The 137,892-nt window shown below is 47.7% G+C and overlaps 39 protein-coding genes across 39 annotated transcripts; 17 read left to right on the top strand and 22 right to left on the bottom strand.

Moving 5' to 3' along the window:
* Positions 1-13,471: 13,471 nt before the first annotated feature.
* Positions 13,472-14,898, bottom strand: PG994_013598 (uncharacterized protein; the record flags this gene model as incomplete). Its single annotated transcript, XM_066865007.1, is given in 5 exon segments — positions 13,472-13,992; positions 14,007-14,094; positions 14,156-14,332; positions 14,395-14,525; positions 14,610-14,898. 5 exon segments carry the CDS (start codon positions 14,896-14,898, stop codon positions 13,472-13,474), a joined length of 1,206 nt encoding a protein of 401 aa, XP_066709968.1.
* A 504-nt stretch (positions 14,899-15,402) lies between these two features.
* Positions 15,403-16,016, bottom strand: PG994_013597 (uncharacterized protein; the record flags this gene model as incomplete). Its single annotated transcript, XM_066865006.1, has 2 exons — positions 15,403-15,727; positions 15,805-16,016. The coding sequence occupies 2 exons, from the start codon at positions 16,014-16,016 to the stop codon at positions 15,403-15,405; spliced, it is 537 nt and encodes a 178-aa protein (XP_066709967.1).
* A 99-nt stretch (positions 16,017-16,115) lies between these two features.
* On the bottom strand, positions 16,116-17,339 carry PG994_013596 (uncharacterized protein; the record flags this gene model as incomplete). The annotated part of the gene is made up of 1 exon (XM_066865005.1): positions 16,116-17,339. The coding sequence occupies one exon, from the start codon at positions 17,337-17,339 to the stop codon at positions 16,116-16,118; it is 1,224 nt and encodes a 407-aa protein (XP_066709966.1).
* A 72-nt stretch (positions 17,340-17,411) lies between these two features.
* On the bottom strand, positions 17,412-18,858 carry PG994_013595 (uncharacterized protein; the record flags this gene model as incomplete). Its single annotated transcript, XM_066865004.1, has 3 exons — positions 17,412-17,988; positions 18,155-18,346; positions 18,467-18,858. The coding sequence occupies 3 exons, from the start codon at positions 18,856-18,858 to the stop codon at positions 17,412-17,414; spliced, it is 1,161 nt and encodes a 386-aa protein (XP_066709965.1).
* Positions 18,859-19,392: 534 nt separating this feature from the next.
* Positions 19,393-20,138, top strand: PG994_013594 (uncharacterized protein; the record flags this gene model as incomplete). The annotated part of the gene is made up of 2 exons (XM_066865003.1): positions 19,393-19,736; positions 19,898-20,138. 2 exons carry the CDS (start codon positions 19,393-19,395, stop codon positions 20,136-20,138), a joined length of 585 nt encoding a protein of 194 aa, XP_066709964.1.
* A 4,206-nt stretch (positions 20,139-24,344) lies between these two features.
* PG994_013593 (uncharacterized protein) lies at positions 24,345-25,989 on the top strand (the record flags this gene model as incomplete). The annotated part of the gene is made up of 2 exons (XM_066865002.1): positions 24,345-24,797; positions 25,018-25,989. 2 exons carry the CDS (start codon positions 24,345-24,347, stop codon positions 25,987-25,989), a joined length of 1,425 nt encoding a protein of 474 aa, XP_066709963.1.
* Positions 25,990-26,343: 354 nt separating this feature from the next.
* Positions 26,344-27,990, bottom strand: PG994_013592 (NMD3 family-domain-containing protein; the record flags this gene model as incomplete). Its single annotated transcript, XM_066865001.1, has 3 exons — positions 26,344-27,696; positions 27,741-27,828; positions 27,914-27,990. The coding sequence occupies 3 exons, from the start codon at positions 27,988-27,990 to the stop codon at positions 26,344-26,346; spliced, it is 1,518 nt and encodes a 505-aa protein (XP_066709962.1).
* A 1,792-nt stretch (positions 27,991-29,782) lies between these two features.
* Positions 29,783-31,959, top strand: PG994_013591 (carboxylesterase; the record flags this gene model as incomplete). Its single annotated transcript, XM_066865000.1, has 6 exons — positions 29,783-29,922; positions 29,998-30,138; positions 30,197-30,282; positions 30,359-30,622; positions 30,693-30,789; positions 30,858-31,959. The coding sequence occupies 6 exons, from the start codon at positions 29,783-29,785 to the stop codon at positions 31,957-31,959; spliced, it is 1,830 nt and encodes a 609-aa protein (XP_066709961.1).
* Positions 31,960-32,709: 750 nt separating this feature from the next.
* PG994_013590 (uncharacterized protein) lies at positions 32,710-33,435 on the top strand (the record flags this gene model as incomplete). The annotated part of the gene is made up of 1 exon (XM_066864999.1): positions 32,710-33,435. One exon carries the CDS (start codon positions 32,710-32,712, stop codon positions 33,433-33,435), a length of 726 nt encoding a protein of 241 aa, XP_066709960.1.
* Positions 33,436-35,720: 2,285 nt separating this feature from the next.
* Positions 35,721-36,655, top strand: PG994_013589 (sterigmatocystin biosynthesis peroxidase stcC; the record flags this gene model as incomplete). Its single annotated transcript, XM_066864998.1, has 3 exons — positions 35,721-35,889; positions 35,968-36,480; positions 36,543-36,655. 3 exons carry the CDS (start codon positions 35,721-35,723, stop codon positions 36,653-36,655), a joined length of 795 nt encoding a protein of 264 aa, XP_066709959.1.
* Positions 36,656-36,757: 102 nt separating this feature from the next.
* Positions 36,758-37,765, bottom strand: PG994_013588 (Pre-rRNA-processing protein ESF2; the record flags this gene model as incomplete). Its single annotated transcript, XM_066864997.1, has 1 exon — positions 36,758-37,765. The coding sequence occupies one exon, from the start codon at positions 37,763-37,765 to the stop codon at positions 36,758-36,760; it is 1,008 nt and encodes a 335-aa protein (XP_066709958.1).
* A 589-nt stretch (positions 37,766-38,354) lies between these two features.
* PG994_013587 (aldehyde dehydrogenase) lies at positions 38,355-39,887 on the top strand (the record flags this gene model as incomplete). Its single annotated transcript, XM_066864996.1, has 3 exons — positions 38,355-38,759; positions 38,816-39,700; positions 39,774-39,887. 3 exons carry the CDS (start codon positions 38,355-38,357, stop codon positions 39,885-39,887), a joined length of 1,404 nt encoding a protein of 467 aa, XP_066709957.1.
* Positions 39,888-42,636: 2,749 nt separating this feature from the next.
* PG994_013586 (uncharacterized protein) lies at positions 42,637-43,809 on the top strand (the record flags this gene model as incomplete). Its single annotated transcript, XM_066864995.1, is given in 4 exon segments — positions 42,637-42,708; positions 42,758-43,321; positions 43,336-43,544; positions 43,596-43,809. The coding sequence occupies 4 exon segments, from the start codon at positions 42,637-42,639 to the stop codon at positions 43,807-43,809; spliced, it is 1,059 nt and encodes a 352-aa protein (XP_066709956.1).
* A 949-nt stretch (positions 43,810-44,758) lies between these two features.
* PG994_013585 (uncharacterized protein) lies at positions 44,759-46,407 on the bottom strand (the record flags this gene model as incomplete). The annotated part of the gene is made up of 2 exons (XM_066864994.1): positions 44,759-45,842; positions 46,145-46,407. 2 exons carry the CDS (start codon positions 46,405-46,407, stop codon positions 44,759-44,761), a joined length of 1,347 nt encoding a protein of 448 aa, XP_066709955.1.
* A 1,432-nt stretch (positions 46,408-47,839) lies between these two features.
* PG994_013584 (uncharacterized protein) lies at positions 47,840-49,703 on the bottom strand (the record flags this gene model as incomplete). Its single annotated transcript, XM_066864993.1, has 4 exons — positions 47,840-48,142; positions 48,169-49,080; positions 49,164-49,287; positions 49,336-49,703. The coding sequence occupies 4 exons, from the start codon at positions 49,701-49,703 to the stop codon at positions 47,840-47,842; spliced, it is 1,707 nt and encodes a 568-aa protein (XP_066709954.1).
* Positions 49,704-50,710: 1,007 nt separating this feature from the next.
* On the bottom strand, positions 50,711-53,511 carry PG994_013583 (uncharacterized protein; the record flags this gene model as incomplete). Its single annotated transcript, XM_066864992.1, has 5 exons — positions 50,711-51,869; positions 51,917-52,279; positions 52,558-52,710; positions 53,114-53,378; positions 53,463-53,511. 5 exons carry the CDS (start codon positions 53,509-53,511, stop codon positions 50,711-50,713), a joined length of 1,989 nt encoding a protein of 662 aa, XP_066709953.1.
* An 8,050-nt stretch (positions 53,512-61,561) lies between these two features.
* Positions 61,562-64,183, top strand: PG994_013582 (uncharacterized protein; the record flags this gene model as incomplete). The annotated part of the gene is made up of 3 exons (XM_066864991.1): positions 61,562-61,675; positions 61,734-63,185; positions 63,347-64,183. 3 exons carry the CDS (start codon positions 61,562-61,564, stop codon positions 64,181-64,183), a joined length of 2,403 nt encoding a protein of 800 aa, XP_066709952.1.
* A 655-nt stretch (positions 64,184-64,838) lies between these two features.
* PG994_013581 (uncharacterized protein) lies at positions 64,839-65,423 on the bottom strand (the record flags this gene model as incomplete). The annotated part of the gene is made up of 3 exons (XM_066864990.1): positions 64,839-64,855; positions 64,900-65,154; positions 65,363-65,423. 3 exons carry the CDS (start codon positions 65,421-65,423, stop codon positions 64,839-64,841), a joined length of 333 nt encoding a protein of 110 aa, XP_066709951.1.
* A 5,932-nt stretch (positions 65,424-71,355) lies between these two features.
* On the top strand, positions 71,356-72,547 carry PG994_013580 (uncharacterized protein; the record flags this gene model as incomplete). The annotated part of the gene is made up of 2 exons (XM_066864989.1): positions 71,356-71,475; positions 71,540-72,547. 2 exons carry the CDS (start codon positions 71,356-71,358, stop codon positions 72,545-72,547), a joined length of 1,128 nt encoding a protein of 375 aa, XP_066709950.1.
* A 2,385-nt stretch (positions 72,548-74,932) lies between these two features.
* On the top strand, positions 74,933-75,556 carry PG994_013579 (uncharacterized protein; the record flags this gene model as incomplete). The annotated part of the gene is made up of 2 exons (XM_066864988.1): positions 74,933-75,028; positions 75,188-75,556. 2 exons carry the CDS (start codon positions 74,933-74,935, stop codon positions 75,554-75,556), a joined length of 465 nt encoding a protein of 154 aa, XP_066709949.1.
* Positions 75,557-78,153: 2,597 nt separating this feature from the next.
* PG994_013578 (uncharacterized protein) lies at positions 78,154-78,999 on the bottom strand (the record flags this gene model as incomplete). The annotated part of the gene is made up of 2 exons (XM_066864987.1): positions 78,154-78,448; positions 78,674-78,999. The coding sequence occupies 2 exons, from the start codon at positions 78,997-78,999 to the stop codon at positions 78,154-78,156; spliced, it is 621 nt and encodes a 206-aa protein (XP_066709948.1).
* Positions 79,000-79,978: 979 nt separating this feature from the next.
* On the bottom strand, positions 79,979-81,680 carry PG994_013577 (cyclopropane-fatty-acyl-phospholipid synthase; the record flags this gene model as incomplete). The annotated part of the gene is made up of 4 exons (XM_066864986.1): positions 79,979-80,089; positions 80,192-80,447; positions 80,504-81,171; positions 81,279-81,680. 4 exons carry the CDS (start codon positions 81,678-81,680, stop codon positions 79,979-79,981), a joined length of 1,437 nt encoding a protein of 478 aa, XP_066709947.1.
* Positions 81,681-83,832: 2,152 nt separating this feature from the next.
* On the top strand, positions 83,833-84,484 carry PG994_013576 (ribonuclease H2 subunit C; the record flags this gene model as incomplete). The annotated part of the gene is made up of 3 exons (XM_066864985.1): positions 83,833-83,971; positions 84,060-84,373; positions 84,446-84,484. The coding sequence occupies 3 exons, from the start codon at positions 83,833-83,835 to the stop codon at positions 84,482-84,484; spliced, it is 492 nt and encodes a 163-aa protein (XP_066709946.1).
* Positions 84,485-84,949: 465 nt separating this feature from the next.
* On the top strand, positions 84,950-86,465 carry PG994_013575 (histone acetyltransferase E; the record flags this gene model as incomplete). Its single annotated transcript, XM_066864984.1, has 3 exons — positions 84,950-85,297; positions 85,321-85,657; positions 85,681-86,465. The coding sequence occupies 3 exons, from the start codon at positions 84,950-84,952 to the stop codon at positions 86,463-86,465; spliced, it is 1,470 nt and encodes a 489-aa protein (XP_066709945.1).
* Positions 86,466-86,819: 354 nt separating this feature from the next.
* On the bottom strand, positions 86,820-88,406 carry PG994_013574 (aminotransferase; the record flags this gene model as incomplete). The annotated part of the gene is made up of 1 exon (XM_066864983.1): positions 86,820-88,406. The coding sequence occupies one exon, from the start codon at positions 88,404-88,406 to the stop codon at positions 86,820-86,822; it is 1,587 nt and encodes a 528-aa protein (XP_066709944.1).
* A 708-nt stretch (positions 88,407-89,114) lies between these two features.
* PG994_013573 (uncharacterized protein) lies at positions 89,115-91,078 on the bottom strand (the record flags this gene model as incomplete). Its single annotated transcript, XM_066864982.1, has 5 exons — positions 89,115-89,389; positions 89,487-90,413; positions 90,480-90,609; positions 90,693-90,849; positions 90,936-91,078. 5 exons carry the CDS (start codon positions 91,076-91,078, stop codon positions 89,115-89,117), a joined length of 1,632 nt encoding a protein of 543 aa, XP_066709943.1.
* Positions 91,079-95,884: 4,806 nt separating this feature from the next.
* PG994_013572 (uncharacterized protein) lies at positions 95,885-97,791 on the top strand (the record flags this gene model as incomplete). The annotated part of the gene is made up of 3 exons (XM_066864981.1): positions 95,885-96,004; positions 96,125-96,161; positions 96,224-97,791. 3 exons carry the CDS (start codon positions 95,885-95,887, stop codon positions 97,789-97,791), a joined length of 1,725 nt encoding a protein of 574 aa, XP_066709942.1.
* A 747-nt stretch (positions 97,792-98,538) lies between these two features.
* On the bottom strand, positions 98,539-99,654 carry PG994_013571 (pantothenate synthetase; the record flags this gene model as incomplete). The annotated part of the gene is made up of 1 exon (XM_066864980.1): positions 98,539-99,654. The coding sequence occupies one exon, from the start codon at positions 99,652-99,654 to the stop codon at positions 98,539-98,541; it is 1,116 nt and encodes a 371-aa protein (XP_066709941.1).
* A 539-nt stretch (positions 99,655-100,193) lies between these two features.
* PG994_013570 (uncharacterized protein) lies at positions 100,194-101,786 on the bottom strand (the record flags this gene model as incomplete). Its single annotated transcript, XM_066864979.1, has 1 exon — positions 100,194-101,786. One exon carries the CDS (start codon positions 101,784-101,786, stop codon positions 100,194-100,196), a length of 1,593 nt encoding a protein of 530 aa, XP_066709940.1.
* Positions 101,787-103,652: 1,866 nt separating this feature from the next.
* Positions 103,653-105,624, top strand: PG994_013569 (uncharacterized protein; the record flags this gene model as incomplete). The annotated part of the gene is made up of 4 exons (XM_066864978.1): positions 103,653-103,743; positions 103,930-104,053; positions 104,125-104,274; positions 104,376-105,624. 4 exons carry the CDS (start codon positions 103,653-103,655, stop codon positions 105,622-105,624), a joined length of 1,614 nt encoding a protein of 537 aa, XP_066709939.1.
* A 349-nt stretch (positions 105,625-105,973) lies between these two features.
* PG994_013568 (uncharacterized protein) lies at positions 105,974-107,940 on the bottom strand (the record flags this gene model as incomplete). The annotated part of the gene is made up of 3 exons (XM_066864977.1): positions 105,974-106,809; positions 106,891-107,218; positions 107,308-107,940. 3 exons carry the CDS (start codon positions 107,938-107,940, stop codon positions 105,974-105,976), a joined length of 1,797 nt encoding a protein of 598 aa, XP_066709938.1.
* Positions 107,941-110,713: 2,773 nt separating this feature from the next.
* PG994_013567 (uncharacterized protein) lies at positions 110,714-112,003 on the top strand (the record flags this gene model as incomplete). The annotated part of the gene is made up of 2 exons (XM_066864976.1): positions 110,714-111,324; positions 111,454-112,003. The coding sequence occupies 2 exons, from the start codon at positions 110,714-110,716 to the stop codon at positions 112,001-112,003; spliced, it is 1,161 nt and encodes a 386-aa protein (XP_066709937.1).
* Positions 112,004-112,501: 498 nt separating this feature from the next.
* On the bottom strand, positions 112,502-113,110 carry PG994_013566 (uncharacterized protein; the record flags this gene model as incomplete). Its single annotated transcript, XM_066864975.1, has 1 exon — positions 112,502-113,110. The coding sequence occupies one exon, from the start codon at positions 113,108-113,110 to the stop codon at positions 112,502-112,504; it is 609 nt and encodes a 202-aa protein (XP_066709936.1).
* Positions 113,111-115,170: 2,060 nt separating this feature from the next.
* On the top strand, positions 115,171-116,279 carry PG994_013565 (uncharacterized protein; the record flags this gene model as incomplete). The annotated part of the gene is made up of 2 exons (XM_066864974.1): positions 115,171-115,564; positions 115,618-116,279. 2 exons carry the CDS (start codon positions 115,171-115,173, stop codon positions 116,277-116,279), a joined length of 1,056 nt encoding a protein of 351 aa, XP_066709935.1.
* A 707-nt stretch (positions 116,280-116,986) lies between these two features.
* Positions 116,987-118,121, top strand: PG994_013564 (uncharacterized protein; the record flags this gene model as incomplete). The annotated part of the gene is made up of 2 exons (XM_066864973.1): positions 116,987-117,489; positions 117,653-118,121. The coding sequence occupies 2 exons, from the start codon at positions 116,987-116,989 to the stop codon at positions 118,119-118,121; spliced, it is 972 nt and encodes a 323-aa protein (XP_066709934.1).
* Positions 118,122-118,553: 432 nt separating this feature from the next.
* Positions 118,554-121,200, bottom strand: PG994_013563 (uncharacterized protein; the record flags this gene model as incomplete). The annotated part of the gene is made up of 6 exons (XM_066864972.1): positions 118,554-118,651; positions 118,848-119,117; positions 119,229-119,390; positions 119,686-119,918; positions 120,060-120,166; positions 120,439-121,200. The coding sequence occupies 6 exons, from the start codon at positions 121,198-121,200 to the stop codon at positions 118,554-118,556; spliced, it is 1,632 nt and encodes a 543-aa protein (XP_066709933.1).
* A 50-nt stretch (positions 121,201-121,250) lies between these two features.
* On the bottom strand, positions 121,251-121,658 carry PG994_013562 (uncharacterized protein; the record flags this gene model as incomplete). The annotated part of the gene is made up of 1 exon (XM_066864971.1): positions 121,251-121,658. One exon carries the CDS (start codon positions 121,656-121,658, stop codon positions 121,251-121,253), a length of 408 nt encoding a protein of 135 aa, XP_066709932.1.
* An 820-nt stretch (positions 121,659-122,478) lies between these two features.
* PG994_013561 (uncharacterized protein) lies at positions 122,479-123,014 on the bottom strand (the record flags this gene model as incomplete). Its single annotated transcript, XM_066864970.1, has 2 exons — positions 122,479-122,849; positions 122,876-123,014. The coding sequence occupies 2 exons, from the start codon at positions 123,012-123,014 to the stop codon at positions 122,479-122,481; spliced, it is 510 nt and encodes a 169-aa protein (XP_066709931.1).
* Positions 123,015-123,803: 789 nt separating this feature from the next.
* PG994_013560 (uncharacterized protein) lies at positions 123,804-124,703 on the bottom strand (the record flags this gene model as incomplete). Its single annotated transcript, XM_066864969.1, has 1 exon — positions 123,804-124,703. One exon carries the CDS (start codon positions 124,701-124,703, stop codon positions 123,804-123,806), a length of 900 nt encoding a protein of 299 aa, XP_066709930.1.
* Between the last annotated feature and the right edge of the window lie 13,189 nt (positions 124,704-137,892).

The following is a 137,892-nucleotide window of genomic DNA, read 5'->3' as shown; positions in this document are numbered from 1 at the left end:
GCTTTACTTATAAATAACGTATATTTTACTCTTTTCTAAATATTAAATATATATAATACTTATACTAAACAGTTTATAAAGAAATTTAAAAACGAATAGTTATTTTAACGAATTAATAAGCGACTTATTTTATATTTATATACTAAGTTTATTAGTAAATAAATTCGAGTATTTATAAATAAACGACGAGCGTATTTATTAATAAAAAAAGACTTATAGTAACTACGTTAGTATTAATTAAAAAAACGAGATTAAAGTAATATTTTAAGAATTAATACTTTAAACACGCTTAAAAAATCACGAGCTAATAAATGTTTAAAAGAAAGCGCTTAATACTTTTAAGAACTGTAAGTACATATTTAACGAAAAAAAAATTTATTATAACTAAAAACACGTAAAATACTTATAAGTTTTAATAAAGTTATTAAACCTTTAAACTATTTAACGAACTTAAATTTTAAATACTAAGGCTAGTATTTTATACGAGAAAGGGTATAAAAACACCTTATTAACGTATTAAATAGTACCTTATTAAATAAGAAAAGAATAGCAATAATATAACGTTCGATTATAAAAGTTTATTCCTTATTTAAAAAAAATATCGATCGAAAAACGAACGCCGCCGAATATAAAATAATAATATTAAGCGAACTTAAAAATATCTTTATATTAATTTAAAACCGTTAATAAAAGATTTATAACTTATAAAAATAAAGAAATATAAAAATAATTCGCGAATATTTTAATTTATATTAAAAAAGGTTATAAACGAATTATATATAATATTAGAAATATAATAAAGTACGATATAATTTTAAAAATATTTCCTTTATAAATAAATAGTTTTAATATTAATTTAAAAATAAGTTAACTTTTATAAAATATAATAAAAAAGGTTTAAATAATAAGTAACGGTTTAAACGAAAAGCTCTTTAATAAATATAGAATATTTAAAATATTTATTATTATTAAAAAACTTAAGTTAAATATTATAACGACTATATTAAAAAAGTATCGGTAATTCGAAGCTTTTTTAAATAAGAAATTAAAAATAAACTTATTATTTTATATATATTAAAATCACGAAATAACTTTAAAAAAAGAAACGAACCTCTTTTTATATTAATATATAAACTTAATTAAAAGTAAAAATAATCTTTAAAGGAATATATTACGAAAAGCTTTTAAAAAAAGGGTTTATGTACCTTTATATCGTTAATAAGCTTCTTAAAGATATCTTCTTTATTTTAAAAATAAGTAGAAATAAAAAACTTAAATAATATATATATATATATTAATTATTAAAAACTTAACGAAATTATTATTATAAATTAATACCTTTTATTTTTAATTAATAAGTAATAAAATAAATTATTATACGTTAAAATCTTTTAATATTTAATTTTTTTAACTTATATAACTTAATTTATATTAAAAAAAGGAATAAAAGCCCGAATTTTATATTTATTAAGTATATTTTATATAAATACTTTAATGAATTTATTATAATATACTTTAATAATATTTTAATTTATTTCGAATATAAAAAATAATATAAAAAGTATATAAAACTAATACTTTAGAAATTATAAAATATTAATTAATTAATTAATTTTAAAAAAGCGGGTTTTATAAATAGTTAATTATATTTATAAACTATATAATATTCTTTAAAATAATTTAAATAAAACCTTTGAAAATTCTAATAATTAAAGAGTAGCTTACGCTTATAAGCGCTATAAACGTTAAATCTTTTTTAAAATTAATTAATTATTATCGAAGTGTTAAAACTAGATTTAATAAGATAATAACACTTTAATTAATTAAAAAAGTCGAATTATTTTAATAAATAAAAAAAGAAATAAAAGACTCTTATAATATAAAAGAGCGAATCGTTAATAAATCAATACTTTATATAATAATCTTTATAAGATTATTTAAAGTTAAAATTAACGCGTTAAACTATATAAATAAAGGGTAGCTAAGTTAATAAAATAACGACGAGAAGTCGTAACCGGTTTAAATTTTTTAAAAAGTAAAATAAATTAAAGCTTAATTATTAGATTTATAATAAAGAATTAATAGCTATTATTAAAGCTTATAAAAAATAAAGACACTATATTAATAAGATAATAAAACTAATAAAAGTTTATATTATTTATAAGAACTTTATACTACTTATTATTATTAAAAAGTAAAATAAATAATAAGTATAATAGTTTAAATTCTTTTTAAAATTTAGACTTATTATTATTTATTAAAGTAGTAATAAAAATAATCGCGCCGACGTATTAAGCTAATAACTTAATTAATAGAAAAAGTTTTATTTAAAACTAAAAATATTTTAATAAAATATTAATACGAAAACTTAATATTATTATAATATATCCGAGCTAGGTATTAAATATAATTTTATAAAGAATAGACTAAAAAGTTTTAAAGAATAAATAACGGCTTTAACTTTATTAATTAAATACGAAACTACTTTTATATAATAAACGGCCTCGTTTATTATTATAATAAAATTTATATCTTTAAACGATATTAAAACGAATTTTTTAAAGACTATTATAAACACCTCGGTTATAAGTATTAAAGTATATTTAAAACTTAAAAATAAATTATTAAATAGTTCGATTATAAAAACTTTAAATTAATTATAATTAAAATAATTAACGAATATAACTTTTATAATAAAGTTAAAGCCGTTAAATACTAGTTATATAATAAATTATAATAAATTTCATTATTAAATAAAGTGTAAAAAGTAATCTTGTTTTTTTTATTTAAAAAAACCTTTAATTAAAGTTAATTATAATAATAACGTCTTTATAATTAATAATAAATTTATAAAATATACTTACTTTTAATTATATAAAACGTTTAATAATATAAATAAGTTAATTTAAATATTCCTTTCTATTATTATATTAATTAAAAATAAAATAATTAAGTTTTATTATTATTTATAGCGTAGTTTACCTTTAATAATATAAATAACGAAACTATATATATTTTATTATTTTAAATAAATTATATATATAAATTAGTAATTATTAACGCCTCTTTAAAAGGATTATTAATATTAATCGCGTGTATATAAACTAAAAAATTAAAGGTGTATTAAATTATTTTATAATAAAAACTCGTTTTTTTAAAATAAAATAAAAATACAGCGATTAAATAAAGTTAAAGGAAATAACTTTTAAAGAGGGAAAAAAGTTTACTTCTTATAATAAAATATTAAAATTAAATAAGAAACTAGATTTTAAAAAGATTAAATTATTTAAAGTTATAAAAGTTATTTTAAGATTTTATTATCGATTATTTTTATATAAAATAATATAAATACACTTTATAATATATTATTTAAACTAGTGGTTAAAAATACCTTAATTAATTTATAATTAATTATAAAAATATTATTAATAAACGAAAAATAAGGCGAGGCTTTTAATACCTCGTTTAATAGAAAAGGTATTTATTAAAAACTAATATATAAAAATTTAAAAAAGATTAAAAAACGTGGGCGAAGCCCTTCGAGCGTCTAAAGCGTAATAATTAGTAGGTTAAAAAGGACCGAGAAAAAGAAAAAGTTTATAACATTTTAATTTATTACGTTAAAATCCTTATTAATTTAAACGACTATAGCGGCCTTAAACTCGTAACGTTCTTTTTTAGTCGTTTAAAAAACGAAAACTATGCTATACTAGCTTTATGCCTTAAGAACGAGCCATCTCTTTTTATTTTTATAAACGAATTAAATAAGTAATAGCCTCGCTTCTCTCTTTTTAATAACGTTTTTATAACTTAAAGAACCGCTCCTCGGCTAAAGCCTCATCACGCTTTAAGCGATAATACTGCTTTTAAATTCGCTATAAAAAATAAAGAGGAACTTTTAACTTATTATAAAATTAATTAATACGAGTATATTTTTAATACTTTATAACGCTTTTTATTATTATATTATTTCACCCTTTAAAAATGTATCGAAAACACGGTATAATTTCGAAACTAAACTCGTTAAAGAAAAATTTAACGGGCCGTAAATCTTTTAATTTTAAGACGGGATTTTTAATACCATTAGCTTTTATAATAAACGTATATTTTAAAAAAGTATAAAAGAGAAAAGAACTTATAAAAACTCGATATATTAATATATATTAAACATTTATAATAATGAATTATTTTAAAAATAAAATAAAATAAAATAAAATAAAAAAGAGATAATATTATAACTTAGCTTAATTATATAATTTAACTTATTTTTAATACGGCTTTATAATAATTTAAAGCGTGTATTAAACTTAATATAAGGGATTACTTTATAAAAAAAGAGTTTTTAAACTCGCTTATAACGATAAGCTCTATTATATTATATTGTTCTTAATATTATAAAAATAAATTACGCTTAAAAGCGATTTAACGTAAAATAAATAATATAAAATAAATAATATTAAATAAATAATATTAAATAAATAAATAAAGCGAGATAATTAACGAAGGAATTAAAAAATAGTAAAATAATACTAAATAGCTTAATATTATTTAATTAAATAATATTAATTATAATTAATTAAAACTAAAGATATAATAATAAACGTGCTATTATATATTTTATATAAATACTCTTTATTTTAATAATTAATTTAAGTATAAATTTAACTTATTAATAAAATAAATAACCTTAATAACTTTATTATATAAATACTTTTATTTAATTACTTTTATTATTATATTATAAATTAAAAATATTATTATTTCTTATATTAATAAAGCGTTTTTTATTATATATTTAAATACTCTCTTATATTATTAATATAAACTTAAATACGTTATACTCGGTTTATTTTTAAACTTAAATAACGTTTATTATCTTAACTTTATAATAAACTATATTATTTAAATATATAATATTTAATTACGTTATTATATATTAAAATATTTATAAATCATTTTTATATATTTCTTTTTTTATACTTTTTTATTTTTCGATATATATTTTTATTTTTAATATATTATTATTAATTTAAACTATTAAATAAAAGTAATAATTAAATTTAATTAATAATAAATTTAAAATTAAGAGAATCTAGTAAATAATTAAAACGAAAACTAAAAGGGTATATTTTAATTAATTATATAAATATTTTTTAGTAAATTAATAAATAAATAAAATAAAGTATTAAATTTAAGTAAATGATTAAAATTAAAACTAAAGGGGTGTGTTTTTTAAATTAAGTATTTAATTATCTTTTTATTATTAAAAACTTAATTTCTTTTTTTAAATTTAATATTAAAAGTTAAAAGAAAACTTTAACTTTATATATTTAAAGAGAAATAACTCTACTAGTATTATAATATAATAAACTTTTTAATATTAAACTATATTATTTATTAATATATTTTTAAAATAAAATATAAAATAAATTTTCTTTTAAATTTTTATTTTAAAAAACCTTTTATATTTAAAATATAAAAATCTTTTTAATAAATTTATATATAATTAAAATAAAAAGCTTTATATAAATTAAAGTTAATATTAATATAATAAAGGTTTTCTTTTTTATTTATAAAATTTTCTTTTTTAAACTTTAAATTTTTTAATAATTCATTAAATAAAGTAAAATCTTTCTTTTTAAACTAATAAAGTAAAGTTCTTTTCGTTTAAAATTTAATAAGAAATTTAATTTAATATAATAATAAATTATATTTATTATATTCTCGTTGAATTACTAGTTTATTTAAAATATATAATAGTTTATAGTTATATTCTAATAATAAATTATAGTTTTAATAAAATAATAGTAAAATATAGAATTATTAAAATTAAAAGTTTAAAAGATATTAAGAGAAAGTTAAAATAAAGAATTTAATATAAAAACACTATTAAGTAAATATTTAACTTACGAAATAATTAATTTTATATAAAAAACGTTTAATATCTTAATAAAGTAAGATAAAGCGAATACTTATAATTATATTTTAATTAAATATAAACTTCTTTAAATTTATAAAAGAAATAGATTATTAATTTTAATTCGTTAAATTTATTACGTTATTATAAATAACAGTACTTAATTATTATATATAGTTTAAAATTAAATAATACGAAAAATATATTAAATTTTTAAATTTATTATACTAACTTCTTTTAAAATAAAATATTAATATATTATTTAATATAAGTAATTAATTAAATACTCTTTTTAAATTAATATAAAAAGCTATAAAATAATATAATAAAGAGATATTAAAACGATATTATTAATAATAACGTACTTTATAAGCGAGCTATATATATAAACAAGCTGCGCACTTTTTTTTTATTAAGCTTTATAATTTATAAATTAATTTAATTATAACGCTTATAATTAATTAAATATATTAATAATTATTATTTTTAAAGGTTTTTATATTATTTTAATAAGTACGCGTATTATACACGCGCTCTTCGTAGATTCTATAACGCTATAAACGTATCCTTAACATTTTTATATAACTACTCCTTTAACGCGATTCATTTTATAACTATCTATTAACGTCCCTTTAAAACTATAAGTCTTCTTTAACTTATATACGAAATAATCCTCCATTTTATAGCCGTTTCTTTTTCGTACGGCGGCGCCGGCTATATATCTCATTTACTTTTTAAAAAGGTAGCTCGGTATATAATTTACGTTATAACCTTTACGATCTAATTAAAATTAATTAAAATAAACGTTAGAAAGCTATTTTAATATTATATAATATAGTTTCGAATATATTCGGTTTAAAACTAAGCTATAATTAAGTTATTTAAAGTTTTTAATTCTTAAAGAATAAATAAGCTAGAAAACGTCCTTAAAAGTATTAAAATACGTAGCTTTATATCTAATTATAAAATAATATATTCCGGATTGTACGGAACGAATCCTATCCTTCGAAAGCCTTTTTATATATTCGAAACCGTAAAAATCGTTTAGAACACTTTTAAAAACGCTAGTAAAAAGTCCTCCTTTAAAATATAAACAATATATACCCGTATAAAACCTTTAATTTCTTTCTTATACGCCCTTTTTAATATATAAAAATAACCGATATTAAAAGGTTAAAGCTTATATAATAAATAAGAAAATATATAAAATATAATAATCGAGTTCTCTTCGTAATAAAGCTCGAAAACTATTAAGTAATAATTTTCGTAGCCGTCTAGAACTAAGAGTTAATAATAACTTTTTATATAAGACCTAATATATTAATTAAAGTATTAAATCTAGTCCTCGTCTTTTTTATTTATAATCTAGCTACTTTTTATAACTATAATCACTTAATCTTTTAGTAATAAGCTATTCTTATATTAAAAAGAGGTATATTTTCTCGGTAAAAATATTATACGAAGGGATAGCGTAACCGTTTAATCCGACGCGTTAAATAATTATAACCTATTCTTAATTCCTCTGCTATATTACCCTAAGCTTTCCGCGTCGATCGGAGGTAGTTACGACTATTTTAAACGAGATTTAATTTATAAAAAACCCGGTTTTATTAAAATTATATATATCCTCCTTTTATATCTTATATTTATTAATTATATTTCGTATAGGAGTAAACTATATGTAATACGCGTTAAAATCTTTTTAAAAGAATCTTTAATAATTAATTCTTTAATTAAAACGCGTCTAGAGGTTTAATTATCGTCGTATAAAGTTAAAGGCTTAATTAACGCCGACGCGTCCCGCGTCGCGTAAACTAAATAATCGATTCGTTATATCTTTATATTATTAACCCGAGAGAAAAATAATAGCGTATTTAGATTAATAATATATCGAATAATTAACTCTTCTTTAAAATTAAAAAGCTTCGAGAATTTATAAAGATTTCAGATCGTAATCTAATTCCGCGTCGTCGGCTACGTAACGTTGACTTTAAAACATGATATATCTCTATAACTTTTTATATACTTAATTTCGGGTTATTTTAAAGCGCTTAAAGCGTTAAATTAAACTATTTTTATTTATTTTTTAACACTATAATTATTAAAAGAGAAAAATTAATATAAAATTAATTATAAAAAAGTTAATTAAAAGTACGCAGCTCGCTTATATACGAAGCTTACTAATAAGGTAAGTTATTATTTTAATTCTTATAACTAAAAATAGTTTATTATTTAATATTATATTTTAAATCGTAACTTCTTAACTTTTTATTTATAAAAGTTATATTAATTAGTATAAAATTAGAATAATTTATAAATATAATTATTTTAAATATTCTAAGATATTTAATAAATAATTAAAAAAAAATTAAAAATAACGGATTTTTAAACTTTACTTTTAATATATAAAACTAAGTATTATATATAAGAGTTAATATTTTATTTATTAATAATACTCTTTAATAAGTTATTTTTATAAATTAATTAAGAAACCTTTTAAAATCTATATTAATTATATTATATATTTCTTTAACGTAATAATATAATAGGTAATAAATTTATATAATATTAATAAAAAGCGTTTAACTTTATTTTATTATATTAATAAAGATATTATTAATATTAAAATATTTTTTAAATAAAAGTATTATAAAACATATAAAGCTTAGTTAATTATTAATAAAATAAATTAAAGAAAGTTAAGTGATTTTATTTTCTTTAATATTAGTTTATAAGATTTTTTATAAAATTAAATTATAATTAATTACTTAATAAATGTTATTACGCGGTAAGATTTTATATAAAAATTATTATAATATATAATAAACGAGAAATTTAAATTAAAAAAGTATAATTATAATTCGTAAAAATCGAGAAAGTATTAATTATTTTATTAACCTATTAATTAAATTATAAAAGTAAAGAATATATTATTTTATTTAATTATTAATTATTAATTAAATTATAAAGTAAAGAATATATTATCTTATTAATAAGCGTTTTATTTATATATAAAATATATATTAATATTAAAAACTTTTATTATAAAGTTTAATAAGAGAAAAATAGAAATTTTAATTATAATATTTATATTCTATTTCTATAATAATGTTTTAAATGAATTTATTTAATAAGTTACGATATAAACGTTTTAAATTTTAATTTTAAACGTAAAACTTTTAAAATAAAATAAGTATTTCTTATATTAATTTATAAACGTAATTATATAAAAATATAAACCTTATATATTTAATTTAATTTTAAATTCTTTATTAAAAGTCTTTAATTTCTATATAATAATATTAAATTAAATATAATCAACTTATTATACTAAGATTAAAATTATTTAAATAATAAAAATAAAATTAATAATAATAAATTAAATAATAATTATAGTTTTAGTAATATTTTTTTTAAAAAAATATATAGTTAAGAAATATTTAATTTATTTAAACGAAGATATTATAATTTAATAAATAAAATTAACGTATTATTTACTACTTATTTATTTTATTATATAATTTATTAATTAGTCTTTTAAAATATTAATTATTTAATAAAGTTAACTTCGTTATTTTAATTAAAATAGCTTTTCTTATTTTAAAAATATTATAATTTAATTTATAATAAATCATTTAAAATAAATTTTTAATATTTATATAAAATCACGTAATAAAATATCTTAACCTTTTATAATTTAAATATATAAATTATTCTTAAAATTTAAAACTAATTCTTTATATTATAAATTTTTTTAGTATTCTATTTCATATAAATTATTTTTAATAATAATAACATTATAAATAGAAATTAAGTTTTTAAATTTTTAAATAAACTATTATTTAATCTTTAATTATATATATATAATTTAAATTCATTTCATTTTTATTTTAAATAAAAGAAATAAGTTTCTAATTAATTAAATTAAATTATAAAATCTTAATTTAAAATAAATCTTAATAAATAATATATATAATTTATATATTAAATTAATTAAGGCTTAAATAATAGATTTATTTTAAGAGGAAATTACGATTAAAGCTTAAAATTTTTAAAATAGTTTATTAAATTAATATAAGATGAGTTTAATTAATTAAAATAAATCTTAAGAAATAAAACGTAAAAAAATATTATTTAAGTATTAAATATAATATATAAATATTTCTATTATTAATGATCTAAATCTTATACTTATTTTAATTAATTAAGAATAAAACTTTAAATACTACACTTTATATATAAAATAGATAATTTAAGCATAACATAAAATAATTAAAAATATTAATTAATAAGGAATTTTAAAATTTTTAAATAATTAAACAACCTTATTAAATAAATTTAGAGTAATTAAATTTAACTAAGTAATAAAAAATTAAAATAATTAAAAAACTAAAAACTATAATTAGTTTTTAACTTTATAAATTATTAATAAACTACGGTTTATTTAAATTTCTATATAACTTAGTTAAAAAAAGTTTTATATTATATAAAAGTGATAATTAAAAGTTTAAAAGTAATAAAGTTTTAAATAATATTAAAAGGGTATTCTTAAATTATAATATTTAATAAAATTCGGTAATATAATAATATATAACGCTTTTTAACTTTAAAGCTTATTATTTCGAATAAAACCTTAATTTAATTCTATATATATTAATTAAACTTACTTATTAAAATTATTATAATATTAATTAAGGTATTTTATAAAATAATTAACGTACTTAAAATAATAACTTTAAAAATAAAAAATTACGTATTTAATAAATAAAGAGGTATTTTATTAATTTAATAAAATTAAACCAGTAATAATAATAATTAAATATAAGATAATTATTAAAATAAATAATTAAAATATTTAAATTAATAAATTTATATTTAAGAGATTAAATTAAATTTATTCGATAATGTTTATATACATTATAATAATAAATAAAAAGTAAAGTTTATTAATAATATTTATTTAATATATATAACTTTTCTACTTTAAATAATAAAATGAAAATATACTTTTTTAAACTAATATAATATTATAAAACTAATAAAATAATTATAGTATAAGCGAAATATAAAAATATATATTTAATAATATATATATATATTTATAAATATTAAAATAAAAGCTTTATAAAAAAGTTATAAACTAATAAGCTTACGAGCTTTATAATATATAAAATTATATTAATTTAATTTAAATTAATTAAGTTTAATATATTTAATTATAATAAAATATTTAATTATAATAAAATATTTAATTAAGATTTTAGTTATATTTTAATTTAAAGGATATAAAATGAAATAAAATTATAAATTTAACATTATATTATTAAAAAAATTAATACGTTTTAAACTTTATAATATATATAATAAAATAACGTAGTTTATTAATATTAAGCGGTTTATATTATTAACCTAGTTATTTTTTTAGTTTTTTCTCTTTTTTAACTTTAATACGTAATGTTTCTATAACTATAATACCGATTTTATTTAAAAAAGATAAAATCGTTTTAATAGTTTAAGTAATATTAAATTTTATAAATCGTTTAAGCGAATAAGCTATTATAAAAGTATATAATGTTCTTTAATTTAATTTAAATTATTAAATTAATAGCCGAACTTTATAACTCGAAATCTAATATTTATAATATAAATTAAACTTAGTTTAAAAATAACACTTCGTAATTATATAATCAATTTAAATATCTATAGATTATTTTTTAATATTAATATTATAAGAGATATTTTTTTTATAATATCGCGCGGCGGCGACCACGTTAATAAGTATTAAGGTAAGCACTTTATTAATTATAATTTAAATAAACTATTAATACGAGTATTAAAGGGCTTTTTATAAATATTCAAGTGTTATTTCTAGTTAGTTTATATTAATTATAAATATAAAAATATATAGAATTTTAACGAGACTATTTTTATAATAAATATAATTTAGTTAATATTTATTATAATACGCGCTAATTAATATAAAAAAGTAAAATCGATTTAATTTAATAATTAAAAATAATTATTAATTATAAAATATATTAATTTATAAAGCTGATATATTCCACCGGTTTTAATTATTTAAAGTTAATATTAATTTAAAACTAATTTTACGAATATAATTTATTAAGCGATTAAGTAATTAAATTAATAACGAAACGAGTTTAAGCTAAATTCGGTATTTTAATAAATATATTAAAGCGTGGACGAAAGTTTTTTATTATTTGATAATTTTAAACGGTTATAACAGCTATATCTCGGCCGAATTTAAAAGAATAGTATAAAAATAACGGTATTATTACGTTTAACTTACCTGTTTACTTTTTTATTTTTAACCTTTAAATAAAATATTTTATTCGTTATTAAAACGTATATATTCGAAAAGAATTAAGCTATTTATTAAAGCGTTAATAAATTATATTACGAAATTAAAACTCTCTATCGCTTTTAAAATCACGTATTCTATTATTAATATAAAACATAATATTAAATTTATATTTATTATATTTAGTTTAATATTCTATTATTTAAACGAGGTAATTAATAAGTTAAGTATACGTTTTAAATACGTTTTAAACGCTTATACTTAACTTATTATATTTAAAAATAATTAATATTTATAACTTTTAAACGTAGTTTAACCTTTAATAAATAATTAAGTATTTTATTTTTATTTAAAATAGGGTTTTTATTTATAAAAAACCCTTTTTAATATTAATTTTAAATATTATAAATTAAATAATAAAGGTATAAACGTAATAACGTATTTAATAACTTTTATATATATAAAGATTTATATTTTATAAGCGGTTAATTTAACTCTTTTTACATGCTTAAAAAGTTAAAAATCGCGAATTTAATTTATAAAAGCCTTTATTACTTAAAAGTCTCAAGAGTTATAAAACGAGAAGGTAAAAAAGAAGCGTTTAATAATTAATAAAAGCGAAATTAAAGGTTCGTTAAAGCGGAGGGCGACCAGTAAAGAGCGCTGCGATATTTAAGGTGAGATAATTATAATACGTGAATATATAAAAAGAATATAAAATTAAGTATTAAATTAAATAATAAGTAATTTTAATTAATTTAAAACGTTATAATTAAATTAATTTATATAAAAGTAGTGAGATATAAATAAAGTGGCCCGCTTAATAATATAGCCTACTTAATAATAAACTATATTATATGAATTTTAAAAACTATAATATAAAAAGGTAAAAAAGAAGCGTTTAGCGACTAATAAAAGCGAAATAAAGAGTTTATTAAAATAAAGAGCGACTAGTAAAACACGTTATAATATTTATGGCGAAATAAGTTATAATACTTAAATATATATAAAAGATATAAAATTAAATAATAAATTTAATAAAGAATAATTTTAATTAATTTAAAGCGTTAGAGTTAAATTGATTTATATTAATACTTTAAATTAAACTTTTATTTATCTTTAATAATATTATTATTTAAATAAATTTTTAATAACGCTTTAAAACAATACTTTATATATATATATATTAATTATTTAAAAAAAAACCTAAAAAAAGTCTTAGAAATATTTAACTAAAGTATTAACCCGGCCTTTCGAAACATGTCGAAAGCTTCGAGCCACCCAGTAACCGGATCTCTCCTCTCCGCGAACCCGGCTTCGCCCATTTTAGCAAGCGAAAGCTGTCTATCAAAGGTCAGCCATGAGCCAACACTATCCAATTGCTTCCTGCCCGCACCCACGCCCCCTTTAATGGCCTTGTCTAGGCCGTGCTCTCCGAAAGCACTTTGGTGTCGCTCGACATACTCGCTCGGTAGCAAGTCGGCCTCTGACCTGGCCTCGGGCCCTGTGCCCACAAGCCCGAACCACGCTGCTAGATGCGGCCACAAGTCTCGCATTTTGGAGGGCGTATCCGAGTCCGCAATGTTGAACAGCCTTCCGTCGCCGCAGCGCTCTGGGTTCTGGCCGGCATAGATCGCGAAGCGGGCAATGTTGCTAGCGGAGACGGGGGAACAGAGTGATTCGTAGCCGGCACGAACACCAGGGAATGGCACCTCCACAGCTGCCGCCTCCCCTTGTCGGTGCTGTGTCTGCCCTGTGCACGGGGACCTATTCCGTGGTCGTAGGCGAACAGTGAGAGATACTGCGCCCAGTGAAGGGCAAGACTGAACTGGGAGCCGTTCGGGGTGAATCCGATCTTTGTTACAATTAGCCAGTATCCTGGAAACTTTCTTTTACAATATGCAGGGCCGGCTTACGATAGCATCGGGGCAAATCTCACACCACGTCCAGCTTTTGCCTTTGCAGGCGTCCGCCAACACTCTCCTGAACTGGGGATATGCCACCGTTTTCGCGTATTCTCCAGGCAAATTGTTCACCATATCTTCCGTGAGCGGCGCGGAGAATGTCCCACCGGGAATATATATGCCGTATCCCTGTTCACAATGTATATCAGCATGATACCTATATAGTGCAGGGTTATGGCAGGGGGGCTTACACGAGTGCCACCTGGGAACATGACAAATTTGAGATTCTGGCTGAGATGGGAGATTGCGTCGATCACATTCTCGAGCATCTTCTTGTTGACGGCGACTTCCTCCTCGAGATCGTGATCCACCGAGGTAAAGACTGAACAACATTGATGCCGTGGTTAGAACGTCATTCTCCGTCACACCACCAATCAATCCTCGTCCAAGCGGGGTCTCATCTCACCGAAATAGTAGACGTGCGTGATCTTATCCGCATTTGGGACCTGCTGCTTGAGCGTATCTGCAAGCGCGCCCGTCTCGCCCCGGAGATCGACCCCCGAGACGAGACGGAGATCCGGCCGGCCACCTTCGGGCTCCGACCAATGGGCCTCGGCGAGATCGATGGGGCGGTTCGTGACTGCGGTGACGCTCGCAAATGTGCCAGGAGTTGGGTAGGGGGCCAGCAGCTGGTCGACCACGGCCCAGCCAATGAGGCCGGATGCGCCAAAGACTAATGCGTGATCTTCCGACATTGTGTGTTGGCGGGATTTCAAGATGAGTGTATCGGTAAATTGAGTTGTTGTTTTTATCTCTAGCATCCTTTCACGGCCACCGTCACTCTTTTGTATTGCCGGGGCACTTGTACTAGTGGCGTCGTGCCAATGAGCCACGGTGAACCATTATGATTCATCCCGTAGCGGAGCAAGCGGTGAAAAAGCGGCCCCTAAACTAAACACAGCATAGGGCGTTATTCCCGTCAGAAAGATCACCAGAAAAACGCCAATGCTCTATTTCGTAGGCTTGAGGGAGCGCAGGTGGTGCTTAACTGCGTTCATAGAACTCTACGCCACACGTTGCGTTAAAGGGGAAGCTGAGAAGACTCCTAGGCAATTGGCGAAGCGAGCGGCAATAAATAAAAATCCTAGCTATGAATAAACTAGCAACTCTGGCAGCTCAAATTTGGGTCAGATACACCTGTAGATGCGGCGATAGCCGCCTAATCTGAGAGACGTTTCCTGGATATCCCCGACCAGGCCTCATAGGTTCACTATTGACCTAATGTAATCGCAGGACGCCTCGGTGAACTCAGCTCGCATTCGTTTCTCAGTCTCGTATTGGTCAGCTCGATCCTGCCACTCCTGACAAGCGAGCGCGAGACTGGTCTCCTCAGGAGCCACGAGGTCGATCCAGCCACTTGCGTCATTGGTGGACGCCGCGAGCTCCTGGTTTCCGAACCAAGCATAGGACTTGGCCAGGCCCTTCGGCTGCGATCGGATGCCCCGCTTGACCTGCTCGCTGCGCGCCAGCACGTGGCTCTTGATGGTACCCGCGATGCTCGGGGCACAGGCCCGCTGGAGAGCGCTGAAGATGAGGTCGTTGATCTGCGGCCGCAGCCGGCCCCGGGGTTGCCCAGGAACGCGAACGTGGCTTTGACGGACTGCCAAGGCGACAGCGGGTTGGCGGCCGCATGGACGGTACCCAGCGTCAGGACCAGGAGCTGCGCTTTCTCGACGTCCTGGATATGCCCCACGTGGTGCGAAGAGTTGAAAAAGTGGCTCGTGAGCGGCATCTGTGATAGCTCTTCTGCCGCCGGGAGTTTGGCGTCCGTCATCCAGTAGATCTCGCTGCAAAGGTCAAATTGAAGGGACATGGTGATTTCTTGGAGGACCTGTGATCAAATGCCGACGGTCAATAAAGTCGCCGAATCAGAATATACGCAGCTTCGCGGAAAGAGTACGTACCTTTCTGTTCAAGATAGGGAGTTGGTCAGCTCCAGCTTTCTCCGGGGGCGAAGTGAATTTCTCGAGTCCCTTCTCAGTCCCTTCTCGAGTCCCTCCTCGAGTCCCTCCTCGAGTCCTTTCTCGAGCCCTTCGAACAATGTATCCCACCCAATGCCATGGGCGTCCTCGTGGCATACCATATTCCAAAACATGCGAACCCTTCTGTTAAATGGGAGACAAGAGACCAGTAGGAATGCGTCGTGATCAGACACGCTCTCCGTCTGCCGGTAGCTACTGGGTGGCAAATCTTGAAATGGTACAGTCGTGGCTGTCATTTTGGCGGTCCTTGGAACGCCCTCCATGACCAGAAGTCGCCCTTTCTTTGGTGTCTCACCGCCGGATGTGGTGGGAACTGGCGCCACAATGAATCTTCTGAGCGGCAGGTTCTGTGCCAGCATCTTGACAGTCGTCCTGGTCCGGCGGTTCAGGGTAGACTCGAGACTTTCGAACGCGCTCAGGGGGGTTTGTGCAACTGGAAACTCACGCAGCACCTCCAGCGACACACGTGAACGTCGAAGATCAGTAGCGAGGGTGTTGGAATCCTGGATACTGACAGTGTGCTGGTCCGCCCTCAACCCGCGCGCAGGGAAGACAACTGTGTTGGTCCAGGATTGAAGGTCATTCAAAGCAGCTTCCGCCACGTTGGAAAAGTGCAGGGACGTTCCGCATTCTAGCAGCTTCGTCGCGGCTCGTGGATCAATGAAATCCCACGGCCTACTCAAGCCTAACCAGGGGTGGCGGTAATCATTGCAAAATATGATGATACTTTTGCCCGAGTACTGGCTCAAGACCGACTCCCCCGAGCCCCTGATGTTGTACGAGCCGTAGACGCTCAGGTTGAAGACATCTACCTCCATGCGCAGGCGATGCCTCACGAATCCCAGAGTCTGGCGAATGGCATAGTTGGGCGTGTCGCTGTTGACAACAAGAAGGTATCCCGGATTCTCCGTCCGTTGGTAGGGGCAGGAGATCTGAACCTCCATACGATGCTCCTGTACCGTTTGAATTAACCTCGTCTGCGGACCACTTAGATGAAGCTCAAGTCTCAGATCCCCGTCGACGAAGTCTTCAACGTTGTCGTTGATGGTGAACTCCTGGTCGATGGTTAAAGTCGACCCCGGCTGTATTTCGTCGATCCGATTAAAACCCTGGGAATCGTCTGTCAAAAGGAAACAAGCCTCTTCATTGGCCATTGTTTCGCTAAACACCGTTGCACAGGGCCTGTCAGTGTTGTATCCGTATGCTTTCCGGGAATTGTTGTGGAGCTAGTCCTCGTCAGCCGTCTGCTCCATGGTCACAGCGAGCGTCACGCAACTTACCAGCCATCTGAACCTGGCTCGATCTCCTTTCGCTACGCTTTGAAGGTAGATAGGTGCATCAAGCACCAGAGGGTAGCCTATACGGATTGGAGTCTGGCCACAGAAACCCGGGATCGGTCTGTTGAGACGCTCGTGGAACACTCCGACCAGCTGCACGCAGTCATTGACGTCCACCATCGAGCCCACTGGTTCACCATGGGCCTGATCCCTGATGAAAGCTCGCAGCAACCCCGATACCTCGACCTCTTGGCCCGGACGGATACCGAAGGGCAACTGTAGGGGCTCCGAAGACACCGGCTCGAGATATTGGGTGCCCTGGATCAAGACGTGGATGGATCGGGTGGCAGGGGAGGGCATGAGACCCGCATTCCGAACAACCAGGTTATGCACTAGTAGGTGCTCGCCCGGCTCATTGATGCCGTCTTGATTCTCATCGGTGATGTCGAATCGGACGACTTCAAGTTTGTAGACGCCCGGATACGTGCTCACGGTATCGTCTCCACGATTGACGTTGATACAAACCCTCCCATCAGGACCATTTCTGCCTGCGCTTAGGTACGTGGATGGTTGGTTTCCCCGGCGGCCACGCCTTCCAGGACGTCCTTCCGTCTTCGAATAAATGGGATAGGGACTGTTTGATTTGTCAGCAACAGGATGATCAAAGCCCTATCTGGAATGGGTTAACGGACTCGCAATGGGACTTGCCTCCCCGGCCACGTTGGCCACCTTCCCCAGGCGCTCCATGGGCACCGCTCTCCCCTCCGCTACCCCCCTTAACACTGAAATACAGCGGTGAGAGCAGATCGGTGTCGTCCTCGGCCACCGTAACATAGACATTGCCTGCTGAACCTCCATCTGCACCGTTTGAGCCAAAGCCAGCACTATGGAAGTTTCGTCAGTATACACTGTAGTAAGACATAATAAACAGGGAGGAATAGCCACTAGAACGGAGAGAAATAAACGGAATTAACGAAATAAGACTCGAAGTGTTGCATACGTACTCTCCTCCATTGCCACCATTCCCGCCGCGTCCAGCAAGACGATATCTGGTGGCATCACACCCACACCTGCCGGGACCACCATCTTGGCCATGCTCGCCACGGCCACCAGTACCGCCGTTGCCGCCATTGGCCCTGAGCAACAGTGTCTCGCCGCTGGCTATCGTCCAGAACTCCGTCTCACTTCCCCCAATGACGTGGACTACGGAGGGTTCGGCGTATGCCAACCGCACGGCTATTTCAGACCCAGGCGCGCCATCTGTCGGATCGCCAGCAGACCGTCCGCCCTTCCCATGCCGCTCGCGAGGGGCCTCGGGCTGTGTATTGATAAACTCGAGGGCGGATTGGCCGTCTCGTCCGCTGGCGTCGATGAGCTTCATTCCGGATGCAGCCATGGTTCCTTCACCCACAGTATCCATGTTCAATACTCGGAAGATGGAATCTGTCCTGTCGTTATTCTCAAGTACGAAGAAGGGTGTGGGGTGTATGCATTTTTATCCGAGGAACGCGGGCCGGTTGCAGTGGTGAAGAGACGGATTATGAGAAGCTTTTACTTTGTGTAGGTTAGGTATTAATACTTAAACTTCGGTCAACCATTATTTAGTTTTGGTTATACCTGGTTAAAACTGAGCAATCTTGCTCCGATAGGAGAAGCATGTAAGACAACCGACCTGCCTGAACACCATACCATGCATGGACTGACTGAAGCTTAACGCTTCCATCTACTAAAACGTCAAGAGCTACTTGTCTCACGTTGCTGCCCCTGAAGCCCAAAGTCTGGAGCAACTTAATCAACTGTCCATAAGCCTTCCTCACAGTTTCCAACCTTCCAGCAGGCAGCATTCTAGAATATTTCTCCGATCCTTGGTTCTGGCTAAGACGAGAAAATGCCCTACCGAGCAGCAGGAAACCCCTAGGCGGACCACACCATGCTACCTACCCGAACATACGAGGCGCCCACTGCTAGACCGGAAGATAATAACTCACTCAATAGTCAGCAACCCATACAAACACCCTCACATCCTCCTAGTGGACCGGTCGAGTCTATTACCCATGACCTTCTCTACTTCTTCACAGCCGCCGGGTTGCTCTATGGTCATGTGCCGCGTCGGCAACAAGGACAAGAAACGGATTCGGGTATGATTGATGCGCCGTCTTCCTATGACTACACTGCGCCAAACACCCGCCCGACACCGTCTAATTCAGGTCCAGCGGGCCTTGAAGCGACGCAGGAGCTTCCGCCCTACAGCGAACCACTAGCAGAGCTCCCGCCGTCCGCTTATACGCGCCAAGGGAACGGGGAAAGTGCACTCCCACCTTACAGAGAGTTTGCAACTGACAGCGCCTCATCTATCACACCGACCGGCTCCTGGCCTGCCGTTCCTCGAGCGGTTTTTGCCAATGAGACCCCGACCACTAGAGACAGCCCCATAGCTACTTCGACAACACCTCCACCACCACCACCACCTTCGAGTCTGGTTCTCCCCCTGTTCCGGTTCACGCAAAAACACATCAAGCCCGTCGCCGAGCGCTTTCATTTCGGACATTCCCTGCGCCAGCCGCTGTACTCCCTCGCCGCGCTGCCCTCGGTCCGCTGCCCCGCCGAGCCCAACGAGCTGCAGATCAGGCGCTGGCACCCGCTCACGAAGGTCTGGCACGCCGTCTGCGTGTCTGATATCGAGCCGGGCTTAAACATGGCCAGGCCAGGCAGCCGGAAGGTCTCGAGCTTATACTTGGAGACGGCTCCCGTGCGCAAGGTGCTTCGGGGCGAGCGAGAGCAAGGCTGTTAATGTACCAACCACACCAACCGACTGGCATCGGTTAATTGGTTAGTCATGACTAGCTGATTAGCTGATGTTTTCGGTTATTTAGGAGCCTATGGTTTAGTTGGTTAATAATTAGTTAATTAATATATATTATTTAATAATACTCTTTTAATATTAAGTTATTTATTTTACCTTTTAACATTATTATTATAATTATATAACGGTATATATTATTTTATTATACACTACTTTTATTATAATTAATAAAAATATTAAGTTAATTTTATAAATAATACCGGCTTTATATTAAAATTAAAGCATTAATGAGATTTTAATAATTATAATATTAAAAAAATAACGAGATATAATTAATAAATAATTAATTATAAAAAATAACCTTTTATATTTAATTAAATTAATTTATATAATAAAAAATCTAATATTATAAAAGAAAGCCGAGGGTATTTTAAACGTTATTAATATTAATATTTTATTAAATTTAATATATTTAAATCGAAAGGTTTAATCGGTTTATTATATTATTATATATATTTATTATAAGGGGCTCTATTATTATTAATCGATTCGCGGTTATTTATTATTAAAAATAATTAACGTTATTTATCGAGGTAAGTTTAAAAGCTATTAATAATTTATACGCGTTATTTATTTAAAACTAATTATAATATAAAGTTTACTATATTTAAGCTTTTATATTAATTAATTAATTTATTTCGTATTATTTCTCTCGTATTATAAATTTACTACTAACTCTCGCGTTAAATTCTTTCGATTAATATTTATTATTAAATTAAATAAAAAATATAAGCGACGTAATATATAAGCGTATTAATTAAATTTTAATAATACGCATTAAATTTTACTTATATAATACTAATATAAATTTAATATTTTATTAAATTAAAGTAATTAATAACTTCGATATTAGAAGAATTTAATTTTAATAAAATAAATTCGAATTTATTAAAGTAATAACTAATAATTTTTAAAAGTTTAAAAATAATTTACCGAGATTAATTAATTAACGCGTTATAAGAAAGTATATAAAATAATGTATACTTATTTTATTTTTAATAAATAATATATTATTAATAAAATAAATATATATAATTTTAAATAATAATTTTATAACGTATTAATTAATTAACCTCGGAGAATTATCTTTAAACTTATAAAAATTACCGGTTATTATTTTAATAAAAATATTAACGAAATTATAATTAAAGTTATTAATATAGTTATTACTTTAATTATATTTAAAACTTAATGATTAAAGCGTTATTAAATCTTTTATTAAATAATAATAATAGTATAGTTATATATTTAAAAAAGTGGTGAAAAATAATTAATAATTATTATAAATAATAATAATAAAACCGCATAATATGTTTAAAATTTTTATTATTATTATTAATTAAAGTAAGTAGTTTAATGAGTTACTTTTTATATATTAAAAAATAAATATATTAATTTTAATAACTTAATAAATTAAAGTAAAAAAGCTTTTTAATTTATTAAAAATAATTAAATATATTAATTAAAAACTTATTATATAATTAAACGTATTATTAAATTACGTTTTTATTTTAAATATATCTACGTTATATATTAATAAACTTAGGAACGAAAAAGTATATTAATTAAAAGTATTAAAATTAAGCTTATAATTTAACGATTTAGTTTTTTAATAAAAAATTATAAATTAACCGATATTAATTAATAAGCTTTAAATAAAATTACCGTAATTTTAAAAGTCTTTAAAAACTACTTTATTTAATTTAAAAATAATAATTAAACCCAGTAGTAATTATACGGCTTTAAAGAATCTTATAGTAATATTTACGATTATTTTAATAAATTTAAATATATTTCATCGAAATTAGAGTCTTTTAATACCGATGATATTAATTACTTTAATTTAATAAAATATTAAATCGATATTAATATTATATAAATAAAGTTTAACGCGTATTATTTAAATTTAATTAATACGTTTATATATTACGTCGCTTATATTTTTTATTTAACTTAATAATAAGTATTAATTAAAATAATATAGCGTAAAATTAATAATAAATTCGTAATATAAATTAATTAATATAAAGGCTTAAATACAATAAACTTTATATTATAATTAGTTTTAAATAATTAATACGTATAAATTATTAATAGCTTTTAAATTTACTTTAATAAATAACTTAAATTATTATTAAAAATAAATAATCACTAGTTAATTAATAATAATAAAGCGCTTTATAATAAATATATATAATAATATAATAAATTAATTAAATCGTTTAATTTAAATATATGAAATTTAATAAAATATTAATATTAATAACGTTTAAAATACCCTCGGTTTTTTTATAATATTAAATTTTCTTACTATATAAACTATATTAATTAAATATAAGAAATTATTTCTTATAATTATAAAAATCTTATTAACGCTTTAATTTTAATATAAGGCCGATATTATTTATAAAATTAATTTAATATTTTTATTAATTATAATAAAGAAAGTAAATAAAATAAATAACTTAATATTAAAAGAGTATTATTAAATAATATATATTAATTAACTAATTAATTAACTATTAAGTGACTAAACCGCACGCTTTTAAATAACTAAAAATATTAACCAACCAGCTAGTCACAACTAACTAATCAACCAATGCCAGTCGGTTAGTGTGGTTGGTACATTAACAGCCTTGTGCCAGCCAATCGTGACCAATGGAGAGACCCACGAGATCCTACTCTTCGAAGCATTCGAAAGAGTTCATGAGTTATTTCAACCTTTCAAACATCAAAATAACAATGCTACCATCCAACAATGGCTCGATGATGACTTCGGAATCTCCTTGGCATCACGTTTGCGCAACGATAGCAGTGACAACTGTTTTATGGTGGGGAGAACCGACCTGGAACTCCGTATACCCAGCGATATCATTTTTCCCAATGAGATACAGCGAAATTTCAACATCACACAAGCTTCTATTACAACCATTATAAATGGGATATTCAGTGGTGGATCCCCCAAAATATTTGACGCCCTTAACGATTCGACAAGCATTGCCATGTCGTTTGAGAACGCAGCACAGCTGATGTCTTACCAGCTACGTGAGCTCGACGGATACAATTCCTCTGGGTGGCTTTGAAATGGACTATATATACTTGGATACGCTGGCAGTTCATGATCTTCCCGATCGTGATATCCGTACTGAGCTCTGTATTCTCAGTAAATATCATCCTGGACTCCCGCGGCCACAATGTACAGACCATGAAAGCCAAGATGCTCGAGTCGATGCTTCATGGTCTTGATGAAGGAACCGGCGAGAAGCTGAGAAATAGCAAGGTGAAGGACAAAATGGAGAAACATGTCCTTGTAAGATTGACAGGTGGAAATGATGGGTTGCGACTTCGACAGTCTGGGGCGGATCATCATTATGACACCGAGTCTTCCTGAGTACTGTAGATAGTCTCGAGAAGTACTTTCTTCCAACCAGGGATGGTAACTTGCCTGGTCAGCCACAACCTAAACAAAGAGCCTGAGTTTCCGTCAAAAAACCTGTCAGGGTCCATGAAAATCTGTTCCAGGCTACGCTCAGTCCTTTATCCCACCCAAGGGGTGCTGCTGCTGCTGATTTCATGATGCCTGTCTTTCCCTTTATTCCAAGAAGCCTATTAAATAGTTTCTTATAGCTGCCTGGTCCACACACGTGGATCATCTGTCTCAAAAAAGCCACACTCCTTTCCAATTACCTTTAGTACTCCAGACAGATCTCGGCGTTTCCTTCAGGCCAGTGGAAATCAGAGAAACAGCTGTTTCTGCCACGGGTACAACAGAAGCTCCCGCCAGATTGGCCTGAGTTGCCCTGTCCCAAAAAATGCATAGCAAAGGCGAGGAGAATGCAGCGAGGTAACGAACTAGGCATCAGTAGGTGGGAAATGTCTAGTATATTATTAACTTCCTCCCCTGCCATCTCAACTCCTGTTTTCTTTTCCACATATACACCAACTTCAGCATACTTGACACAACAAACACAATACATACAAGAGACGGGTTTAACGCAATAGAAACAGCTTAAGTCGTCATGGCGGAGAACCACGCTGTGCGATGGGCGTTCTCTGCCGATCTACCCTCTTCTCCTCCCTCCGGAAACCACCCTGAAGCCTCTGATCCCCACAACCAGCCAACTACCTTCCGGGCTCCATCAACTGCTCCCTCGGAATCGGACGAGACACTTGCCGCAGTGGAAGATGATGTAGTACGTGAGCATGCCCTGCAGGACGTGGAGATGACCGCCGAGGAGGAGGCCCGCCAACTGGCTGACTGGCACGCCGATGGGTATAGATCAAATGCCCCACCGTCATCCCCGTTCACTTTGCAGGCCCTTGAAGAGATGGCTCAGGAGTTTGAAGACTATCGGACCGGGCGCAACAATTGCAGGCCGCAGTGGTTGGACGATCCGCACGACGGCGTACATGCCGAGGGGGACGATGCAGATGAGGACTTGGAGATGTTTAATATTGGTGTCGATGAAGAGGTAAGTAGGCTGCTAACTCAAGAGACAGCGAGTGTGTGCAGGAGGGACAAAGGGAGTCGCTGACCTAGGATACAGGTTTGGACATGCAAGCTTTGCGATTTTCCCTACCCGACTTTGTGGGATCTTTATGAGGTGCGTATCAACAGGTATAACGGATTCCACCAAATGTGGGTGGTATACTAACAAACAATAGCATGACATGGAATCTCATCCCCGCAAGGGCGAGGACCGGATGGAACCCCGAAGCATCGGCCTCGTTTTGATTTGGAATATGCGATACATCGATAGCGAACATAAAAGTTGCCAACAGACCATTGCTAAGATGCAACAAGCCAGTCGACGGGAACAGCTGGAGACATACGTAGACGTGGCTCGGCCCTGCATGCGCAGCATGTCCAAGTCCTTGATCGAATTACAATCCGACGACATTCAAAACATCACCAACACCCTATTCCAGTCCCAAGAGGCGGAGGCCCTCGTCACCTATTTCTCTGCTCAGAGCTACTACAGAGCCCACAAGTATGAGCTACACCTGCTGCGCGGCGATCTCGAGTATGCCGAGACCGAGACCGACGCCGATTTAAACACCGAGACCGACGCCGTTTCCGAGCCAGGCGGAGGCGAACCGTCCCAAGTAGCGCTCAGAGATGATATCGCAGAAGAGATCCGAGTCCCCATGCGCCCCTGGGACGACGCCACCGCCGACCCCGACGTGCAGGCGGCCCTGCACCACCTCCGGGCTGCGCACCAGGAGTGCCTAGACGAGATCGCCCGAAGCAACCAGGTGACGGACGAGGCGCAGGAGCTGCTGGAGAAGCTGAAGAAGTTCCGGGAGCGCCAAATGGCCCACGACGCGGACGGGGTCCGGGTACACATACACCACCACCACCAGATGAAAAGAAAAGAGGCATTCCGACAGGCGCCGTGGAGAAGAAGAGGAGGGTACGGGGACCCGTATCACCTGAAGCGAAGTCCTCTTCATCGCCGCCGCCACCGTCTTTGGCGGACTTGTACCCCCAGAGCGGTGTGGATGCACCGTGTCGGGACAATGCGGGTGGCCGATGCTGTCCAAGAGGCACCACCCACCCGTATTAGCAAATCGCTTCCGGTCGACTCGACTACGCCCCGTCTAGATGGCCAGGGGCAGGCTAATCGGGGTTTCTCGGGTCGTGGGTGGGGCGATGATTATTGATGTGGATTGATCGGGCGGAAGATACTTGATATGCGTTGTTTCATGGTCTGTCTCCACTCTCTGATAAGGGTACTAGAAGAGAAACTATCATCGGACTGGAAACGTATCCAGCAGTTATTTTTCATCGGGGTATGATACTAAGCGATGACCCTAGCTAGACTAAACTCGAGGGTATGTTTATACGTCATGGAGCAATGGACTTCTTAGTCAAGTGTATGTAGATTAGCAGACGACATTTGGCAATAGCAAGTGGTATGACATGATCATCATTGGCTCACACGAGAATTACTGGAGCTGGTCTTCATGAAAAGTTTATTTGATTCTGCAGTGATAGGGTCTCTCAGCTTGGAGCCACTATTGCTGGTCTTCTAGGACAAGTTCATCAAAGTCATCAAGGAGTTCGTTCATGTCCACGCCAGGCACATCTTCATCGCCCTCTTCTGTCTCCGCTATGCTCATCTCGTCTGCTGCCTGCTGCTTCTTCTTCTCCTTGTAAAGTTGCACACCATGACGGAACTCTTCATCCTCCTCGATATCACGCAAGAATTGCTCGAAATCGCGGTCCATACGTTCCTGATCGGCCTTCTTGGGCAACAGCTCGCCCTCGTCCTTCGCCATACGCTTGACCTTCCACTGTCGCTTGCGGTTGCGGCGGCGGTTGGGGTAGTGCTTCTTGACAATCATGACATCGGGGATCCTCGACGAGTACGTGTTGGACTGCTCGATAGCATCAAACTCGGGGTTGTTGAAGTTCGTGCCCGTGAGCATGTAGCCCAAACACGAGTCACCGGCATGGAGCATGTTGCCCATGTGTGTCCTGGCGAAGTAGACCTTATCATTGACGCCCAGATCCGAGGCTTTCGCCACCTGGACATCGGCCAAGATCCATTTGCCGTTGGTGGGGCCAGAGGGCTCGATGTCCATGACGATGAACTCGACCATGTCAGGGGCTTCGGCCAGCGTGCCGAATGGGGCTCTCCAGTAGGTGGGGGCACTGATGTCGGCCGTTTGCAGGGTGTTGGGGTCCATGACGTTGATGGAGGTACCGACACGATAACACAGGGCCAGGGGTGAGATGTTACCGATCTGCTTGGCCAGCTTGATGGGCAGGGCCACCAAGTCATCTTTGCAGATGGGGATCAATTCCACGGAAAAGGTGAATTTGTAGGACTTCGCGCCCGTGTGGGAATCTTGGGAGATGAGTTCCTGCGACTTCTTGGATCGTACGGGAACGACCGAGTTGAGGAAGTCGACAAACTTCTCGGCGCCATTTCGGGCTGAGAAGAAGAAGTCGATACCGTCCTTGGCTTCTTTGATGTTGATGGTGTCTCGGTGAGCGCCGTGCTTGAGAATCAGCTGCTCCAAGTACAGGAATGTCCGCTTGTGGAGAACCTTCTGCCGCACCTGGACGCAGGCTCGCCAGACGTTGGCTGTGTATGACTTTGCGCATTCGGGGCACTGCTGCCAGGCGACCACATAAACAACCTCGAAGGACTGTTGCAGTATGACGCCATCCGACACGGAATCTTGGATGGTCAACTTGATCTTGATACGGCGGGAATGCGGTTCTGTCCAGATGAAACTAGCGTCTATTATTCGGACTTTGTGCAGACCTCTGAGCTTCTTGAGACACAGCGACAGGAGTTCGCGGGACTCTGGCTGGGCGGATATCCAGGAAGAAGGGGGAGCAACCAGCGGTCGCAGTCTCTGCAGAAATGGACGGTGGCTTCACGCTGGACGCCGGCGGAAACGTCGATATTGGTTTTGATGCAGTCGTAGCAAAGGGCATTTGTGCTGTTCTGGCCGTCGATGGGGGCAGCGCATTCGCAACAGAAGATCCTGCATCCGAGAAAAGAGAGGCATGTCAGTTGGGGACCCTCACGGATTTGGGCGATTGGAGAAGTGATGGATTGGATTAACCTACGTCGCACTACCGGTCGCGGGCCCCTCGTTGGAGGGCGCGATGGAGATGGGCGTATCAATGTCCATGGAAGACGACATTTTGAGGAATACGTCTTCGTAATGAACGGGTTACTAGGTACTGCAGGAGGCAGGAATGGGTTGAATTGAAGATGAGTTGGGATTATCGTCGCCCACTCCTCGAAATGCTTTGCACCGGATTATGCAGCGGCGCCTGATTCTGGATTTATGGCGGGGAAACGTCACTTTCGCATTTCGAAAATTATTTGCCCCTCGATTCGATAAGGCGGATAAGTGAGAAGGACTTGACGAGTTGTGGGGTCGGTGGGGGGAGTCATCGCGCTCTGCCACGCCCTGCCACATCTTATCGCCGTTGGTGTGGCTTGAACGCCAGCAGGCCACAGGCGGGCTTCGGGGTGCTGAGCTGCTGGTCAAAGTACCTGGACTGAGCAGGAAAAAAACAGAGTACTTCTCAATTGCGCACTAAACACATGACCCGCTTTAAATCCCCATGCGACCCCTGCCCGAATCCACATCCCCTAAGCGCCCGCGCCAAAAGATACCTGGGTACCTAACCCAGCCATCTCTGAAAACGTGCAGTCGCATTCAAGTCCAGTTTTCCTGGCTCTCTCTGGGATGTAGCAAGCAATCTCAGGGCGTTGGGCGTGTCAGGATCCCAGCCTCCAGCATTATTGGACTGGTTGGGTTCCTACTCGCTGCAGGATGGGGGACCTGAGGGAGAGCTCGAGTCCAGACGTGAAGAGATCTTGCGCGACTCGATGCGGAGACTGCCAGTACACGCAGTCCGAAGATGCCGGCAAAATACCCACATCTTGTCTTGCATCTCGCCTCGCAGATCGATCTTCAGTTTTGCTAGGCTTCGAAACCCAGATCTCTATCATCTTGCAGGCCGTCCCGAGCAGCACCACAATCTTATGGCAGTTGATGGGTTCCAGCGCTGGTTGGTTGTTTCCTCGGTAAGTTGGATTGCACGCCCCCGTCCCGTCTCCTCGACGCCACGCTCGTATACCGTGTTTGGCCCGTATCTTCCGTATACGCAGTATCTCGCCAGCCTTGATTCCAAATCTGCCAGCCTGCCTCGGACCTGCAGCCCTGGCGATTCAGAAGTCCTATCTCAATCTGGTGCCCAGTCACCCGACTACCCCGCAGCGGGCATCGTGGTCGTGGTTGCATCGAGTCAGAACCGGCAATTCTCTCAAGTGGAGATTGTCTAAATCGACCACACCGCATGCCGCACATCGCCTTGCTTCTGGACTTCCCGCCTCAAAACTTCTGAGCGCTGGACAGCCCCGGTCAAGCAATCGCTTGCTCGTGAGATGTGTTACGAGTTCCCGCTGCTAAGCCTCTGCTGACCCATCTCGTCCAATGTCAACTACGCCCATCTGCGACACGATCATGGTGGGGTTCATGCCGCAAACACGGCTCGGAAGAAGGGTGCCTTGCTCTGTAAAAGCCGCACCCGCTCTTACATGGAGCCCTCTCACATACATCGGCGGGCTCTCGGTAAGTTCACAGCACTAGATGCGGAGGTGGTAAGATCCGGCTGGAAGATGATGTAGTATTGGCTGCCACCTGTATGAGCTTAGCTGCATGCTGTGTTTGCTAAACATGCCGCCCATTTGTGCGCTTGCAGGTGAATCGCTATCCTTCTTTAACGCCGGCAACTCGGATGAGGGGGGGATGTTTCTCCTTCCTTTCCTGGACACCTTCCCTTCCTGGAGCCACTATATATGTAATGCCTCCCCGTCCCATAAAGACCCTGTCGTGATGTCTTTGTTTCGATGTTGTGTTGCTATCTTCAAGGCACAAGTCAGTCCTGGGTATCTTGCCAGCCGTAGCCACAGTAATCGCCATGATACCACAGCTCGCAACCCTTGCAGGGCTCCTTTGGCTCTCTCTAGCTCAGAGTACCCCGGCGCCGGTGGTAGACCTCGAATACTCGCAGTACCAAGGTTACTATGATCCTGGCTTCGACCTGAACATCTATAAGGGGTAATAACTGTTTTCATCTGAATAAATCCGAGATGGGAAACGAAACGATTCAAGCAGAGGCTGATCCAGTGGTAGCATTCGTTATGCTGCGCCTCCCATTGGAAAGCTGAGATGGCAACGCCCCCAGGCACCAGTTGCGAATCGATCCGAGGTGATTCAGGCTACAGAGAACCCTCCCCAGTGCCCTCAAACACGTTCTCGAGCCAGCGGACCAGGGTGAGTAAATATGCACAGCCCTGTTGTATTGTATTTCTGTGCTCACCATCCATCAAAGGCCGCCACTCAGCACCGAGGATTGTCTCTTTCTGAGCCTGTACGCCCCAGCGCATGCAACAAACCTACCCGTGCTCGTATGGATACGTGAGTTCGAGCCCGTTCCTTTACAACAGTATTTATCCTCGTGTGCCCAGCTAACGGACCCTATTCGGGGGCGAAGACGGCGGTGGCTACGGGCTGGGCAGTGTCGGGGAATTCGACTTTAGACAGCAGCTTCCGGTAAACAGCAACGCGTACATCACGATCGGTATCCAGTACCGCCTGGGCGCATTCGGGTTCCTGTCCTCGGGTGAGGTGGCTCATCAAGGCGTGCCTAACGCCGCCATTCACGACATGCGATTTGCTCTGCAATGGGTCCAGAAGTACGTCCACCTATTCGGAGGTGACCCATCTCGGGTCACCATTGCTGGAGAGTCAGCCGGTGGTAGGTTTTTGTTCTGGATACTCTGCATTTTTGGAGGGTTTAATCGGTCAATTAACATCCTGGTGTCTAGGTGGAGCTGTGATGCTTCTTGCAATGGCAGAGAGCGGCAGCGACAAGCCACTGTTCAACCGTGTGATTGCGTCGAGCCCTTACTTACCCACACAATGGTCAGTAATTATCGGGTATAGACTGTGGGCTGTTTCTTGGCTCGCTCAATTACTTACAGTTTTACCAGGGAATACTCGGATACGCGACCATCTGAGTCTTACTATCGGTTTGCCCAGGAGGTGGGATGTCTCACCGACGAGATTGCCGCGAACGGGTCCGTCTTTGACTGTCTCGTATCCCAAGACTCCGCAACGCTCCAAACAGCCAGCGACGCCGTGAGCGCCTCCGGGCGCTACGGCCAATGGGCCTTCACCCCCGTCACCGACAACACGCTAGTCAAGGAGCGCCCCTCCGTGCAGCTGCTCTCCGGCGACGTCGGCGGCACGCAGGTGCTGACCTCGAACAACCTGAACGAGGGCGCCGTCTTCACGCCCCAGAGCATAAAGGCAGAGCAGGCCTTCCGGGGCTTCCTGCTGGAGAACTACCCGCTCCTGACCGCCGAGAACGTGACCGCCATCCTCGAGCTGTACGGCCTGCCCGCGGGCGCGACGGGCGTCCTCGCCGACTCGAATGGCCGGACGCCGCCCTTCTCCACGACCAACTCCGAGTGGGGCGCGGGTTGGCAGCAGGTCGCCAACAACTTCTACGCCGAGGCCACGTTCGTGTGCCCCTCGTACTGGCTCGCCGACGCGTACACGAAGAAGACAAAGGCAGGCAGTAAGGCCAAGAGCGCGGCGTGGCGCTACCAGTACTCGGTGAACCCGGCCTCGCACGGCAACGACGTCCAGCCCGTCTTCAACGTCCCGTCGCCGGCGGTGGAGGACATGCCGCGCGCGTTCCTCGACGGGCTGCAGCACGCGTGGGGCAACTTCATCGTGCATGGGGTGCCTGGCCTGGGTCCCGTTGTTCCCTCCGGGTCCGAGGAGACCACCGCCGCTGATGGCGCTGCCGCTGCCACTATCCCGAATGGGGGCGCGTGGCCACAGTGGGTCGGTAAGGAGGGCCAGGATAATTACATGTTGAACTTCAACCTGACCGGTGGCGTCCCGGTGCCTATGCAGAACCAACTAGACGGTGCCAATATCACGACGTACTCCTATGTGGATGGGAATGGAACGGGTCCGCCGTTGGAGGCACTCTTCGAAGTTGTGGAGGGATCGACTTGGGAGGGTGGCCGGGGGAGGAGATGCCAGTTGCTGGCTGATTTGGGGCCATACATGATGGCATAGTAATTGTAATGAGAAGGGCAGTTCTAGCAAGAAACATGTCAAACAGGGGAAGCAAGCCACTCATCCAATTATGCTGTGGTTTTTGATGTTTGCTCTCCTTGCAAAAAATTTACTAAATACTAAATGTCCGGATTCGCTGTAAGGGCTATGTAGTGTTATTGCCGAGTCCGTACACAGTACTCGACTATAATCGCTGTCGTACCCATGAGCTTATGCATGATTGCCTCGCCTGTTTAGTCCATAACAAGGATGACTTGTGGCGTTGCTGGGGGGACTTCCTTTCACTCCAAATACTGTATTCCCCCCTCGTACCCTGAAGTATGAAAGATACGACTTGCAGTGAGGATTATATGATCTGGTAGAAAATTTACGTTTACGAAACAAGCAAAACCTCGTGGCTCGTTCAATCTTGTGGGCGCAAACGCTGGCTAGGGGCGAGATCGAAATCACTGTGTAAGTGAACTGGACTGAGCCAAAAATTCAAGAACTCTACACAGAAAGAGTATATACCCAGATAGGCTCGAGGTTTTTAATATTGGGTTGTTTAGTCCAGATGGAGTTACCCAAAACCAAGCCAAACCATAATGCAGCATTGCCATCTCCGAAAGAACCATGGAAGGTATATAACAATGCCCATTGACACAATTATGTTTTCATCTGACTACTCACACAGACCATCCCAAGTAACAAACACCCTACCACGTCAAACACATCTTGTTCAAGGAAAATATGACCAAACCTACCTACAAAATGGACTCCATCCGAGAACTCATGCAACCCACTAGGACTTCGAGTCCAGACTCGGTCTACGCGGAAGACAAACCGCAATGGACACACGAAGAATATGTACCCATCAAAAAGAATGAAGAAAGAATACCTTCTTCTCATGGGTCGCAGAAAGACAAGCAACACTCCCTCCTCACCACGGCCCTAAACAAGGCCAACGCGGATCCCAGTCCGCAAGAGTGGCTTACCCTGGCCTCGGAGAACGCCCGTATCCTGTCGCCGCAGACGCGACAGCTCATCGAGAGCTTCGCCTCGCTCCAGACGGCCCTGAGCGCCGTCTCGTCCCTATCGAGCCGTCGCCACAGCCGCTCCTCGTCATCATCCTCTGCATCCTCCGCATGCTCCTCCGCATCCACATCGTCATCAGCCGGATTCCTTGGTCTCCATGACGTGGTGGAGGAGCAAGAGCGCGGGCTGCAGCGCCTCTGCGACTCGCTCATCCGCGAGACCGACGAGGAAGTGGAAGAGGCGATTCTGGAACGGTCACGGCGGGACCTGGCGAAGAAGAAGCTGAAGGAGGACGAGGCGAAGGGGATCCAGATCATGCGTCAGTCGCTCGGTCTACCACCAGTCAACTGTACAACCAGCGGCGGCAGACCGATGGAACTGGGGAGGAGCCAAAGTACCATCGCGGTGCAGACGGAACGGGCAAAGACGCTAAACCAGGAGAATTGGCGAAAGACCTGGTGATGGACAAACTACACGAGCACAATCGTGCTGTGAAGTTGGCGAGGCACGCAGCTGTGCCTGGAAGTCAAAATCCCTGTATGCTATTGGCCAAGGTTAGAGGATCGGGAAAGCATAATGTGTGGTCGGCGGAGGGGGAGGGGAGACCAAATTATGTAATGCCAAGTCGTCCCCCTTTGACGACTGGTTCACAACCAGCCATAACCACAGCCATTTGCACATTGCCGAAGCAAACTGTGCCGCAAGAATGTAACCTAAGTTAAACTTTTAAATAAAACCCCGCATGCGAATACCCAATTCCTTTCCTGTCTTTCCTTCAACTTTTTAGAATCCGGAGAAGCACCTTCTTCGCCTGAAGGCAGCCGCATGGCAATGGAGACTACTCTATATGACTGGTTATTATTGTGACAATTCCCTACACCACCTGCAACACCAAGGCCAAGCAAGTATTGCGATGCTTGACTACCCCAGCCGGGATGATCATCGAACTTTCAGGCCTGTTTTGGCTGATCACAATTCGATACTGATAATCGTTCACTACTCTAATTCTATCTGACCGGAATCCTATACCAACTCCCTTCAAGCAAACCTCAAAACCGATTCAAGTCACTGACCATGATGGCCTCTCTCTCAGATACTACTGCTACTTGGGCAAGGGCGACATAAGCAAGAGTGATCAACTGCACGACCGAAATCATTGGCTTTCTAAAGAGCTCAGTATTTCACCGATAATAGGCAAGACCTCGATGGTACTGGTTCATGGCTTAGTGAGGCCTGATGGATGAAAACCGATATAGAGTGAAATGTTCCTTCAATGTAGCATCTACAGAATCCGTGATGACAGCCACCAAAATATAAATATACACCCCATAAGTACTATTGCATAAGCTGCCCGCGTGCCATTTGGGGAACGAGTTTAGTGATATCGGGGTGTCGCGATGCGGTTGACATAAGGATATCGCTCAAGAAAACGAATATGGTGGTTGCAATATGGGGTGTGTGCGATGCGCTAGCGACAATGGTTGGTAGTCTTTGTTCCGCTCAAATACAGTCCTATATATGGCCTTGCAAAGGAAACTACTGTCACATACGACCATATCCTGCTGAATACTAGGGATCCCGTCCGCTCTCCCATATATAAGCAGCAGAGAGCCGAATTAGTACTAGGGTCGGTGACGACCTGGGAATCCTCGGTGTTGTATGTTTTTGCTTTTTTGCCCGCCACAAACACTGTTCAAACCATCGTCAGAAGCTGCTGAAAACACGTACATACAGTATGAATCTAACTAAGTAGGTTCGTACCAGCCCATTTGCTCAGGTTAGTTTTTGCAGTGTGCGTTGAATTAGGATTGGTCCCACGGGGTTGAGTTGTGCTGTCGCATTTAAGGGTGGGCGTGTTCTTCTAGCGGATTGCCAAGCGGCCAACTGAATATCCCGTAGCGAGTTACATACTCCGTATTTGTCATTCTATGCCACCATCATGCAAGGTCGAGATGGCTTCTTTCTCCACGAGATCTAACTCAAATGCAAATGTGACAAATGGTCCCATTGGCTCAGATGCACACTGGGAGCGCATGCGGAGCGGATGAGTCCGCACTCTGCTCAATCTTGTTTCCTACTGGTTCCGCAAACTTGGTTGCTGATCTCAATTCAACTTGGCGCCCCCACCAACTGTCACATTTTCGATCCAGCTGCTTGGGTACAGCAGACACAGTGACATCCCCGTGAGATCCTCCGGTCGGAAGTCTCTCAATTTAGCAGAACTAGCTTCCATCCCCATGCTTATGATCGTGTTAAAGACATCAATTTCTGGTTCAAGCACCTTGCGGGAGAATATGAATCGTTGGTGACTGACTTGCTAATCGCCGAAATGCTCAGCGGAATGCAAGCTGCCCCGCCCACTAAACCGCGGCTTGTGCCTCTCCCGGCGCACCGGGTCTAGCGTGGTGATTCCGGGGGCGCCTACTATCTATCCGGGCCAGGTTACTGACGATCTTTTATCCTTTTTACTCATGAAAAAGTCGAGTTTGCGGAATGCCGGCCAAGGCCACGACAGTTTATCTAGATAGTGCGAACGTATGGGAACGGGGGGGAAATGAGCCAATGGACAGAGGAATCATTACCAATCTTCGGGCCGTAGAGTTCTATGTACATAGCTACTGACTTCATATAATGAAAGTGTTCCCGCCTCTAGTAATATTCCCGTAGGCCCGACGTGTTGCTACCTGTTTTTGTCATATTCCTGTTTACAGCCTGACCCAACAGTTCGTGCCCCAATCATCATCGCCATGCAACTTCATAGTCTTTGCGGTCTGGTGGGCTTGGGCGCCCTGCTCCCATGGTGTGGGAGCAGTACGAAACCAATGGACCATCAACGGCAAGCAGCCCCGGCCGGAGATAGTGAGAGCAGCAAGGAGCCATTGGGCCACGAATGGCAAACAGCCCAGGCCGGAGATAGTAAGTTTTGCCTCAAAACACATCTTTCATACTGTCCTCAACGAGCTAATACTGACGTTATCTTTCTTCACTACCTAGGCCGGAGCCCGTGTCCCATGCTCAACTCGCTGGCAAACCACGGCTTCCTCCCTCGCGACGGTCACGACATCACCTACCAGAACGCCACGTCCGCCCTGCAGGACGCCCTGAACTTCGACCCCGCGCCCTTCGTCGGCCAGATCCACGGCGTCATGAAGGTGTCCTCGACCGGCAGCAACGGCACTTTCAACCTCGTCGACCTGAACCAGAAGCCGTTCGAGCACGACGCTTCGCTGTCGCGCGCCGAGGCCTCCTCTGGCGACGCGCTGCACTTCGACCCGAAAGTGTGGGCCCAGACGGCCGGCCACTTTGGCGACACGGGCGTCGTCAGCATCGAGGCGGCCGCCGAAGCCCGCGCCGATCGCATCGCGACCGCGAGGAGGACCGACCCCGACTTCAACCTCACCGAGTCCCAGACGACGACGACTTATGCGGAGAGCGGCCTGTACTTGATTGTCTTTGGAGACAAGACCAATGGGAACGCGAGGACGGACTGGGTTAAGAGCATGTTTGGTAGGTGGATATGGTAATGCCCCGACTTGATGCCGTATGATAGATGACTGACTTGATTGCAGAACAAGAGAGATTGCCGTATAACCAGGGATGGAGTAGGCCCCAGGAACTCATCTCGGCAGCGGATGTGGGGGCCATGACCCAGAAGATCGAGGCCGTTCCTGTCGAAGGGTAGTGGATCGGATAACAAGGATATCTGTTGAAGCGGTTTCGCATGTATTCAAGATGTAGCGTCAAGGCAGTTGTAAATTAGGGGGGTATCAATCGTTCTATGCTATTAAAGCAACATGCTCATCACTCTTTGCGTCTTCTCGGGTAGTTTGTCCTCCCTCTTCTTGGCCATGGCTGACTGCTCAAACGTGCGCCTGACCTTGGTCTCGGCCGGAGGGCCAGGTGCTGGGTCTTTCTTGTCGGCCGTTTCCTTCTTCGCCTTGGCGGCCGCCTTGGTCTGCTTGGTGTCCTGAATCTTGGCCTTCTCGACATTGCGGACGAACTCCTTGTTCTCCTTGTTGGTGCGGCTGATCTCGGCCCGCATCCTGCTCGCGCGCTCGGCGGCCTCGGCCGAGATCTGCTCCGTCAGGTTGTGCCACTTGAAGCCCTTGAGGTAGAGCAGGTTCCAGATGTCGTCGCGGTAGTAGGTGCCCTTCTTGCCGCCGATGGTCCGGGCGTTGAGCAGGTCCACGGCCGCCTTGGCGTCCTTCTTGTTGAGGAACTCGACCCAGCCGTCGGTGAAGGACCGCTTCTTGTTGCCGCCGTTGCGCACTCGGCGCGAATGCGCCAGGGGGTCTTCGGGGGACAAGAAGATGCGGTTGATCTTGCCGTACGGCTCCAGCAGCGAGCGCAGCTTCTGCGGCTTCATGAATGGCGGGATGCGTGAGAGGTAGACCACGCCGGACTTTTTGATGGCCTTTTCCGTGGCTACCAGGTTCTTCTTGGTCAAAGGTTTCGAGAGACCCGGAAGTTCGCCTGACAGACTGTCATCATCCATCTCATCGTCACTGCCTACTTCCTTCGGCTCATCGTCGTCTGAACCAGATGGCGCGTTTTTGCGTTGCCGTGTCTTGGCCGCCTTGGACTTGCCCTTGCCCTTCACGACATCTTGCACATCCTCATCCTGGCTGCCAATGTCGTCTCCATCGTCGTCAGACAGTTGAGAATCATCCACCTTCCTCCGCTTTGCGCTGCGGCTTTCTCCCTTCTGAAGTTCCTCTTCGGATTCGTATCCACCAATGTCTTCCTCGCTTTCATCCGCGTCAAGGAACGCGTTCCTCTTTTGAGGGGCCATTCTAGTTGTATCTTTTGACCGATTGTTCCAGAACTGATGAATGAATATCAGAACCAAAATTGAACAGAGACTCCCTCAGCTAGGCAAGGGCTGAACTTTTGATACCGACTGAAGTGATAATGGAGTCGAATTGAATTGAGAAAAAAAGGTTGTAGTGGAGACAGCTGGTAGAAATTTAGTGGATCGGACATCCCTTGAAGTGTCGAAGCTTATCGGGGCGAGTTATCGATATCAATATCGGGACCGTGCAGCGACCAGCAGCGATAGCGTTGTCCTTATCGTTATCGGCCGTTAGCGGGCTATGTCATTGCCCCTCCAGCCTCCAATGACCGCGGGGTTTATGTCACTTGAATCATGAACTGCCACTGATAGATAACATCCAGTGCTAGGCTGGCCGATATCACTCCGATAACTTGCTTTATCCTCTGATCATCCACAACAATCGTCTCGCTCATCTCTTCGATTTCAACTTGTTTGAGACCCAAAACCGATTGTAATTCATGCCATATCGCGAAGTGAACCCAATCCATTCCCATTGCCTTTCATCTTCCACCTTTTGAGACAGCTCCTCCATCACAGACGCGCCACCATGTCGGTCGAGGTCATCACCACCATCTCGCCTACCACCAATGAGCCCATCATCACTCGCAATGGTCTCAGCGATTCCGAGATCCAGGAGTTGCCCCAAGTTTCTGCCAAGGCATTTGCGTCATGGCGGAAGACCTCGCTCGCAGAACGTCAAGCCATCGTCAAGAAAGCCTTGAAGCTGCTCAGCGACAAGAAGGATGAGTTGGCCCAGGAAATCACCGTACAGATGGGAAGGCCCATCAAGTACACCGGCGTCGAGGTCACTACTGCCATCAAGCGTGGTGACTACCTAGTCAAAGTCAGCGAGGATGTCCTGAAGGATACCAAAGGTGAGGCTGAGAAGGGCTTCAAGCGTTTCATCCGCAAGACACCCGTGGGGCCCGTTCTCATCCTCTTCCCATGGAATGTAAGTCACCTCGCTGGCCTCATCAGACTTTGCTGTCATTCTAACCGTACCATCAGTACCCATATCTCACCCTGGTGAATTCGCTGATCCCGGCCCTGTTGTCTGGCAACACTGTCATTCTGAAGCCCTCCCCGCAAACCCCAACTATTGCTGAGCAGGTCGCCAAGGCCTTTACTGAAGCCGGCCTCCCTTCTGGTGTCTTGCAGTACTTCCACTGTGGCTCGCCGACGATGATCGAGTCAATCGTCAGAAACCCCAGCATCGCTCATATCTGCTTCACCGGCTCCGTTCCCGGCGGTCTAGCAGTGCAGAAGGCTGCCTCGGATCGTCTCGTCAATGTCGGCTTGGAACTCGGTGGTAAGGACCCTGCCTATGTTCGGGGGGATGTCGATCTAGCCTGGGCTGCTGATGAGATTGTCGATGGCTCTATCTTCAACTCCGGCCAGAGCTGCTGCGCTATCGAGCGAGTTTATGTCGATGAGAAGATCTATGATGACTTCATCAAGGCTGCGCAGAAAGTTCTCGAGGGGTACAAGGTCGGAGATCCCTTGGATTCTGAAACACAGATCGGCCCGGTCGTCTCGAAACAGTCGAAGGAAACCATCGCTGCCCACATCAAGGACGCTCTCGAGAAAGGCGCCAAAGACGAGACTCCGGATAACGCCACCTTCAAGGAGTTGCCGCCCAAGGGCAACTTCGTCAAGCCCACATTGCTTGTTGGCGTTGACCACAGCATGCGAGTCATGACTGAAGAGACATTCGGTCCCGTTATCGCGGTCATGAAGGTAAAGTCGGACGAGGAGGCCATCAAGCTCATGAACGATAGCGAGTTCGGATTGACTGCCAGCATATGGACAAAGGATACCGAGAAGGGCTACGAGCTTGCCGAACAAGTTGAAGCCGGAACCGTGTTTGTCAACCGCGCTGACTTCCCGAGCCCAGTAAGTCAACCAGACAAACTCCTGACGCCCTGATGGATTATTACAAGTGATTAGCCGCTGACAACTTCAATAGGATTTGGCCTGGACAGGATTGAAGAACTCGGGCAAAGGAGTTACCTTGAGCAGGTTTGGGTTTGACCAATTCGTGCAGCTGAAGAGCTTCCACCTGAAGGATTACCCCAAATGACTAGACCCGAAGCCCCAGTCGGTTGTCTCTCGCCTTTAGAGACGCCAGCAGCTCTCGCAAGGCCTCTGCCAACGGATCCAGGGGGGTAATTACGATACCAGCCATTGGATGCAACGACTTTGGCAGCATATGTGTTCGAGCGTGGTTAAGCTGGAAGTCATTTGGGCCTAGCTTGTTCTCTCCCTCTGTGGGAGGGATCGGTGGGTACTGCAATACCGCCTGGGAGCTCCAGCACTGGGGCATATCAGGCTCTGTAAATAACTGTCGATTGATCAATTACAATCGTTGCAATTCATATTAGGCGCCCAACAGAACAGTGTGCTCTGCGCAACTTCAGTTACAACCACAGTCTCTCTCTCTCACTCTCTCACTCCCATACCCACACCCACACACACACACACACACACAAGATGGCATTCCCCATCACAATTCATCTCCAAGGGGCCATTGACGCCATCATCGCTTGCTTCGGCAAGAAAAGGAGAAGAAGGAGGAGGAGGAGGGCCCTGCCCAACTGGGCATCCCTCTCCAGGTTTTCGGGGTTGCAGATGGCACCACCACCATCGTAAGCAAATCTCCTACTTTTCTCCTGCAATTCTTGGGCGGCTTGATTGGAATTCGAACCACGATCAATGTCGAATGCAGTTCAGTCTAACATATTCTTACGCAGTCCGCAACCGCCTCAGCCGCCGCCAACGGTCGAAAGACCAACCTGCCGCCCCTGGAGGGCATGGACGCCGAGGAGTAAGTCTGCTGGAAGATGACCAAGCCATGTAAATATTACTAACGTCGTATTTTCAGAACCACCACCATCACGAACGCGGTCGTGGTTTACCGGACCCTTCCTGCCTCGGGCTCGTAAGTTTTACGCATTTATTTCTACCCCCGCCCCCCCCGATATTTCCAATCCCATGGGAATACAACATAAAAGGTTCTTTTTACTAACTATGGTATTTTTTCACTAGGTCACCCGAGGCGGAGGTCATCACCCACGTGCGGGTGACCCTCCCGATCGGCCGACACTAGTCGCCGTCCCGGTACGATCCCGGTCCCCTTCCCTTCCCCTCCTCTGACCCGCATTCGGGGAAGCCAAGTCTTTCGGCGTTGTTTTTGTTTGTTTTTGCTCTCGTTGTTGCGGTTGGCCCGGCGTTTCTGGCCGTTAGGTTTTTCAAGATGGAACAAGACCTTTGGCCACGAGGCCATAAAGGCAGGAATTGATTTTCGGGGGCGTGTTTGATGAAATTGTTTTTTGTGTTTCTGAATTTCATTTGTGCTTGACTGAAGTTAATTCTTGATCATATTCACCCAGTGGTTATTTGAAACCTTACTCCAAGGTAAGATGGATGAGAGCGTGACGGTATGCTAACTAGAACAACAAAGCAGTGGTACCGAGCCGTTCGTGACGACAAGCACCATGGTGAACAACCAGACACTGGGCCGCTGCTCTGCCTGGAAATGGTCTCAAGCCTACAATTCCCGAAGGGGATCGGTTAATAGGCGTTGTCACAACACAAGTTCCTCCCCGAACCCCATGACAGTTACATGATTCCACACCTTGACCATTGCCCTGACATGCTCCATAGAGCACTCAAGTTCGTTCGCTTGATTTCTTCATCCGAGATATAAGTATTCTGCTGCTCGTTTCCGTTGCTCGATTGACCTTCGGATTCCGATTGGGAATTCTCGTTTGGGCTTTTGCGCGTTCGTTGGCTCCGTCTCGATCGAAGAGATAATTGTTTGTTGATTGGATAATTGATCAGGTGAGGAGTCCTTCCCGAAAAGGGGGGAGGTGTAGGGAACCATACCACGCTCGTCACAACGAGCCACTAGATAAACGGACAGTTCTCCACCGCTCGTTAGAGCTGATAGACCATGCTTCTCTCGTATCACAATTCTCACCTATTGGTGCTCGATACCTGGTAGCATCTCCAAACAGCCTTCTCAGTGTTGGATTTCGATATTCGGCATTAAATACGTCTAAGCAGAATTTTGATGGGTGTCAGAACCTTCTAGGGCAATTCGGCAAAAGAAACCAGGGTCAAGGATATGCATAACCCTCTTGTGAAAGGTGAGTATTTCATCATTCAACCTGCACGTTATCTATCCATTGTCACCATCCAGTACATCAACTCATGCTTCATCCTCGAAACCACCAAACTTTTGTTGCCTTGCACTTCTGCTGCGAGTTGGTCACCATTACGCTATACCTGTCCATACTGTCTCCAGTTGCCTGGTTGTATATGGATACGATAAGGTGAGGTTTCCCTGCTAGGTTGTTGCTGCTTGGGATGAGACAAGGGAGCGCTTGTGACAGAACTGATTGACAAGTATGGTATATAGACCAGTTTTCTGATATAATGGAAACCGATGTATCTAAAAAATGAGACGATTACAGTATGACTGCTCTTGGCCGTCTTCTAGTTTGCTGTGTACTACACAAATAAATACTATCCCGGTCAACCCTAGACGCCCCCATGTCAATGCAACTCTAACCCCAGGCTTTAACATGCATGGATCTAACATACCCTGCTGTGGCGTCCACGTGACCGTCTCAAGATCCCAAGAGCGGGGGATGGTTCGACACAGACGTTGTTCGTTCTACTTCACCTCCTTCCAAGAAGACGTATAGATGATGTAACGCTCTTCCTCCTTTCTCAACCGGGCTGCGATATATCACACGATTAGTGTTCATCTAGCATCTTCATTCAGGCGCACACACGTACCCAAGTGCTTACTTAACTCAGTAATTATGGAGGGTGCACTGCAATGCACCATCTGCGGCAGCGCGTCCGCCAAGTACTGCAGCGACTGCCGCTCCGCGGTGTACTGCTCGCCGGAATGCCAGCAAACCGACTGGGCGGACACACAAGTACCTCTGCAGCGGCTTCCGCGAATGCTATGCCGCCCGTCCGTCACCGTCGCACTACCTGGTCCTCTACTTCCCCATGGCCAAGAACCCCGGCTGCAAGCCCGAGCTCCGCTGGCTCTACACCAAGGAGATCCAACGAGGCTACTTCGAGCCCCAGCTGGCCCCGCTCCTCGAGGTCCCGGGCGGGAACCAATGGCTCGGCCGCGGCATCCAGATCGTCCGGGGCAACGTCCTGCGGGGCCGGCCCAAGTTCCCGGACTCGCTCAATATCCGGTACGTGACCGAGTACGACGGCGACGACAACGTGAAAGTCAATGAGACGCTGCACCGGGGGGGGGAGGGGGGGCGGTGCCTCTGCTTGGACGGTCTAGGCGAGACCCTCTGGAAGGGCCCCGTCGTGGCCTACATGAAGGCCGGCGACGACTTCGACGCCGCCAAGATGGCCGACATGACCCTCACGGCGTACCGCGACGCCATCGACTACCTGGCCTACTTCCGCGAGACCGTCGGCAGCATGATCGACCCGATTGGTGGTGGCGCCGGCAACGACCATTACGGAAAGCTCGTCATGGCCGGCAGGTCCGGGAAGGTCAAGGCGTGCGGATCAACTGCCTCGGCGACCAACAACAACAGGCGGCCCGGCAGGAATTCGTCCAGGTCGACGTCCCCAAGGCGTACCCCCTCTTCACCCTCGAGGGCGACGATCCGCTCGAGATCTCCGAGTGCCTCGGCGAGTCCTGGGCCGCTGGCGCGACGGAGACGCCGACGGGAGCGCGCGGAACCCGAACGTCAGCATGCTGATGCTTCAGATCTCCGCGCGCTACATAAACGACGACCAGTGGGCGTTCCCTGCCGGCGCATCGCCAGAAGTGGTGCAAGGGCAGCGTCCTCCTCGTGGACCGCGCGAAGCGGGACCTGGATGTGCGCAAGGTACGGGCGGCGTGTCGGCTGCTCGAGGAGCGCGTCATGCCCTTGCTTGCGAGCAGGGTGGAGGTCGACCACCAGAAGGTTCTGGATGCTTTGACGGAGGAGGTGTTGGAGGAATACATGTAGGAGGAGTGTTATGATGACGAGCAGAGCGTGCATATTGTCGAAATCCTGCTTGGTTAAGCATGAATCGGATTACTTATACTGTTGGTATAACAAACTCCGTATTTACCTAGGGACCATTAACGCCAAGTCGGGCACGAAGAGAAACTTCCTCAACGATGGCTTGGAGAAACAGAAAAGGAAAGAAAGGAATAACTACGGACTTGTCCTCCGGCATATTATTACTGTACTCACTTCGGTATTCCAGAATTGGGTTACACAGCCACCATGTAATTTCTCGCGGGCACTTGCCGTGTGTGTGTATATATCACTGTATCCCCTTGAGCGCGAAATACCGACAAAGAACAGTAGAGACAGCCCCAGGTTTAATCAAATTTCCAGATATTTCCAGACAGGGAGAGTTCACGTCGTCGCTCACATACAACTCAGTCAAGTCATAGTACATACGCAAGTATCGAAAGAGCTCCCACTCTTATTGCAGTATTCGCGCTCGAGGAGATGGGGGGGGGGAGGGGGGCTGGGGGAACAGTCAGCCCATCTCCTCCGTATCCTTCATGGCATACGACAGTAGTTGAGCGGCCATCAATTCTTTCTAAGAGGACAACAAAGGCTTGTGCATTCGTCTCTCACTATCAGAGTCTGCCCCAGTAGTGACTGCTTGCTGCTCGTCAGGCTCACCAGCAGGGATAGCGGCTCCTCGAGACAGCAACTACCTACTTGATGAAAACATTGAATCAACCGGATGATCTAACAGCCATTTGATTGCAAAAATAAGTCGGTCTATATTCGTTTGTGGTGTATCTCATAAATTTTACTTCGTAACCGATCCATCCACCCAACACAAATTAGCCCCCATTCTCTGCGCTCCTCTCTCTTTTTTCCTTCCTATTTCTTAATTACCCTTTTTGACCGCCTTGCCTTGCTCTCTTTGTCTTATGTAGCTCAGCTCAGCTCAGCTCAACCAGCCGCCATACTGCCCGAGCCCTTCTTTCCGGACCCCCTCCATCTCGCCCTTGACGTCGAGCAGGCGCACCAGGCCGCCGTGCTCCTTGCCCCAGCCCTTGACGAACTCCTTGATCCGGCCCTCGGTCTCGGCGTCGTCCCGCACCAGCAGCGCGAGCGCGTCGAAGCCGCCGGCGCCCGGCACCACTCCGTTGTAGACACCGTCGACCTCGGCCACCAGCGCGTCGAGCAACGCCGTCTGCATCTCGGGCTCAATGGGGACGCCGCTCTCCGTGCCCATGGCGCGGATCAGCTCGCGGATGCCGTCGACGGCGGCCTTGATCTCGTCCTTGCGGTCCTCGGCCAGGATCTTGCCGAGCGCCTCGTTCTTGGCCTGCAGCATGTCCCAGAGCTGCTTGGACTCCTCGGGCTTCGCGGCCTTCCACGCCAGCACCTGCTTCACCATGCCGACGGTCTGGGAGCCGCAGTCGACGTCGCACATGCGGATGGCCAGGCCCCGGGGCACGCTGACGCCGTCCTTGGCGACCTCGGTGTCCCAGGCCGTCTGGCTGGTGACGAGGTCGACGACGGCGGGCGCAAAGCCAGCCGCGCCGGGCTCCGGCATGTTCTTCAGGATGGAGGGGCTGAAGCGCCGGTAGCGGCAGCTGCCGTAGACGGCGGCGGCGACGTCGAAGCCGGAGCCGACCTTTCCCTGGGCGGCGCAGTGGGCGGCCTGGGCGAGGTTGTGCAGGATGCGCTTGCCCTCCTGGCTGTCGATGTCGAACAGCTCGGCGGGCAGGTAATGGGTCAGCAGCGAGGCGGTCAGGGAGGTGACGAGGGCGGCGGAGGAGCCCAGGCCGGTCTTGTTGGCGTCCTTGAGGGGCGTGGGGAACTTGGAGAAGCGGGTGGGGTTCTTCTCGGTGTTGGGGATGGTGTGCGGTTGCGAGTAGTAGTCGTTGTCCGCCAGGACGGTGAGGTGGACGGGTTCCAGGCTGAAGGCGGAGCGGTGCCGCGACGGCGACACCGAGGCAATGTAGGTGAGAGCATAGGTGAGGGTGGTCTCGACAAATGGGTTGGGGTTTATGGAAGAGCCGCTGAAGACGGAGGATGAGCATGCGACGAGGCATCAGTTGGGGCAAGGTGTGTAACCACGATGAAGGCGTGTAACCACGATGCATGGCATGTTGCGACACAGAACAAGTGATTGAGGCCCAAGGCCCAATTGGGGATTAGGCAGTGAGGGGACAATGACGGGACGTTGGTGCGAAGGTAAACAACAGGAGGCGGGGTAGCAGTCAAGGTAGAGATCAGATATGGAGAAGACATGGTAGGAAGGGGTATCGGAAGAGAAGTCGTGATCAAACGAGAGCAGCTACAAAGAACAGAAACAACTTACACGTAGAGCTGGGTGACCTTGATGCCGCCGCCGTCCTGGGTCAGGTGGTAGCCGTAGCGCCATTGGCTGTCCTGGAACTGCGGGCTAGTGACGACGATCTCCTGGAGCTGGACGCCGGCGCTGGTGCTGATCTCGCGGGCGACGACGCTGATGCGGGCGCTCAGGCCGAAGACCAGGGAGCTGTAGTCCCGGTCGAGCACCAGGTAGCCGCCGGCCAGGAGGACCTTGCCGGGGGCGGAGACGGCGGTGTGTGTGGGCGCCATGTCTTTTTGTTTTGGATTGGAGGGGGATTGGTTTTTTCTGATGAGGTGATCGATCAATGGTGACAGGCCTCCGAATAAAGGGCTTGGGTCGGCGGATGTCGATCAGGGGACGGAGAGGGAGCGAGAAGAGGAAATGACCGAAGACCGAGACAAGAAGGAGGCGGTGGTGCAATTTGACTGGCGATGACTGGCGAACCTGCTGTCTTTCTCTCCTGACGCCTGCAGGGGAAATGCGGGGAAAACTCGGTGCCTCCCGAGTCCGACTCACCTAAAAGTCGCCCTCTAATTATTTGTGGACCGTTTGTCTCCCCCAGGCTTTCCCACTCGGGGTTTTTCGTCCATAGTAAGCAGTGTAAGCAGTGTAAGCAACACCGCTAATACCGCTAACCACTAACCTACTGCAACGTCTCCTCGGGGTCATCGCTAATAAAGCCGCTGCAAATGACACCATGAAGATATCACCGCTCCTATACAGCAAAGAAAGATGGGATGGTTTGGATTCGGACACCGAAACAAGTCATGTAATGCAAACAATCGCCATTCGTCATTCGTCCACGCCCAGAAACCTTGTTGGTTGTGTGCAGTGCATACATGACCCATCATTGGTCGGTTACGAATATAGATAGTCCCGAGCTCGGTGGTGACATGTCATTAGTGCATCAGGGATACACGGCCTTAAGTTTTACCTCTTGACCACGGACCACTCGGGGGCGGGAAATTCCGTTGCGGTTTTAATAGGGGCTGGCTATCATCTAGAAGCTGTGATACTGTAGGAGCCATGTGAAGAATTCAGGATTTCGTTATACCGAAATATCTTACTTGAATTGAATTGCTAGAAAGCAAGCTGATATTCGAGCAGGCCATAGATAAAACCAGATGCAGATCCTAAAAGTTCATGTCTGTATCAGCACTGCTTGGCTTCATCAGGAAGCAGCCAAGAAGGAGGTAACGATGATGGAGAAGTGTAGGAGCAAAGTACCACGGGAGCCGATGATGGCAACCAAAGATAGACAGACTACTTGAAGTTGAGAAGTTTGATTGTGTCTCTAATTAATAGCCCTTATAAACAGGTATACCGATGTCATGATAGCAGACTGTTGGCTGCTAATATAAGCCCTGGACAACTAAATTACTATGTTACGGTTTATCTCGTCTTTAAAGAAACATCAAATCATAGGGCCAGAGGACAGTAGCGGTATGTCAGGAAGGTCGGAAGTTAATATTTCCCCTGAATTATCTGCATTCCTCGCCAAGCAGATATTATTCTGCAAGTGCAGAAATCGAACCCCCTTGCATGAGAAGAACGATATATTGATCATTATTGGCTAAGAGAAACCCATACCAGACCCTTTACTCTGCTGTCCGGGTACTACTCCCATCCCCCTTCCGCTTTGTTTATTAGTGGTGTCCCTCAAGCGAAGGACCCGCCCTCTCACGAAGACCCAGCAGCAACAGCCACAAACCCATTCCGAAGCATGCCGCAAAAGCTCTCGAACAAGCCAAAGTCGCGCCCCTGCAGCCACCGAACCACGGCCGCCACCTCCTGCACCGGCGCCCCCTCCGTGCTCTGCTTGCCCCTCGTCTGTATCGAGACGGAGAACCCGAACGAACACTCCGCCGATTCCTTCTTGGTCCTAATTCTATCAACAACAATGGGCCCGTCCTCCTTATTCATATTCTTCTCCCCCTCTCCGTCTTTGCCTTTTCCAGGCACGGTTGTGGTCGCCCTCCTCTTCTGCCGCCGGTACGCCCGCCCCACACGTTCCCATCCGTAAACCCGACGCCCCGGAGCCGTTCCTCATCCAGACTCCACGCGACCAAGTCCAGCCCATCCGTGACGTCCTCGAGCTGCGTCCAGAACGTGTTCTCGAGCTGGCTCGCCGCGGCGGCCGTCCGGACCGTCCTCGACGCGACCGTCATCTCCGTCACCGGGGGAAGCAGGCTCTTGCCACCACTACCATCGGTAAGCAGGGAAGAAACACCACCCCCGCGGCACGCCCTGCCCGCCGGCCGCCGCGCCCCGAAGCTCCAACCGACGGCCCAGCGCCGCGTCTTGTGCCCCTGCACGAACTGCGCAACAGCATAATTGTCGATCCCCTTGGCGCGGAGCCGGTCCACGACCGCGCCCAGGCTCGACTGCTTGCCCAGCATGGCCGTGTACCACTGCACGCGCTCGCGCAGGACCAGGGACTCGTCCAGCAGCCGCTGGAGGAAGCCCAGTTCACCGCCCTCACACACCATCTCGTGCGGCGCGCCCGTGCAGGCGCTGGCCGGCGGCAGCGCCTTCTGGGCCGCGAGCTGCTGCAGCTCCGCCTCGGACTCGTAGAAGGGTGGGTTCGTCATGACGAAGTCGATCTGTTGCGTATCCGATTCATCCAGCGGGATGAGCGCTGCGCTGCTGTCATCGCGCTCGACGACGCGGATCCGGGCCTCGAGGCCGTTGAGCGCCACGTTCCGCCGCGCGCAAGCCAGCGACTTGGCGTCGATGTCGGTCGCGACGAACGACCACGCCGGCCGCTGCGCGCAGCCGAGCAGCGGGTAGATGGCGCTGGCGCCGGTCCCGACGTCCACGCCCGTGACCTGTCGCTCCGGCTCGTACGCTTCCACATAGGTAGGAGACGAGGTGTCGAGGAGGCTCTTGAGCCACAGGATGTAGTTGTGCCTATTGGGGACCTGCGGAACAATCAGTCAATTAGTAACGCAGCGCATAATGATGATGACTGGAGATTCGCGTCCGCAATCTCGGGAAAACCCACCGGAGGACACAATCGATCGTCGGTCAGCTCGATCTGCAAGCTAAAATCACGTTTCAGCAGCGTCTTGGTGAGCTGCATTATCGCCGCCGGGTCTGTGAAGTCAAGATGCTTCCCCGCCGTTAAGCTGTTCACAAGAAGGTATTGTTAGTTGGGATGTCCATGGAGAAAACACCGTTCTGGCAAAATGACAACCGAAAACCGCTTACAGAGCACCGAAATCCCCATCCTCTTTCCCCAAACCTCGAAGTCCAATTCCGATGCGTACAGCCTCTCATAGTACCCATCGTCCCGCGGAGCCTTCTTCGTCGACGGTGTCGCACTCCCCTTGTCACCGTCCACATCGCGAGCCGCCATGGGTGGTCCTGCAGCTGTTGCCATGCTGTGGTCATCATCGCCAAGTTGCGCGGGATTAACCCTCGTCTCGATCCCCGCCCAGCGCGCAGCGGCAAGACGTTGCGACGGCGTCAACCGTGGCGCATTGCCGTCATGCTTCCGTTTGAGTCCCCGAGCAGCAGAGGGATCATTGCCCGATGATGCCATTGCTTTCCCAGTCCTGCAGAGGTCACCACGTTGACTGTTTAACCCGCGATGTGATGTGATGTGCTGTATGTCTTGTTGATGATTCCCTTTGCCGTTGGTTGCATGCCAGAGTTGGTAGAGCCTGGCCTTAGTCTTCTTCAATCATGCTGTCGCGACCCACAAACCATGCGACTTTATTGCCTGAACCCAAGAGAGAGTAAAACCGAGCGACGAGATTTCATGCTGAAAGCAGATTGGATGAATTTGGAAGGTTACCTAGGTAGGTTGCAGCGATTCTTAGTGCTTGCTGCTGCCGAACAAGTTACACAGAAGCATGGGTGGATTGGTATCACGTGACAATCAATTATTGGTGACAGCCATCATCGATCTAGATTCCACGGGACAGGGGCTGTTATACCACAAGTACAATCTTCCGTACTACTAGAATAAGCGAAACATGGCTGTTTTACCTGATCTCATTCCGGTGTCCGGGTAGCCAGTCTGGCTAGTGATGGGATAATTGACATGAAATGGGATACCTGGTAATATGAGAGCTGGCTAGTAATATTAAATCACGTAATCTCGTTTAGACATAATAGTTGTGTTTTCGTTCTTCTATTAAATAGAATGACATGTAGGAAACATGGTCTCAATCCTGCTCCGACTGCCATTGCTGAAGAGAAGCAACGGGGGTATCATGTTAGAAACCCCTCGAATAATCAAAGCAATGCAAACAACACACTTTAAATACCGTAGTAGTACAAATGCCGGATAAACGCCTCTCCCTATGGGACCATGCAAGTCGGGACTGTTACTGCTAGTCCGCCTGGAATTCAAATCTCCTAGGGCCAACCTGGGGGCTCCTTTCAAAACGCCATCGACTCCGTGACCGTATATGTACAGTCAAGCATTTGTGCCATCTATGTCGTTGGGATCTGTGCAATCTACGTCGGTATCAGTACGAGAGATTCGGCTTGTGGGTTGCATCTTGAAAAGAAACGACACACAAAAGGCATCGACGGGGGAGATCATACACCACCGCCCATAAAGGCTGCCAGGTCATCCAACTCCAGTAGCTGCCGCTCAAACGCTCCGCAGAGCTCGGCTGCTGTCATGTCGTTGCCCGGTTCCGGCGCTTCGGCGTTCTGGCCGCCCTCCGCCGACGACGGCGCCTTAGGCGACTCGACCTTGGGCTGGGGTGGCGCAACGGGTTGCGGGCTGCCGCCGTTCGCCGACGCAGCAGCGTTCTCGGCTGATCCGCCGTTGATCGTAGTGAAGCCGGAGCGTCGAGGCTCGCTGGTCGAGTCCATCGGCTCGGGTTGGTCCCGCGGCGCAGAGCCCGGTCGCTCGTAGTCCATGGCCTCCGGTTTATCGTCAGGTTGGCTGGTGACGTCGTCCTTGACCGAACCGGGGGCTGCCGGAACTCCGGTCGGCTGAGCAGCAGGGACGCCGCCGTTTCGAAGGACCTTAGCCATAACGGAGAGGTGTCGGAACCACGGGATGGCAAGTGTCCATGACTCAGCACCGTCCATCAGGAAGTGCATCGAATCCCGAACCAGCTGCTCTGCCGTCTCGTTGACATCAAGCGGCGTCAGGCCCTTCAAACTGAACCAGGCAACTGTAGAAGCCGACGTGAAACAAGCAAACAGCATGACCAGAGGGAAGCAGGTCAACGTGTTCTTCTCGCCGTTCAACTCCAGGGCATTAAGCAGCGAGATGATACTATGGCAAGCTGCGAAAACCCGATCAACAGTCTGAGCATGAGCGTGGGGGAGCATGCCTTGGCGCCAAGTCTCTTGGTTGAAACCCTCCATGGTCACAACCTGGAGAAGACGACGCCGGTTCACCATGATGGTGGCGCAGTGCAGAAGCGAGTGCAGCAATGCGAAAGTGAAGCCACTGCCCATGGTGATATGCAAGCTGATGTGGTTGGGCTTGTCCATGAAGTGCATGGGAAGTGCTTGGCGCACAGCTTCGATTTCGTTCTCCAGGGTCTGGCACTGCTGTTCCGAGAAGGTCTCGACGGTGACCGTCGTGAGCATTTCGATGACGTTGCGCCATGCCTGGGTGGCGAGGACAATGTGTCCAAACTCGCCAACATCACCCAAGGGCATCGGGGTATCGGGCATGCCGCGGGGGGCCGTACCGCCGAGGGTACGGACGTAGACGGGAGTGCCGAAGTTGAAGCTCATATCCGGACAGGGAGTGCGACATCTTTGATGTCGTGCGCGGACAGCGCCGGGTGCCGGCCGGGGCTGCTAGTAAGGAAGCAGTCCAGAATGTAGATCAGCCACATGGTTCGACGGAAGGATTCCTCCCGGATGAACTGGTCAGCTTCCGGGCGGCTGCGGTGGGAGTCGATGATGCGATACATCTGGGCCATGCGAGCAGCCTGGCCTAGGTAGTAGATGTAGGCGCGAACGGCATTCCGGCTGCCCCACTCATGGATGATCAGAAGACACAAGGCTTGGATGTCGGCCAGGCCGGGGTTGTCAAGATTCTGCATGATAAGACTGATGGTTTTGACGGCGAAGTGCTCGGCAGCAGCCATCGGGCCGCCATTGCCGCCATATCGTCGTGCGAGCACCGGCGAGCTCCTGTGGGTAGGGGTAATGTCAGCATCGAATCACGCTGATGAGATGCTTGCCGTGTCGTAAGACCGACAAGTGCCGATGGCTTATTGCGGAAGGGGGTAAAAAAAGGGACGGGATTAGATTGTGGCAGGTGGCTTGGCGAAAAGGCGAATGACCAGGGTTGGCTGGCATCGCCGGAATAGGGTCGATTGACCAGGCAGAATGAATGGAGACAGCAGGTCCGGATTGTAGGGGGGAGGAGGGAGCGCGAGATGGAGGAGATTGGGAGTCAGTCAACTTACCGAGCTGCCGTGGTCAGGAGACCGTTGAGGATACTGGCATCCAGGGTGCCGCTCTTCAACTTCTGGAGGAAGGAGGGTTTGTGGAATGCTACACAAGCCGGTAGCATCTTGTTGATGACTCGCTCACACTCGAGGAGAAGGTCTGGCGTCAGCCTGTAAGGAGTTCAGAGCGTCAGTGCATCGTGATTGGCTTATGGTGGGACAAGGAGGTAAAAACGGCTTGGCGCGAGTCACAGGCCTGGGCCTGGTGGGGGGGCACAAGGACAACCCGAGGCGAGGCAGCCCGGCATTGCAGCCACGCCAAACTTGGGGGCGCGCCGCTTTTGGGGCCTTGAAACCCCCGAAGACGTGACGTGACGTAGAAAATCAAAGTCAAAGCCCGGCGACTTGCGAAAGCCAACGAAACAGGGGGAAAAAAGGACAGAGAAGCAACGAGAACAAACACAATTAAAAATGGATTCAAATCAATGAAATGATAGAATCCGGTACAAGATGCGCGAAACGACACGAAAATTAAAACAGATAGCGAGCATGCATGTAGAAAAAAGTGACTTACTTCTCGCCCGTAGGCCGGGTGGGTTGCGTGGTCAGAGGCGCGGCAGGCGTAGGCTGGCCCTCATTTGCGGAGGCAGAGACGCTGCGCTCGCCGCCAGGCAGACTCTCTCGGGGTCGACTGACGGTGACGCGAGCTGGCGACTGTCCATGGTGATGGGCCATGCTCTCCGAGGGGAGATAGCATTCGTGCATGCCCTTGGCGCAGTTCTTGCAAGGAGCGCGACCATTCTCATACACGCACTTGGTCTTGCCCTTTCGGCACCGTACTTTTCGGTTGGACGCGACAGATTAGTGACCGGTCGCCGGTAGTTGGATAAAAAGTGTAGGAAAAAGAAGATCAATATACATACCACAGGCGCCGCCAGCCCGAAGACTGGTACCACGAGCCACGCTCGACATGGTGATGTGAGAGGTCTGGCGGATGCGATTCCTAGTAGGAGTGGTAGGCAAGGCGCGCGACACGCCAGCGATCTCCAAGCCAACTAGGGTCACGGCAGGAATGGGAATGAGGAAAACAAATCAAAGATTGAGATGGAGGAGCTCAATCCGTAACAGAATTCACGAGACCGGAGTCGAACCGGAATGTCAGTTGAGAAGTTGTTGATGATGGAAAAGCCGAGACGGTGCTGGTTCGGTGCGCCGGAAGAGAAGCAGGGAAATTTTGTGTGCGAGTCGGTCGGGAGTGGAGGTTTTTTTTTGCCTTTGGAGGAATGGACTTGGGAGAGGGGGTGGATGAAAGGTAAAATTGAGAAGGAAAGATCGGTCGGGGGACAGGCAGGGAGATGTGGAACGCTTGGACACCCTAAACTTCAAGTGAACACTTGACGAAGGAGACCGACCGGCACTCGACAGACGCTGAATGCTGCCTGTATTTCCAGGCGGACACACACACACGGGGCCTTAGGTTAGAAAGCGAGGACAAAGAAAATAAACCAACAACCAGGCCAGGCCGAACCAAACAGCTGGAGAAGGAAGGGGCCTAGGAGGCCTAGGAGGTCTCAGGAGATCAGCCCCGGCTCTACGCCTTCCTGCAAATGCCTGGGACTCCAACGGCGGCGTCTCGGGTCTTGCGGCGGGCTCCACGGCTTTCCCAGCTTTTTAGGGGGGATGGTATTAACGGGGGGTCAGAGCTGGGTTGGCTGGGCTGGGCTATGTGGGCTTGGGCTTTTTCTTCTTCTCTATGTAATACCTCCTAAGCCTGGGCCAACTGCAGCGCAGCAGCAGTGTCGTAGCAGCAGCAGCAGCAGCAGTACTCCGTCCCTCCGTGATGTGATACTACACCACGGGCGGGCTACGTCTATCAATTCTCCTTGTTCTCTTGCACACCGTCCATGCACCCGCACCTCCCAATCTAACTATCCATGGATCGGAAGAGATATGTAACCAGTCCTGTTGGACAATTGTCCGTCTCCGACTGCGATTTCAGTGTCTATCGCCAATACTCCAGGCAATGAAAAGACGACCATCCGGGACCGAAACAAAATGGGGAGTCGAGGAATTGATTGAAATGAGAAATAAAATGGGGCGTTGCGGTATCGACTGAGCCAAGACTCCAGGCGCGCCAGAAAGGGAGGGAGGGCGAAACTCTGCTGAGAAGTGGAAGTGGACGTGGAAGTGAAAGGCGGGCACGGGCGGATCGGGGGTTGAAAGCCTGCCGGGGGTGTTTCGCCCAAGAGAACAATACTCATCAGTCAGACAGTCTATTTCTAGAAACAGCTGGACCGACCACCATCAATCAGCTGGCTTCCTCCATTCGCTCTTCTTTTCCTTCAGCAACGGCCGCTCTCGTATTCTTCTGCTCCATGAACTTCAATCTCCAAGCGACCATCTACTTGTGGCCGTCTATGAGCGAATATCTGTGTGTAAGCCGGGAGAAGGATTGAGGTTGCATTCGGTACGGAGAGAGCGAGGGGCGCACTTTCCGGCTGGCATAAAGTATAAATACTTCGTAGCTTCCACCGTGAATTCCCACCCACTATGGGCCGATGCGACGAAACAAAACGCAGTTGACAGCAATCAATCGTGATGACTACATGTGATAGCATATAAACTGTAGTGATTGCTTGGTGTTCATGATTGCCATTATATATCTGGATGGCAATATTGCTACGGCATGCCATCAAACAAGGGCGGAAGAGACCATTTGTCTCTCTTAAAGCTGCGGCGTCTCCTGTCTGACTCTTCCCGATCGATTTAGGCTTTGGAGGTAAGGCTGGATAACAAAGGGAGCACCCACAGTGTGAGATTATATACTCTGGTAGGTTAGTCAGTCGGTCGCAAACCTTCGGCAAGCGCTGCTCACAGTCTAAATCCTCCCGGGTCTATCCAAACGCTGTATTGTACTGTAGTACTACATGTAGTCAAGCCCAGGTTCGTTCCGAATAAGTCGGATCAGCAACTGCTTCCTGCCCGGTCGCCCGGCTGCAGAGTGAGCCACGAGCGATCCTGGCGGGTGTGCTACGTACCTACCGATCGAGTTGCTGGAAGCGCAGCGAGCAGGCAAGCAAGCGACTTAACCGCTTGAATGGATAGAATAGTTGGGGGTTGGAGGAGGTCATGGACCGGCGTCACTCACTTGTCAGGGAGTCTGTTCGGAGGGCCTAGACCTCACATCAAGGTACCGGACCAATCAGCCATGCCCGATTTGGCCCAGCTGAGGTCCGGACGAAGCATAGGTGGCAACAATGATTGGCGAGAGGCGAAAGTACCGATTTCCGGCTTCACACGCCCAGCACGCGATGCGACGGCCGCCTCAATCGCGTGGAACTGTCGCATCACAGACAGTCACTCGAGGCTGTACGTACGCGCATCTATGTATCTCGCGTGCTGCTTTCTACTTTCTGTGCGCCAATATGGCCACCCGGATGAGTTAGGACTTAATTTGACGCGCAAACGACCTCGTCTTTGGGGTGTGTGATGGCTGACGCTGGGCGGTCCCCGGGGCGTGCCTTGCATCAATGTCCGTCTACCTAGGTCATAAGATCCACCCTATTGCTGTTCTGTCCGCCAAGAATGGTCGGTCGGACCGGGTCTGGCATCTGAGAATCGCGAGAAGAAAAAGAAACTAACTATTATGCGGCGATAGGCTGCTGGATACGACTATCTGGTAGAGGCAAGTTACTCCCTTTAAATTGCCGCTTGCTACCGCACTTTATCATTATTCCTCTCGATTGATCAAAGGGGCGGGAGCTCGCCGCTTTTTGTTTGGGGGTGAGTGCAGTGGTAGTCGCAGAGGCTTTCGCAAGCCCCAAGCTCCAGGAATGGAGACACCGGAAGCCCTTGTACTCCAGCACCCGGAAACACTGGCAAGGGAAAAGAAAGCTGCCGCCCGTCTCAGCTTGGCATAGGCTGCGCGGGCAACGCACTACACGTAGGCGCCTCAGCCCCCGCGACCGAACACACCACTGTTAGTTGTTGCTTTGCTGGTCTCTGTCTGTATCATGCGTCCCAAGCCCGGCCGACCGAGTAAATGGACTCGCGACCGGATCCCTTTTCTCGCTCTCCCAAGATACATGGTGATGGTGAAGAGTTCTGATGATTGCAATGAGACTGCCCCTGCCGATGATCCGGCAACTATTGTCGGTGTTATTTAAATAAAACTGGGACGGCTTTGCAGTGTTCCGGAAACGGCCCAGGGCAAAGTAAAAACCCCCAAAATTGCCCTCAGCAACTCTCCAGCTCGGACAGAAAAGGTTCGGGATTGCATTCTCAAGTCTGCAAAGTGTCGCAGAAGAACAGGTGGATCGCATCGGAACCTGGTGGAGCCGCCATGCGATATTTTTTCTATTTATCTCTTCTAATTCTTCTAAATTCTTTTTAATGTTCTCGTTATCTCCCTGGACGGCCGGGGAGACACGCACCAGCACCAGCGAGTAACCCCCCAGAGGTACTACCCAATTTAGAGCAAGGCTTCATGCATCCATCGGCTCCATGCCACCCACCCCTATCCAGCCAATGGTCCAGCCGTTCGGTTGATCATTTCATTCGGATCTCATTTATACGAATCTCATCCCCCATTCTCGTTTTCACCCCAAGCCGGCCAGCCGGCGCTCACACAACATCGGTGATTTGTTGATGAATGATGGCATAGCATTATCCCCAATTTCCAGCTTCGCGAGGGAGGCCCTTCCGGTTTCTCCTCGAGTATCATGGAGTATCATGGCGCGGGCATCGCGTGTTGGTCTCCCCACAAGCCACCAGTCAGATGGGCGCATCTGGTTTAAATTAAATGGGGATGGGTCGGGCAAGCTCCGTGTCAAATACGTCCGTGATCATCCGTAAAACAAGCACCCAGCGACCCCATGTCGTTTGCCGGTTTCCGCCACCCGTTGTAGGTAGAGTAGTAGGAGAAAGTGACGGCACTTTTTCGTGATCAATGCCCTGGGGATCGGCATATGAGGGAGGAGTGTTCGCGCATCTCTTCCCGAATCCATTCTCGACATCAATTCCGCCCCGTTTCCCGCGACGAATCGCTGGTCAGACAGACACGTGCGCCATTCCCACTCGGCAGCCTGATAATTGGGTCTCCGGCACCTTTTGCCCTAAAGCTGCCAGCCATGACAAGCCGAGAATCCGTGGGGGAGTCGGCCGTCTTACGGTTTTACTTATTATGTCATGCTGCTCAGGAAAAAGTAAGTACTTGTCGTCGTAGCCCAGCCACGCGCTAGCTTGACACCATTCCCGGTTTCCTGCCAATTGTCGGCCGGTCGAGTTTCGGCGTGCACTGGCGCCGATGGTGTCATCTATCCGCATGTTTTCACTGCAAACTACTTGCTACAAGTATCCATCCATTTATTCGCACGCCGCGGGTTCGAGATAGACTGAAGAAGCAGAGAGAAGGGTGAAAAAAGAAAAGAAAAGGAGAGGACGAAGCAATGCTTCGGATCGGCAGCCGACACTAAGCCGCAGACAAAGTTAGGACAGAAACAAGGGGGTGGGTGGTGGTGCTGACTTCAGATTGAGTGAAAACGAACGGTGTCTGTTGTCCGCTGCACCCGCCCGAACTTCGAAGTAGTAGAACGCAGCAGCCCTGTCCTTTTCGAGTTTGGCTCCGGAGAGCACGCGCACAAAGGACGATACCCCATTCCAGATTCAGCCATCAAACACCATCCATTCACTACCTGCCTGCCGCTTCTCCCTCTCTCCTTCTTGTACAGGCGGCGTCATTCAATGTAACCCCCCTTTTTCGTTGTCTTCTCAGGATTGCCGGTGTACACCAAATTCCAATAGACTGGTCCGGGGGGCATAGACGCGACTCACCCACACCGGAACGGCTTTGACAGTGCCGGTAATCACACGAAAATGGCCGAGTGATGGGGACCTACTGAGCAGGCCTGACGGGGTCTGACCTTTTCCTCTCCACAAGCCAACGGGATATCTATTGTCGCCGGATGAAGTTCGTAACCGGCCGTGAAGTAAATTGACCAGCGGGTTCATCAAAAGACACAGGTGTGGAAGTAGCCGTGCCCCGACTGGCGAAGTAAGCGCTGCGACAAACCACGGACACCCGGAAAAAAAGAGGCTTAGGGCGAAAATAGCAACACACACTGCCCGCCTGCCACGAGGAGGTCATACACAACTGCGCATGCGGTGCGATGCCTCCTTGCCCTTTTCCAATCGGCGGCAAAGGGAATCCTACCTTGCCTAAAAATATACGACTTCTGTATGGCTCAATCAGCTGACACGCGACGACGGCAGGACGACGACGACGACAACGACGCACTTTGTTGATTCCCATCCTCCGTAAGTCCCGGCTTCTTGGGTGCCTCCACTCGAGGGAATTACGGACTCGACCCCTCCTCGGAGTCGTTGGCTGGCGAAATGAGCTCCGGTTTTTTCCTTCGTGTGTCATCTCATCTCATCTCGGATACCAGGACCAGTACAGATTAGCTATGTAGATTACTTCATACCAATCGGTATGTCCGTAATGGACGTCATACTCGATCAAAAGAAAAGAGCATGCACATTCAGCACCTGACACGATGGGTTGAATACATAACCACCTACAAGTACAGATAGTTTAGCTGTATCCCAGCCTTTTGCGATCGACGGTTTTGTTCCAAGAACACACGGGGAGGGACGGGGGGGAGGGGGGGGAGGGGAGGAGGGTGGTTACGCGAACAACCATCTCGCAGACATACGTATCCCCCCATCCATCCATCCCCGTCTCATTCGCTAGTCAATCCGACATGGGGTGAGGACGGCGAGGAAAGGGAGCAAACGGACGGGACCCTCGGACTGGGAGTGTGAGAATGTGCCCGTGCTTTTTGGGGGTTAGTTGTCTTCTTGTTGGACGACAAACATGACCGACCGACCAGTGGCAGCGACCCCACACTTTTTCTCTCGCGCTGCTACCCTGTAGTTGGATGACTTGGGTCTAATTGAAAGCCCGTCGCAACTCATCAAACGAGAGCCGAAACCAACCCTTCAAGCTCCCGTAGCCAGTCGCAAGCTGGTCCGGGGAAAGACGACTGTGCTGACCGTGCCATGTGTACAGTACAGTAAGTACATAGACCCGAAGGATCGACGCGCTCCAAATATGTTTGGAGGATGACCGTGTGCGCATTGCGAGAACTGTTTGATCCGTATCTATCTGAAACATGTCTGTCTGTCCTGTCCGGCCTTCTTGGATGCTGCCAGCAACATCCACGAATTGGATTGACGACAATCCCATTGCCGTCGTCCACCCCCCGTCCCGACACCCGCGTAGATGATCAGCCCATTTAGTTCGTGCTGGTGGCTGTTTAGGGCAAATGAGTGGGCTGATGGTCTGTCTCTCCCTCCCTTTCCGTTGAAGCAGAGATTTTCCTCTCTCGCGAGTCTGTCCGGTCGCGAAAGCCCCGGTGCCGGGAATTTGGCCCGGCAATACTGCCAACGATACTCCACTTCACTCAAGCACTCTTTCCAATCTTCTGTCGAGTTTTCCCCCTCACGGCCAGTCCGCATCACCTCACTGCTACACACAGCATTTTTCTTCACCGCTTCCAGATAACGGTCTTTGATCCCCGATGGACCGCCATCATTGCGATCGGAACTTGCCATCCACCCACCCCCCTGGCAAACGGACGAGGAGGGAAGAAGAAGCAAAGAAAACACGCAGCCAGCGCAACCCCGGCAAATGGACATGAAGAGGTGTGTGCATGTACTTGGCTTCCGCAAATTGCGGTAAGTCAGAGTTGAAATGATCCCGATTGGGCCGATGATTGCACACGGGCTTCGACCATCCCCTGGGCAGCCAAGCAGCGTAGCGTAGCAACTGAGCGACAACCCTTAAGCTGATACATACATCCTACTACTACGCATGGGGAAAATCCCGACGTGATATGAAGGAACCCACGATGATTGCATGGGCACCATTATCATGTTTATGCTTATCGGAGGGCAATCCCTTTACTCGTTCAGTTCTAGTTCACCATTATTGAGGCAGGTTTCCAAGGTAGCCAAGCCCGAGACAGATCTGATCCCGAAGCGGTGAAATCCCGAAGTTCCTTCCCTTAGCCGTACTCACGCACTCGGCTCCGTTCATTGCGCTCTGGCTTCCCCGACGTACTTATTCGAGCAAAGAGCTTGCCAAAATTAGACATGTCACGGCATGGCTTGTGGTGTTCTTCATAGATCCCAACTACATGTACTTTGCGTACGTGTCTCAAGGTAGTCAGTCACTTGTTGGTTCTCTCGCGAACCCATCGCGGATGGCTTTGGTGAGCAGCCAAGTGGAAGTACGCCAAATTGGTGCATATCCAATTGACGCGACGACGAACCAAGGATGTTTTACCTTGCTGCAATTGACCCCCTATGTCGGCGCAAACAAAGACACTGCTTGCAAGACCAGAACACGAACGTGACTTCTCACCTATATTGGCACAGAGTATGTATAGATAGATAGCGGTGCAATCCCATTGGAGTTGAATGAAATCAAATGCAGTTGCTAAGGTTACAATAGTTGCAGAAGAGAGGCGCAGTGTGTAACCGACGAGTGACTCAACGCCGCTAGCTGTCCTACCGCCCAAAACCCAGCCAGTACCACCTCCTTCGCCACAGCGCCTAGCTGACACAACACCTAACTCAGGCAAGATCAGGACGTCCTGTCCCCTTTTCAGTAGTAAGCCTATAACTAACTATCCTGTCTCTTCATCTCCACGAGTGAGATGCTCGAATAAGGGGCCTCCGTTCGCGAGACTTTCCCCCTCAATGGCTGCTTGCATCTTGGCGTTACTAGCCTCATTGAATGTGAAAGGTATGACCTGAGTCGGCAACGGGTGGTTGCCTGGAATGACGACTGCAGCCCAGGCACCAGGTTTAAGATCCTACATCTCTAGATGCCATCAAATATATATCTCCTAGAACGATTTCCTTCCGTCTCTCTCTTTCATACCATGTAATACTAGATACACACGCTTCGGTCCTAAGCAAACACCCCAACCCAACAAGCAACTCGTCCAGCTTTACAATGGATGTGACACACAAGCAGGAGTATCGCATTCGCGAGCTCGAGACCCGGTCTGTGACCTTGTTTCCTGGTCGCGCTCAAGTACACCGTCAGATCAAGGATGTTCCCCTCAAGGTATGTTCAAGCATCATTCCCCACGAGTCTACGCAAGCCCAGCTAACACACCCGGAAGACCGGAGAAAACCAAATCACCATCGTCGGCTTGACGCCGACGGTAGACCAGGACTCCATCAAGGTGGAAGGAACGGGCTCGGCCATCATCACCGACATGGCCGTAGAGCTGCTGCCCAACCGGGAAATCTTCGAGGACGTCTATCCCGAATATGACGACGACGCTGATGACAACTCTGATGATGATCCGGACGGCGCCTCCGAGCCCGAGGGCGAGGACGAGGAAGAGCGCGCCCACGCGGCGCTGGGCGACATCCGCGAAAAGATCCGCCTCGCCGAGGACGACGAGAAGCGCGCCAGCGAGCTCGTCGACAGCGCGAAGCGGCGCCTCGCCCTCCTGGACGGCCACGGGCAGCTCATGACGAGCAGCCGGGCCAACGCGCCGAAGATCGACACGGGCCTCGCCACATACCGGGCCGAGCGCGAGAAGATCTTCGCCGACCACTGCGACGGCCGCGCCCGGCACCGCCAGGCCCAGGAGGAGCTCCAGCGGCTGCGGAAGGAGCGAGACCGCCGGGCGCGGCAGTACCGGCGCGAGACGGCCAGGGCCGACAAGCTGAAGCGGCGGGAGGCCAGGTCGAGGCAGAAGGAGCAGCAAAAGGCGGTGCGGAAGCAGCAGGAGGTTCGCAGGGAACAGGCGCGCGTCCGGAGGGAGCGCGAGGCCTTCTGGCCTAAGAAGGTCTACAGCATCCGCATCACGCTGGACGCCAACGCCTTCACGCCCGGCTCGTCGCGCCGCAACTCCATCACGAGCGATATCGAGGCCGCCTCCTCTTCCCCGAAGGCCCCGGAGAAGAGCGGCAGCGGCAGCGACGTTTTCCCCGGCAGCACGTGCGACCTGTCCATCAGCTACGTCACGACCGACGCGCACTGGGCGCCGGCCTACGACCTGGCGCTCTCGACGACCGCCAACACGGGCCACGTCTGCTTCGACGCCCAGCTGACCAACCGGACGTCCGAGACCTGGGCCAACTGCCGTATCACCCTGTCGACGCCGCAGGCCGACTTCTCGGGGCTCCACGACACGCTCCCGACCCTGGTGCCCTGGCGCGTGCGGCTGACCGGCCGGGCCCATGGCGGCGGCGGCGGCTACTACTCGAGCAACGACATCATGCTCTCCCGCGACGAGCAGTGGCACCGGACCGCCTGGGCCGACAAGCAGACGGGGCGCGGCGGCGCACAGCAGCCGCGCTCCGAGCTGTTCGGGATGGTGAAGGCGAAACCACCGAGGATGGGGATGGCACGATTCCGCATGGCCGCCGCCGACGCCGCAGTGGAAGAGGAGTGTGAGGAGAGCGACAAGGATATGGGGTTCGGTCATTTTGATAACGACCCCATGCAAAGTCATGCTGTGCAACATTCCCTGCCAGCAGCCGCGGGCCCTGGACGCATTCCAGGCGCCGGTACCCCACAGGCGCCACCGCCGCCGCCAGCCGCCCTCACCAACGCCAACGTGGAGCTTAGTCGGAGCATTCAGCACGCCCGCGCAGCCAGGAGGAGCTTCTTCCCCCGCGCCGCCAGCATGATCATGCCGAACATGATGAGCAGCAGCAGCAGCAGCCCCGCCGGCGGGGCCCCCAACAACATGCTGCCGCAGCCGTTCACTTCCTCTAGGTCCTACCTGGTGGAGGCGGAGGAGGGGAGCAGCAGACCCTCACCGACGAGCCGCCGCCGCCGGCCGCCGAGCTGGCCTTCCAGGAGTCGACGTTCGAGGAGACGGGCTTCACGACGACGTACGACCTGCCCGGCCTCAAGACGCTGGCGCCGGGGTCGACGGCGTCCAAGCAGCGCGTGGCCCGCCTGTCGTTTGCCGACGTCGCCTTCAGCCACACCGTCGTCGCCAAGTACAAGCCCGTCGCCTACCTGCAGGCCAAGGTGCGCAACGGCAACAAGCTGACGCTCCTGCCCGGCGCCGCGGGCCTCACCCTCGACGGCAGCTTCCTCGGCCGCACCGACATGCCGCGCTGCAGCCCGGGCGATTCGTTCACGCTCAGCCTCGGCGTCGACCCGGCCATTAAAGTCGCGTACCCCAAGCCCGACGTGCGGCGCTCGCAGTCGGGCGTCTTCAACAAGGAGGACAGTGCCGTGTACAGCCGGACTATCTCCCTGTCCAACACGCGCTCTGGCACTTCGCAGCAGCAACAGCAGCAGAAGCAACCGCTCCCCGCCCGCATCACCGTCCTGGACCAAGTCCCCGTCAGCGAGGACGAGCGGCTGCGCGTCGAGGTCCTGCAGCCGCGCGGCCTGGCCCTGGCGGGTGCCGCCGGCGTGCCCGCGGGCGCGCCCGGGCGCGAGGGCAAGGAAGAAAAGGACTGGGGCAAGGCCGTCGCGTCGCTCAAGAAGGGCGGCGAGGTCTCGTGGGACATCACGCTCCACGCGGGCCGCATGGTCAAGCTGGAGCTCGAGTACCAGTGCGCCTTCCCGACGGGCGACCATGCGGTCAACGTTTAGGGTAGGGGTTCCGCCCTCCCCTCTTCAGGCGTGGGCGCGGAATCTGACGGGTTCTTGTTGTTGAGGAGGAGCTAGTTGGGTATGATGATGTCTGTCTGATATGATGTCATGTAGGAACGTTCGGTATGGGAAAAGGGGTTATGGAATGAATGAGGACACCTTTTTTGAGGCCGGCCTTGGCGTAAGAGCTTGTCCGTAGGCATGAGCCCAGCTATCAGCTGGTAGATAGCTCCTAATGAATATGAATGAAGCATGCCAAAGTAATGAGAAATACTCGGACCTGACTCCAGCCCTGCCTATGTGCAGCACTCTCTCTCTGTGTTTCTTCTCATCTTGACCATCCTACATCCGTCCCTGCATGCAAAGAGGTCAGATCAATCACCATCAGGGGCAAGTAGGCATGTAAGTCAATATTAAGTATGTTAGCCAGATAGGTAAAAATACACGCCTCCCCTCGTCTAATGCATGAACAAGCCCCATCATCTAGGTGTGTAAATGGCGCTCGCCTAGGTGCAAAACTCGACGATATCAAAAGCGGCCGCGACCGCCTCATCCACCGAAGCCGAAGCCGCCACTACCGCCTCATCGGACCTGAACACCATCAAAGTCAGCATCGTGCGCATGTATGGTTTTTTGCGTATCCCCTTTTCCTCAATCAACAGACAGACACCCCTGTCAAAGAACAAAAGAAAAAAAGAAAAGAAAGAAGAACTCACTGATCACCCCTTGCAAAGCCGCCTGGGTAATCTCGAGCCCCGCCTCGGTGATGTCGCGCGCGTCGGCGGGGGTCGTCTCGCCGCTGAAGACGGCGACGGCGATGGAGTTGATGGCGTTGGCGGCCTGGTTGATCCCCGCGTTGGCCGTTTGCTTGGTCTCGGCGTCGGCGATGTTGTTGGTGTTGGTCCGGGTCTCCTGCAGGCCGGTCACGATGCGGACGCGCGCCGTGTTGCACTCGAAGCTGTCGCCGTTGACTTGGCGGGGGGGCGGCAGACGACAATAAGGAGGGGCCTGTGGGTTTAGGGATAGAGGTGGTGTGTTAGTAAGTAGCTGGTGTTCACTTTGGAAATGCTGTATTGGGCGAGGCATATATCAATGTACATGTATGTATAGACTCATGTGTTGGGGGTACACATTCAGGCCATGTCGGTGATGGGTGGTAGGTATTGGGGTTTTACTCACGGGCTTCGGTCAAGGTGGTGATGGCGGCGGCCAAGAGGAAGAGGATCTGCTGGACGTGCATCCTGATAATAATTGGAGTTTTCCTTTTCTATACGAGAGATATTGGGGATTATATTCTAGGATACCGGATCACGAACGAGATTGATTGATAAGATGTGATGAAAGCTGGGGTAGGCAGTGCGCAGTGCTGTTGCTGGAAGGTGGTCGAGGACCCGACCAGGACAGCGACCAGGCTCATCTTATGTACGTATGTCTTCCCCTGGATCCAAGAAGCTGCTCTTGCGATAGAATACCGCATGGCTGTGTAGCAGCATATGAAGTTGACCCAAGATCTGAGGTCGATCTGGATCGACAACTGGGGACGGGATAGCCTGGGGTACATAGTCTAGGTTAGAAGCGGTAGAAGGCTCGCGACGCAAGGGATGCAGGGGAACACAGGTGGAGGGAGCTATTCGAACATTACATAGCAGCGGTATGATCTACGTCTCCAATTGCCATATCCAACATGATGGTGGGATAGGCAGACATGCAATGGTCGCGTCCAGACTATCGGAACAGGTATTAAGCTTAATATAGCTCTGACAGTTGGTATTCCAGTAAGTTGGCTATACTTGCCTCTGGAACATCGAAAAGCGCAGCCACTGGAAGAAAGCCCCAAATGAGAAAAGTGGGTAGGCGTTTCTGGCCAACTTGTTCAAGAGTCGACTCCGTATGACAGTATCAATAAATCCTTGAGATCATACCTTTGATTTCTGATCTATTCAAACTTCACAGCCAGCCTGAAGTAGATCATGTTGTAAATTTGAAGCTTGGCTTCGTTCTTCACAGGCTACCTGCAGGGCTGAGGTCCTGCAGCTAGGTTAACCCCCCAAGCCCCCATTGTCCAACCAAGCCAATGTGATCCTGACGCACAGCATCTTTTTTTATCCAGAGACTGTGGCAGTAGTATAATCTGACGGCACTAAGTCCAATTGGCCGTGGCTCATCATCTTCGAATGACGGTGTCTCGGTGCTGAGCGCACTTGGCGAGACGTGCGACAAGACAGTCTGGGCTCCTCGGGCTCAAAATCGTTGTTTCCTGTTTGGGAACGACTGCAAGATCCGATTCGCTCAGGGTCCTCCGACGGTTCTTGCGCCAAACCTGGCCCGGCTGCACCTCCGTGATTGATTTATGACAATTCTAGGTCCGCCTGGCAACGTCTCGAATGAAGAGGGTAGTTACCGTGATACCGATACTCAATTGGCGCCACAGCCAAGCGTCACCGAGCAGCAAATTTTCTATTTAGGCCTGGGAATTTCCGAAGAAAACTCATCCCAACAGACCTAGAAAGTAACCTAGGGCAAAAAGATATCTCAGCATGAAATCAACAATATCTTTCAACTTTGTGGACATCCAGACTGCTGGCCGCTCACTAGAGGTGGAGTAACGATTCGGGTGCCGGGACCGAGGACAGTTTGTCTGGGATGCCACGCTTGTATAGAAAGAAGGCCAGTCAGTAAGTAGATCTAGGAACCTAGAGGGAAATATTAGAAAGAAGCCAATTGAATATTCTTCTTTCATAGAAGGAGAGCAAAAAGAGGAGCGAGCGTGGATCGAACACGCGACCTTAGGATAACTGACTAAAGAGCAACTGCAATCCCACGCTATACCACTTAGCTACCGCTCCATTCTTGACCTTCTTGCGTTCGGAGATATTAAAATTTTCATGATGGCTTACTATACCAACTCAAAGCGTTTCAGCTCAACGACTTACCCACACTAAGCTTTTTTTTAAACAATTATCTAGCACATCTGTTTACATCTGCAGCCTGGGTTTCTGTGAATATCATCTCGGTTTGACAAGATGCGCAAGCAACACGTGACCCAGAAACGCCTACTGTGGAAATACAGCCGCATAGCCAAGGAGAAATCAGTCGGCGGTTAGTAGCCCCTTTATTGGTTGTACTGTGCCCCTGATTCAGACACGGAGGGGATAGAATGCTATGATGTGCCTAACATCACCAAGCTCGAGATGGCTTTCTATTGACCCATGTGAAGACGTGATACGTCAACTTCGCCGCCAAGCGGGCGTGCCACATGTACGCAGGAATGTGGACGGAGCATAGCATAATTGACGATTATGGGGGTTCTAGGGACTGTGAGAGCTCGCACACTGCTGTGTTATATAATCCTCAGGCGCCCGGTGTTATCCTGGCTACCCTTGCTGAGCTACAGTGCTGGTTTTTCTCATGAGATAACACTCTGGGCGGTTGGTGCAACGTACAAAGGTCCGGTATCATCCCTAGCGTGGTTGTTGGTGCCACATTTGATGACCAGGAAGCATTCCGAGATCTCGCGTCCATACCTGCGGATGGGTGCGGCGACTGTTGTAGATCTTCTGGCGCACATCGGACATGGATGGGGCTTCGGCATCGATGGCGGACCAACATGCCTCTTTGGGTGCCGTGCAAATGTGTATCAACACCTGCCCGGCGAACCAATGACGGGTGGTCATGTTCTCCACGTGTATGACCGTTGTCCTGTTGGATGGCCGATTTGGATCCGTTGGTAAGTACGGCCAAGATTCCTGCCTCTTGCTGTTTGGGCTTGTCTACTGACCAAGCAGCCCACTTTGATTCATGACTCCTCCCAGAACCAAATTTGTGGCTTTACTGATGGAAAACATCCAAGCTTGAGCTTTACCACCAACTCATCAGAAGGAAGTCATCGCTAACATTGCTACAGAGCAAACATAACTTAGGTTTGACGTTGTAGGAAGCACAAGATGCCCCACTGAGCATGTCGTCACCACTGTTAACAAAGAAAACCTGAGAGAGTGAGGACTGATGCGGCCACGATGGTTACCCTACGTTCCTTTACAGCTAACGCACAATATCTAAAGTGACCTGTGAGCCAGGTAAGCAAGCAAGTGGTCATGAAATGAGTTTACAACAAGATTCCTAAGATTTGACCTCGCAAACAAACCTCAATACGCTCCTGCATCCTCAAGCATGCCGTTCCAATTTCTATAAATGGGGGACGCGACCGTCGATTATGTCTGCATCTCGCTTTAGTCGCAGATGAGCACACCAAGCACCTCGTTCTTTATCTTTTCATCTGGCCATATCACCTACTAGTTGCATCTCACGATCTACCCAACCGGGCAAGATGGATCCTGGCAGCCATGGAAACAATGGCGGAACTTCTCTTCCACAGCCGGGCCCGTCCGCGGGAACGGCTGACCTTAGCACACTAAAGGCCCTATTCCACTCCTTCGCTATTCCCAAAATCCCGTCAAAGGGCTGTGATGCATGCAAACGCAGAGGCCCGAAGTGTACCTATGCGGGGAACACGCGAGCGACTTTTGCGATCTCTGCCTCGAGTCTGACCCCCCAACATTGTGCTTTAGTACTCCGCTCACAAGAGTATTTGTCAACAATTGCATACACTTCGAATAGGTCATAGAGCCCGTGGAGCTGGAGGAGCCGGGGCTGTCGACGCGACCTAAAAGAAGGGGTCCGCCCGCAGAGAAGTCGGCGGCCTTGTCCAAGGAGACTGGCCGATTTGCTGAGCCATATAAGGCGGCTGCTAGGCAAAGGTGGCAAGATGCGAAGAATCCCCAGCCATCTATATTAGCGGAAGCGCTGGGACAGCAAGCCACGGGCTCCCTTCATGAGACAGGAACCACGGTGGAAGAAGCAATGTTTGGCCTAGGGCATCCGGTATGCGACATTTGCATATTGGAGAAACCATGTGGCGAATGGGAGCAGTGTAAGCCAGGTGACCCAGATAACCGCGTGGACTGTGAGTCTTGCATCACGGCGGATAAACCTTGCACAATCCTCGTCTATTATATTGGTCCCTTGAAAGAATGGCAAGACACCCAAGACAGATTCCAATGAGCCACGGAAGAACCGAAGGGGGAAAAAAGACCCCTTCCCCCCAAGGGGTGCAATTAAGAATTGGCCGGATTCTATGTCGACTTTCTAGATCCTTATGTTTAAAAAACTGCGATAAAATTAAGACCAGCTTTTTAAATATAAAAGAAATATAAAGAAAATAATTTAATAATTAAATAATTTAAAACTATTTTTCGAAATTTTGAAACTGATTACTTTATTTTATATAAATTTTTCAAGTGTGCGACTATTGAGGCGGTCGAGGAAACCGGCCAATTCTTGTTCGCACCCTTGCCCCCTTCCCAAGAGCCTGCATCAAATGTTTCGAGTTAAATGCCTAGGAACTGGCTTAGGCATCTGATAAGCAGCCGCCACTAAACCAGGACCCTTTAAGAGCATATACATACGATGCTTTAGTCAGTAGCAATGCATCGGCTTTTCCTTTATCGTTATTCCGTATTTGAGTTCGATCCTCCTTTTCATCACATCGTTACTTCTTGGTATCGAAAACTCCGAGCTTATTTGCTCAACGCCATTCATTATCATGTCCTCTAGGAACACATTCTTTGATATCACTGGTACAGTTACTGTTGTGGCGGGGCAAAGGGAGATGTAGTAGTATCGTACACTATTATGAACTTCCAGTACGTCCCGGTGGTAACACGATCCTGTCGAATAGGTAGTTTATCTACATGGCTCGGCATGTCCTGACGCCCCCTGGTAACAGACTAGATTGTTAATTGGAAGCTTGATTTTACGCTTGGGGATTCCAACCGAATTTCCATCCTTGGTGCAGTCCAATATTCGCCTATACATATTCAAATGAGCCTCATAGATTAAACACGTGAAAATCCCTAATAACAACAAATCCCTCACCCCTGAGCTTCAGAAGAGAAACACAGTAGGTAGATCCATGCGTCTTGTGATGCCTATTCCATATGTGCCGTTATTATTATACATCCATAGGCCCAGTGAATGGGCTTCCTACTAATTATTAGTAGTGTCTTTATAGAGTAGTCGCCATACAGGATACCCCCTCCAGCCAGGCCATCTGCTTGACCGCAGTCTTTCGAGGAAGGAAGCTCTACCAGAGTTGATTGTAAAGGTTTGAAAACGTTTTGTGGATTTTGGCCTCCGCGAACGGTAGTTCTAGAACGGCGTTGGCACACAAGGATATAGGCTGCATCGTGTGTTTGCTAACCCTTTGAAGAGCTTTGCTTACCGGACAAAGCAAACGGCTGGACCTCCAGGAGTCGCCGGCTACCGATTTCAGCATGATGTGCCTCTCACATTGTCAAGCAGCACATCGATTCTTTTAGGTAAACTAAACAAGATGTAATCACGGAAACGGAACTTCAATATGTTTGCAGCCAATAACGAAATCTCTCATGCGTATACAATGCGTCTCTCAAGACATACTGGAAAGGGATGAAATCGTTTCTTTCCGGGCTTGCCCTTGCTCCTATGGCCGCAAGTCCTCCAGTCCACGGCTGGTTCGAGCCCTATAAAGCCCAAGCCCTCTCCCCATACTCCCATGGCGACTGACATAGCTGATCGTACAGCATCGCTTCACAGAATGAGTTCTCACAGCCCCAACAAAAAGGAGAAAGGATCTCACCACCGAGGTGGGGGGCACAAGCACCACCACCCTCACCATGGAAATGACAAGGGCGGAAGTAGCAGCGAAGGAACACATCATCAACACCATGGCCATGAGCACAGCCAAGCTGGACCACAGGGCCGAGGCGGTCACGGGAACAGAGGCCCCGAGCATTCCCGGAAGCCGATCGATGAGAGAATGTTGGCCATGGGCCTAGATCGAATGAGCTTTTTGGAGAACAAGGGCCCGTTCTCACAACTCCTGAGAAGAGCCGAGGCGGATCACCAAGTACTCGAAGCATACCAAAACCGCCCGCCAAATACGCCATATGCTCCAACCGGCGAGGCTGCTTATAGTAGTACCTATAGTAGTGTTGACACAACAGCCCCTACTTACACGACAGCCCCTACTTATACTACCCAGGCTCATGGCGGCGCATCGACATTTGGAAGCGGGAATGATTTGTATCCTGGGCAGCCAGAAGCCAATTCAGGTAGTCACCCTCCACACAACGATGATCCCGGCACAAGTTTCCACGGTCGTGCTGGGTCTTGGCAAGCGCCTCCGGCGCCCACAGCCCCCATGGGCGACGCCGATCTCTCGCTCTGGGGCGATGACCAAGACGCGATCGCCGGTCCTTCGGGTGCACAAGCAGAGCAGCAGGAGCCAGACGAAGCCCCCGTGACCCCCCAAAACAGGGGGGCGGGCCAGACGAGAGCCCGGAGGTCCAGAGCTACCTGCAGAACTACTTCTACGACAAGGGGCGCGGGTGGCGGCTGCACCGACTCTGCGACTCTTGCTCCGCGACGGGTGCTTCGGCGGACACATGCGTCGTAGCATACAGCAAGAAGTGCGACCAGTGCCGAGACAAGAGATGGGGCCAGAAGTGCGAGTGGAGCACGTACAAGGCCGCCAAGGCGGCGCTCAAGAAGAGGGAGGAGGCGCTGACCGAGGAGGAGAGGCTGGCGGAGAGGCGGAAGCGGCTGGCGATGCTGAGCGAAGCGCATGTGAAGTGGGCGAAAGAGAAGCGTCACCGGGATGCGGACACGGAGAAGGAGGGGCAGCGCGAGCGGTGGAGAGAAGAGCAGCGCCGTCGACCAATCGTGCAGTCCTCCGTCTACCAACCGGGCGCCCCGTTCGCTCACACCGACGAGACTCTCGGGACAGGAGCGGGTGTTTTCTCCTCGTATGACTCCCAGCCGGCTGCTTCTGACCTAGGCTATCAGCTGCCAGTCAACACGGGCAGCGTAGCAGATGCTTCGTACTGGCCAACGGCACCTGCCGAGGACGTGGAAACTTTGGACCACGATGGAACAAGCTATACGCGGTCTTCCTACAGCACTGCCAGCTCTCTACCAGATGAGGTATACCGCAGCCGGCCACTCACCAAGTTCGAGCAGCGCGCACGCAGCAACGCATCAGGAGGTCGCCTACGCTCTGCCACCAACTCGAGCGGGACATCACCGCGAGTCGATCCCCCAATCTTCATGTGGACGGAGAATGGACCTATGACGAGTCGTCCGGGGGCTACTTGCAGACCAGGGCTGCCCCTACCTTCATGGAAGGGGGCGGCGGATCTGCTGTTGGACCCCCCGGGTCCAAGCCAAGCCATTTCCACGGCCACCATCACCCCCAGGGAGCCACGACCCGGCCCGACCGCGGAACAGGTGCAGCAATACATCGACCAGCACCTGCAGCCGCACTAAGGCCGCCGGTTGACTAGAGTGTGCGACCCTTGCCACTTCGATGGTCTGGCAGGGTGCAGGTTCGCGCGCAAAGGGTATCCGTATGACTGGTGCACAGCCTGTCAGCGTACCCCGGGCAGCTCGTGCACGGTCAACACGTACACTGATGCTCTAGAGCAGCTCAACAGAGAGGAGGAGAAAGAGAAGAAGAAGAAGAAGAAGGGGAAGAAGAAGAAGGAGAATCAGAGAAGAAGATGGGGATGATGATTGTGGTAGCGTTGGGTAAGTAACGAAGGGCTTTAAGCCAGACCACTGACCAAGTAGAATCGGCGGATAAACTTGTCCTTCTCACTGGGTGAGAGTGTTTGAAAGGAAAGAATGTCGCAATCGCGCCCTAATGCGGGGTGTTTACATGCTGTAGCACCTACCCGCCGAACAGAGTCAGCAATCGACTCAACTACATTCTTTAAGTACTTCTTAGTAACAGAATCATTCCCGCATGCGTAGAACCAATCGATGGCTCTCAATAATAAATCTGGAAAGGATCATGTCCTAAATTATCCCATGTCGTTGAAGTTAAGTCCTTACCTTTCTGGAGCTGACGGGTATTGGCTACAGCAGGGGGGCGTTAGTGGTGTTTCCGTCTGTCGGCACTAGCCCCAGCGCTAGATTTAGTGGCCGCAAGTTTGACAAACATCTCTCGATTCCTCCTATGAACGTCGAGTGCGAAGCCACGTACATCCCTTCGTAGACATCACATAAGTGTATGCGCATGTATGTAAACCTTCATTCGATAAGACTAGAGCTGTATGAAATGGAAATCTCGTCCTGTAGCTCTCTTTCTGGACGCACAATGTAGCAATATTAGGCAGGCATTAGTTGAAAAAGGAGGCGGCGAACGACGAGAGTCCACGGAGCAGCTCCGAGATATGGCTATAGGCCTACGACGTAAGGGACACGGGTACCCATGATCGATGTAAGGGATGTATTATAGTACACTAGATGCCGGTTTCTATAAACGACCTGGCTGCTCAAGACATTTTACTAGATTTCAACATACATCCTGCATATGTTTCGTACCTTTCACGAGATACAGCCGGGTACGCAAAGTTCCCCGGTACAGTCCATGGAAACAAACCAGCCGCTTTACTTCGTTATTCCTAAGCGATTACTCCTGGAAGGATGTTTGCTTAGCTATCCTTGCCGAAGAATCGCTGTCGCTGCTTTCGAATTGCCTCTCTCTCTGAGGCATTCTCGGTGTATGTTGGTGTTCGATTGCCCGTTGTCGGCCGAAGTAGATGCGCTTCTGCTAAAGTTGAGTTGGTTCCTCAACGAACTGAATGTTTGGTACCTTCCAAAACATCTTTTCAATAGTTGATTCCGCATTCAAAGACCTGAAACGTCGCGACGGCCATGGGATCCGGTAGTTGGAGCAACACATCATGGCTTTTGCCCTCAAAGAGGTTGGTCATCTTGAAAGAGTCCCAGTAGAGTTGGTTCTATTGGTCCGAACTTCTCACATGCCTGGGAATGCTGTTGCCCATATGGTCCTAGGGCCATCGATGATTTTGCCCACGAACAAAGAAACCGGCTGGATATCCGAGAGTGAAAACCAACCAGCCCACATGAGATATGTCATTCCACCATGGACTCATCAGCCGGATTAATCCCAAATGGCGCACAGGTTGAAATGAGCCATCTTATGACGTTAGCTTGTTGGATCGCATGCGAGACTAGCAATCAATCGAGCATACTGGCAATCATGTCTGCGAGCAGCTCTGGCTTCTGGCCGATTTGGCACCCATGAAAACTGTGAAGGCAGTAGAGGCAAATACTCGATGGCATTCTCGAAACGGCGACAGAGCATCGGCCAGATTGAACGTTCGATTATGCCATACTCCCTGGTTGACCAGAATCATGCCTTAAGTTGGCCGCCACATAAGGCACTCTCTGCCTCACATTGGCGATAATGCTGTATGTCACATATAAAACAACAACATCGCATGCGGAATGCCATGAAGAAAAGACGCCATTTCGATGCGGTCTATAATAAGGGGTCAAAACGGCTGCTCTGAGCTAGCACACAGGCCCAACGAGCAAGCAGCCCTCTCTCCGCATTGCCCGTCCCTGTACCTCGTGTTTCTGAAGTGAAAACACTGATCATGGGATGCCGTTCAAAATACCCAACGTGGCCCAGGGAAGATTGCTTGCTGGGCTGAGCTGGACTGACCATTGCTAACAGGTGGTATTGGGCTCGAGCCGAATGGGCATATAAGTCGTGCTTTGCTTCCTGTAAACCTCAGACTTCACTAATTGGAACAGACAAGACAAGAGTCAAGAGTAATACAATTACAGAGAAAACATCCAAGTTGTAACCATCGTGGTCGAATTCCCAAACTCTACGATATGGACCCTTCAGCGGAGCCTAAGAAAGATTGTGCCCAGTGTATGCTGCTGAGATACAAGTGCACTTGGGAAAAGAAATTGCCTGACGGCACTCCGGTGAGCGCTTGGGGGATATGCGATATGTGTTGGACTAAGCATCGACCATGTTGGAAGAGCGTCTGCGATAAGGACTACCTCACTCAAGTCGACCTTTGCGATGTGTTTACTCAGTTACCCACCCCGGAAAGGAGCGTTGGGACACCACAGGCCATATAGTTTAAGCTGAATGCCCCTAGTCGCTGGAGTGACAAAGCTAAGGAGTTGTTGGAGGCAGCAGTGACATATGACTGCATGCTAGAAGCGTTGAACCAAGGCGCCGGCTCTCAGTTGGAGCTGCCTGCCAACCCAGATGCCCCAGCACCAACGCATGACCTTCCGCAGCGTTACGGGCAGCAGCAGCAATACCAAGTTCCTGACGATGTACAGGCTGGTCCCAGTGAATTTGGCTATGCAGGAGCGCCGCAAGAGTCAGGTGGATACAATTACGAAGATGAGATACGCTCACCACGTGGAGATAAAGAGGCAGAATATTTGGAGGATGAAGAGGGGGAGTCCTCGGATGACGGCGAGTCTGGTCACGAATGACGGCGAGTCTGGTCACGAATGACGGCAAGTCTGGTCACGAAGAAAATCCGGACGACGGACAAGGCCCGGCAGCTGCTGAGGGAGGCGATGAGGAAGGAGCCCTGGCAGCTGCCGAGGAACGTGATATGAAAGAAGACCCAGACGCTGCGAAATACTTGATACACTATCCACGCGAGATGGGGAAGCATAGGCTCAGGCCTGTGCGTGAACTATACGACAATTGCGCATACCACAACAAAACCGAATGCAAGTCCTTACACACTTCTAGCAAGTGCATTAGATGCAAGGATCATAAATACCCTGAATGCAATTTCAAAGTGTATGACAGAGCCCACGCGATGAACTTGAGACGAAGACATCTAGAACGGAATGTCCGACGGAAGGCCCAACGGAAAGCCCGAAGACGGACGGATGAGAAGGAAAGTCAGAGTGATAAGGCGCATCGAAAAAAGGAAAGACGGCTCCGAAGATATCTAAAATTGAAGGAGACCCTAGCGGAGGGACCGGGCCCTAAAGGGGGACCCGGAGACTATACAGGCCAGGACAGCAAGAAAGTCAACTGAGAATCGACGAAAAAAAGAGAGGATATGACTCCTGAAGAACGTGAGGCATATCTGGAGAAAAGAAGGGCGCAAGCTCGATCGTATTATTGGAAAGCAAAGGGAAAAGGAAGGGAAGACCAAACGGGGAGTGGCCAAGAGGATGGTTAGCAGAAATGTGCTTGGAACATGTGCAAGAAACCCAGGGTTCGCATGGAGCAGCGCTGGCAGACAGAGAGAAACATGAGTTACTGAGAGAGCTTGTTTCTCTGATTCCTTGGAAACGATGCCATCATCTTCATCGCAAGTCAATTCGGCAGCTATCAGGTCTCTTCCCAACCTGACCTTCTACAACTATCCCCCCTTCTTTCATTTCATTTCATTCTCTTCCTATCAGCGATCTTTTAAACCCGGGATCTACTACTCTTTTCTGGAGCTTCATCTCCTTTTCCATTGATATTCTGGCCACTTTCGCCATGAGCGGTTCATACATTCATTTTCAGTCGTCATTTCTTAGGACTAGTTTTGGCTAAGGTTGGCATCTCGCGCGATACGGATCGCAGTCCTGCGGTCATGCGTTTCGGGTAGTTAGAAGAGGGTATAGCAGGACAGTCACTACCTACACCATAGCGGGGCTTTTATTTTCCTTATACGATTTAGTCATACATTCGATCACCTGCTGCAGGTACAGCTTAATACATCTCAGTGTCAAAATTGGACCGTCATCCAACCTCCTGTCTCTTGTGAAGGCCCAGCTACCCGTGCTTGACTTCGAACATGAACAGTAGAAAGAGATGAACAAAATGAGCCTGGCATTACGTATGGCAAAGTTCAACCGGGATTGGAGTTCGCGAGAGGATGGGGGTGGCTCAACACACTCAGCTGCATCCTTGGTACGAGAGTCGACTAAGCTACACCACCAACAACACTACCACGGAACAGCCAGGATCCATGCTCGTAACATATCGTGGACACATCATACCCATAACCCCCTCCTCGAAGGCTGTTCAGCTTCTATCAGCCAGCACCAACATACCCCGACCTACATTGGTAGATACAGCTCATCACGTACTCGCGACCACACCAAAATTCAGGGATGGGGGGTGGACGGGAGGGGCGCGGCGGCATTCACAACCCAGACAATCCTACTGCCTCTGGGAGCGTACATACACGACGTTGACCCGAACTGACCCAATTACTTCCTGCCAGTTTACTTGGCTCCCAAGTCCCCCATAAACCGTCATGCTATTTATGCATTAGCGATGATAGACTTCGATGTTCTCAGTCCCTACTACATTCTGCGATTCTGGGCACCAGCGAATCGCGAAACAACCCGTACTTAGCGAGCATGGAGAAGAGCAGAACCATCTATCCGGGAGGCTCTGGTCTTCACAGAGTAAGCAGGGAATAAATACAGTAACCATTGTGCGTTTCCTTTGTGGGCTGGACCTCAGTGCCATGATGCGCTGTCCTTGCAACGCATCAGTCGCAGGTTGCCCAGATGTTGGAGAGGAATGGATACGGCCAATATACTTAGACGAAGCGACGCATTCCTCCTGAGTTTCCGCTCCCACTGGTGTAAATGCAGTTACCCAATAGGGGTACCCGAAGTACGTACGAGGGAGTCGGGCAGCACCTCCACCTGTATCTTCGCAGCGAAAGAAGCCCGCCCCATAGAGCATGAAATAGGGTAAAGCTTATGTGAGTGCCTCTTCTAGGTTGTTCACAGCATCAGCAGAAACATCGCAATTCATAGGGGTCGACCAAGTCACTCGTCATGAACTTAAGGCCAGTCTTGGTTCTGCGAACCATGGCCATTGCTATAGCCAAGGTTTCTAGCGGAGTGTATTCTTTCGTGAATTCAGCAGCTTAATCCAGTTTTTTCTCATGACATGATAACCGTTCCATCGTGATACATGGGACTCCCAAGCGCTAATATGCTTCCAGGTGGCTCGTTTAAGGCATAATAAGTAGATAGTAGCAGTCATTGACATGACCACGAACCCATGCTCTCTTCCTTTTTCTTGCTCTTGTTGTTGGTGGTGTGATAGCACTAGTTTACCACTTAGCCTCCTTGCGGTCCTGGAAGCCCTTGAGAATGGCGACGATATTGTCGAGGGCCTTGAGGTAGGGGCGGAGCTCGGCGACGACCTTGTCCTGGTCGGCGCCCAGCTTGGTGTAGAAGTCCTTGCGGTAGGGGCAGGCACTCATGGCGGCGCTGAAGACGGGCTTGACGATGAAGCTGTGGTGGGGCTTCAGGGTGTTGCCGTAGGCGTTGCGGAACGACTCGGACAGCTCCTCGCCGTCCTTGGCCAGGTTCTGGCTCAGTGCAATACACGTGAAGTCCAGACCGCTGGAAGTATCACAAGGCAGGTTAGCGACCCATCTTGTGATCAAGTGGTTATGGCAGGGAAGTGGGGAGAAGAAAGCCAATGCCGGGACGGGGAAGTGATGGATGTTGGCTTCCGTCCAATGTGGACGGAAGAAAGCCTCCAAGGTAACAATTGCTGCAGGTGTATGCAACACGACATGTGTGTGTATGTGTATATGCCGTATGAGGTCAGAAGATCAGACATACCGGACCAGCCAGACGAGACCCTCGGCGGCGTTGTGCTTCTTGGTCTTGAGCTCGTTGATGACGAGCTCCTGGAGGGTGGCGCTCTCGGCGGGGGCGGCGAGCTGGCGCTCGCGGATCTTCTTGACGTTGCCCATCATGTCGTTCTTGACGGGGCTGAAGGCGACGGAGCCGAGGGCGTCGAAGATGGTAGTCAGCGACTCGGCGGCGTCGAGGAAGTCGGTGGTGGCGATGGCGTTGTCCTTGTCGGCGTCGACGGGCACGTCCACGAAGGACTTCTTGAAGGTGTCGAGGAGGGTGCCTCCGGTGGGGAAGGTAGGGACCGACATGGTGTTTGGTTTGGTTGGGATGGAGCTTGGAGGGTTTGTTTGGTTGAGCTATTATCGACGAGCGATCGGATCCGATGTTAGTAGGATGTACGCAAGAGGGGACGGGGCAGGTTGTTGGGTTGGGGCTTCGTACCTTTTCTTCTTCTATGTGGCCAGCACGACGATTGATGTTGTATGGCGAGAAAGAAGATGGGGGTCCTTTGAGGCTTTTGGTATTTATGGAGGGTACATTAGAAGGAGCGGTGTCTTGATCCAGAGGTCGTGCAATCCAGGTGCGTCAAAAGGGGAGCTCGGGGATCGTGTCAACTTGAACGGCTGGTCGCTAGCAACGACCCCGCGCTGGCTAGCATTCCAATAAAGCGAAGGGGGCTTGTTCCGGATAGGCTGAGGAGGGGTCGACCAGGTGGGGTTTCCAGCCCCGAGCCTCCCTGCCCTCCCTGGCCACTTACGTATGCCCGTGACGCCGTAACAGCAGTATGATCTCACATCTGGGCTCAGGTAGCCTGATGAGATCAATTGGGATTGATGATGAGACATTTCATAAAAGGGCAACTTTGGTGAGTTCAAATATCGAATCCCCATCTTCAATTAATTATCTGTACTACTAGAAAATACAAGAACTGGGGTTGGCGACAAAGAACACAGACTGAGAAGTGCATTGAGTGTCAAGGGTTAGTTCGGTCCGGGGGCCAGGGGGGGGCTACCTGATTGAACATGCCACCATCTGCACCGACACCAATCAGTCCTACAACGCATTGCTCGACATATTACGCATTTCCTGCCATCAATTGATTCGATACTGCCCATAATCTCCAAACCACAATGGCAATCGACATCCAATTGGAGGGGCTGCACGCTGCGCTATGCAATTACAAAACAAAACAAAATCGTAGACCAAAAACAACAAGTTTCCTCCGGGTCACAGCTAGCCAGATCTGTCCCTTACCATTACTCGTCCCATACGGCCGGGTCAGGTTCATCAAATGGGAATCTCCTCCATCAACTCCAGAGCGCCCTCGCGTCCCACCGTGATGATCACGTCACCCAAAGTCTTAGTGACAAAACCCGCTTCGCAATAGGTGAAATAGTACTGTTTGGATCCCAAATTAGCTTCAGTCGCACTTTGGTTGATGGCGTGTTACGGCCTAGCGACTCCTTTTAAGAGAAGAGGGTCGTTCGTTTCCACACTTACCTCCCATTTTCTCCGGAACACGTTGATCTCGGCATCCGTCATGTTCGGATGTTCCCGCCGCAGCGCCGGCGCAATCGTCGACTCGAAGTTCTGCATGAACTTCTCCTTCCACAACCGCAGCGTCTTGGCGTAGTGGCCGCCGATGTTTTCGATCTTCTCCACTATTAGCGTGCCCTTGGACTCGGTGCTGATGTGGTTGAGCAGCTGCGTTATGGCGGGCAGATAGCCACCGGGGAAGATGTACTTCGCGATGAAGCTAAACCAACTTTGTCAGCAAATTTTTCACGGGTGGGATGACGAATCCAAACTCACTCTTCTTTCTTCCCGAGCGCTTCGTACCGGTTCTCCGGCATCGTGATGCACTGGAACATGGCGATACCCCCATCCTTCTTCAGCAGCCGGTCCATGTGCGAGAAGTAGGTCCCCAGGAACTCCTGGCCGACGGCCTCGAGCATCTCGATCGAGACGATCTTGTCGTAGGGCCGGTCCGGCACCGCGAGTTTGCGGTAGTCCATGAGCTTCACCTGGATGCGGTCGGCGAGCCCGGCCTTGCGTATGCGCTCCTCGGCGAGCAGCTTCTGTTCCTTCGACAGCGTCAGGCTCGTGACCCGGCAGCCCGTCTTCTTGACGGCCTCGATCGCGAACGAGCCCCAACCCGTGCCTATCTCCAGCACGTGGTCCGAGGCCTTGATCTTGGCCCCGTCGACGAACCGGTGCAGCTTCGTCATCTGCGCCTCCTCCAGCGTCTCCTCCCGGTACGCGGAGCTCGCCGACTGCGGCTTCCAGATCGGGCACGAGTAGGTCATGTCCGGCGACAGGAAGGCCGCGAACATGTCGTTGCTGATGTCGTAGTGCGCCTGGATGTTCAGCAGGGCGTTGGAGAGCGTGTTGGTGGTGCGCGCAATGCTGGTGATCGCGCCGGAGATGGTAGAGAAGCATGTGGTGCCATTGCCCATCTGATCCCTGTTGATGATGAAGAGCTGAAAAAAAATATTGCGCATTAGATACTAACCAACCCCCCGAGGAGCTTGCTTACGCGAGCGCGACCAGGTAAAACTGAGACATGGATGGGTATGACATGACGTACCTGGAAGAAAGCAGTGAGGTCCTCGCAGTCGAACTCGCCCAGCATGTACGACTCGGCGAAGCCCATGTCGGCGAAGAGGAACAGGCGCATCCAGAAGGCGTCGTCCTTGACGACGATCTCGACGCGCGGGACGGTATCGGCCTTCCGCACGGCGGCCTGCTTGTGGCTCGGCATCTCCTTGTGGCCCGCGCCCAGCTTCTGGCCGAAGACCAGGCGCGACCCGCCCGGCTGATCGACTAGCAGCAGCGTGCCCACCTCGATCTTGGAGAGGACCGAGAGGATGGCGGGTTTGGCCACCGCCACAGCAGGGCCCCAGGTCGAGCTGCCCAGCTTGGTGCCGATGAGGTCGGCCCCACGTGTAAGCGGTCGGGAGATGAAATCCGGGAGCAAAGAGGGCGCCATCGTTTCTCCCTTACTTATTCCTTTTCTTTTCTTTTCCTTTCCTTTCCGGGTTTGCCGGGGAAAAACAACTTAAACAACGAGAAACGGGGAGTTTCTTTTCTCTAGGGGAACCGCTACGCGCCGGCTAGTAAGTAACGGGAGAGGAAACAAAGGCAGGCCCTCGGATTGGACGGATGGATGATGCGAAGACCACGCGAACAGACTCGGACGGTGTAAAGGATCGCGGGCGCTAGCTAATGCCAAACAGCTTTCCAAGCCAGGTGGCGGGCGACACTTAAGCTTAATCCGTTCGATTATTCTTCCAGAAGGTCAAGTCTAGTGATCATATTTGGAACTCTACTGCGTACAGTTGGCCAGGCAAGGCAAGTCTTATGTCGGGAAAAATGGTGGTAGGGCTTGAAGGGAACACTACCAGACACCCCTTGTCCACTTCAGCTGCTGCTGCTGCTGCCGGGCTGGGTTCCATCGAATCTGCCCGAAGTCCTCCTACTACTAGCAGTTACATAGTGGCGCACTGGCGTTACTCCGTGCATTACCGAGTGACCTACGCCCGTATCGTTGTGGCCACTACCCAGATGCAGCCTCCCTGCCAGCTTGCAAAGACAGGTTGTGTGTTGTGTGTTTAGTACCAGCCGAATCTAGCAAAAAGATGAAGCAATCCTGCCAGTGCGGGCGGTCTCCGCTGCGGAGAACTAGGGACGACGGACGGGGAACAGGGATGCTGAGGCAACGGCTTGGGAACAAGCCGATGCTAGTAAAGGTTGAACTGGCGACCGAAGTTAACTCTGAGGCGTGCACCAGCGCGATTGTATCATATTTCAGCTGCAGCGCGACGATGATGAAAGTGAGTACCGAGATGACTGGTCATACGGATACAGTATATATAGTATATAGAAATGCGAAGGAAGTGGGAGATACATATCATGGCATGAAGGTATATACTACACGGCCGCACCCGGCACAAATATCCGACAGCTGCAGTGATGGGACATTGGGTGCGCTTTGAAGCCCTTACATATGCAGCTACATGTACGGTAAGCAGCCGACGATCTTCACACGAAGAAACAAATATGAACGCAGCTAGCCAGTTGAAGAGGATGTGGAAACAATCGGCAGCCTTGATGATGACGAGGGGCAGAGGGGGGGGCAGGCAGGGTGACAAGGTTACCTGTTTCGCCTGGAAATGGATCGGCAAAGGGGTCCGACCGTCTCCGAGAGAGAGAGAGAGAGAGAGAGAGAGAGAGATGCTAGCGTTGCAACTGGTAGCCCGCAGCAGAGGCAGGAGTTGCAGCAAAAGTCGCAGGAGCTTTTAGTTTCAAGTCTAGAGGGAAAACGAGGGGTTCCGATGTGACAGCGGCCGCAACAAGAAACGTGGATCTGAGCACCGTCGCCGTAGAACTCCCGAGACTCCCGACCCTGCGTATCACGATCCCGAGGATGTAGTTCTTCATATGGATCGTATGTATGCCCTCCTACACCTCCTCATAGATGATAGCAGCGATCGCGATTGAACTATTTGGGATCCAATGTTTCCAATGAGAACTCTTCAGCCCTTCTCCAGCGCAGTACGAGAGGTCAATAACAATCTTGTATAACGAACCTGGCCGTACGGAGTATATTATATTCTTCTCAATGATAAAATACAGACAATCTTCCCACCCGAAGGAGGACAGGCATGAGTTGGACGGGGCTTGTCGTCTGTATATAGTTCACCAACGAGGTGATGGCATTTTGCGCGGTGTATCACGAGAGGCCAACCAGGTGTCAATCGTTGACTTATGTCGTACTATGCCGTACTCGGGAATAACTAGAGACTCATGTTTGCTGCAAACGTGGCCAAGGCAAGATTGTAGATTGCCCTGCGAGATCCCAGAGCTTGGCCGCTGAAGGTGGTGTGGAGACCACCCTCCCCTCTTCCCCCCCCCCCAATTCAGTCAATCAATTAACGCGGGTTGCCATGCAAGGGTCCAGTCGAACGCGACTTTCCTAGAGCGAACGCGTCTCCCAGAAGCGAAGCCGACCGACTTTGGTAGATTCAGTTGCGATACTTATTATACACAATAGCTACTTCGCCTGTTACATCCACATCAATTGAAAAATCAGATACCCGGCACAAGTACAAAGTCACAAACAGAATTCTCCGGAATCCAACATGTCGCAACCCATGCTCACCGTCGCGGGCCACCAAGCCGACCCCAAGAAAGCCCAGCTCAACCTCCTGCCGTGTCGCATACACCACGACGGAAACGTCGCCCCGCTAGATTCTTTCTGGAGCCCAACCACAGCCGATGGTGTGTAAATATTATCGACTATACAAACCGGGGCTTATTTCCCTCTTCTTCTTATTCTCCGCGGCTCTATATGGTAGTCTAATTCTAGTTCTGTCCCCAGACGACTCAACCAAAACGGCGTACCTGCGAGGGCGCAAGCTGCACGGCAAGACGGTGCCGCTGCCCGCGGGCTACTACGGCGCCGTCGCCGAAAAGGGGGACACGAAGCGCGAGATCCCGCGCGAGGAGCTGATGGACCGCGACGCCGAGGTGCAGGAGCTGCCCGACGCCCTGGAGATCGCGCCGCTGCAGAGCCGGGCCCGGTTCGACGACTTCGTGGTCTGGGGCCACGAGGCGCTGGCCGACGCCGGCGCCGACCCCTACGTGAGGGGCATTGAGGAATGGGTTTCCTTCTCCGAACAGGTGAGTTGAGAAAGTTGTCCGTCCGGCGGTGAGGTATAAGCAGACTTTCTAGCTGACTGCGAATTACTCCAGATACACTCTTATCCTGCTTTGGACAGCAGCGCAAAATAAGGTAGCGTATAAGTATTTTATTACATTGGATTGGGTATAGAGGCATGGTCACGGCGTACGGCGAGCTGGCTATAGCAAAGATGAATTCATGGAATTTGGTACATGAGGGTTTCCTAATCTAGACATAATGATAGCGCCTTCCCTGTTGCAGAATAATGATATCCCTTCAGAATTCTTCTGTTACAGTTATCTGGGCGACTTTGTATCCTGGCCCTTAGGTGGTACAAATTGATGGTTCAGCAGAGCTGTAAGGCTAAAAAGCTGGCAGCTCTCAGCTGAGTTTTAGCGAGGTTACTGGTAGCTTCCAGTAACAAACCAGCCTTGCCCCGCCATACCAATCAATTGATTTTCGATAAGTTTCCGAATCGCGCATTCATTCCGCGACTGCCATCCATCTTTTTCCCATCAAAATCCGCATCAATTTGGCCATCAAACCCATCACTGGAACAAAGCCCATCATCCATCATGACGCCCGGCGCTCTGAATGGCGAGGCCGCTGTCGGGCCCGAGGGGTCGCGACAGAAGAGCAAGGCCACGCCCGACTCGATCCGCGTGGGCTGCATCGCCATGGTCGAGAAGGACGGTCAGGCCCGCCGCGCCGAGATCCTGAGCATCAAGGACACCAAGAGCGCCCGCCAATTCTACTGCAACTTCGACAACTTCAACAAGCGCCTCGACGAGTGGGTCCCCGTCAAGCGCATCGATTTCGACCAGGACGTCGAGTGGCCCAACCCGGACAAGGACAAGCCCAAGGCCGGCAAGACCAAGAAGGGCGCCGTCGCCGCCCCTCGAAAGAACGTCGGCAAGAAGAACGTCGCCCAGAAGCGCCCGGGAAGCGCGAGCAGTCCGTCACCTCCGAGGCCGTCACGCCGCACCCGTGGTCCGAGTTTGTCGATTCGCAGAGCCAGTCCAAGGCGCCCTCGACGCCGCGCGACCTCGATTCCAAAGAGGGCGACACCCCGGCGGCCAATGGCGGTGGCGGCGATGAGATGGACGTCGACGACGACGACAACAACAACAACAATGCCCCCGAAGTCAAGAAAGAGGAGTTTAGTAGGGAGGCCGAGATCGAGAAGCTGCGGACCGGTGGTTCCATGACCCAGAACCCGACCGAGCTGGCACGCATCAGAAACATCTCCAAGGTGCAGTTCGGCAAATGGGACCTCTTCCCTGGTACTTCTCGCCCTACCCCGAAGCCTTCACGCAGGAAGACGTCATCTTCATCTGCGAGTTCTGCCTGAGCTACTACGGCGACCAGAAGTCCTTCACGCGGCACCGGCACAAGTGCACGCTGCAGCACCCGCCCGGCAACGAGATCTACCGCGACGATTACGTGTCGTTCTTCGAGATCGACGGCCGCCGCCAGCGCACCTGGTGCCGCAACCTGTGCCTGCTGTCCAAGATGTTCCTGGACCACAAGACGCTCTACTACGACGTCGACCCCTTCCTGTTCTACGTCATGACGCAGAAGGACGAGAAGGGCCACCACTTCGTCGGCTACTTCTCCAAGGAGAAGGAGTGCGCCGAGGGGTACAATGTGGCCTGCATCCTGACGATGCCGCAGTACCAGCGCAAAGGCTTCGGTCGGCTGTTGATCGCCTTCTCCTACGAACTGTCCAAGGTCGAGGGCAAGCTGGGCTCGCCCGAGAAGCCGCTCTCGGACTTGGGGCTGCTGAGCTACCGGCAGTACTGGTCGGAGCAGATCCTGGATTTGCTGCTCAAAGTCAACGACGGCGACGAGAAGTGCAGCATCGAGTCCATCTCGTCGGAGCTGGCCATGACGACGCAGGACGTCGAGCACACGCTGCAGGCGCTCAAGATGCAGGTCTACCACAAGGGCGAGCACAAGCTCGTCGTGTCGGAGAAGATGATGCAGCAGCGCGCCAAGGCCAAGGCCAAGCAGAACCGCTCCATCGACCCGCACCGCATCCAGTGGAAGCCGCCCGTCTTCACGGCGTCCTCGCGGACGTGGGGCTGGTAGATGATTGTCCTTTGCGCATGTATGTATGTAGGTATGTCAAATTAGAGAGAAAACTGCAATGAATGGAGGAATAGCAAGGAGTTGGGGGTTGTTTGTTTTAGCTTGGGTAAAAGAAAAAGTATATACACAGGGCGTTCGTTTGCTTGCTTATTATGGACGAAAATGATACCCTAGGTAGATTGAATGAAGTATGCTCGAGATGCGGCATAATTTGTCATTATCAAACTCCCCTATATAACTGCTACATACACGTAGTATGCATGCTTGCTTAATTTGTACTCAGCATGGAATCCTTCTACATATATACTCGTATGTACCTAAATGTACTCTTCATTTTCACAGTAGTCAGTCACTTTACTTCAGCTCGTCAACCCTTTTTCCACCACCACCACCACCACCACCTCCTGCTGCTGCGACCTCCGCCATCGGCTCCCCGCGCAGCATTCTCCCGACAACGCTGCCCAACCTCGTGACCCCGTCCTCGAGGTCCGCCTCGTCCTCCCAGGCAAAACACAGGCGGACCTCGTGCTCAAACTGCGGCCCGTCGCTATCCCCTTGCACCGCGAACAGCGGACCGGTGCCGATGGCCAGGTTCTCCTCGGCCTGGCACCGCTTCGCCACCTCGTCGGCTATCAGGCCCCCGGGCAGCCGGAACCAGACGAAGTAGCCGCCGAAGACGTCGTCGCGGCCCGCGAGGCTGCGTGCCATGCCCGTCGTCATCGCCGCCATATCATCATCGCCGCCAGATGACAGCATCATCGCCTCTCTGCCTTTTCCCCCTCCTCCCCCCTCCTCCTCTCCCGGTCGTTGTTGTTGTTGCAGCCGATTATACAGCGGCGCCAACCGCCTCCGCGCCGCCTCGAACACCAACCTGTGCCGCCGCCGGTACGCCGGCCGCAGCGCGTCGCGCAGGTGGGCCGCGAGCGCGCCCGAGACCAGCAGCTCGTACACGACGGCCGCCGCGAACTGCGAGGGCGCGCCGCCGGAGCGCGTGGAGCCGGTTTGTGACAGGCCGTGCGCGAAGTCCGGGGTCGACTCGGTCCAGCCCGTGCGCAGGCCGGGCCCGGCCAGCTTGCTGAAGGAGCCGTTGGAGACGGCGTGGCCGAAGTGTTTTCCTGGGGGGTCATGCGGTGATTTTCCAAGGTTGCGTTCTAGGTCTGTGAGGCGGGGGAGGAGGGCTTTGTTTAGGTCTGGTGGTGCTGTTGCTGTGGTTTCGGTTGAAGTTGAAGTAGAGGTGGTCGTGGTCGTGGTCGTGGTAGGTTGCCACTGCAGCATATCGTACACATCATCGCAGATGACCAATGCATCGTACCGCCGCGCCAGCTCCAACAGCCCCTCGCGCCGGCGCAAGCTCATGGTCTTGCCCGACGGGTTCGAGAAGGACGGGACGCAGTAGATGACGTGGCGGTACAGCTTGCGGTGCGGACTCGGATCCTTGTAGCACTTTTCACTTTCACCCTCTCCCTCGTTTTCCTCCTCCTCAGACTTGCGCAACCCAGCCTCCAAGACCGCAAGGTCGATCCCCTCCTCATCCTCCGGCACAGCCCGCATCCGCGCCCCAAACCCGGCGTCCGCGAAGATGGGGCACGCGAGGAAGTAGCAGGGCGCGACCATCCAGACGGCGCGGGTGTAGGCCGGGTCCGTGAAGGACTGCAGGATGCATGCGACGCTCTGGCTGGCGCCGCCGCTGACGGCGACGCGCTCGACATCCACTTTCTCCTCAGTACCATAGTAGAACTCGGCGAGCCAGGCGGCCAGGGCGCCGCGGAGGGGCTCGAAGCCCGGGTCGGGCCCGTAGAGCAGCGCCGGCGTCGCGAGGGCCGGGTCGGCCAGCAGGCGCTGCGAGGCCGCCGCCAGGGCTGCGGTGGGGAGCAGGCGGGCCGAGGGCCAGCCGCGCAGGAGGTTGATGGGTTTCTTGGGGTGGTCTGGGTGAGAGGTCATGGCGGAGGCGTTCACGGGACGAGGGGAAGAAGAAGAAGGAGACGGTGGCGGTTGCGCCTGGGGGGCTGATGAGTTGGATGGTGTTGCTGCTGATGATGATGCCATCATGGTTGTCTCATGGATGCAGCGGGGTCTGAGACGGGTCATTATCTGTTGGTGTGAGAATCTGGAATAGAGTGAATGATGGGATGTACTGCGGAAGCCGCATCTGAGCATCGCCTGTGATTAAGGGAGGATGATATGTCGTCCTGTGTATTTGTAAAGGTGGAGATGGACCCCGTTATCCAAGATCGGAACCGAAGTCCGGAGCGGCGGAATGCGGAGATGCATTTCCCCAACTTACCGTTGCAGTCACTATGCGTGGTGACCGGCCGGTGATCGGATTCGAATCCAGACCCCGACCTTATTGGCCCAGATGGTAACACCATTCCAGACAATTTCATACAGTTGGTTTATTATGAGCAAAGTTGTAATATCGATCAGTCAGGCATGCAAACATGCAAACATGCCAATTGAAAAATCCTAAAAGAGCGCTATAACACGGGGTATAATAATGATGCACCCAAAAATGACCCTGCCAATGCTTCCTCCTCTGATGATGCTACACACGCATGCACCCACATACTCATGTAACCAAGTTGCCCATGTCTAATAGGGGAATGTCTTTTCTCTTTTCCTCTTGTTCTTCATTTTCGATGCTTTCATCCATCAAATCTCATAGGGCTTATCGTTCTTGAAAATCAGATGCGGCTTCCGCTTCGCAATGTCCAAGATGGTCTCGGCGAAGACGCCGTTGGCCCACGCGAACCAGCTGCGCGTGTACGAGCTGACCATGTTAACGTCCACGCTCTCATGAATCAGCCCTAGCTTGCTCGCCTTGAGCACAAGACCCAGGCACTCTTTGATCTCGGCGTCGTCGTTCGACGTCTGGGCCTGGACGAGCAGGCTCATGGGCCACGCGTTGGACAGACCGATATGAGGGCCTGTAATCGACAGACAGAAATCATTAGCACACATACTTGTTTGGTTGAGAGAGAGATAAGGAAGAATAAGAGAATATAGGAAGATATACAAACTCACCTCCAATGCCGTGGAACTCGCGACCCGTCAGGAAATAGGGGTTCGACTCCTTGGTCAGCAGCATCTTCCGGGTGTTCTGGTAGACGGGGTCGTCGGCCTTCAGGAAGCCCATCAGCGGCAGCGCCAGCAGCGACGGGTAGTTGGCGTCGTCCATGAAGAGGGCGGAGCCGTAGCCGTCGACCTCGTACGCGAAGACGTCGCCGAACTTCTTGTGCCGCACGACGCCATGCTCCCAGACGCCGTCGGCGATGGTCTGGCTCCAGCGCTCGGCGCGGCGCGCCCACGTGGCCTCGCCCGCCGCCTTGAGGATGTTGGCCGCCCGCTTCAGCTCGACCGCCATCATGGCGTTGGCCGGGATGAAGAAGCCCAGCGTCGTCGCGTCGTCGCTGGGCCGGAACGCGGACCGCACCAGGCCCGTGCCGTTGTTGAGCGGGTTGCCGACGCCGTTCAGGTTCAGCGTCTCGGTGCCCTGGTTCGTGTTGCGGCTGAAGGTGTACTCGTTCCGGGCGTAGCGGCCCGTCTCCGGGTCAAAAGTTGGGCGCGACTGCTGCTCGAGCACGGTGAAGACCGTCTCGAGGGCCAGAAACCAGCGCGTCGTCAGGTACTCGCGCGAGCCGGTGTGGTCGTTGAAGTCGTTGCTCAGGGCCAGGAAATGGGCTAGGGAGTCCAGCTCGTATTTGCACTCGAAGACGGCCGAGGGCTCATAGGCAGGGTGCACATTATCGTCCTGTCCGTTATGACTGACGGGCAACCCGCTTATGGGCGGCGGCTGGAAGGCGTTGCAGTAGGGCGACTCAATAACAAATTCAGACTGCGTGTTGATTGCGCCTAGGATAAGTTGATAAACGGCCGGGTCTTTCTTCGCCAATGGCTGGTACGGCGACAGCTGATTCGTCGAATCTCGCAGCCATTCTGCCACAATGTCACCTGTGCTGGTATATCAGCGCTCTGTATCTCCGTAGAAGGGCCATATTCAAGTTGGGAGAGCCATACCTGTGATGATGAAGGATTGCGGGCCATCCCATTTGCCGGAATCCGAAGGCGAGTATGTGTTGGGCTTCTTCTTCTTTTTCTTGCCATCTGCTCCCGTTGTATGAAATTTGACTGTCGTGTCCGTCGTTGACTGTTTTCAAGGCTAGTATCAGCACATATGTTCCTGATTTGTCTTCCTTTGGTGGTAGCAGTGTCTGCCAAGGCTTGACTAACCGGAAAGGCGTTCTCGAACAGCCGCGCCAGGTCTGGGTCTCGCATGCGGGAAGTGACATCCTCTATCACCTTCTCAATGGCATCGGAGTGGAAGGTTCGACATCGTGGATGGGGCCGCTGGAAGGGCAGGGCGAGAGGGCCTTCGCTTAGGGGCCGGCTGTGCGACAGAAGAAAGGCATTGTCAGCAAGCTTCTGGGCCGCCTGCAGGGTAGGAAGGGCAGAGAGAGAGGTGGGCAAACGCACTGTGGATAACTCGAGTAGGATTTGTAGTCGGGACAAGCTTCGTTGGGGTCGAAGTCGGACAATGGCTGTTGTTGGGCGGCGGTTTGGTCCGACAATAAACAGGCCAAAGCCAGAGGGGCCAGCGAGCGAAGCGACCAGGCCATGATGCTGGTTCTGGTAGCAAGCGGCGTTCGTTCGTTGCAGTCGTTCCTTGAGCTCTAGAAGCTCCCTGTAGAATGATTTTCACCGGAGGATGGTCATTGGGAGATTGATTGTTTGAGACCGGCTAAGAGCACGCGATAGCCAAGTGGGAGTGCACAGGTGTATATGTAGGGGTGATCAAGTTCGTGGGATGGGAGGTTACCAAAGAGGATTCGGGACTACTATGTGGTCATCGTCGGGAGGGTCAGCCCGCTGTTCAGCTGTCTCCCCCACCTGCTTGTCCTTCCTGCGCCGCTACACTGCACTGGCACCCACTGAGCTGCACCTCTAAATGGTGAATGCACGGCGTCAGATCCACCGAGTTTCTGCAATGAGCTAAGCGAGAGAATTGAATGTTCCCGAAGCCACAGGGGTTGATTTTAGGTTGAATCCCAAGCAGAGTCAATTGAAGCTTATTGCTTGATTGCTACAGCGGTCTCAGAAATAAGCCTCTCCTTGAAAGCTATCCCTGGCGGACTGGATGATAGCCAGTTCCGGGGTACCTAACGTCGCACAATCTCCCATCTCGAAACAACTAACCACCCACTGCGCAACCGGTCAACTGATGATCTTCCTCAGGGATCAGCTTTTCCCGCTCGGCTCCTTTCCACCTTCAGAGATACCCTTTCTTCTTCTCCTGTAAACACCCGTCTCGACTACGGGCGTCTCATACACACAGCGGGCCTTGGCATATACGCATGCCTCGGTCCAGATGGGAGGAAGCCGATTGCTACAAGAAGTCTGACCGCCGTGGCCCGGCTCATGGGATGGACCAGCTTCTTTGCCGATAGCCGGTAAATTGCTGGTAACCATTCGACTGACTACACCGGAACGACATCGCGCTCTGAATAATCGGCAAGTCAAATCGATGCTGACTGAGTGAATTGCTTCAACTCGAGCCTAACTCAGAGCCCTGGGTCCCATGAGCTTAGAATGTCTATACGGCGGGATGAACTGATAAGTCGGTTCGAATCAGCCTTGGACGATCAAGCTAAAACACCCGGGGAAAACGTCTTAAAGTTGTCACACCTTATGTGGCCTTCCGCAACTTTGGGGCTGAGTTGCTTCATGGCATCTGCTCAAACCCATTTCATGGTTCGTAAGTATGCAACAACCCGCCAAACCCCCAATTGAGTCTATTCACGACTTCCATGAAATCAACTTCCCGGGGGAGCCAAGACATTCACACTTCTCTGGTTCAATATCATCGTCGGCTTGATGCAGCATGGTGCCACCACAACCGGGGCAATTTGCATTATGCGTCGGTTATCGTTGCCAGAAAGCTGCCCATCCTGCCTCTTTGGCATAGCCTGGCACACGATGGGCAAATGACCATCATCGCTATATCGAGACAACCAAAGAAGGGTGCTCAATGGCATTGCCAACACTCTGGGGATACCCTCCACCATGAGTAGAGCTTATTCGGACCGGTTAAAAGCTTTGTTACCGGCACGTGCGTCTCATGGTAGGTAGTTTGGCGTCTGCGGTGTAGTTTACGGGAAACTTTGGTAGACGAGGGAGCCGAGACAAACTCCATGGCCACGGCCGGGCAAGTCTGCTGCCAGGCTCAGGTGCGTCCCGAGTCGGCGGACATTTTGTCGGAAAGGTGTCGGTTATAGCGGTCGAGTTCTTCCGAGTTCACTGCGACAACTGGCTACGTTGGATAGTGGCCAGTGACATCCATTTCCCCTAACGGCCGTGTGGGAGCACCTTCTTTTACTTCTTGTGGGCTTGTTAAAGCCGATCGTATTCATGGGTGCCTCGGGATCGGGGTCGGGGAAAGAGAGGCTGATTGCAACTCGAACGTACATGGAGAGGAATGGAGAGGGCTGAAAGGATAAGTGTATTGCGGGCGGTTGGCAGTATATATCTTTATACCTATCAGAGATAAAGTATTCACGGACTCATAACGCACAGATGAGGAAATCTGTGCTTGGTGACATTGGAGATTGAGGAGATTGACGAGTCCATGCTGAGACTTTGCTGTCAAAAATCGAGGCAATTGAGCACAGGTATACAGCAACACATCAACTGAACAGGAAGGCGCTCATATTTTTATGACCACCATAAGGCCTGTGACGTACGATACCGTCTGTTTCTTCTTGCTAGCATGTGCAGGTATATGTGAGAACGATTCTTGTGTCCTTCTTCTGATGACTGGGAAGCCCCTCTGAAGTGTACTGTTAGCAGCATACCGGAAAAACATCTTGGTCAATTTGACTACGGTAAGGGACCATCAAGACCACGGACATTTCGCATCTATAAATTCAGCTCTGTTGTGACATAAAATCTTTAAAGAAGTTAGAAACGGCTACTGTTAATGATGGTCCGCGAGCCGGATATCGATGTAGCAGTGAAGATAAGTGACATTATTCGTACCTCTCACCAACTAATTTCCCAACGAGGATATGAGAACGAGCCTCTTATCTCCGGCAACGGGCAAGATCTCTGAACGCTGTGTCGTCTTGCCTCCCGTCAATCCAGTTCATAGCAAAACGCGGTCGCGTTCCGGTAGAAACCCTGAGTAATTAAGGGAAAGATGTTGTTCCTGCAGCAGCAAAGACCAATCGTAATAGGCGGGGCAGCTCTCTGCCAGTTCACTTTATTGATGATGTCGATGGGCACCGGGACTCATGAAAGAGTTCAATAAGTCTCTTCTCTGAGCCAGCGAGGAATTGGATGTATGAGATCTGTTCCTGGCTGTCTGACTAAGACACCCACCCTTCTAGAGTCCCAATCGAAATTGGTCCTGGGAGGTGCCACTCCTACTTGACCCTGCCAATCATGATGGGCCTTCCCGGCTAGCAAGCCGAGGTGCAATTGATGTGCGTTTTGACAGCAGGTTTGCTTTTGCGGCGGCTTGCTGATTAGATGTATGATCGGCTCTGTTGGCATTTCCACAGGCAGTCTGTATGCCGCTTCCTGCCGAGTCGAATACAGCATTGATCATGGGAATTGGCAGTATGTTCTCCTCATGGCGCATCTTTACATTGAATTATGGTTGTGTGAGCATTGCTACGAGTAGTACTCCGTAATGATGACAGTTGATGGTCTATTCGGATTGGTCTACGAAGTCGTACATTGAAAGATCGACATGCTGCCACGTTGTGTCTCACCACGCCCAGCCTCCGACGAAGAATACGAGTGCCTGTCTGTCTATACACGGTTCATGCCGTATCAGCGTCTTTAATCTTAATAATACTCTTGCCCGTCCACTCCTCGAAAGAGACTGACACCGCCGACATTACTTTCTGATCGTCCTCATTTCAAGGTGTGGGTTAGGCGGCTGTTCTTTGCTAATATAGAAAAGCAGCAGCAGCACTCATCGTTCGCAGTAGCGTGTCAGGACTGCCATGTAGGACCTGCATGCAAAAGCAAATGAGGGCATGGCATGATGGGGCCGATCATCAAACATGGATGATGACTACTGGCAAGAGGCTGGTAGGCTGGTATCACTCACTGCACTTGTCAGGTTGATGCGCCCGTTCCTGAGCCATGCGGGCTGCCAAGAAGCAGAGAAAAAGAAAGGAGTCGACGAAGGGGAGGGGGGCCGAAGAAGAAAGCAAGCAGGGCATGCTTTAATGCTGGTCAGACCTGCAGCTGCACGAACGAATGCTAAAGAGCATGCAGATGGAAAGTCGAAGTCATTCCAACTGGATGGAACATCAGCGGAAGTGAGTGTATGACGTTAAACCACCCATCTACCGACACGACGTCTCGAACTTCGACTGACAGCCTTCAGTGGCCGATATTCACACCAGATAAACGAGAGAGGCCAAAACTGTTGAACCCCGGCTGCAACAACCATTCTCTGTCCATTCAATGATATGAAATGAAAAGAAGAAGCGGGGAGCTCCTTTGGCGGTTTGGATAGAGCCAAGAATGAAGATATCCGGCTACACTGCGATGTATAAGAGAATCTGGAACCGGTGTGCAGCGGGCCGAACCACCATGATTTCCGGTACTGGGTGAGGCTCAATCTCCGGCACATGATAGATATCTCTGCACGGGAAGCCAACCGTCACGTAAGCGCCTCTTTTCTTCTGCTCTAGTTGATAGTCCCCTATACTTACTTGCCAGATGCCAGCTACCCTGGCACTGTCTATCTCCGCCCATACACACCACTCGCCGTATTACACCAACGGTTTGATTACTCTGACTATCCTATCCAGCAGGCACACAGACACTTGGCTAGATAGCCGTCATCATCGATCCGATGGGACCCTTTTGAGACCTTCCCTACCTGGACTATTTGCTCCCTGCAGCAGTCCCTTATTTTTTCGCGTTATTGTTATGAGACCGACCCGTCGTCTACCTACCCGTAACCCTTTGCGAGATTGTCGTCGCGTTGAGATCACGTCCTCTGGCTTGAGTCTGTGCACTATCTGCGCTCCGAAATAGGCGTCACTCTATTCTGTGAGGCGAGGAAAGGGCAATGCTGTCGTCGACGTCGGACTGCATATAGAAGAAGGGCACAGTCTCCATCTCTCTAATCACATCTCCCCCCAAGCCATCACGACCAGACCAGTCACTGGCAACTGACACTCGTTTAGGGGCCTCGCCGGTTCTCTCTGACACTCATTAATATTGCTTTCTGCTTGCTGCTCTTCGCACTCACTGCCTTACTTATACTATAATACCAACAAACACACTCACTTATCCTGCTATACACACACTCTCTCAAGACGGATCTGCTTGGGGGACTGAGTAGTCGCCGTTGTTGGGCTTTCTTTCTCACCACCACCACCACCTTCATCATCATAATCGTCATGGCTTCGCAATCTGTCACCTCCCTCGCCATGGCGTCACAGGTCAAGGCGCCCCTGGCCATCAACTGCACCATCTTATTCCTAGTCTTAATCGTCGTGGGGCTGCGGATATGGACGCGAGTACGAGGCGTCGGGCTTGGGGTGGATGATGGATTGATCGCTGTTGCTACAGTATGATTCTCCCCTTTACTGTTCGTCCATGGAAAGAACATCCAGATGGCGTACTAACACTGCTACTAGATTCTGGGGATCCTTTGCCTAGGTATACAAGGTTTCTGTAAGCTCCCACCAAACCAATACATTCCTTATGGAGATGAGCAATGACTAATCTGTTTACAGTCAGCACAATTGGCATGGGATACGATGCGGTGCCATCTTCACCACATTATGAAGAGCGTGAGTACACTTCTGAGGCCTCTCTCCCCGAGACCAATAATGCTGATAACGTATGTGTGCAATGCAATGTAGTCATCACCAACTCCAATCTCCTCCTGAAGATCCTCTTCGGCTTCGACATGCTCTACGTCCACGCCCTTGCCCTCCTCAAGACCAGCGTCCTCAGCTTCTACCTGCGCGTCTTCGGCGCGGCCCCCGGCGGCCCGCGCCGGACGGTCCAGGCCCTGCTCGCCCTCGTCGGCGCCTGGGTCCTCGCCCTCTCGCTGGCCCTCGCCTTCGTCTGCCACCCGCTCCCCTTCCGCTGGGACCCGACCCTCCCCGGCGGCGCCTGCGGCAGCCAGACGGCCCTGTACGCGACCCTCATCGTCACCAACGTCGTCATGGACCTCGTCATCATGCTGCTGACCATGTACGTCGTCTGGAGCCTCAAGATGCGCGGGCCCGAGAAGATCGGCCTGATGGCCTGCTTCGTCCTCAGTATGGCCGTCATCGTGGCCAGCTGCGTCCGCCTGGCCACCGTCTTTAACAGCAGCAACGACAACAATAGCCGAGAAAACCCGACCGGCGGCGCCCTGTCCACCAACGTCTTCCTGTGCGTCTTCGAGCTGCTCCTCGGCATCCTCTGCATCAGCCTCCCCACCCTGGGCCCCCTGTACCTGCGCCTCACCTCGCGCTTCCTCTCCTCCACCTCCTCGCGCCTACGAGGCGGCAACGGCAACGGAGGTAACGGCCACCGCAGCCGACACCTGTACGGCTACGGCCACTCGAGCAGCGCAAGCGGCAGCTCGTCGACGGCGCCGCCCTCGCCGCCCTCGGGCCTGAACCAGCACCCACCCTCGACGCGCAGCGCGATGAGCATGCGCGACGGCAGCAGCCGGCACCGCCGCCACATGCTCCACGGCGGCCACGGCACGGCGCGGTCGTCGCAGCACTACAGCCAGCGCGCCGCGGCCGCGACGACGCGCATGGGCTACAACCAGAACACGGTCTCGTCGTACGCGACGACCGCGGTCAACTCGACGTCGGTCCCCGCGGCGTGGCAGCTCAACGACCCGCTGACCTTCCCGCCCCTGACGCTGCAGACGCCGCCCCTGTTGCAGCCGCCGCCGTCCGCCTACGCCTCGGCCCAGGGCCGCAGCCGGTACCACCATCACGATAGCAAGGGCCCCAACAAGGACCTCAACAAAGACATCAACGACACCTCCCGGCTGTTCAGCGGCGGCGGCGGCGGCCTCCTCTACCACGACCACGGCAGCATCTCCTCTTCCTCCTCCTCGGAAGACCACGACTCCCGCCGCAGCGACGAGCCCTTCTCGGACAAATACTACGCCGCGCGCGAGCGGGCGCGCCTCCTGCAGCAGGGCACCGACGTCGAGAACATGGCGCACCTGTTCCCGCTGCCGCCCTCGCGCAAGGGGCCCCTGGCCAACATGACGCCGCCCTCGACGTCGCACGGGCACGAGATGAAGAAGGGCCCGATCGAGACTAGCTGGCTCTCGATGCACGATTGACTAGCGTGGTCGGTGCCCGACCTGCGCCTCTATCTCGATAAGAAGTGCTCGTCGCGGTACCTGAATGGTGCCGGGAACGGGAGTCGGAGATCCTCTTGGTTCCTGGGTGGTGGCGGTGGCGGCGGTGGCGGAGATCGCTCTTCGCGGCATTTGAGTACAAAGGGGAGTGCGTGGCCAGACAGCCATGGTTTCTAGGCCAGGTTGACGAGGCAGTCGTCGTCGACTGGCTGGCTAGTTGTGTGGGTGTGTAGGTGTGGTGTGTTGTGGTGTAAAATTCAAAAAATCAAGGCGAACGGACGGAGAAGAGGGACATATACGGCGTTGCTTGCTATATTGTTTGCCGGTGTTGGGTTGGGTTGGTTTAAGCAAGACTTGCCGAGTGCGTGCATTACACTCCTTTTTTCAGAGCATCATCACACTCCTTTTAGAAAGCACTCGATTAGAGTGCAGTTTTGTTCGAGATACCATTGTCTTTCGTTAATCATTAATGGCATGTACTTTACACACCAAATGTGGGCTGAGAGACAAATATATAACATAACATCATTCACACATTTGCTCTTGAAATCTTCTGTTGTTTGTGGGACGACCGGTTTTCTTATGTTGAAATCCAGGCAAGCTTAGAGAGAGGCTTGCATTAATTGATTGTATCGACTCTATGAGAAGCCGCCAATCGATGGGCCGTGGCAACATCCGGTTGCTTCTTGATCAAAAGGGGTATTCGCAATGACGACAGTCTACGTTCCGCTAGTGGTCCTCTCCTTGCGTGGAAGAAGGCTCCAAAATGATATTGTCAATGAGTCGCACGGCAGGTCCGCCGCTGTGCCCCAGATCTTCACCCGGCTGCGGCGCCTCCACCGGCAGCATCTTCACGGCACCGCTCAAAATACCGCCCTTCTTCGGATCGACCTCCGAGAGCTCCTCCATCGTCTCCGGGTCCGACAGCGAAATATAGTCCACCTCGTACGTGACCCTGTTTTCCAGCGCCAGGGCCATCTGCTCGGCGAGCGTGTCGGCCGCCACCTTTTGCGCTGCGCCCAAGATAGCCTCGCGGCCCCGCGCGCCGCCCTCGACGTACTGCAGCTCCGCAGCCCGCAGCGCGCGCCGGAGCACAGTCGCCACCTTGCGCCTCCGCTCGCCCAGATAGACGTTGCGGGAGCTCAGCGCGAGCCCGTCGGCCTCGCGCGTGGTGGGGCCGATCTGCACGTCGACGGGCAGGAGGAAGTCGCGCACCATCTTGCGGATGATGACGGTCTGCTGCACGTCCTTCTGGCCGAAATAGACGCGGTCCGGCTGCACCACATTAAAGAGCTTGAGGCAGACGGTCGCGACCCCGCGGAAGAAGGTCGGCCGGCTCGCGCCCTCGAGCACCTCGCCCACGGGCGTGATCGACACGAAGCTGCCTTTGGAGTCGACGGCCTGGCCCGGGAAGCCCGAGGGGTACATGTCGGCCGTGGAGGGCACGAAGACGGCACTAATCCGGCCCAGGTTGGAGCCGTCGTCGGCGAGCTCGCGGTCGAGTTGGCGGAGGGCGGCGCAGTCGGTCGGCCAGGTCTGCGGGTAGGACTCTAAATCCTCGTGCACGCCGAACTGGGCCGGGTTGACGTAGAGGCTCACCACGACCTCGTGGCTCTCGCGCGCGGCGGCGCGGATCAGCGAGAGGTGGCCCGCGTGCAGGGCGCCCATGGTCGGCACGAGCCCGACGATGCGCTGGTCGACCGCGTGCGGCTTGCGCCAGGCCCGCAGCGAGTCGACGGTGCGCAGGACGCGTATCCGGGTCGAGGGGATCATCTCGCGGAAGGTGGAGGAGGGTTTCGGACTGCTGCTGCCGCTGTTTTTGCTGCTGCTACGGGCCGTGGCCATGGTTCGGATCGGAATCGTCGTCGTCGTGGGTAGTTGGCTGCTGCTGCACCGGGGCATCATCGTCATCATCCTCATCGCGAGGGCGGTAAAGGTAGTAGTAGTAGTGGCACGCGAGCTCGCGGCACTGCGGGTTATGCGCGCGAACATGGTGGGAATTGGTTCTGGATGGCGAAGGACAATGTTCAGGAAACAGGAGATGAGATTGAGAGAGTTCGGAAACACATCAGCGCCATGGCGCTCAATGGGCTGATTTTGAGGCCAGCCTGTGATGATTTCTGCTGCGAAATTCTAGGTCCGATTAGAAAGCGAGAGGGTTGTTTCCGTGGAGTTTGTGATTGACATAAGACAGGTACTGCGCACGGGCCTTTCCCTTGAGTGCCGACTCCTAGCACAGACAATTGGGGAGAACTATTAGGAAGGCATTCAAGTTAGGTGAAGAGGTGTGAAATGAAAATCAATTATGTATATTGTTTAATGAATCCAATGTAAAGCTATCACATGGTAGAACGATTCTGGGTCATGGCTACCCTGTAGAGTGACTACTGCCCATGCCCCTTCTCGCTCTGCCCCGTCACCACCGTCGTGACCCCGAGCGTCTTCTCGGTCTTCCGGATGACCTCCTCGAGCCTGTGCTCCTGCTCCACCCCGTCGAGCACGGCCGCTGTCTCCTCGAGGCTGAGCTTGCCGGTCTCGACGAACAGGAAGTACACCACGACGGCCTCGAACGCGAGCCAGACGTCGTACGTGATGTAGTACTTCCACCCCGAGTTGGTGACGCCGATCGGGTTCGCGTACTGGTTGAAGATGAGGGCGAGCGCGACGAACAGGTTGTACAGCACGAGCCCGCGCGCGCGCAGCTGGAACGGCAGGATCTCCACCACGTACGTCACCTGCAGCACGCCCCAGCCCAGCGTGAAGACGACGTTGAACAGGAAGATGAGGGCCAGCACGCCCTTGGCCACGCCGTCGGGCCCGCCCTCGCCATCACCTGAGACATCCACGGCCTTCTCGTACGTCGCCTCCAGCGCGGTCCAGACGATGTAACAGAGAAGACTGCCGACCGTCGAGACCAGGAACAAGGTGCGGCGGCCGAACCGGTTGACGATGAGCGAGAACGCGAGGCTCCAGACGGTGCCCCAGAGCGTGAGCAGGCCGTTGATCAGCGTCTGCGTTTCCTGGTCCCGGTAGCCGATCGAGTTCAGGATCAGGGTCAGGTAGTACGAGATCAGCCCGTTGCCGCTCCACTGCGAGAAGAAGCCGACGGCGAGGATGATGCAGAACCGGCGCCGGTTCCCGGGCGTCTGGAAGAAGGACAGGTACGACGTGGACGCGAGCGCCTCGCTCTCGAGCCGCAGCGCGGTGCGGATCTCCTCCATCTCGAGCGGCACGAGCGGGTCCGCCGCGTCGCCGTCTGCGTGGTACTTGACCAGCAGCCGCTCGGCCTCAGCGTCCCGCTCCTTGGAAATGAGCCAGCGGGGGGACTCCTCGATCAAAAAACAGAGCGCCAGCTGCAGCACGCTCGAGAGGGCCTGCAGCAGCGACGGGATGCGCCACGCCCACGTCGACTCGATGCGAAACGTGCCGTACGTCGCCCAGGCCGCGACGAGCGCGCCGACGCCCCACAGACTGTTATAGATGGACACGAGCGGCGCGCGCTGGGCCGGGTAGGCCAGCTCCATGATGAGCAGCGGCGCGGCCGTGATGTTGAGCGCGAGGCCGAGGCCGATGACGCCGCGCGCCGCGATGAACATGGCCGTGTTCTGCGCGCCGCTCTGCAGGGCGACGCCGAGCAGCATGACGGCCGCGCTGGCGAGGAGCGCCGGCTTGCGGCCGAAGCGGTCGCAGACGTAGGCACAGAAGGGCAGCGCGACGAGCTGGCCCACGCTCTGGATCGCGTTCAGGAGGGCCAGCTCCTCGGCCTGGGGGTTGTGGAACGAGGCCTTCCAGCTGTCGAGCGACTGCAGCCCGTTCATCATAGACCCGTCGAAGCCGGTGGCGTAAGAGGAGATGAGGGACAGGAGCAGGATCCCGTTGAGCTTGAGGATGCCGGCGTTGGAGAACCAGGCGAAGACTCCCGTCTTCTGGCCTTTGACGGCGGCATCCACCGTCACGGGGACGCTGGCTTTCTCCATGGTGACCTACAACTAATTGCCGGTATGTTAGAAGTCGCAGGAGTTGAGAGCGTGGAACTGTCAACCAGTCTCTCGATGAGGTATGTGGCAGTACTCGAGGAATCACACTTAAGTACGAAAGTACAGCAGGCAGCCAGCGTCCCGACTAGCTGGAACGGTATCCAGAAATAGTGTCTCCTAGCAGGGTCTAAGATAAAGTCTTGTATTGAACCCCTCACATCCTAGATTCCCTCTCTGATCGAACGACATCGCGCCTCCTGCAACATAACATGGCTTTATCAGTGGGGAAACCATATCACAGGGCACGAGGGGAGAAGCACGACTACAAGGCTCAAGCTCGTTGGCCCAACGGTCCCGGGATCCCCTGCTATCCGCCGCACCTATCAATCTGGGGTAGCGGAGAAACAATACCGGATCCGTCGCTTACCCCGAGATAACGCGGACAGCTAGTCGGTGAAGCCCGGTCCTTTCTTCCGGTGAGAGCATGGGATGCTACCGATGCGCTGAGTCGCTTGTGAGCGACAGCTTATCTTGGCATGGTGTTCAGCTGAAAAGAGAGTTTGCTTTTCTCCAGATGAACTACGGGCCATGGCGGCCGAAACTCTCTTAACACGAACCCCATCCCGAACTTCTGGTTCAATTTTCCCAAGCTCATGCTTGGCTTCGCCATTGAATATGTAGACTGCAGCGTCCTTGGAGAAGGCATACTCCCTGTCCGACCATGCAGCATATGGCTTCTTACCTGGGCTGGTGGGGTTCAGACGGCATTTGCCGCTTCTCTTTCCAAAGTCACCCAAGTCTGGCAGCCGAGAAGCGTGTTACCGACGAATCCATTCACGGAAGCGAGCAGAGTCAACGAGTCAGAGGTATAAATGATTGTTATTTACGACCAGAAGACTAGTATATGTGTCGTTAGATGGTCTTTTCCGCGTGCACTGGGGATGGCCGGCCATCGGGAGTCGAACACATTCCCAAGTAGCCAACGATACGTCCATGAAGTCGTAACGTTCTAGGTTAGAATTAAATACACTAGCCCAGCTCCGATTTGAGTTTCAACTCAACTTTGCTGCAAGTGTTAAGCCTCACAGACCCAGAAGCTTTAATCTGACGACATTCATATCATCGACCGTCTCAATCCAAGGCTGCACCGCTGTGAGACGGGAATGGACTGGCCGATAAGGCCTGCCAACAATTAAGGAGGGAGACACAGATAAGGGGCCGTCGGGGTACAAGGGCCCCTGGCAGGTAAACCAACAGAACCCCACCTCCAGATACTGTTGGTGCTCGCTTAACAGAAACGGAGTTCCCGACAATCTACCTCAATACATTACGAGATTATCAAGGCCAGTCTGGTAAGCTCTACTTGACTTATAGGTATTCATTAAGATGACTGACTATGGAAACCATGCGATACCGCTTTTTCAAGGTGCCGGCGTGTCGCGTGAGGAAATAGCCAGGTTGCACTAATTTCCCCAGGTTCGAACTGGAACCAACCCCAGGAACCGACCGCGGGGATCAAGAGTCAAAACACACCAGCCAGTCACCAGCCTCGGCGCCGACCGGTGCCAATACCGGTCGGTCCACCAGCTGCAGCTGCTCCGCCTTCACATGCCACCAAGTGGACGGTTGGCGCTGGGATACTTGGGCCCGTCCTGTAGTTGTTATTATTGTCACCGGGGAGAGAACCTGAGATTAGCTCAATGCTGGATGGTGGGCTCCTCGAAGATCATGTCACGCGTCATGGAATGAGGTATGTAGGTGGTAGGTATATCTTGGGCGTTGCTGCCACTACCCGCCAAATTGGGAGTCTGAGAGTCAGCGGTAGCAGCAGTAATTGGCGATACTTCCTCCTTCTGTCAAGTCAAAATGGGTCGCTTAAGCATATTCGCAGCCGCCGTGGCTGTGTCGGCCTCCCTCGCCGCCGCGATGAAGTCGCCTTCTTCGCGCCTGTCTGCTTGTAAGTGTTGGCTCTCAAGAGCTTACGAATGTAATGATTGTCAAGACTAACCACCACCAGCCGCACAGGACCTGTTTGACTATTCCATGTCGGTAAGTGACTCAAGGTATGATGCTTCGTACAGTACGTTCACAGAAATGAAGATAGCGCTGGGTACATAGATTGAAATGCTGACTTTTTTTTCAGACTTCATCTGGTACCAAGATAACGGCCCATGGTCCACGCGCTTCACGGCCTGGTACTTGCCCGGGCTTCTGTATCGCGCCGAGGGCGACGACGTCAAGAACGCGATCGCTTCAATCGAGGGAATGTAAGGCCGCATTGCACCAAACTGGGGCTTCTCAATGATTGCAGAGGTTGCTGAGCTAACTGGTTATCAAGCCTCTCTACTCAGATGCTCGCGGACTACGACTCGCCATGGTACGGCACGTTCAAGTTGTCCCCGGATGCACCTGATCCGACCCCGGACTCGCCTTTGTATCCTCCCTCCATCTACGACACTTATGATCCCAATTGGCGAGAATTCATCGGGTGAGTACTCAAGTTGAACTATCATGTTCTCTCTCTCTCTCTCTCTCTCTCCCTCCTCCTCTCTCTGGATATTCTTTATTCCCCGCTGACATCCAATACAGGACTCAACTGATTCAGGTGGTCGAAGAGTTCTCCGACAAGATTGGCCCAGAGCTGGTTGGGCGTATAGAAGATTCCTTAGAGGCCGCGGCCGTCGGTGGTATGCGCCGCAACGGGACGTTTCCCGAGGACGACAACCTGATCCTGGCCTACTCGAACCCAGGCCTGATGCGCGCCCTGACAACAGGATGGGCCGGACAGCGCAAGAACAACCAAAAGCTGCTCGACTTTGCGCGGAAGCAAGGAGAGGATCTGCTAGCCCTGTTCCAGCGCGGCGGCCAGGACGTCTTGGGCGAGTACAACGCGCCCAACTACTACGGCGTCGACATCTGGGCCCTGGCCGCCAACGCCAAGTACGGCCCCAAGGACCTTCCCATGACGAACAACTCACGCCTCATGCTGACGGGTCTTTGGGACGACATCGCGCACCAGTATAACCCCTTCCTGGGCAACATGGTCGGGCCCTACGACCGCGCCTACAGCCGCGACGCCACGGAGCACTCGCAGATCATCTCGCTCTTCTGGTGGGGCGTCTTCGGCCGCGAGTACGGCCCGCAGCCGCCGCTAGGCGAGTCGGACCTGCTGTACGACGTAGCGCAAGGCGCGGCCCTCGCGCTCGTCATGGACGTCGTGGCCGCGTGCATCAGCCCGGCAGCCGCGGACCTGCTGACCACCAAGGGCTGGTGGGACGGGGAGCGCTCCCTGAACAAGACGGTCTACGACGACCTCACATCGGACCGGCACCGCGTCGCCACGTCCTGGCTCAGCGCGGGCCTCATGGCCGGCGCGCAGACGGTCACGGGCGAGACCAAGAACCGCGGCGACCAGTTCGTGCCCACCATCGTGCACTGGGCGGCGGACCCGCACCACGCGCCGTTCCCCTACAACGGCTTCTTCTCGCTGTACCCGTCGGCGACGACGATCCGCGCCGAGGCCGGGCCGGGCTACCTGACCGTGGCGTACCCCAACCGGACCGAGTCGGGTGCCGACATCTTCACGTTTGCGCTCTCGGGCATCCCGCCGGCCTGGACGCTGGGGAAGAAGGGGAAGGACGCGCATGTAATGACGAACGGGTTCGACGGCGATCTGCCCTGCCTCGACGTCAACGTCTCGGCGCCGGGGCTGATGCCGCTGCCTGTCACGTACGGCAAGCAGCTGCGCGATCACTGGTTCTACAATATTTCGTACGCGGTCCCTGCCGACTTCGATGGCACGCCGCAGGTTCACTTTGACCTCGCTTATACCTGCTGATGAGTGAGTGATGGGACGATGCATGTACATTCTATTGTAAAGTATATATATATATATATATATATATGTGTGTGTGTGTGTGTGTGTGTGTGTGTATAGATACATAGTAATCATAGAACACTAAAAATGACGTCGCCGTGGCCATGACAGTTGCATGCCAGCCTATACTACAAGAACGAAGTGGTCAATCTCTTCTAAACGAGATGCTGAAGGGCCGCTACTAACAACTAATATCTCACCCCCACTATACATTACACGATGGCTCCAAGCATCTTTTTATTCTAACAATATTTCTTTCTTTCTTTTGTTTGATTGGTTTGGTCTCGCTAGGCCCCGGAGAGAGAGAGAGCTACGCCTCGTCCTCCTCCACTACATGCGAAACCTCGACCGTTTCGATGATGGACTGGTAACGCGGCCGCATCGACACACTAATCTCGGACGGCGCGCGCCCGTAGACGGCGTCGATGCGGCCCTGGAACTTCTGCACCGTCTGCGTGCGCAGCAGGTGGCCCTCGGTCGACCTGACAAACGCGCCGGCGTCGACAAACACAACATGCGACTCGGCCACGCGCGCGGCCTCGGGCACGTCCTCGTTGGCGGGCGCGATCACGTCCTTCCACAGGCACCGGCGCGCCACCTCGCGGGTGTAGCCGTCGGCCAGCTCGACCAGCACGGTGGGCTTCTCGCCGCCCTGGCCCACGACGATGGCGTGCTGCACCATGCCGTGCTTGCTCAGCGTCTTCTCGAACGCGAGCGCGAACTCGCCCGCGTCGGCGACGAGGTCCTGCACCCGGCTCACGAAGCGCCACGTGTAGGGGGCCTTGTCCGGGTCCGGGTGCGGCGTCCAGACCTCCTGCGTCGAGTACTCCGGGTAGGGCGGGTCGGCAGGCGCTTTGGTCCCCTCTCTCCCCACGCACGCCCAGTACCCAATGTATTTCTCGGATCGCGGCGTCCGCGTCATGACCAGCTCGTACAGCTCCAGGCGCGCCCCGTCGTCGCCGAAGTACTCCAGGTCGTCCCGCTCCTTGAACACGCACCCGCCCGCCTCGACGTCGAAGCAGCAGTACTGGTAGTCCTCCGGGTCCGACTCGAGCTGCGGCGGCGTGCAGACCTCGGCGGAGCCCCACACGTCGAATATCCTCGTCGTCTTGGACCACCTCTGGCCGGCAAAGTCGGAGAGAATGCCTGCAGGCTTATGTTAGAATTTCAAATCGGGCGGGTGGGCGAATGACGTCATCATGAGCTTCTTTTTCTTTTAAAACGTACCATTTCCGTACACCACAGTATCCATCTGCTTGATGTAGTCCTCCGCGTCGTCTCTACGCGCGATGAGCTCCATCAGGAAACTCGGCATGAACCCGACCTTCGCTTTGGAGTACTTGATAATGTCGCACATCTCGTTGATGCCCTCGACCGGCCGGTTCCGGAACCCCGGCACTAGCGTGCACCCGCCAAAGGCATACACCGTCATGGCCAAGATGCAGGCGATGGCGTGGAACGGCGACGCGACCATCAGGAAGCGCGTCCCGACGCCCCGCTGCCATAACATGTGTTTACGCCCGTCCACGTCGGGCAACTCTGATTGCATATCCAGCTGAAAGTAGGGGAGGGGGCCATTAGCATTGTCATTCTACGGAGCGGATGTCATAGTACGAGAAGAGGACTACGAAAGTTCAGACTTACCGTGCTCATGGTGGAGTGCCGGAATGTGATAGGCCGGGGCGCGCCGGTGGTGCCGCTGGTCTGGCAGATGACGAAGGGGTCCCGCTCGGCCTCGTCGTAGGTCTTGGTGTAGGGGAACGGCTCGGCCTTGACGGCCAGGTCCAGCAGGTCGTCGAGCTCCGGGATCTCGACAGTGGGCATGGGCAGCTGCTCGAGGATGTCGCCGGCGTAGACGCCGCGCGACAGCAGCATGGCGCGGCAGCCGCACTGCTCGATGAGCGACAGGTGCAGCTCCAGCGAGTTCAGGTGCGAGCTGAAGAGCACCTGGCGGCCCGCCTTGGCCGCGGCGGGGATCAGCATGTAGTAGCGGATGTCGGGCACGCCCAGGTAGACGATGGCGTCGAACTCGCCTCCGGCTTTGTCCGCCGGCGGCGGCGGGCCCAGCGCCTTGGTGATGCAGTGCGCCAGCTTGTTGATGCCGTTGGCGAAGGCCGCGTAGGTCACGTCCTCGAATCCTTGCTCCAGGTCGTAGTCATCGACCGGCAGCGACGCCCAGGCACGGTCCGGGTCCTGGCGCGCCACCTCGTCGATGATGACGGGGAGCAGCCGCCGCCCGACCTCGCCAGGGACGGTAGGTTGGATACCGTTGGCCATCCTGTGGGTGGTGTTCTTTGGTCTCGTCTTTGATTGGGGGTTTACCTAATGCAAATAAAATAAAAAACGTCCAAAAAACAATAAACTTTGGTGTAATATGCAAGTGCAGTAGCCTCTTTGGATGTGACTCGTCGCTTTCATTTCATCATTTCCTTATTCTGATCAAAGTTGGCAGGCATCAGGAAGGTCCCGAGGGAACGGATAGTTTGCTTTTTCTCCTTCTTGTTGGTTCTTTTTGGGGCCAACCCGTAGTTTGACGTATGTAGGCAGAACTAAAACAGGAGGGAGGGAGGGGAGACGAAGCGGATTGATCCGTAACAGACTTGCCGTTGCAGTTGCAGCGTGGGGGGCCTTTCGCTTCCATGCCATGCCATGCTATGCCATGCCATGTCCCGATTCTCGCCTCATCGGTCTTAAAGCGGAAGGGAGTGGTTCGCTCTCATTGCTTCAGGAAGAGCCTCCGGCTCGGTAAAGTCAAGTGACAAGAGCAGAATGCTGATAATCCCGTGCCAAGGTGCTGCCCAATGAGCAGAATCTTCAAGCAAGGGTACTGTATTTGCCGAGTTGATATGTATGAGCGGACATTCCCCGGTGACCAGGGGTGGATGCCTGTTTATTCGCTTTCAGTTAAGCAGCACTCTTTGGAGGGCCGTGTCAACCATGATTCACGTCGTATTCTGCTCGGGCTGTCCCTGGCCCCCTACCCCCTTTTCCGTACTTGATTGGCTCCACCGGGCGAATGGGTCCTGGAGTGTAGCCAATTGCAATTCCAAATGGCTTCATATGGTGCGTTTATCTACAGGGTCGTCGGGCGTGCGTCCGAATGCTCCGCGAGATTGACCATGTCAATCCTTCCAGAGTCCGAATTGGGAGCGAGCAGAACGAAGGATTCAGCCAAGTTAACCTGGGTTACTCTGACTAACAAGTTGCATTGGAAAGAATATTTAGAACCAACGGCTGGCCAGAGCGAGGGCCGACATGATGCACGAGTAATAATGCATGCATAGGCCACTCAACGTGAACTGTCGTCCGGGTCTCGCTAAACGTCTGCCTCTCTTCAATAATACATATGCCTGTTAGCCGAAAGTCGGGTGACCTTTTAAAGTGCTGACCAGCCGGGCCACATGGCAAAAACTGCAGAGAGTGGAGGGACAAGCGGCCCGCTTAGGAGCGTTGCGGGCGGAGTGCTGCGATGGCATTGTTATATAGGGTATAGCGCCGGCCAGGGGTCAAAGGCCCAGTATCAGGGGTCTGGACAGACGGTTCCACACGTTATCGCAACAACCCATCCATTCCCACATTATGCATATTTATGCAAATACACGATCGTCTAGTACAGAGCAAGGTTCGACGGATTATCATCGAAAGACCCGCGCTTTAATCGGTTGGGCGGAAATCGAGAAGGGTTAGCTGCGTGGTGCAAGAAATCAATAGCCTGATTTTCCCTGTACTACTAGAACACACCAACCACCCAACGACATGAGCGGCAACCACTGCAGAAGATGAATAAGCTGATGAATAAACCATCTCTCCACAATATATTAACTAATATGTCGTCCTAATAACTACGGAGAACAACCGATAATGTGAGAACTTTAAGTTTAGCTAGGCCTATATCCATGTCAGCTCCTTCTTACAGTACATAATAGAGACCCCCGCCCCTCCCTCTTTGAAGTCGCCAGCAAAAGTCATCTTCGCTGCTGCGTTATATTCCTAAGATGTCTTATGTGCCTGTCAGCCATTGTTGTGTATGTGTGTATGTATCCAGGGGACATATCCCAATCATGTCGTGAAGAAAGAAAGGAAAGAGGATACGTATCATGTTTTCTCAAACTACATAGACCCTTCCTCCATCATGCTGTTCCGGATGAAGCATGATACACATGCAATCGTTCCATTTGGAGGTTCCTGATCCTGCCTTGCACATATCTTGGATCCATCTGCCATAACACCCCCTTTTGTCGGTGAAGCAGAGCTATGCCCTCTTCGTTACTACGGTGCATGTATAGACTGACTAGCACGGCAGAACTGTCCATTCCCGTGCCGTTGCAATGCATGCAGTGGAGCATCGCCTGCATTCGTCTACGACTCTGTCGCAACTACCTGACCAACCTCCTTTGGTCCTTCCCACCAGCATGCAGCTCACTACTTCGTGTATCTCTCTGTTAGGAAGACCGCCCCATGCCATCTGGGTGCAGCCGAGGTAAGACACGATCAATAACGCGCGAGGAAGGTGGCAGACGAACCGAAACGGATACAGATGCGGTCGTGAGGCATGGGCCGAATGCACCTGCATTGCCGCCTGCAGCGCCTGCCCTCGCCGAGCCCCCCTCAGGTCCCTCCGGTCCCCTCTTTCTGCGGTTACATTTATAGACCAGCAACGAAACTCTATGGGTATAAATATGTATATAGGCCCAAGCTCAAAGTCTATTTAAATTCGTTCATCGTTCGGAAATAATATTCCCAACTGTCAGAAGAAAATCCTTTCAAGGTTGATCCCTACCGTACCGCCCGTTGTATCAGGAATACTAGGCCCTAGAATAACACCTAAAACCGCCTAAAGAACGAGGATCGTCTTAGCTCCCGCTCCCATCCCTTTCTCTCCGACTCACGCCTCTACCACCCAGTGCTCCCATCACCATCCGTGCGCCGCCAAAGCCAGGGATCACCAACGCACCGACACACACCTGAGAACGCCGCATCCCCGTCACATAACCATATATCATCACATTACTAAGTAGTAATCTTTAACCGAAAAACCCGTGCAGGCATCATGGCAGATACAACAGCCGGCAGCAGCAACGTCGACATGAACAGCGCTAAGCCGCTCTACACCCTGAACCACACCAACGAGGTCGAGACCAACCGGCTGGACTCGAACCACTACAACCTATACCTACCCATGCAGGGTGGGCACGCGGTGCCTCCCCACATCAAGGCGCACCTGGAGTCCATCAAGGGCGGCGCACGCGTCATCGACGTCGGCACCGGCACGGGCTGCTTCCTGACGACGCTGGCGGAGCAGGTGCCCAGCACCAAGCAGCTCGACGGCTTCGACCCGGACACGTCCAAGTTCCCGGCCGCCGACACGCTGCCCAAGAATGTCCGCCTCATGGGCGGCGACGCCACCCAGCCCTTCCCCGAGGAGATGAACATGTCCGGCTCCTATGATCTCGTCCACGCCCGCCTCCAGTTCTTCTCCTGGCGCAAAGACGAGTGGCCCCGCGTCATCCAGGCCATGGTCGCCCTCCTCAAGCCGGGCGGGCACCTGCTCTGGCATGAGGGCGGCTGGCACGGCTGGCAGACCATCCCGCCCAGTCTGGCGTTCGACGAGTACCTAGGACACGAGATCAAGCGCACCATGGCCCTGGGACGTGAGCCCATGTAAGTACCAACCCCCAAATTCAACATTCCCCCCTCTTTCCCCCGCACCAGAGGCAGAGAGAGAGAAAAACCGATTTCCAAAAGCACATCATCCATCATCCCTGCTAACAACGCCAACTTTAAAAACAGCCCCGCCTTCAAGCTCCCCGGCTGGTTCAAGGACGCCGGCCTGCGCGACATCAACAAGGAGGTCTTCAACGTGCTGCAGGACGAGAAGATCCAGCGCCTGGGCGCCGACGTGCTGTACACCGTGTGCTACCAGTCGGCGCTGGGCGTCGCGGACCAGGGCGACACGCCCGGGCTCGCGACGCGCGAGCGCGTGCACGAGCTCTTCCGCCAGATCAAGGCCGACTTCGACGCCGGGCTCGTCGGGCAGGAGTTCCGCTGGGTCTGGGGCCGCAAGCCGCTCGTCGGCGAAGGGGTCGAGGGCCCGCCCACCCCCGCCGCGTCGAGCACGTACGAGGTCTCAGCCGGCATGGCGGGGTTGAGATTGGGTAAGGACGAGGCCTCGGCTACGCCGCGCACGCATAAGCGCAAGTCGAGCTTGTTCGCCTGGGTCAAGGATGCGTTGGCTCTTAATGGCGGTAGCAAGGGGAAGGATGCCAGCAGCAACAAGAGTGCTGAGGCCGAGCCTGCTCCTGCTGCTACTGCCGCCCCCACCACCACCACCACCGCTTAAGGCTGGGTTTATTATTATCATGAGAAATTCTAAGTCACGGCCGCGTACGACGCTTTATGAAGTGGAAGATATGAGCCCGTTACCAGAATGGGGAGAAATACGAACCATAATGACTTGAATTGGAATGGGAGAAGAGAACGAAGCGATGCTAGTATAATGGCGGGAGGAGTTTGTTTTTGTTTCTTGCTGCAGCGCATTGGGGGCGATACCCGTCGTTTGTTTAAACTCATATAATCATAGCTCCCCTAGACAGCTATCGAGAAATAGACCTCTAGCTGAAAGTATCATGTGTGAACACCATGCTTGACATGAATGAATGCAAATACATAAGACCAGTAGTCATCATCGTAATGAACCCCCCCCCCACCCCCCGGGTAGACACTCTGGAACAAGACGGGCTATCATCAGGGGCTGTCATCAGGGGTAACGAAGGAGGCTGGGCTCGCACGAACCGCATCGATAACTACTTGTCCCAATCAAAGAATAAAGAGTTTGTCATTAATCGCGACTCCCCACCGTCATAGTTTCTTGGATGCTTCGCCATAATGAAGTCCTCTGGGATTCTTGTCCGATTACTTCGATTTCGATGGAAAGTTGTAGTTTTGGTCGGTCCAAAAAAGGTGCCTTTACGATTTTGACAGTGACGGAATGCTCAGGGAATTGGCCTTCTGCGCCGAATGTGGTTGTATCGGCCTCATCGTGTATATTCGAACCGAGTTCTGTCATGGTCGCGGTATGGGTAGGATGAAGTTGCGGAATCAAGTAGTTGGCGTACATTGTCGATTCAAGCAAGTCGTCAATATAGCTATCCACGGACTTTCGCATGTCTATGCCAGCTGCTTTGCATATCCAGCTGGGTATCCATAGCCTACACCAAGGCTCAGTATCATCACGTATACCCCAAGTGATGCATAGTGACGTCTTCGAAAGAGGGCACGGGGACTTCCTCGCTGGATCAGAAGAAAGTGCAATGATGCCCTTGGCCACTCTGCTTCCCAATTCGAACTCGGCTGCTGGGCTGGGCGATTGGACCATGACATGGTTGAACATTGGGGGCGACGAATTCGCTATATGATACTGTATGGGGAGGTACTGTTGGTCTGCCATGGATATTTTCAGGGGCAGTATGAGGCTTCGGGGTTGGTCCGGCTTGATGGTGACCATCTTTCGTTGCGCTTTGCAGATGTCAAGGGTTCCTGTGTTATCCAATCAATAGGTGGGTAGTAAACAGTCCTGAAAATAGAAACTAAAGGGATCAGCACAGATACGCGTGGTGCAGTGTCATATACCTAGGCAATTTCCCCTCTTGATATCTATCAGCAAGTTTGGTTCTTGAAGGCGAAACAGCTTCCCGTAATGAGCTTTTGTAAAGACGCTCTTGGAGCTGCCTCAGGGCGAAAGAATGAGAACCTCTCTGGAGAAAGTGTCCCGGTTAAAGTAGCAGTCCAGTATAGCGGCGCAATCTCCTCGTGCTGGAGAGCTTCCGAGAGGGCACACCAATGTTTCGAAAGTGATTTGCCTATAGGAAAATTGCAACGGACCAGAAGCCTCCCATAGTGCTGTCAGATCATGTTCAAAGTGCGCGGGCCCTGGTGCCAAAAGGCTGCCGTGAAAGTGAGCGGAATCATATGCGAGTATCAAGGCGTCGGTGGTGTCTTTCAGAATCTCTTCCTGTAGACGACTAAATGCCTTGTGTCCTTCTCCGTAAAGTAGAGGCATATTGACATTGAAGAGTCCCATTAAGCATTACGCACTGTCCTCGTTCCTCGTAGTCTGTCGATTGGCTGCCCAGGACATTTTCGTGGCAGTGCTGATCCATGTTAACACGACGTTTACGTCCCAAAAGCATTCCCTCCGAAGAAGCTCTCGATCGATCTTCGTGAGGGATGCGAGCATGTCTGCCAACGATGCTCGGGCCCCTAGTTGATCCCAATGCTGGTTATAAAAGACGACGTGTCCGGGAGCAATGAGTTCCTGTAGGGTCCAACCTCTAAGCAGCCACCTGCAGCGTGCCAGATCCTCGAGTTCTTGGACATCCACAAGATAGGCATAGCAGATTCTTGCTCTTGCATACCAGTCGAACATGGAGTTGATTGCTTCGGACAGTTCGGCACTGCTGCTCTTATCAATGCAGATTGTATCGATCCATACATATCCTAGCCCGTCTCGACGTGCTTGGTCGGCGCTCCTTAGGACCTTTGTCGCTGAACCGCTGCTCTTCCACTCCGGATCTTCGGACCCTTGAGTGTGAACATGGCTAAACAGGATCTCATCATTACCCCACGTATGGGACAAGATAGCGTAAGGAGGAGTGAGATATTCATTGGCAAAACTCTCCAGGCTTAGGGTGTGGGTATTCAGGAGCCTCATGATGTGGATATGCACGCCGAACTCCGGGTAAGATTGGGGTGAAGGACATTATTTCGGGGCAAATGATGACATGGTGAGGGGAAACAGGCTTAGGGATAATAACAATTCCCGTAGGCACGCACCCCAGCCCCCCAAGATGTTGGGCCACTGAGAGCGTCATATTTTCAAGGAGGGTGGTACTAAGGTAATATTTCTATTGGTTGGAGAGATCCCTGACGTCTTACATGCATGGCCAGCCATCTTCCCAAGGAAGTGCCAATGACAAGACTCCAGACGAACCAGACCTACGAACCCAATGTTATGCATGCTGCCAACGCCAGGGGTAGATATCAGCAGCACGCGACAGCTTGCCCGGACGAACACTTGATCGAGATATGATACACATTACAAGTCGAATAATACTTCATCCCTTATTAACATCGAAAGTCTTTGCCCACGATGAATGGCGCAAACGTTTCTTGATGCTGTCACTCGATTAGACAGGATCAATCTTGACTCCTGATTACCCACACATCTCACGTGTCTTCCGTCCGATACGCACCAATGTTTGTCAACATGGCAACTGGTACTGTCACCCGTAACACAGCAAGGCGGGAGCAGGGGGCAAACTTACCTGGAAGCCCTGCCTCTTGAAACACGACGGTGGTGAATCAGGACCAGTCACGCAGACAGTAATATATGTATCCCGTAATCCTGTGCTTTCCAAAAGAAAAATTGCGCTCTGTGGGAACTGCTCTCCCCCTTTCGCTCACAGCTTCAACACCGTGTGTAGAACGTCCTGGGCCCAGACAGCAACCATGAGTCGCGCAAGTCAACCCCAGCACCCGGGAGGCGGCAGTTCGCATTCCCAAAATGGCCAGCTGATTCTGCACCCTCAAGCACATCCTCAGAGCAGTCATCACTCCAGTCACCCCGCAAGCGCTGCGGGGGCAACAGGCCATCAGCCAACCGCGCAACCCAGTCTGCACACGCCCGGCGGAGGGGCTCGACACGTGCGTTTCGCCAGCCCGGACCCGGGACTTCCTTTGAGTGCTCACCCTGGCGTCAACCCCAATGCAGGCCAGGCCCCCTTTGGCCAGAACTATCCCGGCCAAGGGGGGCAGAACTATTACGCCAACCCGCCGCCAGCAATGGGACCACCAGCACAGCAGCCGCCGCCCGCATACCCCTATTATCAGCAATATGGCGGAGGTTACTACCCCCTCCCGCCGCCGCCGCCGTACCCGCACCCGCCCCAGCCCCAGCCCCCGCCCGACCCGCGCGCTGGCAAGACCGCCCCATCGAAGTCGCGCTCCCGAACAGCCTCGTCTTCCACTGCAACCGCGCCGACATCCTCTTCCACCTGCCCGCGACGCGCCAAGAGCCCTTCGGGCGGCGTCTGTACCCCTACGCCTACCTTGCGCCCGCGAACCGCACGCCCGCCGCCGAGGACGGCCTGCGCCACCTGTTCCGGCAGCTCGAGCAGTACCGCCTGCAGGCGATCCCCGTGCGCCTCTTCGACCGGGCCGCGGACCTGCTGGACCGGGCCGACTGCGCGCGCGCGGGCTACTACGCGGCGAGCCGGCTGTTCGTGGGGCTGTGCGCGGTGCTCGACAAAGAATGGGGGCTCGGCTGCAGCGACGCGCTGCTGAACCAGATCGACGAGTTCGCGCTCTTTCTCATGGAAGGGTACGACGCGGCCTTCAACCAGCCGCGCGTGCTCGTGGACTTGCTGAATGCCTACTCCCAGGTCTTTCAGCCCAGCACGCCGCGACACCTCCAGACGGTCCGCGCCGTCTGGCGCGCGCTGCCGCTGTTTGCTCGGTCCATGGTCGCGCAGAGTCTGTGGGGGAGGACGGCGACGGCGCCCAAGACGTCGAGCCGGTCGGCGTTTGTGCGCATTTTGCGGGATATGAGCTTGTTTTGATTGAGATGGTGATGATTGGTTCGGCTGAGGAGTTGAGTCAGCTGCGGATACGGTAACAATATTGCTTTTCGTGGTCGCGTGTTGTGGCCGAGTTGAGATTCTCCTAATTAGCGATCATCGAGAGTATCACATAACCTGGGACAATAGACAGTGCTCTTTTGTTTGCACAATATCATTTAACTTGGAGATGTACAACCCAACCCAATCGACGAGAAAGATGGCAACAGTGAAGTGATGATGGAATCCAAGAAGCGATTTACTCCTTTCGGCTTTCCCCGCATCATAAGCAGTGACGGACACACCCCCTTGTATCACGCCAGCCATCCACGTACAGCCCAACAACAAGCGATGGACCGACCAACCAATGGGTGCATTCACTCCAACAAGTTTGCCGCTTTCCTTGCGTCGCGCAGAATAACATGCGACCTGCTTGCTTCTTCTTCTTTTCGCCTCACTTTTTCATCAATCTGTACCACCACGTCCGTTTTTCGCTGCCTGTCTCACTTTTTTGCTTTTCGACTAACGCCGAAGAGCAAACGCCGTTTTTCTCCTACATCGTCTCAGGCCGTCTATCTCTCAGATTGCACCTCTCTATCTCTGTCTCTCTTGATTACATCTTTGTCCGTGGAGTTAGTTCCCCTCCCCCCCCTCAGATAGCGGCCCGGCCCGAATCCCCAAACTCCTCCTCCGTCATTCACCCACAAACAATGGAGTACCAACCCACCTCCACCCCCTCCTATCCCCCACAGCAGCCATCGCGTCCAGGCCCGACGCCCCTCGCCAACATTGGCCCAGCCCCTGCGCTATACCCAAGCGCCTCAGGCGCCGTCGCGGCCACCGGGTACCCATCATCATCAGCTCCCGCTCCGGCTGGGGGTAATTATTACTCTGACAATGTTCAGCAGCACCAGCTGCCGCCGCCGCCGGCGCGGGTCAGCACCAGCAGCAGCGGCGACCGGAGCATCAAGTCCGCGCGGACCACGTGCGAGTTCGCCGCGCGCGAGTACATGACCCAGCTCCGCCGGATCCCGTACGGCAGCGGCAGCAGCTACAGTGTCAGCGAACCCATGGCTATGGACGCCATGGCCCGGGCCCGGACGCAACAGGGGCTGGTGCTGGACGAACTGCAGACGCTGCGGCGCCGCTTGGCCGTGGTTATCAAGGAGGCCGAGGCGCATCGGTGGCGGAAGTGGGTTTTGGGCGGGGTCCTGTGAGTAATTATGATCCATCTCTCCTCTCTTTTTGTCCTTTTGGTTTTCAAGGATTATTAAATATCGCTTGGGATGTTTGTGGGGATGGGAAGTGAATATATCACGAGATATAAAGTGCTCCATACGGGGAGGAATTTAGCGTAATTACTCGATTAACACAAGCAAAACAATAAGGGCCTCCATCATGCCCCTCGTCCGACGCATCTTCCGGCGTCAGGACAGCAACAAGAAAGGGGAAGATAGCAACAACAAGACAGCAACGGCGCAAACCGAAGGCAGCAACAGCAGCAGCAACACCAACAGCAACGCCCTCATGAACGCCACCGAGTACGCCTTCGCCAAGTCCCGCTCCCTGATCAAGCGGATCCGCGCGTCCATGCGCGGCAGCGGCTGGTTCCTCGGCGGCTTCGCGGCCGTCGCCTTCTTCGTGCTGTCGGTGCTGTACGTGTTCGAGAACGAGGTGTCGCTGCGCGTGGCCAAGACGGTCTCGAAGCGGCTGAAGCGGCTCGCGGCCAAGGTCGAGCGGGGCGGGGGTGGCGGTCAGGAGGCGCTGCAGCAGCAGCTGGACGAGAAGGACCTCGCGGTGCTGCAGCAGGGGTGGCGGTGGAGGGTTCTGACGTGGAGCGGATGAGGAGGGTTGGTTGAGTGAGTGAGTGAGTATGATGCGGTGGACTTAATAATTCAGGGGGGTGGGGGGCAGGAGGGAGGCGGGGAGAGAGACAGAGAGAGTGTAGATCCATTCAAGTTTAGACGCAGTAAGACGCTTGTATTTGTCCTCGGAAAAGCAAAGCTTGAAGTAACGTGTTATTTATTTATCCAAATACATGAAACCATAAATTGCCCTCCTTTGCAAGAGTATAGTATAGGAACCCTGCCCAAACGCACATTGTACTCTTCTCACAAACAGCGTAATCTATGTCTTCTTGCCCAGGTATCTATGCCACGGCGCTACATCAGTACACCCAACTGAGCCAGGCCGCCCCGATTGGGAAAAAAGGCTACATTGTCAAGTCAGCAAACTTGGATGTCTACTAGAGCTTATCACCCGACCCTTTACAACAATCTACGAGATATCCATACTTCCGAATGCAGTCAGGTCGAGCCTCACCACAAGAAGATGCGGGTAAAGCTCCTGGAGCCAGGCTTCGTCCCCTGCGCCTCCTGGCGCAACACCTTGCCGGCTAGTCCGCGGTCGATCGTACGTGGGTACCACTCCGGCTGCAACATCATATCTGTATAATTTCCGTAACACTATGTGTCAGCAACCAGTACTACCAGCGATATATATATATATGTACATTCCACGGGAAATGAAGACCCCCAGGGTGGATTGGATAGAGGAGAGGTTTTTGCTTACCCGTAACGTCCCAGACATTGTCTCCAATAGCAACCCAAGCGCCGGGGCCCACGGGGTCGTTGTGCGCAGTCAAGTCGTCGAACATGACCTGGGCCATTTCGGTCTCCCGCACGCGGTACACGATGCGGCTCTGGTAGTTCGCCTTCAGCATGCCCAAGGCTCCCCGGGCCGGGGCCGGAGTGCCCTCGTCGTTCAGTATCTCGGTGGCGTCCGTGCCGCCGATTTCTTGCGGATCTCGGAAGAGCCCGCATGCGTCTCCCTCATCTGGTACTGTTCGTCGTCACACCCCGGCTGTCAGCCTATCTCGACCATGACAAGTTCATATAGCAAGAAAGAAAAGAAAGAAGGGAGAGAGAAAAGAAGAGCCGGAAAGGGGCTTACCCGTAATGTCATATACCCATTTATCCAAAACCACGTGGTGCGCCTGGATTTGATCAACCGAGATCTCGTTCACAATCCTGCCGATGCGCATGGAATCATAGGGGCTCTCGAGCAGAATGTCGGTGCTGTGCCATTGGGCGAACAGCTCCGAAGCGTCGGTCACTGCCTACTGATTGAGCAAAGCCAGGCCGCCGGGATGCACTCTCAAGATAATCTGATGAGAAGGAGGATTGGAATTAGCAAATCACCCTGCGTTAGAAGCCGGTTGAGAACCACAAAGACACGGGCTTTTTCCAATCAGGGCAAGAAAGCAGGAAAAAAGAGGAAAAGAGGAAAAGAAGAAAACAAGATCCGTGATGGAATGGAGTGGAGGCAGGAGACAGGAAAGGGGGTCATTCATCCAGTAACCAGTACTAGTGCCCAATGTTGTTGTCATGTTTGGACTTTTCATACGTACTGGTCATATCGTACACATAACGACCGAGGGCGAAATAGACGCCCAAGTTCGGGTTGTCCTGGAACCGGAGCGTACGCGCGGTGAAGGGCGTGAGGTCGGCCTCCGCCCGCGGCGCGCTGGGCGGGTCCATGATGTAGCCGCAACGGTACTTAGAGATGACCGACACCATCGCGGGGTAGAAGCCCGGCAGGGACTCGTCAATGGGACCGCCAGGGTTGCTGAGCAGGATAGGTCTCCAATGCGGCGGGCATGCAAAATCTGTTTGGCGTCGTCATAAGTCAGACCTCCCTCTTCCTCCCACACACCCCCCAGACTGGATAGACATTTGGGTGGCAATGCAATGGAATGGAATAGACTCACTGGTCAAATCGTACACCTCCTTGCCGTACGTCTTATACAAAGGCAGTCCGTCGGTTCCATCATTCTCCCGCACCGCTGCTTCTAAACGAGGAACCGCAAGCTTTCCGACCAGCTTCCAGCTCTTATACGAGCGCATAAACGTCTGATTCCAAGCAATCTCTGCCTCTGTCTTTGCTGCGCTCATCTGGAGGCCGTATTTGGTCATTCGTACCACTTCTCGAAAACTTTCGTTATCCCACCGTAGAACTCCCAAAGCCTCTGGTTCATGACGTTTTTGGTTAGTATCCTTTCGCTCCCATTATGTGCCAAGAGGGGAGGGCGCAGGAGGGAGAGAGAACCGAGAGGACTCAGAGTTAAAAAAGAAAAAAAAGAAAAACACCCAGCTTGGCTTACCGGTGACATCGTAAACATCATGCGCGGCGTTGTTCCGCGGACCAAGATCCACGCGTCGTCCGCCTCCCGATGCGCCCCGACCTCGCTGATGGTGAGGAACGGCAACGGGTCCCCCTGCGCGTTGACCGCCAAGAACGTCCGGGCCTGCACGTCCAGCAGCTCCCGCAGCGCCTGCTCGTCCCGGAACTTGCTCCCGCTCCCCGCCGCCGCCTGCTTCTGCTGCAGGTCGGCGAACTGGCGCGGCGGGTCGCGGTTCCGCAGCTCGCGGCGCATCTCGGCGCCCCCCGCCGCGGCGACGAGATCCCAAGCCTGCCACCGGTCGTCGTAGGGCGGGACCTCGAAGTCGAAGGGCGCCCAGGCGTCGCAGCGCGCGTAGGCCGGGTCGCGCCGGGCCTGCGCCAGCTGGCGGTGCGCCTCGGCCAGGGCGGCGTGCCAGCCGCGGGGCAGGGGCTCCAGTCGCTCGTGGACGTCGCACCACTTCTCGAACCAGTTCAGCCAGTCCGATTGGAACCCGATGGGGTGCACTCTGTCTTTGTCAAGGGGGTCCGTATACTGGCTGCCGGGATGGTAAGTTGTGTGTCGCCGAATTGATAGACTCTCTTGTTTGAGACCACAGGTGCGTGCCTCGCGGGATTCCGAGCTGCGGCTTGGCTCCTGAACAACTCTTCTACGATATAATGTCTTGGAGCTGGTCCCAACGTTTCGGATCTGCGAATGGGCATGGAGGCATTCATGAGTAATCCGATGGCCCGATACACCCATATCCAGGGTGCACGTTTTCTGTATAACCCCATCACTTCTTGGCAAGCATTTTAGCACTCGACCTGGTATTTAAGCGCATGGGCGATCTTGAACTGCTTGATGGCTGGTCGCCACGTCTCCGTCTTCCACGGGGAGATGAACCACTTGAACTTTTCTTCTTGGTACCACGGGCGTCTTCCTACCCAGCTGTGGACCCTCCTGTTAAAATCGAGCGCCGTGGTCCTCAGCCTCTCTTTTAGTGAATCGAGGGGCGTGTCTACTTCAAGAAGCGCCTTTGCCGCGGTGATGGACTTGGTACTCGCACCGGTCTTCGAGAAGTGGCGCGCTACTTTGACGAATCTGGGCATGATCAAAGCCTTGCACCCGTGCTTGGCGACCTCGGTGGTCCAGAACTTTTCTGTAAGCAGTGCTGACACCCAAAGCAGAGGAACTACTTCTACGTCTTCATCATAAGACATGTTCTTTGCTTGGCCTTGACCACCGTATTGAACTAGCGTGCGACGGGATGGCCAAGGCATTGTCATCCAGGCCATTATTGTGCCGGTGGACCACGACTCTGCCGTTCTATAAGCACGACCCTTGGGTTTGTTAAAAGATTGCTACATTTCGTTTTGAGTTAGTAGTTTGTTGTTTTTAACCCGTCCTTTTCCAACACGGGCTCTCGCGGGATGAATCTGCATTTGTTACTAGCGAGACAATATAAAGTGTTGGGTACTTACACCGCCAAAAACCATGTTCTCAAAAGCACGCCCAATCTCTCTAGAATTTTCGTCATTAATGTACTTGAGATCTTTGTCAGCCAGAGGGTGGAAGTCTATTGGGTTACAAATCCAATACCTACTGGCTCGGCCTCCAACACGCCGTCTTCCCTATAAACACCAAACAAAGCATGCTATACAGAAGTCAGAAACTATGCGTGAGGGACGAGGCTTCATACAGGGTTCATACCATGCTTTCGTGGCAAAACTGTGTGGGATTATTAGTAGAGAGTTCTCCAATTACTTCTTAGGTTCCGGGATATTGGCAATCTTACTGTTTTGGCTATGGAGGCCTGGAGCAAGCATCTCTCAGCTAGGGTCAAATCTCCCTCGACAAGGGCTCTCATGTGGAATACCGCGAGGCTAAGCTCTCCTTTACGTTCTTCCAGAGCGAATTTTTTTCCTCTTGGAGTTTCTTTCGGAGGAGTGTGGTACCACCTGCCCAATATATTGTGACCGGTTTCTATTGACCATCGATCATCTAGAAAGGTCGAAAGGATGAACTGATTGCCCATGTATGTTACTCTTTTTCCGGAGGTCCTCCACAGTCATCGTCCACGGACCAGAATTTACGTCCTGGAAGCGTCCGCCGGTCATCGACAATCTTGGATTGCCACCAATTATCCCTCCGGAGCCAAGGCAGCCATTTGTCCTCGTCGATAATGAGTCTGCCTTGGTCGAAAGCCCTGGCACTCCGTTCTTCGTCCTGAGCATCGCCTAGCCTTCTGTGGCCGCCAGCGAAGTCCCCGTAGAGAGTCTCATTCAGTACCGCCAACTCCCAGGTCCTGAAGCCGCTCAGCTGAAGATCCTGTTCTGCCTCGCTCAGGAACAGCAGATCAAGCTCTTCCAGTGACGGCACCGGGTAGGGTTGTTGGCCGCTGCCGGCAGGGTCTTCGGCGTAGTAACGGGGGTCCAACCCCGGAACATAGGTGCCAGGCCAGAATGATCTTGACCGTTTACGCCGGACCAGACGCGCTCAGGGGATTGCCCGAAACGCTGGGCCCATGGGGACAAGGGATAATCGTAGTTCCGGTTTGCATTGTTATTATTCGCCATGTCTCCTCGAACACTTTGGCTGATGTTTGGATTATTGGTGGGTGGAAGGATGAGCAAGACTCATTGGATATGCGTATGTGTCAATCAAGGAATGAATGCCATTCTGGATCTGCACTCGACGGCCCTCTTCTCATCCATAATGGGGACAAAGGGTGCCTGCCTAGCCCCTTGCTCGTGGAATGACTATAACAGACAAAGACAACAGCGTCCATTGTGTATTGTAGCTTAGTTACGCAAACAAAACAAAGAACTTGCCAAGGGAAACCAATGCTTGAAGATAACGACGACTCCCCAAAAGATCCGAACTGAAAAAGGAGAAGGAAAAAAAGGAAGAAAAGTTAGTAAGGACTGCGGCCAGTGTGGATTGAACTAGAGTCTTGTTAGCTAACTGACTCTGACATCCAGGTGTAAACAATGGATTGCTTACCACACGACCTCCAGATTGATGTTTCCCGAAGTTCTCGCTTCAGTCTGGCGCTCTCCCAACTGAGCTATGTCCGCCGTTGTTGGGGTCAGACACGATCTAGTCCGCTTATATTTCAAGGATCTCAGGCAAGAGTGGTGGAAGGGGGGTGGCATGTAGGCTTCTTAGAAGGGCGAAGACGACGATGAAAACATGGGGGAGCTTACTTGTTTGGTGAGCGCAGGTGATTGCGCCCTAGGTTAATCCATAAGCTGTTGGGTTAATCTTATCAGAGCCCCATAATTTTATTTCACCCCGAGTGCTTCATTCAACCTTCATGAGGTCTCTGTAATACAACAGCTCCGGAAGGAAGGAACGCCCTGGGTTCAAGCACCCCCTGCCCGCAGGACCTCGTCCACCGCCGCCACGATGACAGCCAACACCGCATCGCGCGCCCGCACCAGACTGCGCGCATCCTCCTTCCCCGGCACGTGACAGAACAGTACGTTGGGTTTATTATACCGCCCCTCGAGCTGCTGCTGCTTCACGTAGCAGTTGGCCAAGCTCTCGTAGTAGATGAACCCGCAGCCGTAGAAGCCGGCCTCCAAGTGCGGTAGGATCCCCAGCGGCCCATTGTCTCTGTCCTCTTCCGCTTCCGCTGCCCGGTTACCACCACCACCACCGCCACGACTGCTGTTGCTGCTAAACTGCGAGCACATCCTCAAGATCCCCCGCGCCTTGTCGGCGACCGCGTCAACATCCAGCGCCGTCCGCAAGCCGACGGGCACGTCCGCGCCCCAAGGACAAGGCCCCAAGTCGTCGACGACCTCGCCGACGGCGTCGGGCACCGTATAGTACTTCCGGTCCCCGCGCGGTGCGCCGCCCACGGCGCCCCAGAAGTCGCTGGTCATGCCCTGCTTGAAGGCGCAGCGCTCGATGGTGACATGATGATCCCAGAGGCCTCTAGCCTCGCCCAAGTGAACGAACAGCGCCGTCTCTGTCTCTGTCTCTTTTCTCCCTCCGTCGTCATCTTTGTTGGAGTCATGGTGATGGTGTAGATCGTGGCAGAACTGCCGGATGGCCCGGTATTCCGTCGGCACGTACCCCGTCCGGGGCCGCGCGATGCGGATGCGTGTCGCGGACGGGTTCTGGGCCGTGTGCGGCTCCAGTACCGGTGGCATCATCTGCGTGAGCGTGTAGCTCGTGTTGGGGCCGATCTGGCCGCCATGCCCGTCGGGATATGGCTGTATTTGCTCATTTAGTTTTTCTTCCGTACGTTTGAACATGCAGATGAGAATAAATAGTGGGATGTAGAAGGATACAAAAAGGGAGGCAGGTTCACGTACACCAAAGCCTGTCACCAGCACCTCTACTTCATGAATTATCGTCATTCTTTTTCGCGCGCTTGAAGCCGAGATGGCTGCTATTAGCAACTCATCTTACGAAGCAACCCTTCTTGTATGTAATGATGCTATAAATCTCAAGGGGCTGGTCTTACATAAGCATTGCTGACATGGTGTGGTGATGAGGGAAGCACTTGGTTTGCTTGCTTTGTACCACTCTCCTGAGTGGCCGGATGCATTGAGCCTGATAGTCCACTTCTTAAAATGGCCCAGTCCACCTGCCGTCGGGCATAAGGGTTGAATACTTCGCCGAGTGGGTGTATGTATATAAAAATGTCTACGCCTATGCTAAAAATAGGAAACACACTGGGGTATTATTAAGCTGAGCTGAGCTATCGTACTAAATAATCTCCTACTTCTATTCGAACAACCCCTCAAGGATCTTTGGGCTAGAACAGATCTATCAGGGGTATTTCTATCTGATCCCCAAGTGAGAACTAGACCTGTTCGAGCAGGTGGATAGTAAGAGCTAAGCACCTTAACCACTTAGCCGTCCTACCACATAAGCAGCTACCTAAATTAATTACCGATAAGCGAAGCCCCTTAACCCCCTTTTCGTATATAAGTTAATATTTAACCCCCTTATTAATAATTAAAGGATATTTATTAGAATAGCAGGAACTAAGGTTTTCTATACTACTTTAAAAGGGGTGCTACGTGCTTACGCGCACGAACCCCTTTTTTATTTTATAAAGAGAGGTATACGATGCCTCTCGTAGCTTAGATTAAAGATAAATAAAAATAATAAAAATATAATAATATAACCCCGATTAAACCCGAAACCCTTGTACGTACGAACAGCTTATTTAATAATATTATTAAAATCGTTACTTCTTATACTTTTTAGCTATACTTATCCTAACTTTCGAATCCGCCATTTAGCGTGCCATTTTAACCGTATAAGCTGGCGAGTCGAAACGTGCAGCCTTTAAAAAACTTAAGTTACCTCGAGCCACCTTGCGGGACAGAATTAAGAGCAGACCGACCCGGACCGAGTTTAAAGAGTTCGTTAAGACCCTCTTTTTCGTTTAAAAGAAATATTTTAAAACCTAGGTTATCTTATAAACGTAGCTAGGCTTTACTTTTAAATATAACGTATTTCGACTATTTATCGCTTAGTTACTTAAAATAAACTAGCGAGCTTTACCTTTTTAATTTTATTAAGTAAAGAGATTTATCGCTTATTACTTTAAATTAAAAATTATATTAATTATAATAATAAATTTCCGATGCGTTTATTATATATTCGAAAAGAATATCTAGCTTTTTTTTATTTTAAAGTAAGATTTTATTAAAAATATGTTTATTTTATTTATTTATAATATAATTCTTTTTTAATCCTATAAGTTTAAATAATAATAATTATATAATTAATTTAATTAAAATTATTATTTTAAAATATTATTATAAAGTTTATAAATATAAATAATTTTTTAAATAAAAATTCTAATTATTTTTAAAAATAGTAATATATAATAATTATAATTTTTAAACCGCGGAGATAACTTTTATAACTTACGAATAAATCTTTAAAATTAATTAATTAATTAATTAATTATTTATTTAAAGAAGAATTTAATAACGAACTCGTAATAATATAACTATAAAATTATTAAAACAGCTAGATATTTATATTACTTTAAAAAGGGTGCCACGTACCTACGCGTATAAACCCCTTTCTTATTTTATTAAAAGGGGTATACGATACCCCTTATAGCTCGTACTAAAGATAGATATAAATAATAAAATATAGTAATATAACCTCGATTAAACCTAGAACCTACTTATATGTACGTACGAAAGCTTATTTAATATTAATTAATAATTATATAAAGTAATTATAGATTAATAAGAGTAAAGAAACGGTTCCACGCCCCTACCGACGTAAGGGCGACCGTGCTAAGGAGCCCTAAGAATTTCCGCCCGTTAGAAATTCGGAGGAAGAGCCGAACTGAATTAACCGTACGAGGAGGAACCCCTTTTCTCGAATATATATTATAAGGAAAAGACTAGGTTCCGAATTATACGCGAAACTAGCTAGGCTATATATAATTATATACTTAAATAACTCTATTATATAATTTATAAAACGATAGCCCCTATTAAAATAAAGTTAATCACGGTCGGCGAATCGAGATCGAGCTTAAATATATCGAACTTAGATAGACCGACGATTATAAACCCCGAATTATTTATATACGAAAAAATATCCTAAAATATATGGATTTTTTTAATAATTTAAAAAAGAAACGTTAACCTCGCTTTTTAAAAATTCGAACTTTTAAACATACTCTTCGAAGAAATAACTCCCGAATTACTTACGACGTACTTTATATAATACTTCTTAAAATATTATATAACGTATCCCATAAGCGAATATCTTATATAAGCGAATATCCTACTTTTATAAATTTCCTTATAGCTTTAACCTTTTTTTATATTCTTTTACGTCTAAAAATATTATAACTTTAAAAAAAAATATATATATAATTTTAACGCTTTAAACGCTTTAAGAAGACTTAACTTTAAACGTATAAAAAGTTATATTAATTTATTACGTTTTATCGAAAACTTTATAACGTAAACGAAATAATTAACCTATATAATACGAAATATTTACAAATTCTTAAAAGTTTTTAAATTCCGAAAAAAATACGATTATTCGATATATTATTAATTTAAATACGCGATTGTTTCCTCCCCGGTTAAGTAGTATAAAAGATATAGCGAATCGATTATTTAGTTTACGCGACGCGGGACGCGTCGATATTAATTAGGCCTCTAACTTCGTACGATAATAACTAGACCTCCGGACGCGTTTTAACCGAAGAATCGATTATTAAAAAGTCCTTTACAAAGATCCCGACGCGTATCGCGCGTGGTTTACCTTCGTACGGAATATAATTTATAAATATAGTATCTAAAAGGAGGATATCTATAACTTTAACGAGACCGGCTTTTTATAACGAACGCTATCTAGGTTTTAAAAAAAACCTAGTAAGACGTACTAGGGTTTATATTAATAATATGAAAAAGTATTTAAACGTGCGATAAAAGTTATTTTTATCGATATAATAAGTAATAATTAATAAAAACGAAGGTAATTAAGGTGCGTAAGTTTAAAGGTATTTATAATAGTTTCGTTAAAATTATTTATTTTATTAATAAATTAAAATTAATATTTAAATTAATTATTAAAATAAAGAATATTTATATAAAATATATAAGAAACGTTTATTATTATATATTTAATCCTTTTTTTATTAATCCGGGTTGGGTCGCTAAGAGCGTCGTGATCTCGTCGCTCCTAGATCACCGGGAGCGTCGTAATCCCGTCGCTCCTGGGTCGTTAGGAGCGTCGTGTTCTTATAGCTCCCTTATTTTATTTACACGTGATTTTAAGCTATCCTTTATATTTACTTTATCTTATTTATTTATTCTTATTTATTTACTCTTATTTATTTATTCTTATTTATTTTTAATTAATTAGTTATAATATATTATTATTATATTATTACTTATTAATATTTTATAACGGTATAATAAAGCTATTATTATTAATAGGGCGTTATTATAAACTAGTTCTTTATATAGGATTTCGTAAGCGCCTCGGGTTATCCTAGCTCCGTGCCGGTCGGTAGGTCTTTTAACCGCTTATTTAGGTTAGATCGTAATACTATTTTTCCTCTCCTTACTATTTTATTTTTAAAATAGTTAATCGTTATAAATACTTATTATTTTCCTATTATATCGGGGTTTTTTATAAATTTTCCTTTTTTTATTTTTATTATAATATATATTTATTATAGTATTAAGTTATATTAAGAAATTTTTTATTAAGGTTTATAAACGTTTTTTTTTTATTATTTTATTATTTTTAATAGTTATTTAGCCGATATACTTTATTCGTATTATTTTAAAAATAAGAAATTTAATTACTATATTTCGGATCGTTTTTTACGTTATAAAAAATACGTAAATTATAGTCGTCCGTATAATAGTTTTTTAATAGCTTCGTTTTTAAAAAAAGTTTTAACGTAATAGCGTAAGTTAAATAAAGATAAGGAGGCTATAAGCGAGAAACTTTTATTATTTTATTCGGAGTTAATTAAGCTTTAGTTTTAGCTTGCTAAAGCGGCGGGTCGGTTATCGCGGATCCGGAAGATTCGCCGAAAAGTAAAGGAAAGGGGTGCCGATTTATTTAGTCGTGGTATAGAGGAATTAAATAAGGAGGATAATATTCTCCTTATTTTAAAAGGCTACGAAAGTTATTTAGTAAGGGACCTCTAATTTATAAGCGTTCCTCCTAACGTGGACTAGGCTTCCCTAGGTCTAGTTAATTTCGAGGGTTTAGGCCCTTTAGTGCCTCCCGCTGATCCTGTTATTCGAACTTCCGAAGCTCCTCCGCGGCGTTTACCAGGTATTTCTTAAGTTTTTAGGTATTATTTCTTAAGTGGGTAACCTTTTTATTAAACGAGGTATTAGGAGCCTCGTTTAGTTTTTCTTTTATCGATAATTTTCTCGATTTCGTACTTATATTAATTTATTTCGACTTCTAGCTATATATCGGTTAAGGTTTCTTCGGCCGCTGGTTCGAGTAATAAAATATAAAATATAAGGTATATCCGTATTATTTTAAGTAGCGATAATTAGTAATTAGTTTTTAAAATAGTTTTTATAATTTTAAATAATTTTATCTTTTTAAAGTTTAATTTATCGCTTAGTTATTTTATTTTAAGATTTCGTTATAAAAAGTAAACTTTTTCTCCTTTTTTAAAGGTTAATCTTTTTAATTTTATTTAGTCGGCGTATCCCTTTATTCGTTATTAAAAGAAGGTAAGGTTTTATTATAATATAATTTAGAGTTCTTTTAATTTTTCGACTTATATGGTCGCAATTAGTGCTAGCTCTCTTTTTAAGGGTTTTTTAATAATTTCTAGGTTATACCGGTAGTTCGCTCGAAATAGTAAGATATACGTAATTTCGTTATTTATATTATTATAAATAAATTAAGTTATAAATAATAATTATACTTAATTATTTTATTCGTAATTAATATAGTAGCGTAGGTATTATTTTAAAGTTTAATTTATTCGTTCGGTTTATTTATTTATTTAAAGGTGGTAAGTTATAAATAGTTTATATTTGATACCGAGTTGTGTTATTAGCGATTTTTAAAACTTGGCGGTAAATAACTTATTTTTATTAAAGATAATTATTTCGAGCAGCCCGTGCTAGTTAACGATTATTCGGAGAAATATATACGCTAAGTTATTAATATCGTTAAATTTTTTATATAATAAAAAATAAGTATATTTTATAAGTTTATTTATAATTATTAAGATATTATCGTAATCGATCTTAATTAAGGGTTTTTTTAATAGGGGCAGCTTAATAACGAAATTAAGTATAATAGTTTTTTATACTTTATTTAGTGGTAGGATCGGCTATAGTTTTTCGTATAGTCGGTATCGAGTAGCTTTAGCTTTATTATAGAGGTTGTATTTATTAACCACCTCGGCCACGGTTAGTTTAAGGTTTTTATAATCGAATTACCTAGTAATCCTTTTCTAGGTTTTGAATACTCCTTAGTATCCGTATGCGGGGTGCTTATAAAATTCTTTAATAAAGTCTTCGCGATACTATTTAGAGATATAGATCTTGTTTCGGCAAAAGACGAGACCGTCGCGGTCTTCGAGGTGATCCCTAGGATAGTTTACGGGGTCGGGGGTTTAATTAAATTATCGAAACTTAATAACCTAATTATTATTATATTAGACGTGGTTTATATCGTTTAATTATTTTAACGGTGTAAGGTTACCGTCCTGGTTATAAATAAGGATGGTCCGCGTTTCGAGCGGGATTTCCTCCTAATGGTCCGGTCGTCGGCTTAATATGTTAGCGTAACCGTTCTCGTTATTTTTCCGGTAAATAATAATAAGGTTAAACTTTAATAAGAATTTAAACTATCGTACTTATTATTTATTTAATTCTTTAATAATAATAAATATTATAAGGTTTTTATAATCGGTATAAACCTTAATTAGTTTTATTATTTTGTTAAGGTAATATTTTTATTCTTTATAAGTTTTAATAATAGTTATTAATTTTTTATTATAGATTTAGTAATTAAGCTCTAGTTCGTTAAGTTTTTTCGAAAAAAATACGACCGGGTGCGGCTTTCCGTTATTATTTCGTTAATTAAGTTATCTTCTAATTATATAGTTTAATATATCGGTTTTAATTTTAAAAAGTTTAAACGGGTTTATTACGCGAAGTATTAATTCGTTAAAGATTTACTTTTTAATATTATAAAAGGCCTTATTTTTTTTTATTTATTAGAATAGCTCGTTTTTTTTATTAGGTTTATTAAGGGTATTGCTATTTTATTAAATTCGGGAACGAAAATTTAATAATAATTAGCTAGTTTTAAAAAGGATTTAATTTTTATAGCGCTTATAAGTATAAACTATTTTTTAATTATTAAAATTTTCGAAGGTTTTATTTAAATTTCGCCTAGGAATATTACGTATTTTATAAAGGTAGCGGATTATTAATAAAATTCGCTTTTCTTTAAATTAATTAATAGGTTAGTATCCTATAATTTCTAAAGTATTAATTTTATGTACTCTCGGTATTATTCGTCGTTCTCGGAATAAATAAAGATATCGTCGAAATATATTATAATAAACTTATTAAGGTATTTTTATAAAATATAGTTAATTATAGATTAAAAGTTAGCCGGTATATTAATTAAATTAAACGGCATAGCTTAATATTCGAAATAGCCGTATTTAATTCGGAACGCGGTTTTTTTTTTTTTTTTTAATTCGGATTAAGTTATATATGTTAAAAAGGTCGAGTGTTATAAAAATTTTAACGTATAGTAATTTATTTTATAAATCGTTAATTAAAAGTAAAGGGTACCGGTTTTTAATAGTAATTTCGTTAAGCTTTTAATAATTAATATATATATACTATTTAAGTTTTCCGTTTTTATTTTTTTTTAAAATAAAAAGGATAGGGAAGCTTATTAATAATATGAATGGTCGGATAACTCTTTTCTCGAGATTTTCCGTAATATACTTTTTTAAAACTTGTTCGTATTTCTGGCTAAGTTTATATATAAATATAAATAGGGGTTTTTTCTTATTTTTAAAAGGTATTTTATAATTTTATTGTGTATAAAACGGTAAGCCTGTTTTTAATTTCTTATTAAAAAATATTTCGAATTATTGGTACTTTTTTAATATAATTATTATAACGTTTAGTTTAAACTTTTTAATAATAATATATACTTTAAAGATTTTAAGTTTATTAAGGGGTTATTTTTTAAACCGCTACCTATCGATTAAACTTTTTTTTAGTATATTTTATTAAAATTAGCCTATTTTTTAATTAATTTCAAAATTGTTTACCCGTAATTAGGATATTTTTAAAATTATATCGTATTTTGCGACGTCCGTAATATTATACGTAATTTGTTTATAGCGTTTTTTGATATTAATTAAAAGGTTCGCGATTTCCTTCCGTACTTCTTTATTGTTATAAGTTATAAATTCTTTATTAACGGTTTTAAATCGGTATAAGGCGTTTTTTTCTTATTATTTGAGTTTAAAGTAATTAATAATTCGTAATAAAATATAATTTCTTTACGTTCCGCTATTAAATAACGTTTTAATATAGACTTTTTTTATGTTTAGTATTAATATAATATGTTTGTGGATGGCTCGATTATCTATTATTTAATATAGAGACCTATTTTAATCTACTTATTATCGTTATTTTATAATAGGCGGCGTTTATTTCTTAAACGTTGCGTTTATAAGTTATTAATAATATTTTACGATCGATCTTCGCGTTGTCGTTATCGTTCTTTTTATTTTTTATAAGGTGTTTTTTAATACGTTAATAGAGGTGTTTTTATATTTTTCCCTGTATAAAGTATTGTTTTTAATACTTAGGATTCGGGTTTTTTTTATAATTCGGAGGTTTATTAAGTTCGCGGTAATTTATAAACGTTTTATAAGTTTTTTAATTTAATAAAGGGTTTTTTTTAGTAAGTATATATTTATATGTTTTAAAAGTATTAAGCGCTTTTTTTTAAACGTTTATAAGCTTGTAATTTTTTTTAAGCGTATTTAAAGTATTAATTTTCGAAATACTTCCTTTAATTTTATTTTTTTAAGTAATATCGTTGTAATTATTATAAGTTTTTTTATATTAATAGGTATACGTGTCGTCCGTTTAAGATCGACGTTTAGATTTTTTTAATAATATAATCCGAGTATAATTACGTAATAGGTCGCTTATTAATCTTTCGGGGAAACTATTCGTACTTAAGTTTTTTCGCGAAGTGTTTTATATAAACGTTATATATATATAAAATTTATAAGAGTATAAAATATTTTTTATATGTAGGGGAGATTTGTAGGTTATTTTTTATTGTATAGTTGCCGTAAATTCTTTAATTAAACCCGGCCGTAATGAGTATTTAGCGTAGGTATTTCGAGTTGGGGTAAAGAATATTAGGGATAATTAATTAGCCGTTGGTTTTAAGGTTCTTAAACTTAGCGATTTTATTTATTAACTCGTTTATTAATATATTTATTAAACGTTCGTAATTTATTAATTATTTTAATTAATTTATAATATTATTTATTAAATTATTATTTTCGTTATAAGGAAGGAGTTATTCCTTTCGTATTATCGCGACGTTTCGGTTATAATTCTCTTTATTTTTTAAAGCTTTAAAGAATTATCCGGTATTTTTTTTATTTATTAAATAAGAGGTATATCTATTATTATAGTAAGCTATTTAAAATAAATTATTATATTTAATAATAGCGCTATTATTTTTAATAATTATTATAGGGGTGTTTTTTATTTTAATAGCGTTAACGTGTCGTTTTTTTAAAATTCGTTAAAAGTTTTTCTTTAATATTTAATATTTTCGAACGTAATATCCTAGTTTTTAATAATTATAATAAATACCGCGTAGCTTTTTATCCTATTTATCGTGTTTAATAGCGTCGAGGTTTATAGGTTTATTATAATAGTTATATGCTGTGATATTTCTAGGCGGTATATGGTTATATTATTATAGTCGCCCGGTATTAACTAAAGTTCGACTGGTTTATTGCTAGGGTCCGCCTTATTTTTCGCGGCGTCGTTCGTATATACGGGTATCGATTTTAATAATGAATTCTATATATAAAAAGAAGTAGTTAAGGGTATTAAGCCGGCTAAGTTTATTCTTAATATTATCCTTTAATTCTTAATAATATATTATAATTTTCGTAACTTCGGTATAATTTAGTCAAGCTATAATACGCTGGAACTCGGCTGTATAAAAAGCGGCTAATCTTTTTTATTTAAAGGTTTTAAGTTTCTTTTCCGCCTATCGCTTTTCGTCAAGGTTTTAAAAGAGTGAGTTAAGGGCTTATTCGAAGCTGTTATAACTTTTAAAGATATATTATACTTTTATACGGTATAGTTTAATTTATTAATCGTTTTTTATAAATTTATTTAAATAGGGTTCGAATTAAACGAGTATTTTATTTTTAAAAAACGAGGCGGCGTAAATAACTTATTAAGTAACGTTTTAAAATATCTTTTTATAAAATTATTAATAAGTTTTAATTTAAATAAAAAAGTTTCGGAGGTTTTTATTTATTTTATTAAAAGGTGTTAGCGTATTAATCTTTATATCCTTTTTTAATATAATAAAGGTTTAAATAATATTAATAGTTATATAAAAGAGACGTACTTTTTCGCGTAACTTATTAATATTATAGGGTATTTATTTTAAAATACCCTTAGTTAGGAGCTCATTACGCTCTTTTTTAAGCTCAATATAATAATGCTAATAATTAACGCTCTTTTGCTCGAGTTTTTTAATTCGTTTAACTAGCGCTTATTATATAGGCTCGTCGTTATTATCGTCACTATCGATATTTATAACGGGGTCTCATTAGGAGGTACTAAGGGTAGCGATAAGGATCTTTCTTTATCGGACGATATTACTAAAGCCAGGTATAGATATAGTTCTTGTGATATTATTACTTAAAGGTTTAAGTAATAACTTATAAGAATAAGAGTAATTAAAATATAACGAACGTTATTTAAGTTTTAAAAGAAACTTAATAAAACGTATTAAGGTTTATATTAATAATACGAAAAAGTATTTAAATATATAATAAAAGTTATTTTTATTAATATAATAAGTAATAATTAATAAAAACGAAGGTAATTAAAGTATATAAGTTTAGGGGTATTTATAATAGTTTTATTAAAACTATTTATTTTATTAATAAATTAAGATTAATATGTAAATTAATTATTAAAATACAAAATATTTATATAAAATATATAAGAAACGTTTATCGTTATATATTTAATTCCTCCTTTACTAATCCGGGTTAGGTCGCTAGGAGCGTTATGATCTCGTCGCTCCTAGATTACCGGGAGCGTCGTGATCCCGTCGCTCCTAGGTCGTCGGGAACGTCGTGTTCTTATAGCTCCCTTATTTTATTTACACGTAACTTTAAGCTATCCCTTATATTTACTTTATCTCGCCTATTTATTTTTATTTATTTATTTTTATTTATTTATTCCTATCTATTTTTAATTAATTAGTTATAATATATTATTATCGTATTATTACTTATCGACGTTCTATGGCGGTATAGTGAAGCTATTATTATTAGTAGGGCGTTATCGTGGACTGGCTCTTTATATAAGATTTCGTAAGCGCCTCGGGTTATCCTGGCTCCGTGCCGGTCGGTAGGTCTTTTAGCCGCCTGTTTAGGTCAGGTCGTAACACTTTTTTATAAATTAAATCTCGTTCTAAATAGTCGTAACCACCTCCGATCGACGCGGAAAGCCTAGGGTAATATAGTAAAAGAACCGGGAATAAGTTATAATTATTTAAGGCGTTGGATTATATAGTTACGCTATCCCTCCGTATATTATTTTTACCGGGAAAACGTACCTCTTTTCTTAATACGAAAACAGCCTATTACTAAAGGATTAGGTAATCGTAGTTATTAAAAATAGCTAAACCACGAATAAAAAAGGCGAGGACTAGATTCGATACTTTAATTAATATATTAAGTTTTATATAAAGGGTCGTTATTACCTCTTAGTCTTAAACGGCTACGAAAGTTACTACTCGATAGCTTTCGAGCTCTATTATAAAAAAAACTCGATTATTATACTTTATATACCTTTTTATTCGTTATATAAGCTCTAACCTTTTAATATCGGCTATTTTTATATATTAAAAAAGGCGTATAGAAAAGAAATTAAATATCTTATACGGGCGTATATTACTTATATCTTAAAGGAGGATTTCTTATTAACGTTTTTAAAAGCGTTCTAAGCGATTTTCACCGTTTTAAATATACGAAGAAGCTTTTAAAAAATAAGACTTATCCCGTATAATCTGGAATATATTATTTTATAATTAGATATAAAGTTACGTACATTAATACCTCCGGGGACGTTTTTCGGCCTATTTATTCCTTAAAAATTAAAAACTTTAAATAATTTAATTAAGGCTTAATCCTAAACCGAATACGTTCGAAACCGTATCGTACAATATTAAAATAGTTTTTTAACGTTTATTTTAACTAGCTTTAACTAGATCGTAAAGGTTATAACGTATATTATATACCGAGTTACTTTTTTAAAAAGTAAGAACGCGACACTTCGAAAAATAAATAAAATACTTAACCGGCGCCGCCGTACGAAAAAAAACGGTTATAAAATAAAAGATTACTTCGTATATAAGTTAAAAAAAACCTATAGTTTTAAAGGGACGTTAATAAATAGTTATAAAACGAATTACGTCGGAGGAGTAGTCGTATAAGGACGTTTAGAACACGCTTATAACACTATAAAATCTACGGAGAGCCCAGGCATAATACGCGTACTTATTAGAATAATATAGAAATATCTAGAGATAAGGATTCCGATTAATTTTAATATATTAAATACGTTATAATAAAATTAACTTATATTTTATTAAAAAGGGTGTAAAAAAATAAGACATTCGCTTGTGTGAGATATTCGTTTATAGGATACGTTATTAAAAATAAAAAGAACCTCTTTTTAAAAATCCTTTATTATAGAGTTTAATAAATAAACCGAGTATTAATTCGGTTAAATTAATTATACGTTTTAAAAGGAGCTCTTTAATTATTTTAAAAAATATAAAGTCGATATATTAACGAACGGATCCTTTAAGGCTAAGCTCGTAAGCCTAATATTACCGGCCGCTCCTACACACTAACAGGACCGACCGATAGAACCGACTTCGGAAACCCGAAAAGAGGATATTCCACACTCTTCCCTAAAATAGACAGTCGAATAACCGCCGGGTAAGCGAGAGACACCCGGTCTCCGTACAGAGCAATCGTCCGCGACACCACGGGACACTCTAGGCCCGACGTCTAACCCTGGATTCCTAAGCACCTAAACGTCGCAAGATATCGTCCCTTTTCTTTCTCCAACTCCGGTACCGCCGGACCAGACCGTACGATTATCTAGTCCAGCGTACGTTACGAAGTACGATATCCCTCTAAGCCGAGCTATTTATAATAGCAAGACTAATTAAAACAAGGTCGTCGCCCTCTCGAAGATATAATACTTCGTAAATTAGATAGCGATTATTATTACACGACCGAAAAATAAATACGCCGAGAAATAATTAATTAAAATCTTAAAAATAATATTAAATAAGCGCTAACTCGTATTACGAACCTTCGGAATAAAATAATCTCGATAAACAGTCTTACCGTACACGTTAAGGCGTATATTAAAAAGCTAGACTCGTACGGCGAGTAAAAAAAATATATATAAAAAAAAGAGAGAAAAATTTAAACCGTATAAATTATTTATATACAAAAGAATGTTTATTTATAAAACTAATAAAAATAGTTTTTAACAAGGTATAACGCTTAATATACGATAAAGCCCCCGTTATTATTATTACTTTCGGCCGATTAAAATAATTACTCGAAGGGACTTATTACTTAACTAAATTAATATTAAAAAGGTATAGTATTAC

This window comes from Apiospora phragmitis, assembly GCF_038363925.1.
Source record: "Apiospora phragmitis strain CBS 135458 chromosome Unknown utg000011l:1.0-3236445.0:1.0-3240683.0, whole genome shotgun sequence".
NCBI lineage: Eukaryota > Fungi > Ascomycota > Sordariomycetes > Amphisphaeriales > Apiosporaceae > Apiospora > Apiospora phragmitis.
The sequence above is the reverse complement of the archived record's forward strand: the minus strand, read 5'-3'. Positions and strand labels throughout refer to the sequence as shown.